Source organism: Salmo trutta, chromosome 38, assembly GCF_901001165.1.
Source record: "Salmo trutta chromosome 38, fSalTru1.1, whole genome shotgun sequence".
Classification (NCBI taxonomy): domain Eukaryota; kingdom Metazoa; phylum Chordata; class Actinopteri; order Salmoniformes; family Salmonidae; genus Salmo; species Salmo trutta.
Genome location: NC_042994.1, coordinates 7,279,150 through 7,423,328, shown reverse-complemented (window position 1 = coordinate 7,423,328; position 144,179 = coordinate 7,279,150). Strand labels below are relative to the sequence as shown.

The 144,179-nt window shown below is 45.2% G+C and overlaps 1 protein-coding gene across 1 annotated transcript; it reads left to right on the top strand.

Annotated features, from left to right (window-relative positions):
* The first annotated feature begins 24,127 nt into the window (after positions 1 to 24,127).
* On the top strand, positions 24,128 to 131,711 carry LOC115177878 (xylosyltransferase 1). The gene is made up of 11 exons (XM_029738874.1): positions 24,128 to 24,469; positions 76,970 to 77,606; positions 90,337 to 90,509; positions 96,639 to 96,841; positions 104,479 to 104,559; positions 109,421 to 109,637; positions 109,902 to 110,078; positions 113,892 to 114,157; positions 118,682 to 118,877; positions 128,603 to 128,936; positions 131,265 to 131,711. Exons 1-11 carry the CDS (start codon positions 24,182 to 24,184, stop codon positions 131,600 to 131,602), a joined length of 2,910 nt encoding a protein of 969 aa, XP_029594734.1. The 5' UTR covers positions 24,128 to 24,181; the 3' UTR covers positions 131,603 to 131,711.
* The last annotated feature ends 12,468 nt before the right edge of the window (positions 131,712 to 144,179 follow it).

Sequence of the window (144,179 nt, the reverse complement as noted above, 5' to 3'; positions counted from 1 at the left end):
TTTCCTTTTCCAAATGGGCGGTTATTTAGAATGCATAAGATTCTGTATTTACGATAGCATAGCTTCTCCCTTTGTTCTTCAGTCCTCCCGCGCTTTCATTCAAGCCCAACCCCCTCTCTTTGTGTAACCAGCCGTCATACAGGTTCCATCCCCCAGGGACGTTTTCTTGTAGTGTCACGACAGTGACGGATGGTGGCGCCCCTCCTCGGCCGGGCGGAGCTCGGCGGTCGTCGTCGCCGACCTACTAGCTACCATCGATCCCTTTTTGTTTCACTTTCGTTTGGTTAGGTCTAGGTAGGCACGCACCTGTTTTGGGTTAGTCATTAGTAAGGGGGGGTTATTTAGGTTAGCGTAGGATGTATGTGGTTGTACGTGATTGTGTTGCTTGTCCGGGTTTTTTTGTGTGCGAAAAGAACGTGTACTGAGTTTTCCTTCTGCCAGTGGTTTATTTTATTTGTGTACACCATCGCAGAATATTTAAGGGCTGCGCCCCTATACTTTGACGACCACATCCAGTTACTTCAAATAAAGAAGTGTGGTCACGAACTCTCTGTCTCCTGCGCCTGACTCTACCTCTCCTGTTGTTCTTCGAGCCAGCCCGTGACATGTAGGTCATAATTAGTAATCAATGTATGATCCATTCTGTGTATATATAATTCTGTATGATTAGTTAGGTATTTAGTAAATAAATAATTAAACCCAATTTTGTATTGCTGATTCAACTTGTTAGCCAGGGTTCGTGAAGATAACCAAGAATGTACAACTTTCAGATGAGGCTGAAATAAGGTGACAATTAATATTGACTGCTATTGATGTAAAATATTACTAGGTCTTTAAGAGTTTATTTGGAAGATAACAGCTCTATAAACACTCTTTCGTAGTGCCCCGACTTTCTAGTTAATTACATTTACATGATTAGCTTAATCAGGTAATATTAATTACAGAGAAAGGATTTTATAGAATAGCATGTCATATCACTTAATCCGGCATAGCCAAAGACACGACAAATGTGAAGCATAATGTCCCCTGAACATTCTTCTGAATCTGCAGTATGACCTTAACATTGTTATACTGTACAGACATCATTAGAGGAACACAGTGAAAACACTCTCGTCTCCTCTCTCTCTCTCTCTCTCTCTCTCTCTCTCTCTCTTCTCCTCCTGTGGTTTTCAGAGGACCATTGTTTTACCCTCATGCACTGATCAAATCTTGCCCTCCCTCCCTCCTTCCCTCCCTTCCTCTAGGGATAATAACAGTGGCTGTCTGCTTACTCGTGGTTTTCTCAGCCCGTAAGAGAATGCTGCTGGTGACTGTAACTTAAAACGGTGCCTAAAGTGAAAAGGAATAATAGTGACGTTAACGCCCCCCACCACACACAAACACACACCCATAAATGCCAATAAGTCATTCCCTCCCTCCCGACACATCACACATCACACACATGTAAGCAGGCACACACACACACTTTTTGTGGCCATAACTGAATCATCCTCCGCTCTTCAGACCGCATCGACTTGAATGGGAATGTCCATTCTAGTAATTGTAATTCTATGGTTCTAACTGTCTGTCCTTTTTGCGCTGTTATTTATAAAAGGAGTGCTGCCTGGGAATAGTGGACAGTAGTGGATGAGCTGGAAGAGGTACAGGGCACAAGCTGTTGCCAAAGACAGGGAAGAAGTAAGTAAGCTACCTTGGAATTACCTTTTTAGTAATTATATGTCTATGGTGCCGGCTACCAAAAGTAACCAGTCTCCCCTTTAGCCAATTTGTGGGCTGTATTAACTTTCCCCATGCACACTGGTCCAGTGGTTTCACACTACATTTCCCCCTATCGTTTACCACATGATTGGCTCTGAGAGCGAGAGAGAGAGAGAGAGAGAGAGAGTGAGAGACAGAGAGAGAGAGACATAGAGACAGAGAGACAGAGAGAGAGATGTCTGGTAATATGATTTTGAGTGATGCTCGTGTCATTACCTTGCTTCAAAGTCAGCAACAACAACACATTAATAAGACACACTCGGCTTACTCTGGTGAACATGGCCCGTCAGCCAATGGGATAGAGCCATTGGTAAAAACGAGGAAGTGGCAGATGTGTACAGTATATAGGCCTACTGTTCAGAGTGAGATATTGTGCTGTTTACATGTATGGTCTAAGAGAGAAGCGATGTAGTAAGAGATGTTTTTTCTTTAATGGTAATTTAATAACTTTGTAGTTACTTTAAAAGGCTCTGTCTAAGCACTGAGGACAGGAGAGTAACTCTTATATGACACAGCTGCTGTTTAGAAAGACTTAATCATGAACTTTATGATAGAATGAATTTCTCTACTGATTTCTTCTCCCCATCATAGAGTTACAGTACATTGGCCAGAAATAGAATGGGCTGTCTGATTAACTAATAAAATAATCACATTCATATTCATAACTGAAGAACTGCAATGCTGGGCTGATTCATCAAAGAGTCATTTATTCATCAAAGAGTCATTTGCCACCGATGCTCTGTTGGATTGGCTCATCAAATAATCATATTGGTCTGAAATACACCTCTGGATCGTTTAATCTGGATCAGAGTTGCACACACACAGGCATGCACGTACGCACAGACACACAGGGCGGACACAGGCTCACACACAGGCATGCACGTACGCACAGACACACAGGGTGGACACAGGCTCACACACAGGCATGCACGTACGCACAGACACACAGGGCGGACACAGGCTCACACACAGGCATGCACGTACGCACAGACACACAGGGCGGACACAGGCTCACACACAGGCATGCATGTACGTACAGACACACAGGGCGGACACAGGCTCACACACAGGCATGCACGTACGCACAGACACACAGGGCGGACACAGGCACACACACAGGCATGCACGTACGCACAGACACACAGGGTGGACACAGGCACACACACAGGCATGCACGTACGCACACACACACACTGTTTACTGGTCTGCTGCATGGAATTGTCTGGGCTTTCTAATAGTCATGCGAGTGATTGAGTGCTGGGGGGGATTGTAGTTAACAATCTTAATCTGGTTGGACAACAGGAGCGCCGATGTCCAGTGGCTATAGGCTAAGGACAGGGGGACCTTGACATTGTGTGTGTGTGTGTGTGTGTGTGTGTGTGTGTGTGTGTGTGTGTGTGTGTGTGTGTGTGTGTGTGTGTGTGTGTGTGTGTGTGTGTGTGTGTGTGTGTGTGACTGACTCCGTGTAGGCGGCTTCCTCACACACTGGCTTGGCTTATTGTCTCTAGCCTAGTGTGACTACTGTACCCAACTATGGAAGAGAGGGAGGGTGGTGCCACTAGCCTGGAACGAGACAAATAAGGAGCTCAGCGACAATCTCGGACAGACAAGTTGTGCAGACTAAATACTGAGACTTCGCTATTTAGAGACTGACATCAAAACATAACCGACACAATACCTAGGAGGAAGGCCAAACCTGTGTAATAAACAATGAGAGAGAGAGAGAGAGAGAGAGGAGACGAGAGTGTTTTCACTGTGTTCCTCTAATGATGTCTGTACAGTATAACAATGCTAAGGTCATCCTGCAGATTCAGAAGAATGTTCAGTGGACATTATGCTTCACATTTGTCGTGTCATTTGTCGAGAGAGAAAAAAAGACCTAAACAAATCCTGAGTCAAAAAGAGCATACAGTCAATCAGTCAGTCAGTTAGCCATCCATCCAACCAGTACGCCATCCAACTAGTACGCCATCAACCAGTATGCCATCTAACCAGTACGCCATCCAACCAGTACGCTATCCAACCAGTACGCCATCCAACCAGTACGCCATCCATCCAACCAGTACGCCATCCATCCAACCAGTACGCCATCCAACCAGTACGCAATCTAACCAGTACGCCATCCAACCAGTACGCCATCTAACCAGTACGCCATCCAACCAGTACGCCATCTAACCAGTATGCCATCCAACCAGTACGCCATCTAACCAGTACGCCATCCAACCAGTATGCCATCCAACCAGTACGCCATCCAACCAGTACGCCATCTAACCAGTACGCCATCCAACCAGTATGCCATCCAACCAGTACGCCATCCATCCAACCAGTACGCCATCCAACCAGTTCACCATCCAACCAATACGTCATCCAACCAGTACGCCATCCAACCAGTTTTGCCAGTCCTTTGGTTTCTTGGGAGAGATACTGACTGACAGACAGACAGACAGACAGACAAATCAAATCAAATCAAATGTATTTATATAGCCCTTCGTACATCAGCTGATATCTCAAAGTGCTGTACAGAAACCCAGCCTAAAACCCCAAACAGCAAGCAATGCATGTGAAAGAAGCACGGTGGCTAGGAAAAACTCCCTAGGAAAAACTCCCTAGAAAGGCCAAAAACCTAGGAAGAAACCTAGAGAGGAACCAGGCTATGAGGGGTGGCCAGTCCTCTTCTGGCTGTGCCGGGTGGATATTATAACAGAACATGGTCAAGATGTTAAAATGTTCATAAATGACCAGCATGGTCAAATAATAATAATCATAGTAGTTGTCGAGGGTGCAACAAGCACATCCGGTGAACAGGTCAGGGTTCCATAGCCGCAGGCAGAACAGTTGAAACTGGAGCAGCAGCATGGCCAGGTGGACTGGTGACAGCAAGGAGTCATCATGCCAGGTAGTCCTGAGGCATGGTCCTAGGGCTCAGGTCCTCCGAGAGAAAGAAAGAAAGAGAGAAAGAGAGAATTAGAGAGAGCATATTTAAATTCACACAGGACACCGGATAAGACAAGAGAAATACTCCAGATGTAACAGACTGACCCTAGCCCCCCGACACATAAACTACTGCAGCATAAATACTGGAGGCTGAGACAGGAGGGATCAGACAGACAGACAGACAGACAGACAGACAGACAGACAGACAGACAGACAGACAGACAGACAGACAGACAGACAGACAGACAGACAGACAGACAGACAGACAGACAGACAGACAGACAGACAGACAGACAGACAGACAGAGAAGAAGAAGAAAAATAAAGATCAGGAGAAAGGAATAAAGCCTTAGTCAGAGAGAACAGCAGTTAGTCAACCATCCAGCATATCCTGTAGTCTATACCAGTCAGTCAACCATCCAGCCTGTCCTGTAGTCTGTACCAGTCAGTCAACCATCCAGCCTATCCTGTAGTCTGTACCAGTCAGTCAACCATCCAGCCTATCCTGTAGTCTGTTCCAGTCAGTCAACCAGACAGCCTATCAAGTAGTCTGTACCAGTCAGTCAACCATCCAGCCTATCCTGTAGTCTGTACCAGCCAGTCAGTCAGTAAATCAACCAACCATCCTGTTGTCTGTACCAGTCAGTCAGTCAGTCAGTAAGTCAGCCAACTATCCAGCCTGTCCTGTAGACTGTATAGTCTGGGCTGACTGCCAGTAGAACAGCAGAGAGCCTCCACCAGACGGTCAGGAGCCTGGTGTTTGGTTTATAGCAGTTAAAGCACTATTTATCAAGTGTGGATGAGAGATGCTTGACCCCCACACACACCTGTTCCCTCCTCACCACCAGGCATTAGACACCTGCAATTAACTCATGATAGACCCATGGCCCTGCTCTGGAACTGAGCCTGCCTCATACATGTTGTTATTGTAACAGAACAGAGTCTGTGTAGAGTGGTGTCTGTTTGTGTGGGTTTTGGGGGGGGATGTAGGTTCGGGGTTGTGTGTGTGTGTATGTGTGTGCTTGCTAGTTTGTGCTTGCGAGTGTGTGTAGTTGCCAGCGTGTGTCTGTGCGAGCGAGTGTGTGCCCAGCTTCAGGCATGGGGGGGGGGGGGACTCAGTCAGGGTTACAATAGTAGAATACACAAGGTGCAATTCTGAAATGTGGTTGTGGATCATCAGTTTTCCTTTTGTTATGCTACTCAATTGTTACTCACTAACATTTTTTAGATGAATAAATTAGTCTTGCCAGCTAATCTAAACTTGTAGTAATCATGGCCTTCGGGGGGGCTCCATTGATTTTGTTAGTGACGCTCAGATATTATTAACATGGCATAAGTATATGGCAAAATTTTGGAATTTCAAGAAATTATCTTTAAAACTGCTGAAAATGATCTCCACCACATGGGAAAATGTATAGAATTACAGAAAACTTGCTTTAAAACTGCAACATTTACTCTACACCCCATGGCAAAAGGTATAGAATTGCAGAAAATGAACTTAAAAAGGTGAAATGTTTCTCTTCGCTGTCAAGAGGGTGGCGACTAAAATGTTTAGCCGGCGAGGTGGCGGGGGGGCCCAGAACAAAATCTCACTTAGGGACCCCAAAAGGCTAGAACCGTGCAAGCTTGCGTGAGTGCGAGTGTGTATGTGTGTGTTGTAAGGAACTGTAGAATGTTATGCACACATTGGTCTGTCCCACACATTGGTCTGTCCCACACAGAGGAAATGTCACACAGAGGAAATGCCATTTATACTCACTCTGCCAAAAGTAAGGCTTTGTAGGCATTACATTTGAGAGGGCGGCACTTCACAAATGAGATCAGATTCATCATTATCCTAATTACAATCTCATCTGGTAATGTATTTACGTTCACAACAAATGACTCATATATCATTGGTCCACAGTCAGCTTGCCCAATCCCAACCCTTCTCATTTCAGACTTTGCCCTGATGTGCAACGTGAAGCGAAGCTGCAGTACCTCCTACCCCAGAGTGCACTGAATCGTAAATGGACAAACAAGTCGATATGCAGGCCACTGACTCCATTCTATTCCATTACTGAGCAGACAAAAGTTAACCCACAATAAAACAGATAGAGACAATGTAAAAGTTAGGAAGAGGAGGAGGAGGTGGTGGAGGAGGAGGAGGTGGAGGAGGAGGAGGAGGAGGAGGAGGAGGAGAAGGAGGAGGAGAATATAACAAGATTAATTCCCAATTTATTTAAGAGGAAAGTAGGAATCACAGAAGCTTGTTATTGATTTGAAGACAAGAAGGTTGGAAACACTATTAGTGTTTAATGCTGAATACCAGGGCTGTATCTCAAATGGCACCCTATTCCCTATACAGTGCACCAAAAGTAGTGCACTATATAGGGAATAGGGTACCATTTGAGACGCAAACTGTGGTAACAGGAATGAGAAATGTCTAGTTCCACGCCACCTCCTCGACACTATCTACAGATATCGGATATGCCATAAAAGTTTTGATGATAATGGATTCGAATGAAACTTCTCCCAAGATAAAATTATGCTTTATGCTTCTTAAGAGAACTAGAGCACACTTGAGTATCAAAAGGGAATGTTCTTGTGTGAAGCTTGGAAGAAAGTTTATTTTCTTTACAAATCCACTCAAAGATACAATATATTGTTGACGGATAATTTAATCGGTGTTCAGTTTGATTGTCGGATTACAGACTTGTGTAGGATCACAGACTGCTAAAACATATCAAAGATTTCGAGGGTTACTTGAACTAATTTCTTGTTCTATATTTAGTTCTGTTTGGGAAATACTAAGCAAAGAAAGGTCTGATAGAAGGAAGAGAACATTTTAATTGCGTTAGCAAAGAGAAGCTTGAAACGGCTGAAAACTTGGAAGTTATTCTAGCAGCCATGAATAAGGAGAACAAGGTCATAGCTGCCTCACACATGTTATAACCTCCCTATGACCTCTCTATGAGAGGTCGTTGCTAATCAGCGATGGAAGCGGAGACCTGTATAATCACTCTCCCCTACACAGCTGAAGCCTCGGCCCCTGAGAGACACAACTTGGCTGGCTTTCCTCCCCCTCTTCTCACCCCTCCCGGCCTCCTTCACTCTCTTTCCTCCCTCTCTCCTCATCCCTCCCGGCCTCCTTCACTCTCTTTCCTCCCCCTCTCCTCATCCCTCTCGGCCTCCTTCACTCTCTTTCCTCCCCCTCTCCTCATCCCTCCCGGCCTCCTTCACTATCTTTTTTCACCTTCTTCCTTCTCTTCTCTCCCTCTCTCCCGCCCTCCATCCCTCATTTTTGGTCTCTCTTTGGTCTTGTTCCTCACCTCTCTTCCTCCCTCACCCCTCCCTTCTTTTTTCTCACCATCCTTCTTTCTCTCCCCCTCTTTTTGGTCTTGTTTCTATTTTTACAGTTCTAACAAGGTTGTTCAGCCACAGAGGGACTGGTGAAGGAGATGCAGTGAAGGAGAGAACGTGTTGAGAGAAATCGATGATGTCGAGTACTCCAGGCTGTTGTAGAGAGAGAGAGGGGCCCTTGGAGGCCACTGAGGGCCAAAGAGTGTGCCCCCTGGGAGGACGAGAGGGGTAGAGATCTGGACCTAAGGGCCACAGTTAGAGACATTAACTGACAACCTCACCCCTAGTATTGACAGATGAAGAGAAGCAGCTGGGGTAGAGGTGTGTGAGTGGAATGAAAACTAGGCTTGAACAACATCTAGCATTGTACTTACTGAACCAGCCTGTGGTGCAAAATTGATTTGTTATCCGAATGGCTTCTGCACTTATTAAAAACCAACCTGCAATTACATAGTAGCTTAAAGTACATGAAAAGGTATGTTAGTGGAAGGAAAACTAGGCTTTAAGAACTATCTTGTCCTTACTATACAGTATACTGTATATGCCTGTGGTGGAAAATGGCCCAATAGTAATTGTTATCAGATTGTAAGAATTGAAATGGGAATCCCAAGCACACATTTATCTGCCCAATGCAATTAACATTCTGTCTAGTAACTGTCTATGAATACACGTTGTGAAACGTAATGAATGTAGCTAATAACCAATAACTTCCTATTGAGTCTGGAGGAGATTCACATAGATTTCCACAGAGGTCAGACACAGTAATATTCTTACTCCACAGACTCTGTGTCATATAAATAACTCATGGTATGATGGAAGACTTTAATGTACAATCTCATTCTCTTGTCTTTCAGACGGAGAGCCCATTCAAATCCATTTAACCCAGACACACATCATGTATAGTCAGCAAAATAAATGGGAAGGGTGTGTGTGTGTGTGTGTGTGTGTGTGTGTGTGTGTGTGTGTGTGTGTGTGTGTGTGTGTGTGTGTGTGTGTGTGTGTGTGTGTGTGTGTGTGTGTGTGTGTGTGTGTGTGTTTAACTATACTTGTGGGGACCAGAAGTCCCCACAAGAATGGCAAACAAACTAAATTTGACCAACTGAAAACATTTTGTTGGTCCCCACCAGGTCAAATGCTATTTCTAGAGGGTTAAGGTTAGAATTAGTGTTAGCGTTAGAATTAGGTTTACGGTTAGGTTAGTGAGCTAGGCTTAGGTTTAAGTTTTTGGGTTAAGGTTAGGGTTAGGGTAAGGGGACAGGTTAAGGTTAGGGTTAGGTTTAGGGGTAAGGGAAAATAGGATTTTGAATGGGACTGAATTATATGTCCCCACAAGGTGTGTGTGTGTGTGTGTGTGTGTGTGTGTGTGTGTGTGTGTGTGTGTGTGTGTGTGTGTGTGTGTGTGTGTGTGTGTGTGTGTGCGTGCGTGCGTGCGTATGGTTTCCAATCAGAGGCAGCTGTCTATCGTTGTCTTAGCCATACTTAGGCAGCCTGTTTTTCCCTTTGTTTTGGTGGGTAGTTGTTTTCTGTTTTGTTAGTATAACCTGACAGAACTGTTGGCTGTCATTTTTGTTTTCTTTGTTTAAGTGTTTTCATTAAAAGTAAGATGAGCACTCAACAAGCTGCGCCTTGGTCCCCTGTGTGGCTCAGTTGGTAGAGCATGGTGTTTGCAACGCCAGGGTTGTGGGTTCGATTCCCACGGGGGACCAGTATGGAGAAAAACTTTATGAAATGTATGCATTCACTACTGTAAGTCGCTCTGGATGAGAGCGTCTGCTAAATTACTAAAATGAAAAAAAAATTCATGATGACCGTTACAGAACTACCCACCACGATTGGATCAAGCAGCGTGCCTGGGCAGAGCTGGATACCTGGTCGACGGAGGATTGGATGGAAAGGAGAAACTGGACTTGGGGCCAGGTAATAGACAGGTATCGTAGCCTACTGGGGAAGAGCGAGAGGCTGCCCCCCCCAAAAAATTGGGGGGGGGCACACGGGTATTTTGGCGGGGCCAGGGGTGAGACCTGAGCCAACTCCCCGTGCTTATTGTGGTGAGCATGTGCCTGCCTCTCGCACTCTCCCTCCAGTGTGCCTCCATAGCCCAGTACGTCCTGTGCCTGCTCCTCGCACTCTCCCTCCAGTGCGCCTCCATAGCCCAGTACGTCCTGTGCCTGCTCCTCGCACTCTCCCTCCAGTGCGCCTCCATAGCCCAGTACGTCCTGTGCCTGCTCCTCGCACTCTCCCTCCAGTGCGCCTCCATAGCCCAGTACGTCCTGTGCCTGCTCTTCGCACTCTCCCTCCAGTGCGCCTCCATAGCCCAGTACGGCCAGTGCCTGCTCCTCCCACTCTCCCTCCAGTGCGCCTCCATAGCCCAGTACGGCCAGTGCCTGCTCTGAGCACCCGGTCCTCAGTGCGTCTCTCCAGTCCGGTGAGACCTGTTCCAGCTCCACGAGAAAAGCCTCCAGTGATAATCTATGGTCCGAAGCCTGTGGAGATGATCCATGGCACGAAGCCCCCAGTGATGATCCATGGCCCGGAGCCTGTAGGGATGTTCCATGGCACGAAGCCTCCAGAGGTAATCCATGGCCCGGAGCCTGTAGGGATAATCCATGGCAAGAAGCCTGTAGGGATGATCCATGGCCCGGAGCCTGTAGAGATGATCCATGGCACGAAGCCTCCAGTGATGATCCATGGCGTGGAACCTGTATTGATGATCCATGGCATGGAGCTTGCAGCAACGGTCCCTAGTCCGGAACCTACAACGACGCTCTCCAGTCCGGAGCCTCCAGCGACGCTCCACAGTCCAGAACCTCCAGCGACGCTCCTCAGTCCGGAGCCTCCAGCGACACTCCTCAGTCAGGAGCCTCCAGCGACGCTCCACAGTCCGGAACCTCCAGCAACGCTCCACAGTCCAGAACCTCCAGCGACGCTCCTCAGTCCGGAACTTCCAGCGACGCTCCTCAGTCTGGAGCCTCCAGCGACGCTCCCCAGTCCGGAGCCTCTAGCGACGCTCCCCAGTCCGGCGCCTCCAGTGACGCTCCGCAGCCCCGAGTCTTCAGCGACGGTCCGCAGCCCAGAGTCTTCAACCGCCGGCGGTCTGCATCCCAGAGTCTTCAGTGACGGTCTGCAGCCCAGAGTCTTCAGCGGCGGTCTGCAGCCCAGAGTCTTCAGCGGCGGTCTGCAGCCCAGAGTCTTCAGCGGCGGACTGCAGCACAGAGTCTTCAGCGGCGGTTGGCGTCCCAAAGCCTCCGGCGATGATCCACGGTCTGGTTCCTCCGGACACACAGAAGCGGGGGGATCAGCGGGCGGTGGGGGTGCTACGCCCTGAAACAGAGCCGCCGCCAATTATAGATGCCCACCCGGACCCTCCCCTATAGGTTCAGGTTTGCGGCCGGGAGTCCGCACCTTTGGGGGAGGGGGTACTGTCACGCTCTGACCTAGGAGAGCTGTCTTTTCTCTGTTTAGTTAGGTCAGGGTGTGATAGGTGGGTGGGTATTCTATGTTTTGTTTTTCTATGTTTTGGCCGAGTATGGTTTCCAATCAGAGGCAGCTGTCTATCGTTGTCTCTGATTGGAAGCCATACTTAGGCAGCCTGTTTTTCCCTTTGTTTTCGTGGGTAGTTGTTTTCTGTTTTGTTAGTATAACCTGACAGAACTGTTGGCTGTCGTTTTTGTTTTCTTTGTTTAAGTGTTTTCATTAAAACCTCTATGGGACCCCTTCCCGTTCTCATCCCGGTAACGGGATTGCTTGACAAGATAGCAAAAATCTAATAATTTCAATTTCTCAAACAATCAACTATTTTACACCATTTGAAAGATAAACATCTCCTTAATCCAACCACGTTGTCCAATTTCAAAGAGGCTTTACGGCAAAAGCATAAAGTTAGATTGTGTTAGGACAGTACATTGACAAAACATTACACACAGCTATTTTCATTGCAAAGACAGGCGTCACCAAAAGCAAGGATCATCCACGTATAATGGGAGGGTTTGTGGCTCAACTGGTGAGCACTGGGATTATGTTGGTTGGTGTCTACTGTGTTATAGGGTGTGCAGTGTTGGTTGGTGTCTACTGTGTGATAGAGTGTGCAGTGTTGGTTGGTGTCTACTGTGTGATAGGGTGTGCAGTGTTGGTTGGTTTCTACTGTGTGATAGGGTGTGCAGTGTTGGTTGGTGTCTACTGTGTGATAGGGTGTGCAGTGTTGGTTGGTGTCTACTGTGTGACAGAGTGTGAAGTGTTGGTTGGTTTCTACTGTGTGATAGGGTGTGCAGTGTTGGTTGGTGTCTACTGTGTGATAGGGTGTGCAGTGTTGGTTGGTGTCTACTGTGTGATAGAGTGTGCAGTGTTGGTTGGTGTCTACTGTGTGATAGGGTGTGCAGTGTTGGTTGGTGTCTACTGTGTGATAGGGTGTGCAGTGTTGGTTGGTGTCTACTGTGTGATAGGGTGTGCAGTGTTGGTTGGTGTCTACTGTGTGATAGGGTGTGCAGTGTTGGTTGGTGTCTACTGTGTGATAGAGTGTGCAGTGTTGGTTGGTTTCTACTGTGTGATAGGGTGTGCAGTGTTGGTTGGTGTCTACTGTGTGATAGGGTGTGCAGTGTTGGTTGGTTTCTACTGTGGGATAGGGTGTGCAGTGTTGGTTGGTGTCTACTGTGTGATAGGGTGTGCAGTGTTGGTTGGTGTCTACTGTGTGATAGGGTGTGCAGTGTTGGTTGGTGTCTACTGTGTGATAGGGTGTGCAGTGTTGGTTGGTGTCTACTGTGTGATAGGGTGTGCAGTGTTGGTTGGTGTCTACTGTGTGATAGAGTGTGCAGTGTTGGTTGGTTTCTACTGTGTGATAGGGTGTGCAGTGTTGGTTGGTGTCTACTGTGTGATAGGGTGTGCAGTGTTGGTTGGTTTCTACTGTGGGATAGGGTGTGCAGTGTTGGTTGGTGTCTACTGTGTGATAGGGTGTGCAGTGTTGGTTGGTGTCTACTGTGTGACAGAGTGTGCAGTGTTGGTTGGTTTCTACTGTGTAATAGGGTGTGCAGTGTTGGTTGGTGTCTACTGTGTGATAGGGTGTGCAGTGTTGGTTGGTGTCTACTGTGTGATAGGGTGTGCAGTGTTGGTTGGTTTCTACTGTGTGATAGGGTGTGCAGTGTTGGTTGGTTTCTACTGTGTGATAGGGTGTGCAGTGTTGGTTGGTGTCTACTGTGTGATAGGGTGTACAGTGTTGGTTGGTATCTACTGTGTGATAGGGTGTGCAGTGTTGGTTGGTGTCTACTGTGTGATAGGGTGTGCAGTGTTGGTTGGTTTCTACTGTGTGATAGGGTGTGCAGTGTTGGTTGGTGTCTACTGTGTGATAGGGTGTGCAGTGTTGGTTGGTTTCTACTGTGTGATAGGGTGTGCAGTGTTGGTTGGTGTGTGCAGTGTTGGTTGGTGTCTACTGTGTGATAGAGTGTGCAGTGTTGGTTGGTGTCTACTGTGTGATAGGGTGTGCAGTGTTGGTTGGTGTCTACTGTGTGATAGGGTGTGCAGTGTTGGTTGGTGTCTACTGTGTGATAGGGTGTGCAGTGTTGGTTGGTGTCTACTGTGTGATAGAGTGTGCAGTGTTGGTTGGTGTCTACTGTGTGATAGGGTGTGCAGTGTTGGTTGGTGCCTACTGTGTGATTGGGTGTGCAGTGTTGGTTGGTGTCTACTGTGTGATAGGGTGTGCAGTGTTGGTTGGTGTCTACTGTGTGATGGGTGTGCAGTGTTGGTTGGTGTCTACTGTGTGATAGGGTGTGCAGTGTTGCTTGGTGTGTGCAGTGTTGGTTGGTGTCTACTGTGTGATAGAGTGTGCAGTGTTGGTTGGTGTCTACTGTGTGATAGGGTGTGCAGTGTTGGTTGGTGTCTACTGTGTGATAGGGTGTGCAGTGTTGGTTGGTGTCTACTGTGTGATGGGTGTGCAGTGTTGGTTGGTGTCTACTGTGTGATAGGGTGTGCAGTGTTGGTTGGTGTGTGCAGTGTTGGTTGGTGTCTACTGTGTGATAGAGTGTGCAGTGTTGGTTGGTGTCTACTGTGTGATAGGGTGTGCAGTGTTGGTTGGTGTCTACTGTGTGATAGAGTGTGTAGTGTTGGTTGGTTTCTACTGTGTGATAGGGTGTGCAGTGTTGGTTGGTGTCTACTGTGTGATAGGGTGTGCAGTGTTGGTTGGTTTCAACTGTGTGATGGGTGTTCAGTGTTGGTTGGTGTCTACTGTGTGATAGGGTGTGCAGTGTTGGTTGGTTTCTACTGTGTGATAGGGTGTGCAGTGTTGGTTGGTTTCTACTGTGTGATAGGGTGTGCAGTGTTGGTTGGTGTCTACTGTGTGATAGGGTGTACAGTGTTGGTTGGTATCTACTGTGTGATAGGGTGTGCAGTGTTGGTTGGTGTCTACTGTGTGATAGGGTGTGCAGTGTTGGTTGGTTTATACTGTGTGATAGGGTGTGCAGTGTTGGTTGGTGTCTACTGTGTGATAGGGTGTGCAGTGTTGGTTGGTGTCTACAGTGTGATAGGGTGTGCAGTGTTGGTTGGTTTCTACTGTGTGATAGGGTGTGCAGTGTTGGTTGGTGTCTACTGTGTGATAGGGTGTGCAGTGTTGGTTGGTGTCTACTGTGTGATAGAGTGTGCAGTGTTGGTTGGTGTCTACTGTGTGATAGGGTGTGCAGTGTTGGTTGGTGTCTACTGTGTGATAGGGTGTGCAGTGTTGGTTGGTGTCTACTGTGTGATAGGGTGTGCAGTGTTGGTTGGTGTCTACTGTGTGATAGGGTGTGCAGTGTTGGTTGGTGTCTACTGTGTGATAGAGTGTGCAGTGTTGGTTGGTTTCTACTGTGTGATAGGGTGTGCAGTGTTGGTTGGTGTCTACTGTGTGATAGGGTGTGCAGTGTTGGTTGGTTTCTACTGTGGGATAGGGTGTGCAGTGTTGGTTGGTGTCTACTGTGTGATAGGGTGTGCAGTGTTGGTTGGTGTCTACTGTGTGACAGAGTGTGCAGTGTTGGTTGGTTTCTACTGTGTGATAGGGTGTGCAGTGTTGGTTGGTGTCTACTGTGTGATAGGGTGTGCAGTGTTGGTTGGTGTCTACTGTGTGATAGGGTGTGCAGTGTTGGTTGGTGTCTACTGTGTGATAGGGTGTGCAGTGTTGGTTGGTTTCTACTGTGTGATAGGGTGTGCAGTGTTGGTTGGTGTCTACTGTGTGATAGGGTGTGCAGTCATGGTTGGTGTCTACTGTGTGATAGGGTGTGCAGTGTTGGTTGGTGTCTACTGTGTGATAGAGTGTGCAGTGTTGGTTGGTTTCTACTGTGTGATAGGGTGTGCAGTGTTGGTTGGTGTCTACTGTGTGATAGGGTGTGCAGTGTTGGTTGGTTTCTACTGTGTGATAGGGTGTGCAGTGTTGGTTGGTGTGTGCAGTGTTGGTTGGTGTCTACTGTGTGATAGAGTGTGCAGTGTTGGTTGGTGTCTACTGTGTGATAGGGTGTGCAGTGTTGGTTGGTGTCTACTGTGTGATAGGGTGTGCAGTGTTGGTTGGTGTCTACTGTGTGATAGGGTGTGCAGTGTTGGTTGGTGTCTACTGTGTGATAGAGTGTGCAGTGTTGGTTGGTGTCTACTGTGTGATAGGGTGTGCAGTGTTGGTTGGTGCCTACTGTGTGATTGGGTGTGCAGTGTTGGTTGGTGTCTACTGTGTGATAGGGTGTGCAGTGTTGGTTGGTGTCTACTGTGTGATGGGTGTGCAGTGTTGGTTGGTGTCTACTGTGTGATAGGGTGTGCAGTGTTGCTTGGTGTGTGCAGTGTTGGTTGGTGTCTACTGTGTGATAGAGTGTGCAGTGTTGGTTGGTGTCTACTGTGTGATAGGGTGTGCAGTGTTGCTTGGTGTCTACTGTGTGATAGGGTGTGCAGTGTTGGTTGGTGTCTACTGTGTGATGGGTGTGCAGTGTTGGTTGGTGTCTACTGTGTGATAGGGTGTGCAGTGTTGGTTGGTGTGTGCAGTGTTGGTTGGTGTCTACTGTGTGATAGAGTGTGCAGTGTTGGTTGGTGTCTACTGTGTGATAGGGTGTGCAGTGTTGGTTGGTGTCTACTGTGTGATAGAGTGTGTAGTGTTGGTTGGTTTCTACTGTGTGATAGGGTGTGCAGTGTTGGTTGGTGTCTACTGTGTGATAGGGTGTGCAGTGTTGGTTGGTTTCAACTGTGTGATGGGTGTTCAGTGTTGGTTGGTGTCTACTGTGTGATAGGGTGTGCAGTGTTGGTTGGTTTCTACTGTGTGATAGGGTGTGCAGTGTTGGTTGGTTTCTACTGTGTGATAGGGTGTGCAGTGTTGGTTGGTGTCTACTGTGTGATAGGGTGTGCAGTGTTGGTTGGTATCTACTGTGTGATAGGGTGTGCAGTGTTGGTTGGTGTCTACTGTGTGATAGGGTGTGCAGTGTTGGTTGGTTTATACTGTGTGATAGGGTGTGCAGTGTTGGTTGGTGTCTACTGTGTGATAGGGTGTGCAGTGTTGGTTGGTGTCTACAGTGTGATAGAGTGTGCAGTGTTGGTTGGTGTCTACTGTGTGATAGGGTGTACAGTGTTGGTTGGTATCTACTGTGTGATAGGGTGTGCAGTGTTGGTTGGTGTCTACTGTGTGATAGGGTGTGCAGTGTTGGTTGGTTTATACTGTGTGATAGGGTGTGCAGTGTTGGTTGGTGTCTACTGTGTGATAGGGTGTGCAGTGTTGGTTGGTGTCTACAGTGTGATAGAGTGTGCAGTGTTGGTTGGTGTCTACTGTGTGATAGGGTGTGCAGTGTTGGTTGGTGTCTACTGTGTGATAGGGTGTGCAGTGTTGGTTGGTGTCTACTGTGTGATAGGGTGTGCAGTGTTGGTTGGTGTCTACTGTGTGATGGGTGTGCAGTGTTTGTTGGTGTCTACTGTGTGATAGAGTGTGCAGTGTTGGTTGGTGTCTACTGTGTGATAGGGTGTGCAGTGTTGGTTGGTGTCTACTGTGTGATAGGGTGTGCAGTGTTGGTTGGTGTCTACTGTGTGATAGGGTGTGCAGTGTTGGTTGGTGTCTACTGTGTGATAGAGTGTGCAGTGTTGGTTGGTGTCTACTGTGTGATAGGGTGTGCAGTGTTGGTTGGTGTCTACTGTGTGATAGGGTGTGCAGTGTTGGTTGGTGTCTACTGTGTGATAGGGTGTGCAGTGTTGGTTGGTGTCTACTGTGTGATAGGGTGTGCAGTGTTGGTTGGTGTCTACTGTGTGACAGGGTGTGCAGTGTTGGTTGGTGTGTGCAGTGTTGGTTGGTGTCTACTGTGTGATTGGGTGTGCAGTGTTGGTTGGTGTCTACTGTGTGATAGGGTGTGCAGTGTTGGTTGGTGTCTACTGTGTGATAGAGTGTGCAGTGTTGGTTGGTTTCTACTGTGTGATAGGGTGTGCAGTGTTGGTTGGTGTCTACTGTGTGATAGGGTGTGCAGTGTTGGTTGGTTTCTACTGTGGGATAGGGTGTGCAGTGTTGGTTGGTGTCTACTGTGTGATAGGGTGTGCAGTGTTGGTTGGTGTCTACTGTGTGACAGAGTGTGCAGTGTTGGTTGGTTTCTACTGTGTGATAGGGTGTGCAGTGTTGGTTGGTGTCTACTGTGTGATAGGGTGTGCAGTGTTGGTTGGTGTCTACTGTGTGATAGGGTGTGCAGTGTTGGTTGGTGTCTACTGTGTGATAGGGTGTGCAGTGTTGGTTGGTTTCTACTGTGTGATAGGGTGTGCAGTGTTGGTTGGTGTCTACTGTGTGATAGGGTGTGCAGTCATGGTTGGTGTCTACTGTGTGATAGGGTGTGCAGTGTTGGTTGGTGTCTACTGTGTGATAGAGTGTGCAGTGTTGGTTGGTTTCTACTGTGTGATAGGGTGTGCAGTGTTGGTTGGTGTCTACTGTGTGATAGGGTGTGCAGTGTTGGTTGGTGTCTACTGTGTGATAGGGTGTGCAGTGTTGGTTGGTGTGTGCAGTGTTGGTTGGTGTCTACTGTGTGATAGAGTGTGCAGTGTTGGTTGGTGTCTACTGTGTGATAGGGTGTGCAGTGTTGGTTGGTGTCTACTGTGTGATAGGGTGTGCAGTGTTGGTTGGTGTCTACTGTGTGATAGGGTGTGCAGTGTTGGTTGGTGTCTACTGTGTGATAGAGTGTGCAGTGTTGGTTGGTGTCTACTGTGTGATAGGGTGTGCAGTGTTGGTTGGTGCCTACTGTGTGATTGGGTGTGCAGTGTTGGTTGGTGTCTACTGTGTGATAGGGTGTGCAGTGTTGGTTGGTGTCTACTGTGTGATGGGTGTGCAGTGTTGGTTGGTGTCTACTGTGTGATAGGGTGTGCAGTGTTGCTTGGTGTGTGCAGTGTTGGTTGGTGTCTACTGTGTGATAGAGTGTGCAGTGTTGGTTGGTGTCTACTGTGTGATAGGGTGTGCAGTGTTGGTTGGTGTCTACTGTGTGATAGGGTGTGCAGTGTTGGTTGGTGTCTACTGTGTGATGGGTGTGCAGTGTTGGTTGGTGTCTACTGTGTGATAGGGTGTGCAGTGTTGGTTGGTGTGTGCAGTGTTGGTTGGTGTCTACTGTGTGATAGAGTGTGCAGTGTTGGTTGGTGTCTACTGTGTGATAGGGTGTGCAGTGTTGGTTGGTGTCTACTGTGTGATAGAGTGTGTAGTGTTGGTTGGTTTCTACTGTGTGATAGGGTGTGCAGTGTTGGTTGGTGTCTACTGTGTGATAGGGTGTGCAGTGTTGGTTGGTTTCAACTGTGTGATGGGTGTTCAGTGTTGGTTGGTGTCTACTGTGTGATAGGGTGTGCAGTGTTGGTTGGTTTCTACTGTGTGATAGGGTGTGCAGTGTTGGTTGGTTTCTACTGTGTGATAGGGTGTGCAGTGTTGGTTGGTGTCTACTGTGTGATAGGGTGTACAGTGTTGGTTGGTATCTACTGTGTGATAGGGTGTGCAGTGTTGGTTGGTGTCTACTGTGTGATAGGGTGTGCAGTGTTGGTTGGTTTATACTGTGTGATAGGGTGTGCAGTGTTGGTTGGTGTCTACTGTGTGATAGGGTGTGCAGTGTTGGTTGGTGTCTACAGTGTGATAGAGTGTGCAGTGTTGGTTGGTGTCTACTGTGTGATAGGGTGTACAGTGTTGGTTGGTATCTACTGTGTGATAGGGTGTGCAGTGTTGGTTGGTGTCTACTGTGTGATAGGGTGTGCAGTGTTGGTTGGTTTATACTGTGTGATAGGGTGTGCAGTGTTGGTTGGTGTCTACTGTGTGATAGGGTGTGCAGTGTTGGTTGGTGTCTACAGTGTGATAGAGTGTGCAGTGTTGGTTGGTGTCTACTGTGTGATAGGGTGTGCAGTGTTGGTTGGTGTCTACTGTGTGATAGGGTGTGCAGTGTTGGTTGGTGTCTACTGTGTGATAGGGTGTGCAGTGTTGGTTGGTGTCTACTGTGTGATGGGTGTGCAGTGTTTGTTGGTGTCTACTGTGTGATAGAGTGTGCAGTGTTGGTTGGTGTCTACTGTGTGATAGGGTGTGCAGTGTTGGTTGGTGTCTACTGTGTGATAGGGTGTGCAGTGTTGGTTGGTGTCTACTGTGTGATAGGGTGTGCAGTGTTGGTTGGTGTCTACTGTGTGATAGAGTGTGCAGTGTTGGTTGGTGTCTACTGTGTGATAGGGTGTGCAGTGTTGGTTGGTGTCTACTGTGTGATAGGGTGTGCAGTGTTGGTTGGTGTCTACTGTGTGATAGGGTGTGCAGTGTTGGTTGGTGTCTACTGTGTGATAGGGTGTGCAGTGTTGGTTGGTGTCTACTGTGTGACAGGGTGTGCAGTGTTGGTTGGTGTGTGCAGTGTTGGTTGGTGTCTACTGTGTGATTGGGTGTGCAGTGTTGGTTGGTGTCTACTGTGTGATAGGGTGTGCAGTGTTGGTTGGTGTCTACTGTGTGATTGGGTGTGCAGTGTTGCAGAGGAATACATTGATTTATCCATGATTTATCCATCTCCTTGTCGGAAGTCTCAAGTGAGAACACACACACACACACACACAACACACTTCTACATTCTGCTCTCTGTCTCAGCACCGTGTCACCTGGGAGAACATGGCTGAATTTATGTAGAGGATTACAGAACTGCTGCAGAGCGTGACTCACATACAGGCTTGGGCACACACACATCCACACAAATACACACACATCCACACACACATAGACCCCCCCACCCCCCACACACACACAGCAACACTCCCCCAGATCCACCATGAACTATGACTGCTGTAGATGGAGTGGGATTACTCTCCCTGCGACATGTGCCACCTTTATGCTGAACGGCTTCAATGTCACAACACAAACCAGTCACCGGCCCTGCAGGGACAAAATGTATGCCACACGTCCCTATGACACTTTACATGACTCCCAAGTGACCTTTAACTGAACTGTGGGGACAGGGGCGGCGTTGGGTGAGGCTTGTCCTTAAGCACAGATCTAGGATCAGCTTACCCTTCCTTAACGCGAAGTTTAGCCATTGTGGGGGAAAAACAAAAAGACATCAAATTGACCTTTCATGAGTCTCTTCTCTAGGGGCTAATTCACCCTACTACCCTGCATGGACTCTGACTCTATAACCCTCTAACCCTGTGACCTATTCACCTTTGACCACCTGAACAGGAACTCAATACAAACCCTGTTGTCTAACACGATTAGATAGAGTATAAGCCCTCAACATGTCAGTGTTACACCAACTAACTACCAAGGATCTCCTTTCAACACATTCCATGTATCCTTCCTCTTCGTGTGCTTCGACCAAACCCACAGCCATGATGTCAGAATGTGACTAGCCATCTCTGTCTTCTGTCTTCTTCTACTATTGAATGAAAAGATTGACCTCTCCACAGCTTCCCAAACGCTGCGTCTCAAGGACAAGCGAGTGAGGCGCCCAAGGCATGACCAGTCATCTCGCCTGACCCACACATACTCTCTCTCTCAGACTTCTTTGCTGTTCTGACTGACACTGCAGAGGAGAGAGAGAGAGAGAGAGAGAGAGAGAGAGAGAGAGAGAGAGAGAGATGCACCCAAGCACCAATCTGGTCAGTGTCGGTCAGTGTCTGTGCTTGACTGATGGGAGGGTCAGCTTTAATTAAATTCATCAGCCGTAGGGACCGGAAGCCATCGCTGCGGCAACAGTGGGCCCAAGCTATCCCCCAGGCAACGGAGCATCGGCTAATGAGAGGAGAAGAGCTAGTTCTGCTGCCTGAGAAGTTGCAGTTGTACCCTCTCTCGCTTTCTGATCTCTCTCTCTTTCTCTCTCCTCCGTCTGTTGCTCACCCTCTCCCTCCTCCGTCTCTCAACTTCTCTTTGTAAGCCCCTGCCTCTTCCTGTCCCTCCTACATGTCTCTCTCTCACTAAAACTTTCCTTCTCTCCATTTTTCTCACATTCCTTCTGTCCCCCGTCTGTTTCACCTGACTGTGAGTCTTATCTATTTTTCTCACTTTCTCTCCCCCAGACTTTCTTTCTCCTTATCCATATCCATTATTTCTACTCTCTCTTTCCTTTCTCTTCTTCTTTTCTCCTCCCTTATTCTTTCTATCTCATTTGCCTTTCCTCACATGCTCATCCATATCACGTTCTCTCTCTCTCCCTGTTTGTGTCTCTCTCTCCCTTCTTTCTATCCCACTGTCTCTCACCTTGACAACATTTTTTAAATGTAGAAGACGTTAAAATGTCTCAGGAATGTGTGTGAGCACAAAGCTATTTTGAATTTCAATGTGACGTTTATTTATTAGTATGGTGTGTGTGCGCGTGTGTGTGTGCGCGCGCGTGTGTGTCTGTGTGTGTGCGGGAGTGTGGGTGTGTGTGTGTGTGTGTGTGTGCGTGTGTGTCTGTGTGTGTGCGGGTGTGTGTGATCTGGGGGTCCTTATCGCTTTTGGACAGAAACATAGATTTTTGTTTGCCCAAGGTAATAGCACCTTGTTAATCAAATGTGTGCTGCAATTTAAATGCTAAATAAATGCTAAGAAAACCGTCATGGAATGTACAATATGAACATACTGTATATTAAATATAATATAGAGTTGTCTTGTCAATGGATGAATAGAACGAGTCTTGACCCAACTGGTCCTCTTTTGTCCATGTACCCACTTGAGTTCTTGCATTCGGTTGATATTAGTGCATGTCATGTTGGGTGAATGGACAAATGTTCCACTGATACTGCCAGGTAAAATTGAATGGCGTGTGGTTTGGTGCTAGACTACCTTCTGTTGCTAGGATACAGCTAGAATTAACATAATACAGCTAGAATTAACACTGTTTGTGCCTACTGTCAGATGTCTGTCTGTTTTGGATTGGCAGCTAGGCTGAGAATAAACCCTCTCTAAAAATGCAAGGCATGCTGTCAACGTGTGGCATGTCATAATTAACCAGTCTGGAGAAACACCAACAAGGTCAGAGACTGATAACTATGTATTTTTCTTTTAGCCAAGGCTGTTGTTTTCAGCTTTGCATAATATGCTTTGTCTAGCCTTTCTGCCTCTCAAATGTATTCCTTCAGGTGAAACACGCACGCACACACTGGTATGTGTACTTACTGTCTGCAGAAAGAGAATAACTCGCTCTACCTAATGCTACCATCTCCGTATTTCCGCCTGTAGTCACACTCTGTAATCCAACTCCCGTTGAAAAGGTTGGGATATGCAAAATCTGCCTTCAAAATATCAGAGAAACAATTTTCCTGTTTTGCACCAATTATGCCATTTTTGACTTACCAAACCCACCCATCAATTTGTGTCCGCTAGGCCTGGTGTACTGTAGGTAGACACACACTCTGTGTGAATGCTATCTTATTTATTCACCGTCATTGGTTCATTGCCCTAAAGCAAAGAGCAGACCAGCCTCAGCATGGATTGCCTAGTTGATAGTGTTGACGTTTGTTGACTTATTAAAGAGTAGCAGTGTGGACTTATAAGGAAGGAAGGGAGAACACACACACACACACACACATACAGAGCTGATGTAGTAGTCCCAGTAGATACTACATCAGCCCTGTGTGTGTGTGTGTGTGTGTGTGTGTGTGTGTGTGTGTGTGTGTGTGTGTGCGTGTGTGCGTGTGTGCGTGTGTGTGTGTGTGTGTGTGTGTGTATTCTCCCTTCCTTATAAGTCCCAGTAGCTGTACTCGCTCAGCCTTGGCAGACAATTAGATAGCGAAGGTATGCTTGCCAGAAAAAGAAGCACAATGCACAGGGGCACACAGAGTAAATAAGGATGGAATTCCTCTAAATCCACTACAAGAAGTTGCTGTAGTATAACGTTTGGGCTTGATACTACTGTAAGACCTAGCTCCATTGGACTCCTCCCTACCTTTCATACACAGCTGTAGGCATAGACTTAGGCCATTTCTTATGAATCAAATCATGTTGAAGTGAATTTGGGCATAACCCCCCCCCACCGAGACTCGAACACAGGTCCAGCGACTGTCAAGCCAACAGCTTAACTGTTAAATCAAGAGGCCCGAACTTCTTGACGAGGTCATTACGTGTTGGATTAAGGTCGCTACAATATACTGTACATGAATAACTCTCCTTTTGAAGCTCTTGTGATCATTTGGTAAATTGGTTATGTTTGAAATGCACTTGAAGTGGCATCAATCATTTAATGCATAAGGGGATGGTGAGGGTTGGTCCTAGTGGAGCCTACAGTACATGGGATGGATGTGAGCTTGTATTCTATTTGAAAGAAGCTGTAGCGATACACATTTTCTGTGAGCACTGTCCATGGTACTGATATTGTTCAACGGTACACTGTGTTCACCCACATCAACGTTTCCAAAAATATCTTTTTTTTTGTTTGTTTAATCATTCAATGTCGTGGATAGGTATCACGTACATGTGTGAGGTGATAACCCACGTGCTTCGTGGCGAGGTATTTTATACAAGAATTCCAGACGAAGGGCTCTCATTTACCGTCGCTGTGACTCGGAACATTCGGTGAACATCCTGAGCTCGCGCGTAACGTCTTTCAACCACACGATGGCTCTGTGCTGCCTCCTCTCCTCGACGCTCCTCCTAGCCATCGTGAGCTAGATCTAAAACCCCCCTCCCGTGGTCTCTCCGCTCCTGCTGTCCGTCGCGCCACGCAGAGGCAGGCAGAGGCAGGCTAGCCGACCTTCTCCTCTCGAGTCCTACCAGTCAAAGAGTGAAGATGGTTGGCGGCTCGTGCGCTCGCAGGTTGGCCCGCCGCTCGCGTTCCGCCTTGATAGCGGCTCTCACCGTGCTGCTGGTCCAGACGCTAATAGTGTGGAACTTCAGTAGCCTCGATTCCGGGGAAGAACGGGAAAACGGCGGCGGTGGCGCGTCGAACATGAGGGAGAAGAGAGACCGGGTCGGCGGCGGTGGCTACAAAGGCAGCAGCGAGTATATGAAGCGCGAGGTTCAGCTACAGCACCATCCTCCACAAGGGAAAGGAACGGTTCGTCACATACAGCAGCCGGTAAGACTGTAGCTATTATATCCCTTTTACCTACGGCCCATTTTAAGTGTCTGGTAAAGACATAGCCGAAGACTGCATGGGCTACAACCGCTGCTTGAATGATTGTTCCTGTCTGCCTAACTATGCCTGGCGCGTTGGTAGACCGGATGGGCACAGACGCTCAAATGAATTAACCGAACCACCTCTCTCCGCTGTATTCATTTTCAAATCAAGATCCTTTTAAATTGGAGATGCGCTACTCTGACATGTTACACGGATGTCGCTAGCGTCCCAGCCTCCCGCGCAAAGAGTGACAGATGTACGATGTTGTAGGGATGTTTCCAAATCCAAAACATTATGAAGATAAACAGAATGACAACTGAACGATGCCACATTGGGTCTCCTTCAAATCCATTCGTTGTGTAGCCTACTGTAAATCTCATTTAAAAAAAATCCACTGGGTGTGAATTTGAACCCAAAACTGTATAATCCAAGCAATATTTAATCACAGCAAATCCTCTAAGGTAATTTCAGATGCGTAAATCGATGCCCCGGGCTACTTACTTTAGGCTACTGCTTGTAATAGGTCAGAAACAATTATTTGCCCATACAGATAACAATTTCAGCGACACAACACGACTGTGTAATGGCCATTTGAAACGCATAATTTGCTAATTGTGTATCAATGCAAAACCGCTTAATGGACTAGTTCATGTGAAAATACCATAGGGAAATGACTGCGTGATGAACCGAGTAGCCACGTATAGCTTATGCAAACGCTACATTAGAGGGAAATGGAAATGTAAACATGTACATGCGAACTCTTGGCTCTAACCAATAAATTGTGCAAACAACCTACACTTTTGGATCATTGGCGGTTTATGAACGCCATACTACATTAGTTCAGCACCTAATTGAGACCAAATCAAGTTGAAACATTGTTACCGCACTACCTATACAGCCGTGGTTTAAATCCACACGCTCCGGGATCCCACATGAGAACTAGTCTGTTAGTTTAAATAGTCGTAGTATTAGCAAACACTGGAAGGGCAAATGGATAAATCAAGCTTAATTCAATTACAGTAGCCTACAGGTTGACATCTGTTCGGTTGTTAATCAATCAATGTTTGACTGATTTTGTCAAGAGATATGCAGTCTCCAAATCATTTTATTCCATGGCATTAATACGGATATTATATTGTTACCACAATATTATAAGCAATATGACACCTGGACTGTGTTTTTTTTGTTGTTGAAAAATATGGTGTGTTGTAGCCTATTTGCTGTCGCAATATTTGTAAAACCTTGCATCACATTTTATGGGCTGTATAATCCCGTCACTATGGATACAGTAGCTTTGATATAGTTGTTATGGGAGATATACTGTAGACTACAGTAATGTAGGTTCCTCAGTCCTCATATAGCATCCCTCTACACTCTCCTCTATCTCCTACTGGTGGTGGGAGCTGTGACTCAGTCTATCCATCAACTCTCTCTGTGTGTGTGTGTGTGTGTGTGTCTGTGTGTCTGCGTGTCTGTGTGTGTGTGTGTCTGTGTGTGTCTGCGTGTCTGTGTGTGTGTCTGCGTGTCTGTGTGTGTGTGTGTGTCTGTGTGTGTGTGTGTGTGTGTGTGTCTGCGTGTCTGTGTGTGTGTGTGTGTGTGTGTGTCTGTGTGTTTGCCCTCAGGCTACACAACAACAACATAATGTATGGTAAGTCATTCCAAGGACAGAAACGTGATGAAGTTGTCAAGACAGACCTGCTAGTAGTGTGTTAATGTGTATGTGCATGCGTGTTTGTGTGTGTGTGTGCAGTGCACAGATAGGGCTCTACCTGTTCAGAAGACAAGCCCCTTCCAGTCTCCAAAGAGCCGTTTTGGGTGGTGGTATAATTTCCCCCAAAATTACTGTATATATGTATTTTTGGTCGTTGTTGTTCGGAACCCACTGCCTCCAAGGTGCCGTGGTGTCCGGTTCACCCTGTACGGAGCTCTCACGCCCGGTTACGCCTTTTCTCCAGTCTGCCCTGTATGGAGCTCTCACGCCCGGTTACGCCTTTTCTCCAGTCTGCCCTGTATGGAGCTCTCACGCCCGGTTACGCCTTTTCTCCAGTCTGCCCTGTATGGAGCTCTCACGCCCGGTTACGCCTTTTCTCCAGTCTGCCCTGTACGGAGCTCTCACGCCCGGTTGCACCTTTTCTCCAGTCTGCCCTGTACGGAGCTCTCACGCCCGGTTGCACCTTTTCTCCAGTCTGCCCTGTACGGAGCTCTCACGCCCGGTTACGCCTTTTCTCCAGTCTGCCCTGTACGGAGCTCTCACGCCCGGTTGCACCTTTTCTCCAGTCTGCCCTGTACGGAGCTCTCACGCCCGGTTACGCCTTTTCTCCAGTCTGCCCTGTACGGAGCTCTCACGCCCGGTTGCACCTTTTCTCCAGTCTGCCCTGTACGGAGCTCTCACGCCCGGTTGCGCCTTTTCTCCAGTCTGCCCTGTACGGAGCTCTCACGCCCGGTTACGCCTTTTCTCCAGTCTGCCCTGTACGGAGCTCTCACGCCCGGTTGCGCCTTTTCTCCAGTCTGCCCTGTACGGAGCTCTCACGCCCGGTTGCACCTTTTCTCCAGTCTGCCCTGTACGGAGCTCTCACGCCCGGTTACGCCTTTTCTCCAGTCTGCCCTGTACGGAGCTCTCACGCCCGGTTGCACCTTTTCTCCAGTCTGCCCTGTACGGAGCTCTCACGCCCGGTTACGCCTTTTCTCCAGTCTGCCCTGTACGGAGCTCTCACGCCCGGTTACGCCTTTTCTCCAGTCTGCCCTGTACGGAGCTCTCACGCCCGGTTACGCCTTTTCTCCAGTCTGCCCTGTACGGAGCTCTCACGCCCGGTTGCACCTTTTCTCCAGTCTGCCCTGTACGGAGCTCTCACGCCCGGTTGCACCTTTTCTCCAGTCTGCCCTGTACGGAGCTCTCACGCCCGGTTGCACCTTTTCTCCAGTCTGCCCTGTACGGAGCTCTCACGCCCGGTTACGCCTTTTCTCCAGTCTGCCCTGTACGGAGCTCTCACGCCCGGTTACGCCTTTTCTCCAGTCTGCCCTGTACGGAGCTCTCACGCCCGGTTACGCCTTTTCTCCAGTCTGCCCTGTACGGAGCTCTCACGCCCGGTTGCACCTTTTCTCCAGTCTGCCCTGTACGGAGCTCTCACGCCCGGTTGCACCTTTTCTCCAGTCTGCCCTGTACGGAGCTCTCACGCCCGGTTGCACCTTTTCTCCAGTCTGCCCTGTACGGAGCTCTCACGCCCGGTTACGCCTTTTCTCCAGTCTGCCCTGTACGGAGCTCTAACGCCCGGTTACGCCTTTTCTCCAGTCTGCCCTGTACGGAGCTCTCACGCCCGGTTGCACCTTTTCTCCAGTCTGCCCTGTACGGAGCTCTCACGCCCGGTTGCACCTTTTCTCCAGTCTGCCCTGTACGGAGCTCTAACGCCCGGTTACGCCTTTTCTCCAGTCTGCCCTGTACGGAGCTCTCACGCCCGGTTGCACCTTTTCTCCAGTCTGCCCTGTACGGAGCTCTCACGCCCGGTTACGCCTTTTCTCCAGTCTGCCCTGTACGGAGCTCTCACGCCCGGTTGCACCTTTTCTCCAGTCTGCCCTGTACGGAGCTCTCACGCCCGGTTACGCCTTTTCTCCAGTCTGCCCTGTACGGAGCTCTCACGCCCGGTTACGCCTTTTCTCCAGTCTGCCCTGTACGGAGCTCTCACGCCCGGTTACGCCTTTTCTCCAGTCTGCCCTGTACGGAGATTGCACCCTCCCAGTATCCAAACATGCTTGGCTTGAGATATGCAGTCACGGGTCGAGTGTCTGTAGCTAGCTACCTAGTTTAAATATCAACACTACTGCCACAGCATATTTCGGGGCGGCAAGTAGCCTAGTGGTTAGAGCGTTGGGCCAGTAACCGAAAAGTTGTTGGATCGAATCCTCGAGCTGACAAGGTACAAATCTGTCGTTCTGCCCCTGAACGACAGATTTGTTCCCCAGTAGGCCGTCATTGTAAATAAGAATATGTTTTTAACTGACTTAACCTTATATAAAGGTTAAATAAAAAAATACAAAATATATTTTATTAACACTTGATTTAGCTTACATCATCATCCATATTCAGTGTGGTCGGCTGATACACAGCAGAGAGAGACAGAAAGACATAGAGGTCCATTACAATCAGTAAAAGAAATGAAGCTAGCTAACGAGCAGATTTACATCAATCATCAACATCAGTCACCAGCTGATAGCCCACCCTCTTTTCCCGATGTCAATCATCTCTGTCTTTAGGATTCACCATTAACTAGCTTGCTTAGAATTTGTAAAGATGATGAGTGAGTGTGTTGTTGCAGGAATAAATAGGCCTATGCTCCAAAACGGTTAAAATGCCCCTACAGAGGCATTTGGTGCGCTTTGAGCACCTGCCCCCTGAAAGGTCTGTGCACGGCCCTGGGTGTGTGTGTGTGTTCGCTGTGCTATAACAGCATCAGTCTGAGAGACACACTAACAGACCAGGAAGGGTTTTATCACTGTTCCTGTCCAGTAGCGTGGCTGAATTAGCTAAATAGTTCTTGAGTTCTGACACACAGAATCAATTGTGACTGGGCGACGGGGAGATATGTGTCAAAACGCATTCACGCCAAGACAATTGTGGCTGCGATCCCAAATTGCACCATATTCCCTATGTAGGTCACTACTTTTGTCCAGGGCACATACAGTTGAAGTCAGAAGTTTACATACACTTAGGTTGGAGTCATTAAAACTCGTTTTTCAACCACTCCACAAATTTCTTGTTAACAAACTATAGTTTTTATTAATTGGCAAGTCAGTTAGGACATCTACTCTGTGCATGAGACAAGTCATTTTTCCAACAATTGTTTACAGAAAGATTATTTCACTTATAATTCACCGTATCACAATTCTAGTGGGTCAGAAGTTTACATACACTAAGTTGACTGTGCCTTCAAACAGCTTGGAAAATTCCCGAAAATTATGTCATGAAGCTTCTGATAGGCAAATTGACATAATTTGAGTCAATTGGAGGTGTACCTGCGTATGCATTTCAAGGCCTACCTTCAAACTCAGTGCCTCTTTGCTTGACATCATTGGAAAATCTAAAGAAATCAGCCAAGACCTCAGAAAAAAAAATTGTAGACCTCCACAAGTCTGGTTCATCTTTGGGGGCAATTTCCAAACACCTGAAGGTACCACGTTCATCTGTACAAACAATAGTACGCAAGTATAAACACCATGGGGCCACACAGCCATCATACCGCTCAGGAAGGAGACGCGTTCTGTCTCCTAGAGATGAACGTACTTTAGTGCGAAAAGTGCAAATCAATCCCAGAACAACAGCAAAGGATCTTGTGAAGATGCTGGAGGGAAACAGGTTCAAAGGTATCTATATCCACAGTAAAACGAGTCCTATATCGACATAACCTGAAAGGCTTCTCAGCAAGGAAGAAGCCACTGCTCCAAAACCGCCATAAAAATGCCAACTGCACATGGGGATAAAGATCGTACTTTTTGGAGAAATGTCCTCTGGTCTGATGAAACAAAAATAGAACTGTTTGGTCATAATGACCATCGTTATGTTTGGAGGAAAAAGGGGGAGACTTGCAAGCCGAAGAACACCATCCCAACTTGTGAAGCACGGGGGTGGCAGCATCATGTTGTGGGGGTGCTTTGCTGCAGGAGGGACTGGTGCACTTCACAAAATAGATGGCATCATGAGGATGGAAAATTATGTGGATATATTGAAGCAACATCTCAAGACATCAGTCAGGAAGTTAAAGCTTGGTCGCAAATGGGTCTTCCAAATGGACAATGACCCCAAGCATACTTCCAAAGTTGTGGCAAAATGGCTTAAGGACAACAAAGTCAAGGTATTGGAGTGGCCATCACAAAGCCCTGACCTCAATCCTATAGAAAATTTGTGGCCAGGACTGAAAAAGCGTGTGTGAGCAAGGAGGCCTACAAACCTGACTATGTTACACCAGCTCTGTCAGGAGGAATGGGCCAAAATTCACCCATCTTATTGTGGGAAGTTTGTGGAAGACTACCCGAAACGTTTGACCCAAGTTAAACAATTTAAAGGCAATGCTACCAAATACTAATTGAGTGTATGTAAACTTCAGACCACTGGGAATGTGATGAATGAAAGAAATGCTGAAATAAATCATTCTCTCTACTATTATTCATTTCACATTCTTAAAATTAAGTGGTGATCCTAACTGACCTAAGACAGGGATTTTTTACTAGGATTAAATGTCAGGAATTGTGAAAAACTGAGTTTAAATGTATTTGGCTAAGGTGTATGTAAACTTCCGATTTCAACTGTATGTCCAGTTGTGCACTATATTGGGAATAGGGTACCATTTGGGACACATGCAGGTATTCCTCAAGAAGCGTTTACCATTATAACTGGCACATCAGATCCTGTGACCTTTTCAATGTAATGTGGAGTGCATGGTACTTATGCTTCATCGACGATGCCTTGCGGTTGCCAGATAATGTGAGCTACAATGCCTTCCGGTTGCCAGTTAAAATGCCGGATTGGCCTGTTTGTCAGCTTGCCTTTGCCTTCCTCTTTTGCTGGTTGTTCTCTGGTGTGTGTGTGTGTGTGTGATGGTTCGTCAGAGTCTATATCTGTTGCGCCTAGGGTGAGAGAGAGAGAGAGAGAGAGAGAGAGAGAGAGAGACAGAGAGAGAGAGAGAGAGAGAGAGAGAGAGAGAGAGAGAGAGAGAGAGAGAGAGAAGGCTATGGGAATAGATGTAGCCAGGAGCCTTGACAAGGATAGAATTGACCTCTGAGGAGAAGTTCTACAAGCGTCGTAATGATGTTATTAGAAGAGAGATATTAGATGTAGAATAATCACCCAGAGTGACAGGTGTTGTTATCAGTAGGTGTTTCCTGGTCAAACTAATTGAAAGGAAAGATGATGCCTAGGCTACTGTACATGTATCAGGAGAACCTGGTGTACGTTTGATACCATAGGATTTCATCTGGGATGTGCAATGTGGCCATTTCGCTTTAGTGCGTACGTACCTGCATGCGTCTGCATGTTTACCTTTGACAGACTGCCAGAGAACACCTTTCCTCCCAACTAGCATCACAATCATTGTAAAAATCGAATTATTTATAATTGAAATATTGAAATAGGATGGGTGACTGACTTAAAACGAATTGGTACAATTTAAGGTGGTCCCAAACAGTAATGCAGGCACTAGGGATGGGGGTGTGAGCATGCTGGTCTGGGTAGAGGAGATGTAGATGTAGTCGTTGTTTGTGTGCATCTGTAAGTTGTTGTTCATATGTGTATGCTTGTATCTGTTGTGGGGATTATTCTTTTTTTTAAATGCGACTCGTTTCAGGAAGCTAGCCGTCCGCATGTCACACATCACTACTTCAAGGGAGAGGCATTTGAACGTCAACATACATTTTTTATCAAAATGCGTTTTTTTGGCAGAAATGTCTTCTGGAACATGTGAACTTTAATGTGCTTTAATAACAAACTCGTATGTCACCTGTAAAAACGAATACAATTGTTAAATTACGAGCCTAGTTGGTTTAGCCACGAAAAAAGACAGGAACCTTAATGAGCCAGCCCCTGTTCCCCTCTACGTTAAACTTCTAATCATACATGTGTTTTTCTTGCCGTCTGGGGGGGCTACTAGACGGATACCGACCGTCATGCCTCCCAGCCACAGTGTGTTTTCCAGGTTCTACACATGTTGTGAAGTGTTTCTGTGCTTAGTAACTGTGACATGTACATCCATTTCCTCCTGCTGCGGACATCGCTTTCATGGCGACACACACACACACAAACACACACACACGGGCGCATGTACTATACACACACACATTGACGCAGGCACGCACACACACACATAGTTAATCATGTGGTTTCTCCACAGCAGATCCATCAAGTCATTTTCACCACCAGAAGTGAATATAAATGTTCCATTGTTTTAACCATCTGTTGATATGGCAACGGCACATCTGATGACAGATCTCACCAAGGGATGTGAATATTCTGTCCCAAGTCTGTTGAATATTTATATGTTCAATAACTGTTTCCTTATACGAAGTCCCGATAATATCGCATATCTTAGTGTCATCATGTCTTGCCTTCCCTGTCCCTTTGAGAGCAGTAAAACAAAACAAATCGGAGCAAATCTAATATTATGATGGTAAAAGTAAGATAATGGTGTCCAATGGACAACCATAAAACATGTCATATTTTCCTCTTTATAAAGACGTTCATGTTTTATCCAGTTTTTGGGACCAAGGTCTCTCTGGCTCCAGCCACAGTTAGGCTTTTCAATTGAATTTCAATATTAATACTGCTTGCATCTGTTTTGCATTTGAGAGCTTTGTTGAGTCTGTGATGCCTTTGCTATTGTATCAGTTAGTCTATTCTCCCCCTCTCTCTCTCTCAACTCTCTCTTAACTCTCTCAACTCTCTTAACTCTCTCTCTCTCTTAACCTTCTCTCTCGAAACTCTCTCTCTCTCTCAACTCTCTCTCCATCATCTCTCCTCCTGCTGCCTTCCTGCTCCGCCGCTCACGCTGTTTCAATCATGCCACTCCTGTCCTGATCACCATGCTGACTCACACATTTTAAATACTTTATTTGAAAACACACACACACACACACACACACACACACACACACACACACACACACACACACACACACACACACACACACACACACACACACACACACACACACACACACACACACACACACACACTCAGTGAGTGGCTGATGCCCTACTTTCAGCAGTGCTACTCTACTCATGGCTGGGACTGAGTGGGTGTTTACATCACACTGTGATGTTGCAGTCACAGAGACAGTGTCTCAGTGTGTGTGTGTGTGTGTGCGCGCGCGCGTGAGACAGTGAAACAGAGAAAGAGAGAGAGGAGAAGAGAAGAGAGGAGTGTGGACACAGAAATAGGGCCTTAAGTGTGCTAGGACTTAACTACAGAAAGAGTGCATCACAATCATTCCCAGAAAGTAAAGGTTGTTATTGGACTTTATCTAAAACCATTTGGATTTCTTTTTAATAGCCTTTTTCAAAGCGTATTTTTTTCTATTTCTCCCAACTGATATCTTCTTTCATTACATTCAAACTAACTCGGCGGCATTCACTTTGTACAGTAGTTGGCATTCAAATTAGCACTAGGAAAGAAAGACGGATGGAGAGAAAAAAGTGTTCTTTTGAGTTATTAGGCTTTGAACACTGTAGATGATTACAGGGTTTAGAAACCACAGTCATGGAGTATGATTTAAAATCCCCCTTTCCCTTTTCAAATATTACATCATCAAAGGCAATCCCATATGTGGTTACATCAATGACAAGGGAAGGGAAAAAGTGGCTCGTCCATCTACTTAAAGGGATAGTTCACCCAAATTACAAGCTAATATTAGTTGTTACTTTATAGTTTAACAACAAAAGAGCAGTCTCTCCTTGTCTATGGATTGCTACGGAAAACAAATATGTAACATTTTAATTTGGGTGAACTATCACTTTAAGTAGATAGCCCATTCAACGTTATGCTTCCATCTTGCTTTATAGATCAACCTCACCCTGCCAAAAACATAGGCTAGATCCAAGGAAAACCACTCACTTTGATTTAAAGAGGTGGATTGATTGGAGCCTCACGTCTGTGATGTTACATGAGGCTTAGATATAGCTATACATAGATATACATAGCACACTCTCTTTAACAAACACCTGCAAGGACAAACCATTCCCCTCTATTGTGTCTGTGGATGTGGAATGAAGAAGCACGATCTGTACAGGCAGTATATCTACAGGTATCCATAGTAGCACAGTCAAAACATCCACCATTTTGTCCTACTGTTAACCCCGCTGTGCTATCACAGACCAAGCTAGCAGCTCGTTGCTAAATGCTACTTCTAGTTGAGGTGCTAAATGTGAGCTTCCCTGGCGAGGATCCCTGTGACTTTTCCAAAGATGCATATCCAGCATGTCCATGTAACGGGCCCTGACTGTATGGGTCTGTGCTCCATACTCTGAAACCATATGAAGTGCTGATCTAGGATCAGGTCCACCCTGTCCATGTCAACCAGCTCTCACAGTCTCATGTCAGAATGTTTCTCAAACGTCAAATTTTGAAGTTGTACCAAATGTCACATTTTGAAGTGTTTAAGGTTAAGTTTAGGCATTAACTCCACAATTCCTAAGGTTAGGTATGAACTCTGAATGGTAACGGTTAAGGTTTGGGATTGGCTTAAAACGATAATTTCAAAAACAACTTTATGCCGCTGGATTTGAACTTGCAACGTTTGGAATTAAAGGCTTACACCCATCCTCCCTCCCCGTCCACCCCGTCCACCCCCTCCGTCCACACCGTCCACCCCCCCGTCCTCCCCGTCCATCCCCCCCGTCCACCCCGTCCACCCCGTCCGTCCACCCCGTCCACCCCGTCCGTCCACCCCCCCCGTCCACCCCCCCCGTCCACCCCCCCACCCCGTCCACCCCCCCGTCCACCCCGTCCACCCCCCCGTCCACCTCGTCCTCCCCGTCCACCCCCCCGTCCACCCCGTCCACCCCCCCGTCCACCCCCCCCCCCGTCCACCCCCCCGTCCACCCCCCCCCCGTCCACCCCGTCCACAACGCCCTAGCAAAACTCAAAACTACTTGACAGTAACAGCGCACACTGTTGCCCCTAGTGGCTGGTTTCCACGTCATCTCCCGACGTCCTCAGACATGGATGGACGTCGAATACTGACTTGTATCACGGGTGACCTGGCTGGTCCATGTAAGTCAAATCAAATGTTATTGGTCACATACACATATTTAGCAGATGTTATTGGGGATATAGCGAAATGCTTGTGTTCCTAGCTCCAACAGTGCAGTAATATCTAACAATTCACAACCATACACACACATCTAAAAGTAAAATTATGGAATTAAGAAATATATACTGCTCAAAAAAATAAAGGGAACACTTAAACAACACATCCTAGATCTGAATGAAAGAAATAATCTTATTAAATACTTTTTTCTTTACATAGTTGAATGTGCTGACAACAGAATCACACAAAAATAATCAATGGAAATCCAATTTATCAACCCATGGAGGTCTGGATTTGGAGTCACACTCAAAATTAAAGTGGAAAACCACACTACAGGCTGATCCAACTTTGATGTAATGTCCTTAAAACAAGTCAAAATGAGGCTCAGTAGTGTGTGTGGCCTCCACGTGCCTGTATGACCTCCCTACAACGCCTGGGCATGCTCCTGATGAGGTGGCGGATGGTCTCCTGAGGGATCTCCTCCCAGACCTGGACTAAAGCATCCGCCAACTCCTGGACAGTCTGTGGTGCAACGTGGCGTTGGTAGATGGAGCGAGACATGATGTCCCAGATGTGCTCAATTGGATTCAGGTCTGGGGAACGGGCGGGCCAGTCCATAGCATCAATGCCTTCCTCTTGCAGGAACTGCTGACACACTCCAGCCACATGAGGTCTAGCATTGTCTTGCATTAGGAGGAACCCAGGGCCAACCGCACCAGCATATGGTCTCACAAAGGGTCTGAGGATCTCATCTCGGTACCTAATGGCAGTCAGGCTACCTCTGGCGAGCACATGGAGGGCTGTGCGGCCCCCCAAAGAAATGCCACACTACACCATGACTGACCCAACGCTAAACCGGTCATGCTGGAGGATGTTGCAGGCAGCAGAACGTTCTCCACGGCGTCTCCAGACTCTGTCACGTCTGTCACGTGCTCAGTGTGAACCTGCTTTCATCTGTGAAGAGCACAGGGCGCCAGTGGCGAATTTGCCAATCTTGGTGTTCTCTGGCAAATGACAAACGTCCTGCACGGTGTTGGGCTGTAAGCACAACCCCCACCTGTGGACGTCGGGCCCTCATACCACCCTCATGGAGTCTGTTTCTGACCGTTTGAGCAGACACATGCACATTTGTGGCCTGCTGGAGGTCATTTTGCAGGGCTCTGGCAGTGCTTCTCCTGCTCCTCCTTGCACAAAGGCGGAGGTAGCGGTCCTGCTGCTGGGTTGTTGCCCTCCTACGGCCTCCTCCACGTCTCCTGATGTACTGGCCTGTCTCCGGGTAGCGCCTCCATGCTCTGGACACTACGCTGACAGACACAGCAAACCTTCTTGCCACAGCTCGCATTGATGTGCCATCCTGGATGAGCTGCACTACCTGAGCCACTTGTGTTTGTTGTAGACTCCGTCTCATGTTACCACTAGAGTGAAAGCACCGCCAGCATTCAAAAGTGACCAAAACATCAGCCAGGAAGCATAGGAACTGAGAAGTGGTCTGTGGTTACCACCTGCAGAACCACTCCTTTATTGGGGGTGTCTTGCTAATTGCCTATAATTTCTACCTGTTGTCTATTCCATTTGCACAACAGCATGTGAAATGTATTGTCAATCAGTGTTGCTTCCTAAGTGGACAGTTTGATTTCACAGAAGTGTGATTGACTTGGAGTTACATTGTGTTGTTTAAGTGTTCCCTTTATTTTTTTGAGCAGTGTATAAAGAAATATATCAATATTTTGTTGATTATATATTTCATCTTATTGATTATGATCTAAAAGGCAATACTGATCCTAAAGCAGCAGTCCTTTTCTGAGAGATTCATACTCTGACAGCATATGAGGAGTGCTGATCTAGGATCAGGTCCCTCCTGTCCACGATGAGTCAGAGAGGAGACAGTGATATCCCATAATAGGTTGCCTGAGTATTGGCCTGAGGATGTCTGTCTGGTTCCACAGACAGACAGACAGACAGCACAGGGTCAAAAGCAGTACGATCACACACACAGTCAGCATCCACATACACACACACACACAATCTTCGCACACAGTCAGCGTCCGCTTACTCACTGTTCTCCAGCAGGAGCCCTTAATGTGAAGCACAGCAGTAGAACAACACACTCTGAGGCACTCTGAGAACCCCCACACAGCCCGCCTGGCCCCTCACTGTGAGGCTAACACGGGGGGCAGTCAGAGTATGTGTGTGTGTGGGGGGGGGGGGGGGGGGGGGGGGGGGGGGGGTGGATCGGGGGAGTGTGTGTGTTTGATACTTTGTATGCCTCATAGGTCCTATGAAACAAACCACTGTGTCTCGACAGTTTCTACTTTGCCTTCTCCACACATTGATGATAATGTCCTTCTGTTTTAGGCTATATACCAGCCATTACAGGCCATTAGTGTTATAAAAACACACAATGTCACTCCCCGGTCACACACACTCCCTGTCTCCAACCAGCACAGTTACCCAACACATCGGCTTCTGACGAGTCCCAGACGATGTCATGATCCTACTACCGTTTCAGACGGGTTGGATTTGTAACACACACACACACACACACACACACACACACACACACACACACACACACACACACACACACACACACACACACACACACACACACACACACACACAAATACTCCCCATCCCCCATCACCACCACTGTTCCAGGCAGCTAGGTTTCTTACAATACGTTAATATCACAACATCCAGAACAGTAAAGCCATATAATGTGATGCCAATAATCCCATAGGTAAGAGGTTTAGAGTAGCTACAGCCTCAGATGAGGGAGGGGGTGACCTGGCACTGGTAAATGAGTTCCTATTCCTAGCCAGGCCAGGGTCAATAGGGCTAAATGAAAAAATGCTTTTTAAAAAGGAATAAATGCAATGTAAAATGAAAATAAGGGTTTCCTATTGGACAGGTTTAGGTGCAGACGTTGCTGAGAATTGTCCTGCACGGTAGTGTATTCAAGGTTTTAAAAGGCTTCTAAAGTTTGTAATTTCCACTTTAAAATGTCAGTCTTGATTTGCCCTATTGAAAAATGTATGAACCCCTACAAAAATGTCCATTCATTTTAATCCACATAATAATTCACATTTCCTGTTGCTGCAGGATTCTTTTCTGTAGCAAACTGTAGCAAACTATCTCAAATTAAGATCCTACATCTTTAGTACCTCCCCATTTCAAAACGTTTCTCCCAACTGAACACAACCCAGACGGAGCAAGACTAGGGGTTTGTATTGCCATTTCAGAGCAGAGATCATCCCTTTGGAGAGAGGGGGTAGAGAGGGAAGGAGGGAATGAGACCCTAGCCATATGGACGACTGATTAGCCTAATCACCGCTCACATTACCCTTTTAAATAGATATTTTGGCATCACATTACGTTCCAATCCCCATACCAGCTACTGTAAACAGGCTACTGTAAACAGGCTACTGTAGATTCATGTTCTAATCCCCATACCAGTCTCTGTAAACAGGCTACAGTATATGAACTTTCTAATCTCCATACCAGCTTCTGTAAACAGAATACTGTATATGAATGTTCTAATCCCCATACCAGCTACTGTAAAGAGACTACTGGATATGAACGCTCCAATCCCCATACCAGCTACTATAAACAGGCTTACTGCATATAAACTTTCCAATCTCCATACCAGCTACTGTAAACAGGCTATTGTATATGAATGTTCTAATCCGCATACCAGCTACTGTAAACAGACTACTGTATATGAACGTTCCAATCCCCATACCAGCTACTGTAAACAGGCTATTGTAAACAGACTACTGTATATAAACGTTCCAATCCCCATACCAGATACTGTAAACAGACTACTGTATATAAATGTTGGTTTCTATGACCATTTTGTATAGTGTAAGAAATCAAACATACATAAGTGTTATGTTACAATGGGCCAGAAAATATGTTAGGTAATATTTGCATTCCTAGATGCTTCAAAACACAAGCTGTTTCATCCAAACCAGTTTCCCTAACCTCCTCGTGTTGCTAGTAAGGTGTAAACAATGTTGAAACACTACACATTCACCTCAGATAAATTGTAGTCACATGCAATCTTCCCTTTTGTATCATGTATTCCCCAATTGCCACACTGCAAGATAGTTTATATATATATATATATATATATATATATATATATATATATATATAATATACAGTTGAAGTCGGAAGTTTACATACACTTAGGTTGGAGTCATTAAAACTCGTTTTTCAACCACTCCACAAATTTCTTGTTAACCAACTATAGTTTTGGCAAGTCAGTTAGGACATCTACTTTGTGCATGACACAAGTAATCTTTCCAACAATTGTTTGCAGACAGATTATTTCACTTATTATTCACTATCACAATTCCAGTGGGTCAGAAGTTTACATACACTAAGTTGACTGCCTTTAAACAGCTTGGAAAATTCCAGAAAATGATGTCATGTCTTTAGAAGCTTCTGATAGGCTAATTGACATAATTTGAGTCAATTGGAGGTGTACCTGCGGATGCATTTCAAGGCCTACCTTCAAACTCAGTGCCTCTTTGCTTGACATCATTGGAAAATCTAAAGAAATCAGCCAAGACCTCAGAAAAAAAAATTGTAGACCTCCACAAGTCTGGTTCATCTTTGGGGGCAATTTCCAAACACCTGAAGGTACCACGTTCATCTGTACAAACAATAGTACGCAAGTATAAACACCATGGGGCCACACAGCCATCATACCGCTCAGGAAGGAGACGCGTTCTGTCTCCTAGAGATGAACGTACTTTAGTGCGAAAAGTGCAAATCAATCCCAGAACAACAGCAAAGGATCTTGTGAAGATGCTGGAGGGAAACAGGTTCAAAGGTATCTATATCCACAGTAAAACGAGTCCTATATCGACATAACCTGAAAGGCTTCTCAGCAAGGAAGAAGCCACTGCTCCAAAACCGCCATAAAAATGCCAACTGCACATGGGGATAAAGATCGTACTTTTTGGAGAAATGTCCTCTGGTCTGATGAAACAAAAATAGAACTGTTTGGTCATAATGACCATCGTTATGTTTGGAGGAAAAAGGGGGAGACTTGCAAGCCGAAGAACACCATCCCAACTTGTGAAGCACGGGGGTGGCAGCATCATGTTGTGGGGGTGCTTTGCTGCAGGAGGGACTGGTGCACTTCACAAAATAGATGGCATCATGAGGATGGAAAATTATGTGGATATATTGAAGCAACATCTCAAGACATCAGTCAGGAAGTTAAAGCTTGGTCGCAAATGGGTCTTCCAAATGGACAATGACCCCAAGCATACTTTCAAAGTTGTGGCAAAATGGCTTAAGGACAACAAACTGGCCATCACAAAGCCCTGACCTCAATCCTATAGAAAACTTGTGGGCAGAACTGAAAAAGCGTATTCGAGCAAGGAGGCCTACAAACCTGACTCAGTTACACCAGCTCTGTCAGGAGGAATGGGCCAAAATTCACCCAACTTATTGTGGGAAGTTTGTGGAAGGCTACCCGAAACGTTTGACCCAAGTTAAACAATTTAAAGGCATTGCTACCAAATGCTAATTGAGTGTATGTAAACTTCTGACCCACTGGGAATGTGATGAAAGAAATAAAAGCTGAAATAAATCACTCTACACTATTATTCTGACATTTCACATTCTTAAAATAAAGTGGTGATCCTAACTGACCTAAGACAGGGAATTTTTACTAGGATTAAATGTCAGGAACTGTGAAAAACTGAGTTTAAATGTATTTAGCTATGGTGTATGTAAACTTCCGACTTCAACTGGATATTTATATATGGATGGATATATATATATATATATAGGCCACTTCTACTCCATGGCAGTCCTATGAGAGGTTGTTATACTGTATAGTGTATTGTGTCTCTGAAACACACTGGCCACATCTGTGTAGGCTGAGTCCCAAATGGCACCCTATTATGTATATAGTGCACTAATTTTGACCTGGTACCATAGGGCTCTGGTCAAAATAAGTGCTCCATAAAGGGAATAGAGTGCCATTTGGGATGTATCATACTCTCTGGGGAAATCTCACCCATATCAAACACCCTAGGTAACCCCTACTCTCTGGGGAAATGTCATCCATATCAAACACCCTAGGTTACCCCTACTCTTTGGGGAAATCTCACCCATATCAAACACCCTAGGTTACCCCTACTCTCTGGGGAAATGTCACCCATATCAAACACCCTAGGTTACCCCTACTCTTTGGGGAAATCTCACCCATATCAAACACCCTAGGTTACCCCTACTCTCTGGGGAAATGTCACCCATATCAAACACCCTAGGTTACCCCTACTCTCTGGGGAAATCTCACCCATATCAAACACCCTAGGTTACCCCTACTCTCTGGGGAAATCTCACCCATATCAAACACCCTAGGTTACCCCTACTCTCTGGGGAAATCTCACCAATGCAGTCACATTAGGCCCTGTAATACACACATAATAAGTCACAGACACACACACACACACACACACACAGACACTGCATAATGACATTGTGTGCGAATCAAAATCATTCCCTCGCTATCACCTCTCTTCTCACTGCAGTAATCCCTTGTATTCTCGTATCCTAATAAGACTCTGGTCTTCATGAAGGGAGGAAGGAAGGAATAAAAGAAAGAGAAGAAGATGAAGAAGGGAGGATGACACATTAGCACTGGGCAGAGATACGGGCGGCTTGGCCTGTCAGAACGAGCCTTATGTCCTTCCAGCCCAAGGAGCAAGAGGCCAGTAATTGCAGACTGTCTCTTTGCTCCGCTCCCCTGCTTTTCTCCTTCTCGTTCTCTCGTTCTTCTCTCGTCACTGGAGCTGAATGTGCGTGTGTTACTCCAGTGGTGTTGTCTCTATCAGTGATAAAGAGAGTGAGAGCGGTGTAACACGAGAGGCAGAAGAAAACTGGAGCGAGAAAGGGAGAGAGAAAGAGATTTTTTTCATTCCCTTCTTAAATCCGACGTCTACTCAAATCCATCCGTTGGTTTTCGACGGCTATTTAGTTAGTAGTGTAGACACACACACACACACACACACACACACACACACACACACACACACACACACACACACACACAGTCATGGAGCAAACACACCTTCCAGATGAAGTTGTCCCCTAGACACTTATTTGAAGTCAGTCTTGTATTTTGCCCAACTAATAGTTCAGGTTAGGTCTTGGCCAGCTAGTTCCTGATCAGGGCCTGTATTCATAAGTATTCTCAGAGAAGGAGTGCTGATCTAGGATCAGTTTAGCCTGTTAGATCATAATTGGTATTGGTATTTTATTAGGATCTCGAACGGCTGTTGCGAAAACAGCAGCTACTCTTACTGATTGCGGGAAACTGATCCTAGATCAGAAACTGATCCCAGGGCAGCTTCCACCCCTTATAGGTTCATTGTTGCAAGTAGCCTATGAACTTGACCCAATGTAATACACTGACATAATACATGTATTATCTCCCAGGTAGGGCAAGAGTCAGGGTCAGGTAGGTTTTTATTAACGTTGCACCAGGGATAGCTAAAGGGGCATTCCACTCTACTTGTTATTATTATTATTATTATTCCACTCTACTAAAGGGTGGAATCTCTCTGCATTGTTGAGAAGGGCCCGTAAGCATTTCACTGTTGGTCTGCACCTGTTGTTTACACTGCATGTGATGAATATTATTTTATTTCATTTAATTCAGAACGGGATAACATGAAAAGCTTTGAAGTAGGACACTGGTGCTCATGTCCTTTTCTCCTCTCTTCCTGCTTCTTCTTGCATTTCCTTCTCTCCTCTCTTCCCGCATCTTCTCGACTTTCCTTCTCTCCTCTCTTCCTGCTTCTTCTCGCCTTTCCTTCTCTCCTCTCTTCCCACATCTTCTCGCCTTTCCTTCTCTCCTCTCTTCCTGCTTCTTCTCGCCTTTCCTTCTCTCCTCTCTTCCTGCTTCTTCTTGCATTTCCTTCTCTCCTCTCTTCCCGCATCTTCTCGACTTTCCTTCTCTCCTCTCTTCCTGCTCCTTCTCGCCTTTCCTTCTCTCCTCTCTTCCCACATCTTCTTGCCTTTCCTTTTCTCCTCTCTTCCGGCTTCTTCTCACCTTTCCTTCTCTCCTCTCTTCCTGCACCTTCTCGCCTTTCCTTCGCTCCTCTTCCTGCTTCTCCTCGCCTTTCCTGACCTTTTTTCCTATTTTCCTGCATCTCGTCCTCCTCCTAAGTCTCATGTAGGAATCTCATTCTGCTCCAATCTGTTTCTCCTGCCCCTCTCCACTCCTCTTCTCATCCTCCTGTTTCTTCTCCTCCACCAGTCTCAAATAGGATCTCATTCTGCTCTTCTACTACCCCTCCTGTCCAGTAGTTCACTTCCCTTTTTCTCCTGCTTATTCTTCTTCTTTTCCTGTCTCAAGTAGGATCTCAGATATTATTCTATGGTGGCTGAGCAGTTGGATGGTCCTCCAGTCTCCTAAATCAAACTGAACTAGTCTGCAGCGATTCAAGCTGCTCTCTCGCCGTGCAGAAATTCCATCCCTAATTGAGCCGCATGATAATTCTACGTTTTCTTTCAGATTTTATACTGCTGGTTGGTGAACCATCGTCGTGTATCCAGTGTGTGTGTGTGTGCATGTGTAGTGGTGGTAGTGATGGTAGTTGTAGGGATGGTAGAGGTAGTGGTAGTGGAAGCGATGGCACTGGTAATGATGGCAGTGTGGTGATAGTGATGGTAGTTTTATTTTATTTACCTTTATTTAACTAGGCAAGTCAGTTAAGAACAAATTCTTATTTTCAATGACGGCCTAGGAACAGTGGGTTAACTGCCTTGTTCTGGGGCAGAACAACAGATTTTTACCTTGTCAGCTCGGGGATTCGATCTTGCAACCTTTCGGTTACTAGTCCAACCCTCTAACCACTAGGCTACCTGCCGCCCCGATGGTAGTGATGGTAGGGGTAGTGATGGTAGAGGTAGTGATGGTAGGGGTAGTGAGGGTAGTGGTGTTGGTGGTAGTTGTAGTTATGGTGGTGATGGCAGGGGTAGTGATGGTAGTGGTGTTGATGGTAGTTGTAGTTATGGTGGTGATGGTAGGGGTAGTGATGGTAGTGGTGTTGATGGTAGTTGTAGTGATGGTAGTGATGGTAGGAGTAGTGATGGTAGTGGTGTTGACAGTAGTTGTAGTTACGGTGGTGATGGTAGTGGTGTTGATGGTAGTTGTAGTTATGGTGGTGATGGTAGGGGTAGTGATGGTAGTTGTAGTTATGGTGGTGATGGTAGGGGTAGTGATGGTAGTGGTGTTGAGGGTAGTTATAGTTATGGTGGTGATGGTAGGGGTAGTGAGGGTAGTGGTGTTGATGGTAGTTGTAGTTATGGTGGTGATGGTAGGGGTAGTGATGGTAGTGATGGTAGGGGTGTTGATGGTAGTTGTAGTTATGGTGGTGATGGTAGGGGTAGTGAGGGTAGTGGTGTTTATGGTAGTTGTAGTTATGGTGGTGATGGTAGGGGTTGTGATGGTAGTGGTGTTGATGGTAGTTGTAGTTATGGTGGTGATGGTAGGGGTAGTGATGTTAGTGATGGTAGGGGTGTTGATGGTAGTTGTAGTTATGGTGGTGATGGTAGGGGTAGTGTTGGTAGTGGTGTTGATGGTAGTTGTTGTTATGGTGGTGATGGTAGGAGTAGTGATGGTAGTGGTGTTGGTGGTAGTTGTAGTTATGGTGGTGATGGTAGAGGTAGTGAGGGTAGTGGTGTTGATGGTAGTTGTAGTTATGGTGGTGATGGTAGGGGTAGTGATGGTAGTGGTGTTGATGGTAGTTGTAGTTATGGTGGTGAGGGTAGTGGTGTTGATGGTAGTTGTAGTTATGGTGGTGATGGTAGGAGTAGTGATTGTAGTGGTGTTGATTGTAGTTGTAGTTATGGTGGTGATGGTAGGGGTAGTGAGGGCAGTGAGGGTAGTGGTGTTGATGGTAATTGTAGTTATGGTGGTGATGGTAGGGGTGGTGATGGTAGTGGTGTTGATGGTAGTTGTAGTTATGGTGGTGATGGTAGGGGTAGTGATGGTAGGGGTAGTGATGGTAGTGGTGGTGATGGTAGGGGTAGTGATCGTAGTGGTGTTGATGGTAGTTGTCGTTATGGTGGTGATGGTAGTGATGGTAGGGGTAGTGATGATAGGGGTGTTGATGGTTGTTGTAGTTATTGTGGTGATGGTAGAGTTGATGGTAGTTGTAGTTATGGTGGTGATGGTAGGGGTAGTGATGGTAGTGGTGTTGATGGTAGTTGTAGTTATGGTGGTGATGGTAGGGGTAGTGAGGGTAGTGGTGTTGGTGGTAGTTGTCGTTATCGTTGTGATGGTAGAGGTAGGGATGGTGGTGGTGTTGATGGTAGTTGTAGTTATGATGGTGATGGTAGGGGTAGTGAGGGTAGTGGTGTTGGTGGTAGTTGTAGTTATGGTGGTGATGGTAGGGGTAGTGAGGGTAGTGGTGTTGATGGTAGTTGTAGTTTTGGTGGTAGTTTTGGTGGTGATGGTAGGGGTAGTGAGGGTAGGGGTGTTGGTGGTAGTTGTAGTTTTGGTGGTAGTTTTGGTGGTGATGGTAGGGGTAGTGAGGGTAGGGGTGTTTGTGGTAGTTGTAGTTATGGTGGTGATGGTAGGGGTAGTGAGGGTAGTGGTGTTGATGGTAGTTGTAGTTTTGGTGGTAGTTTTGGTGGTGATGGTAGGGGTAGTGAGGGTAGTGGTGTTGGTGGTAGTTGTAGTTATGGTGGTGATGGTAGGGGTGGTGATGGTAGTGGTGTTGGTGGTAGTTGTAGTTATTGTGGTGATGGTAGGGGTGGTGATGGTAGTGGTGTTGGTGGTAGTTGTAGTTATGGTGGTGATGGTAGAGGTAGTGAGGGTAGTGGTGTTGGTGGTAGTTGTAGTTATGGTGGTGATGGTAGGGGTAGTGATGGTAGGGGTAGTGAGGGTAGTGGTGTTGGTGGTAGTTGTAGTTATGGTGGTGATGGTAGAGGTAGTGATGGTAGTGGTGTTGGTGGTAGTTGTAGTTATGGTGGTGATGGTAGGGGTAGTGAGGGTAGTGGTGTTGGTGGTAGTTGTAGTTATGGTGGTGATGGTAGAGGTAGTGATGGTAGTGGTGTTGGTGGTAGTTGTAGTTATGGTGGTGATGGTAGGGGTAGTGATGGTAGTGGTGTTGATGGTAGTTGTGTTGGTGGTAGTTGTAGTTATTGTTATTTTTATGTTCTCCCCTCCTGTAGTCTTATTGCCACTCTTCCTTTCAGTTTTGTTCCGTTCAAACGTACATCGTGCCCCAGAGGAGCGGAAATTAGAAAATGTGAAAAATGGAGGGATGTGCACGGAGGGAGGGAGGGGGGAATGTAGAAGATCATTTGGATTGGTGATTGTGCAGCACAATGTCACATGTTTCCTATTTAAGGCACACACACACTCTATCTCTCTCTTTCGCACTTACTCACCCCTGCATGTCTACACATATTCATACAGACTTGATATACACATAGATATACACATAGATATACACATAGATATACACATAGAGTTTTCGTATGATATAAAGGACCCTTGTGAAGGACCCTTCCTGAAAAGACTATTTGTGAGGAATAGGCAGTTGGTAAAAGGTAAGCGAGAAAGAGGGGGAGAGAGAGTAAGTGAAATTAGGACAGGAGGAAAGAGAGAAAAGAGAGCAATGGTAACGGGAGAGAGATGCGGTGTTAGAGAGAGAGATAAAGAGACAGAGAGATAGAGATGGAGAGAGAGAGAGTGAGAGAGAGAGAGAGAGTGAGTAAGACAGATGGCCATGTCAGAGATGTGGCAGGCTGGCCATGCTCTCTCTCTCTCTCTCTCTCTCTCTCTCTCCCTCTCTCCCTCTCTCTCTGTGAGTGCAGTGTAGTGGTGGTTTAGGAGGGGGTTTAGAGTTTGAGAAACAGGGCCCATATGGGCTGCTTTAACCAGACCCTGGAGACTTGTCTTTCCATAGAGGAGAGAGTCATTAGGACATTTATTGACTCCCTATTGGTCTCCACAATCTGTGAAAGAGAGAGAGAGAAAACAAAGAACAATATTGTTATTTTTTCCTACCCTGGAATGGCCCAATCTGCCTTTTAGGGGGTTGAGAGAGGGGGGTAAAATGGGTAACCCCTCTGATTTTTCCCTTTGTCCTCTGTTTTCTCCCTGTTCACCCCCTCTCCTCACTCCCCACCCCCCTGCTCCCCCTTATAACTGTCGGGAGCTATTTGAATAAGCTCTTATGACTTTGTGTAACTTCTTATACTGATGAATAAATCTATGTTCTAATATTGGCTGGACTTTTTTTTACAAAGTTGTGTTAGAGAATACTAAGTCAAGTCTACATCACCCACATAGAGTACATACTTTCTGGTTTTGTGAAAGTATCTTTGGATGTGCTGCCGTGGCATCTCACTTGTCCTTGTCAGAGGCTTGACTGAGGTTGCAATGTGAGGAGTATGCTGCTAACCACACACACACACACACACACACACACACACACACACGCACGCACACAGTATTCTGTATGTAACGTTACACTGCTAAAATGTATGAATGCCGAAAATCCGGTGTTTCTATGCCAAAAAGTTTTGTTATATTTTATTTCAGTCTTCTGGGATGTGTATAAAGTTTAATATTGGGATGAAAACTCAACATGTAATAATTTAAATTCTATATCTGACATGGTCTTCTGTTTTTAAGCCCATAACCATGTGTGTGAGGTGTCTACTTTTGAGGTGTCTACTTTTGTGAGGTGTCTACTTTTGTCTTGTTTAAGACTAACAAGAATCACTCTGATTTAGCTCACTGCAGTAATTACTAAGTATCCAACTCACTGCAGATTGAGATAAAACCAATGGAGTGTTCACTGCGTTTCAACAAGACCAAGATAGTCTACCACATATAAAAATGTAATTACTAGAACGGTGTCCGGACCATAGAAATAGAAAACAGACCAGAGAGGCAATATGACTGGTACACTCAACACGTAACATTGACTTGGGATTTTCCGTTCTAGTCATTCTAAATGTATGATTGAAACTCTCTCCTGTGGCAACCAATTGGAGAACAGCATTCATTTGAATGGGATTTTCCATTCTAGTAATTATATTCCATGGTTGAAACGTTTAAGTATGAACAAGCAAGAGAGGGAAAATATGTTGTTTTGAATGCTATTTACAAGTGTTTTTAATAAGCCACTAACAGAGCCATTAGATTACTATAGGTTTCAGATATTTACAACACACACACACACACACACACACACACAGACACACACCACTTTCCTCTCCTCCAGAGAAACACTTTCTCCTGGAGAACTCTAATCAATAGTTGATTTTCAGTCACATACTGTCTATCAGTTCTGCTGTATATCCTATAGAGCCCTCAAACTCAACCCTGGACATCGAAGCCAGTTTCTTTTTGTTGCCATTGTTGCCATTCTTTTTGTTGCCTCTAATCAGGGACTGATTTAGACCTGGCACACCAGGTGGGTTCAATTAACTATCGGGTGCAAGAGAAAACCAGCAGGCTCCGGACCTTGTAGGGTCAGAGCTGAGGACACCTGCTAAAGGCTGTGTTGTCTACTTCAAGGGTGTGTAAAGTGTGTGTGATGTTTTATGGATGAAGGGTAGGAGGATATGTTCGATGGAGCAGGTGGGGGGGGGTGAAGTGTATGGTGTGTGTCCCAAATGGCCCCCTATACTCTGTTGGGCCCGGCTCAAAAGTAGTGCATTTTAAAGAGAAAATGGTAGCGTTTGGGATGCAGCTATCTGGCTGTTTTCTGTTATGGAATCTGGCTGTTTTGTGTTACAGGGAACATCAAAGGTGAAAGATGCTGGCATGGGGTAGAATGCTACCTTGGAGTGGGGGAGGTGTGTGTGTGTTCACGAGTGCGCTCTCTACTGTGTGTATGTATTTGTCTTACCTAGTGTGTTTGTGTGTGTGTGTGTGTGTGTGTGTGTGTGTGTGTGTGTGTGTGTACACTTTGTCTTTTTTGGTGTGTATGTGTGTGTGTACGTCTTTTGTTTTTCTTGGTGTGTGTGTCGAGTCACACCAAGCCCTCTGCCCTGACATCTCTCCCCTCCTCTCTTCGCCTTCTCTGAAGCCCCAGAGGATTGTGGGTACGATGTGCTGACAAATGGATGCCGCCGGGCTGCCTAACTGCTCCCGCTGCAGCCGGGGGCGACACACTCCGAATACAAAGCCACGGACGGCTCTGAGGCCTCCACACACACACAGACACACACACACACACACACTGTATGCCTGCCCGGTCAGGCCTAGTACCCCAGTCGGATCATCCTTTCCAAACCTGGGATAATCTGAGCTCTTGTTTCTGGGCTTTAGCCATTTCTAGCCTGGCAATACGGTACCGAGATCGTATGCCTGGTCGTACTCACAGCCTGGTCAGAAGAAACACCGGCTCTGCTTTCAACACATCTCTCTCTGTGTGATCACTGGCTTTCTGTTTATGTGCAAACCATAGTAGTGCAGACTTCAGTACACAGAATACGTTATATTGATTGTTACTGTACGTTATCCAGTTCAGAGTAGCCTATACGTGGTAGCTGGATAGAATATCATTAGGCTTAATCAGACAAATCAGTATGTTCACTGTTTATACAGGAATGCTACCTTGGTCCATGAGTATTTTCAAGATGGCAGAATAGAATGTCATTATGCTCTGTAGAAGGCTTTAACCGTTTTGTACAGAGTTGAGTCAGTTCATGACTATGACTGTAGCCTACTGTGAGTTAGTTCACCACCACTTGGCCTTGGTCTGAGAAAACCTCCGTCTGACTGGTTTCCACTGAAGGAGTGGGTTGAGCCAGGCTGGGTAATCACTGAGACACACACACACACACACACACATACACCAAATGGGCAGAACAGAATCAGGACTGCCTGTGTCTGTTTGTCTCTAGGGTCTGTGGTAGAACCATGGCCCTGTTCCATTGGCATCATACTGGAACCAGAACTGGATCTGGACCCAGCACTGGAACAGGGGATAAAGCCCAGCTCAGCCCAGCTCACCATTTAATCCAGATCATTCCTGATCTGTATCTGGTTATCAACCTACATCCCTCTATCTCCCTCCTCTCACTCTCCATTCCCCTTTCTCTCTCTCTCTCTTCCATCTCATTCTCTCTCTCTCTCTGACTGGCCCTCCACCCCTCTCTCTCTCTCTGACCGCCTCTGCATTCCTCTCTCTCTCTCTCTCTGACCAGCCCTCCACCCCTCTCTCTCTCTCTCTGACCAGCCCTCCACCCCTCTCTCTCTCTCTCTGAACGGCCCTCCACCCTCCTCTCTCTCTGACCCCCTCTCTCTCTGACCGGCCCTCCACCCTCCTCTCTCTCTGACCCCCCCATCTCCCTTGTGAAACAAACAGCTGTTTCACACACATAAAAAAGCCCAAAGAAAAATGGCTTTTATTTAGTCATTAATGCCCTGCTTAGTCCCTCTAGTATGCTCTAAAGCATCAACAGCCCGATGCAGCTTTTGTCAATGTGGCATTCCATATGACTTCCCTTACTGTATGTCAGTTGTATACGCACTAATTCACCATGTTGTATTGTATGAACATCATGTTACGGCTTTGACTTCACAGACTGACTACTTGAGTGTCTAAGTGTTCTGTGATAGCAAAGTTATGAGGTTGTGTGTGTGTGTGTGTGTGTGTGTGTGTGTGCGTGTGTGTGTGTGTGTGTGTGTGTGTGTGTGTGAGAGAGAGAGTTTAGTGTCATTACTGTTGAAGCAGATTACCCACACACACACACACACACAGAGGGACAGCGCTGATAGGGCTTATGAAAGATGAAAGGGGGATACAGTGTTCACTCTCTCTGTCACACAGAGGGTTGTGAGCCACCGTGGGGACAGACTGCTCTGCTCTGGGCTGCAGTGTTCACTGATGGTATTACTGACTGACTGTCTCTTTAACAGCACTAAGTATTGGACTCAGTTGAGTTACAACGATCCCTTCCATGTATGGTCTAATCCAGCCTATCTGCGGAATTGTATCATATACCATATATCTTTTTTATATTTTCCACATTAAAAGTGTAATACTGTGATTTATATGATATATTTACTGTTATCGTGCTTGACTGTTACTTTACGACCCTATACACAAGTTCCCTCATGAAATACACATGTACATTCATCAACATTCCTTAACCCGATACCCCCCTTTTCCACATGCCTCCCTCCCTCCCCCTCCTCCCCCTCCTCCACCCAATCCCTCCCCCTTTTCCACATCCCTCCCTCCCCCTCCTCCCCCTCCTCCACCCAATCCCTCCCCCTTTTCCACATGCCTCCCTCCCTCCTCCTCCTCCACCCAATCCCCCCCCCTTTTAACCAAGGTGTACCTCTGTCACGACTTCATTACACACACATTGCTGGCTTCTCTAGGTTTTAACAGTTTCCTCTTTAGACTAGACTGTGGTGAGTGGAAACCCAGGCTGGTCCAATCGGTTTCCCAGTCAGGCTATGTTAGCATAGCAGTAGCATACCTAAGCTAATCCATTTGATACAGTAGCGCTGTTAGCTACTAGCCTAGCCTCAGTCTGGCCCTGTCAGTCTCCTAGACAGATGATTAGCCTAGCTAACCCATACAACAAGCCTAAAGCAGCTAATACTGTTAACTACAGTTACTAGCATTAGCATAATTAACTCCTAGCCCTACAATACAGTAGCCTACAATTAGCTAGTAGCCTAGCCTCTAGTCCAGACAGTGCAGTATGGATGACTGGATGGCTCAGCAGTTGAAGTAGTGCTGTGGTAGGAAAGTATGATTGGTGGCGGGTCTGTGGTGGATGTAATCTAGTGGTATTCCTCTGTGAGCTGCCGCGGCTGAAAGGAGCTCTGTCTCAGAGATGGACGAGGGGCGAGGTAGACGGGAGGGGGGCAGACGGGTGCAGTCACCCTGATTAAAGGCCCCAAGAGCTGATGACCTTGAGAAGGAAGAGTGTGTATGTGGGTGGATGTGTGTGTGTGTGCGCGCACGTGCGTGTGTGTGTGTGAACGTATAGTCCGTGTGTGTATGGATGTGTCTGGTAAAGTTCTTTATGATGTGTGTGGGAGGTGGGTGAGTGGGTGGTAGTGACTGAGACAGTGACCGTGTGAGTAACAGACTGTGTGTGTGTGTGTGCGTGCGTGCGTGCATGTGTGTAGGGATGCGTGTTGAGTGCATGTGTAATTTCCTCTTCTGTGCAGCTCCTCCACAAAAAGCAGGAAATTACAAAAAAACTCAGGAAATACATAGATGGATGTTTAGGCATTCCTTCCTGTGTCATGTATGTGTCATAGGCGCCCCCATGTTCTTGTACCTATTTGTTCTTTACTGTAGTGTAAGCCTATATTAGCCTGGTCCCAGAGCTGTTTTGCTGTCTCCTAACTCCTATGGTCATTGTCACGGTAGGGTGTTGGCAAAACAGCACAAACAGATCTGGAAACAGGCTTATCTTTCCCTGCCCACCAATTGAGTAGAAGGGAAGGTATTTTTAACTTGACACCCAACAACATGTAGAAGTAGCTAGTGTGTCACCTCCCTGGTTTTTCTACCACTGTAGTTGACCTATATTTCCCTACTGAGCTGACAGGGACAGACGTTTTAACTTGACACCCAACAACATGTAGAAGTAGCTAGTGTGTCACCTCCCTGGTTTTTCTACCACTGTAGTTGACCTATATTTCCCTACTGAGCTGACAGGGACAGACGTTTTAACTTGACACCCAACAACATGTAGAAGTATCAGGTAAATGGGGGTTGTCACGGCACCAGCACTTCCTTCCCTACCAGTTTCACTACAAGCCTTTATTTCTCTGTCCATCAGCTGAGTAGAAGGGAAAGTTGTTTTTAACCTGACACCCAACAACATGGAGAGAGGTATCTAGTAAAAGGGGATTGCAACCAGAACCAGATGGGTACTACTATTTTAAATCTTAGTTAGGCCCCTAAGCATGACACTTAAGCCATAATAAACTCCCCTGCTGCGATTGGTGTGTGCGTGTGTGCATGTGTGTGTGTGTGCGTGCGTGTGTGCGTGTAGAAATGACCCCTGCTGTCATAATGAAAAATGTGTAAAAGTGTTAGCTTCGTCAGTGGCTTTAGCAGAAACTCATTTCCTCTCTGTTTCCACCACAGCTGGAGAGCAGCCAGACCCCTGGTGAGATGACACATCTTATAAATACACATATATTTTACACATAACACACACATACTGCATACAGTACACTTGCCTGCGGGCTACACACACACACACACACACACACACACACACACACACACACACACACACACCAGTCATTGACCGTTCTATGACCACAAGGAGAGTGAAGGGTGCTCAGGTTATCTATCTCTGTGACTAAAGCCGACTCGGCCCATCCTCTCAGCAGCATTGTATCACTGCTGTCCTCTGGCTGTGCCTTCTGAAGTTTCTCTGTTGTCTCTCTATATATTTATTGAGCTCTAGTCCCTTATTGAACTCCAGCATTCAATTATGTATTTATTCCTCTATTTTTTACCCCCAGTCTTACAAAGGGACTGCGGTAGGATTTAGTGTGAAAACATCATAGATCAAAAGAGAACTGGCATCTTGCGAGTCGCAAGAGAAGCTAACAAGCAAGAGAAGGGATCAGTGGCTTCGCTACAGTACATGACATATATATATAATGTCTGCGTGTGTGTCTGTGTGTGTGTGTGTGTGCTTCTTTCTGCGGGAGGAGATTTAAACTGGCCTAATTAAAATGTGAGAATCCTGAGAGGAATAAAATAAGAGCATGTCAGTTAGGCTGAGCTGGAGGAGGGTGAGAGAGAAAACTAAAATCCCGGGTGCCCGTCACTGTGAGATTTCTCATCCTCCTCTTCCTCTTCCTCCTCCTCTCTTTATCACACCCCAGCACAGAGGGATTGGTCTTAGCCAAACCTTAATTGTTAGCTAAACAAATGAGACTAATACAGAGGCTTAAAAGTGTTCCAATGCGTCTGATGATTAGTGATTGGCAGTAATAATACATGTATAATGTATTATGTAGGCGTAGCAGCAGTATCTTTGTGTGGAACACATGGAGTTGCTTAGATGCTTGTGTCAGCAACTGTTGAGTCTTGAAGCCAGACACTTGTCAGAATGTGAGACCTTGAGAGAAATGAGTGTGTTTGCTGTTCATTTTTATTGTTTATTTCACTTTTGTTTATTATCTGCCTCACTTGCTTTGGCAATGTTAACATATGTTTCCCATGCCGATAAAGGCCTTGAATTGAATTGAATTGAGTTGAGAGAGACAGAGAACAATGGGCACATTCAAATGTCATATTTTGGGCACATAATAAACTAACAAAAAATAAACGTCCTCTCACTGTCAACTGCGTTTATTTCCAGCAAACTCAACATGTGTAAGTATTTGTATGAACATAACAAGATTCAACAACTGAGACATACACTGAACAGGTTCCACAGACATGTGACTAACATGAATTGAATAATGTGTCCCTGAACAAAGGGGGGTGTCAAAATCAAAAGTAACAGTCAGTATCTGGTGTGGCCACCAGCTGCATAAAGTAATGCAGTGCATCTCCTCCTCATGGACTGCACCAGATTTGCCAGTTCTTGCTGTGAGATATTACCCCACTCTTCCACCAAGGTACCTGCAAGATCCCAGGCATTTCTGGGGGGAATGGCCCTAGCCCTCACCCTCCGATCCAACAGGTCCCAGACATGCTCAATGGGATCCGGGCTCTTCGTTGGCCATGGCAGAACACTGACATTCCTGACTTGTAGGAAATCATGCACAGAACAAGCAGTATGGCTGATAGCATTGTCATGCTGGAGGGTCATGTCAGGATGAGCCTGCAGGAAGGGTACCACATGAGGAAGGAGGATGTCTTCCCTGTAATGCACAGCATTGAGATTGCCTACAATGACAACAAGCTCAGTCCGATGATGACACACCGCCCCAGACCATGACGGACCCTCCACCTCCAAATTGATCCCGCTCTAGAGTACAGGCCTCGGTGTAACGCTCATTCCTTCGACGATAAACGCGAATCCGACCATCACCCCTGTTGAGACAAAACCGCGACTCGTCAGTGAAGAGCAATTTTTTTCCAGTCCTGTCTGGTCCAGCGACGGTGGGTTTGTGCCCATAGCCGATGTTGTTGCCGGTGATGTCTGGTGAGGACCTGCCTTACAACAGGCCTACAAGCCCTCAGTCCAGCCTCTCTCAGCCTATTGCGAACAGTCTGAGCACTGATGGAGGGATTGTGCGTTCCTGGTGTAACTCGGGCGGTTGTTGTTGCCATCCTGTACCTGTCCCGCAGGTGTGATGTTCGGATGTACCGATCCTGTGCAGGTGTTGTTACACGTGGTCTGCCACTGCGAGGACGATCAGCTGTCTGTCCTGTCTCCCTGTAGCGCTGTCTTAGGCGTTTCACGGTACGGACATGGCAATTTATTGCCCTGGCCACATCTGCAGTCTTCATGCCTCCTTGCAGCGTGCCTAAGGCACGTTCATGCAGATGGCTGGGACCCTGGGCATCTTTCTTTTGGTGTTTTTCAGATTCAGTAGAAAGGCCTCTTTAGTGTCCTAAGTTTTCATAACTGTGACATTAATTGCCTACTGTCTTTAAGCTGTTAGTGTTTTAATGACTGTTCCACAGGTGCATGTTCATTAATTGTTAATGGTTCATTGAACAAGCATGGGAAACCCTTTACAATGAAGATTATTAAGTTATTTGTATTTTTATGAATGAACTTTGAATGACAGCGTCCTGAAAAAGGGACGTTTCTTTTTTTGCTGGGTTTATGACATTTGAAATGTCTTTATTCTTTTGGAACTTCTGTGATTGTAAGTTTACTGTTCATTTGTATTGTTTAATTTCACTTTTGCTTATTATCTATTTCACTTGCTTTGGCAATGTTAACATATGTTTCCCATGTCAATAATGCCCTTCAATTGAAATTGAATTGAATTGAGAGAGACAGAGGAAGAGAGGGAATGAGAGAGAGGAGAGAGAGAGAGATTAATAAACAGACAAAGTAACAATGAAAATTTGATACGAGGACTTAGAACAAAAGAGAGAGAAGAAGATAAGAGAAGGAGAACAAACAAGCCACCCACCCAGAGATGTGAGAATCCTGAGAGGAACAAACAAGCCACCCACCCAGAGATGTGAGAATCCTGAGAGGAACAAACAAGCCACCCACCCAGAGATGTGAGAATCCTGAGAGGAACAAACAAGCCACCCACCCAGAGATGTGAGAATCCTGAGAGGAACAAACAAGCCACCCACCCAGAGATGTGAGAATCCTGAGAGGAACAAACAAGCCACCCACCCAGAGATGTGAGAATCCTGAGAGGAACAAACAAGCCACCCACCCAGAGATGTGAGAATCCTGAGAGGAACAAACAAGCCACCCACCCAGAGATGTGAGAATCCTGAGAGGAACAAACAAGCCACCCACCCAGAGATGTGAGAATCCTGAGAGGAACAAACAAGCCACCGAGAGAGAGAGAGAGAGAGAGAGAGAGAGAGAGAGAGAGAAGTCAAATGTCTACTGTTTGCTGTTTGCTGATGATCTGGTGCTTCTGTCCCTAACCAAGGAGGGCCCACAGCAGCACCTAGATCTTCTGCACAGATTCTGTCAGACCTGGGCCCTGACAGTAAATCTCAGTAAGACAAAAATAATGGTGTTCCAAAAAAGGTCCAGTTGCCAGGACCATGAATGCAAATTCCATCTTGACACCGTTGCCCTAGAGCACATAAAAACTATACATACCTTGGCCTAAACATCAGCGCCACAGGTAACTTCCACAAATCTTTAAATGAACTGAGAGACAAGGCAATAAGGACCTTCTATGCCATCAAAAGGAACAGAAAATTCGACATACCAATTAAGATCTTGCAAAAAATACAGTTATAGAACCCATTTCCCTTTACAGTTGTGAGGTCTGAGGTCCGCTCACCAGCCAAGAATTCACAAAATGGGAGAAACACCAAATTCAGACATGCAGAATTCTGCAAAAATATATTTTGTGTACAACATAAACACCAAATAATGCATGCAGAGCAGAATTAGGCTGATACCCGCTAATTATCAAAATCCAGAAAAGAGACGTTAAATTCTACAACCACCTAAAAGGAAGCGATTCCCAAACCTTCCATAACAAAGCCATCGCCTACAGAGAGATGAACCTGGAGAAGAGTCCCCTAAGCAAGCTGGTCCTGGGGCTCTGTTCATAAACACAAACAGACCCCACAGAGCCGCAGGACAGCAACACAATTAGACCCAACCAAATCATGAGAAAACAAAAAGATAATTACTTGACACATTGGAAAGAATTAACAAAAATCTGAGAATATTAGAATGCTATTTGGTAGAGAGTACACAGAGGCAGAATACCTGACCACTGTGACTGACCCAAACTTAAGGAAAGCTTTGACTATGTACAGACTCAGTGAGCATAGCCTTGCTATTGAGAAGGCCACCGTAGGCAGACCTGGCTCTCAAGAGAAGACAGGCTAAGTCCACACTGCCCACAAAATGAGGTGGAAACTGAGCTGCATTTCCTAACAAGCCAAATGTTTGACCATATTAGAGACACATTTTTTCAGATTACACAGATCCACAAAGAATTCGAAAACAAACCCGATTTTGATAAACTCCAATATCTACTGGGTGAAATACCACAGTGTGCCATCACAGCAGCAAGATTTGTGACCTGTTGCCTCAAGAAAAGGGCAACCAGTGAAGAACAAACACCATTGTGAAAACAACCCATATTTATGTTTATTTATTTTCCTTTTTGTACTTTAACCATTTGCACATTGTTACAACACTGTATATACAGTGCCTTGCAAAAGTATTTATCCCCCTTGGCGTTTTTCCTATTTTGTTGCATTGCAACCTGTAATTGAAATAGATTTTTATTTGGATTTCATGTAATGGACATACACAAAATAATCCAAATTGGGAAGTGAAATGAAAAAAATGACTTGTTTCAAAAATGTCTAAAAAATAAAAAACGGAAAAGTGGTGCGTGCATATGTATTCACCCCCTTTGCTATGAAGCCCCTAAATAAGATCTGGTACAACAAATGACCTTCAGAAGTCACATAATTAGTTAAATAAAGTCCACATGTGTGCAATTTAAGTGTCACATGATCTCTCACATGACCTCAGTATATATACACCTGTTCTGAATGTCCCCAGAGTCTGTAACACCACTAAGCAAGGGACACCGGCAAGCAAGCGGCACCATGAAGACCAATGAGCTCTCTAAACAGGTCAGGGACAAAGTTGTGGAGAAGTACAGATCAGGGTTGGGTTATAAAAAAATATCTGAAACTTTAAACATCCATTATTAAAAAATGGAAAGAATATGGCACCACAACAAACCTGCCAAGAGAGGGCCACCCACCAAAACTCACAGACCAGGCAAGGAGGGCATTAACCAGAGAGGCAACAAAGAGACCAAAGATAACCCTGAAGGAGCTGCAAAGCTCCACAGCGGAGATTGGAGTATCTGTCCATAGGACTGCTTTAAGCTGTACACTCCACAGAGCTGGGCTTTACGGAAGAGTGACCAGAAAAAAGCCATTGCTTAAAGAAAAAAGTAACCAAACACATTTGGTGTTCGCCAAAAGGCACGTGGGAGACTCCCCAAACATATGGAAGAATGTACTCTGGTCAGATGAAACTAAAATTGAGCTTTTGACCATCAAGGAAAACACTATATCTGGCGCAAACACAACACCTCTCATCACCCCGAGAATACCATCCCCACAGCGAAGCATGGTGGTGGCAGCATCATGCTGTGGAGATGTTTTACATCGGCAGGATCAGAATTGAAGGAATGATGGATGGCGCTACATTCAGGGAAATTCTTGAAGGAATTCTTGAAGGAAACCTGTTTCAGTCTTCCAGAGATTTGAGACTGGGACGGAGTTTCACCTTCCAGCAGGACAATGATCCTAAGAATACTGCTAAAGCAACACTCGGGGGGTTTAAGGGGAAACATTTAAATGTCTTGGAATGGCCTAGTCAAAGCCTAGACCTGAATCCAATTGAGAATCTGTGGTATGACTTAAAGATTGCTGTACACCAGCGGAACCCATCCAACTTGAAGGAGCTGGAGCAGTTTTGCCTTGAAGAATGGGCAAAAATCCCAGTGGCTGGATGTACCAAGCTTATATAGACATACCTCAAGAGACATGCAGCTGTAATTGCTGCAAAAGGTGGCTCTGCAAAGTTTTGACTTTGGGGGGGTGAATAGTTAATAGCCGCTCAAGTTTTCATTTTTTTTTGTATTATTTCTTGTTTGTTTCACAAGAAAAATATTTTGCATCTTCAAAGTGGTAGGCATGTTGTGTAAATCAAATGATACAAACCCCCCTAAAATCAATTTTAATTCCAGGTTGTAAGGCAACAAAATAGGAAAAATGCCAAGGGTGGTGAATACTTTAGCAAGCCACTGTACATAATATGACATCTGAAATGTCTTTATTCTTTTGGAACTTCTGTGAGTGTAATGTTTACTGTTCATTTTTGTTGTTTATTTCACTTTTGTATATTATCTACTTCACTTGCTTTGGCAATGTTAACATAAGTTTCCCATGCCAATAAAGCCCCTTGAAAAAAAAGAGAGCGAGAGAGAGGAGGAAAGACAACAGGACCGATGCTATTTCCTGGAGGAAGTGGGATGAAACAGCAGGTTGAAATGGAGGGCATACACACACACATTTCATATACAGTATGTTTCATACTGAGGCGTCATCTACCTACCTCAGGAGCTCAGAGTCCTACTGTGACAGACACAGTTCCCATGGCGACAGAGACACGGTTCCAACGGCGACGCTCCATATGGGGCCCCAATGTTTAGAGCGATGGCGAGCAGTACGCCTCACCACGACGACCGTTGTTGGACAGCGTGTAGCAACTAATAGAACAGACGAGGGAGATATGAATGGTTATGATTGTCAAGATGGGAGATGGAGGGAGGATGTGAGGAGAGGAGAGGAGAGGAGAGGAGAGGAGAGGAGAGGAGAGGAGAGGCAGCTGTTAGAAATAGTTGTTTGTGAAGGATGATTTAATAAATTGTCATAATGAAATACAGTCCAATTTTCAAAAAGACAGTGGTCTTTTGATATCATCTTGTACGTGAGAAGTACTTGACTTGGAAGTCTACACTGTGTAGCCTTGTAGTATACAAGACTAGACATTTGTACCACACACAAGCCAGTGACTTGACACTGTGGTGTTCTTCCCATCCCACCAGCAGCCAGCCATCACAGTGGGAGTATGTCTGTGTCTGCTGCAGCACAGTGGTGGTGGTGGGTGACATTCTAGAATCTAGAGATGTCTGGGGGGGCTCTGTCTACACGCCAGTGAAGATGTCACGGCTGTAACGTACAGCTGCGCTGTGCCGCGGTGTGTGTACGAGCGGGTGTATGTGTCTGTGTGCCGCGATGGAGGGTGTTGGTGGGGGGACTGTCACAGGCAGACAGACCGGTAGAGAGGGGAGAGAGAGGGGAGAGAGAGGCGAGGAGAGGGGGAGGGGTGTTATCAGGGACCTGACGGGAGAACCCAAGCTCTGGGAGCTTCTGTCATGGCAGAGAGAGAGAGAGAGAAAGAGACCGAGAGATTGTGGGATACTCTCCTGAGACTGGAGTGTGAGAGCCGAGTGAGTGAGCAACACTGTCTGGTTAATGTTGTTGAGCCAGCTCAGTGTCAGTCTGTCTGTTTCTCTGTCACTCTCTCTCCCCATTCGTTCTCCCACAAAAACATAATTTTTTCATTTGTCACTACTTTCCTTCATCAGATGCCTCCCTCTCACCCCAGCCAGGTCACTGGAGATATAAGTCGATATTAGACATTCGTCCAGGTCCCCAGGATGTCGGGAAATGCCTTCAAAACCGTCCACTAGGGGCAACAGGGAGCGCTATTACCATCAGGTAGGCTTGCGTCTAGAGCGTTGTTGATGGGGATGGCGGATGGGCTTAAGCAGCGAGCTTCGGCTAGGCACAAACCCTTTTTTACCCAAACCTTAACCCTTACCTTAACCATTCAGAGTTAATGCCTAAACTTAACAGTCGAAATTTGATGTTAAATACTGGACAAACGTTGAATACTAAAGTCAAACCGTGAGATCTGTCCCTCCCTCTCTTGTCCCCCATCCTCGCTCCCTGTCCCTCTCTTGTCCCCCATCCTCTCTCCCTGTCCCTCTCTATCCCCCATCCTCTCTCCCTGTCCCTCTCTTGTCCCCCATCCTCTCTCCCTGTCCCTCTCTATCCCCATCCTCTCTCCCTGTCCCTCTCTTGTCCCCATCCTCTCTCCCTGTCCCTCTCTTGTCCCCCATCCTCTCTCCCTGTCCCTCTCTTGTCCCCCATCCTCTCTCCCTGTCCCTCTCTTGTCCCCATCCTCTCTCCCTGTCCCTCTCTTGTCCCCCATCCTCTCTCCCTGTCCATCTCTATCCCCATCCTCTCTCCCTGTCCCTCTCTTGTCCCCCATCCTCTCTCTCTGTCCCTCTCTTGTTCCCATCCTCCCTCACTGTCCCTCTCTTGTCCCCCAGCCTCTCTCCCTGTCCCTCTCTCGTCCCCCATCCTCTCTCCCTGTCCCTCTCTTTTCCCTGTCCCTCACTTTTCCCCATCCTCTCTCCCTGTCCCTCTCTGTCCCTATCCTCTCTCACTGTCCCTCTCTTTCCCCCATCCTCTCTCCCTGTACCTCTGTTGTCCCCCATCCTCTCTCCCTCTCTATAGCAACTCTAGCTCAGCCACCTCAGCTCCTCTCTCTGTGTGTGTCCGTCTCACATTCACTGTGGTGGCAGGGTGTGTGTGTGTCACTCGCTGTCTGCGTGGCTGCTGTGTTTCTCTTGCTGGTGACATTTCTGTGCCAGGTATGACAAATGGCAGGCGCAGAGGAAGTGTCTATTCCCTGCGGTGAGTTTAATTAGCCTATCAGTCGCGGCTGGCACCGGCTTGTTTTGGGAACGACACACACACACAGCGAGCGACACAGCCACACACACACACAGCGAGCGACACAGCCACACACACACACACACAGCGAGCGACACAGACATGCACACACACAGTGGCAGCGTGCGACATACACACACACAGAGCAAAAGACAAACACACACACACAACCTCGCAATGACACACTTTAGGACTTGGCCCACACAGATAATTGACCAGGGCAATTAAATTATATCTGAATCCCACTCTCTTTCATTTTCATACTTCTGACTGTACCGCTGTCCTTTTCTCGCTCTCTTTTCGTCCACGGGGGGATTCTATATTGCCGCCAAGCCGACTCTGGTCGTTTCTTCTGTAAAGGTTAAATCATTTACAAATTACAGATAATTTCCTGCAATTAGCGTCAAATGGTGAGGTGGACGGCGGGACAAGGTCGGTACTGAGCACGCTCACTGGTGGCCTGGCGGCGAGGCCGAAAGAGATGGGTAGGACAGATGGCACAAGCCTGAGAATGCCTCTCCTGGCTCGGTGGAGAGAGTGTGTGTGTGTGTGTGTGTGTGTGTGTGTGTGTGTGTGTGTGTGTGTGTGTGTGTGTCTGTGTGTGTGTGTGTGTGTGTGTGTGTGTGTGTGTGTGTGTGTGTGTGTGTGTGTGTGTGTGTGTGCATTTGTGCGTGTTAGACTATAAAGGCTAGGATGGGTTTTTAAGGACCGATTTATTGAGACGGAGAAAAACAGTGATGATGAAATTGGAATGAGACGAGCCAGTGTTGTTTCCTTTCATCATGTGTAGAGAGAGTTTTCTCCCTGGGCTTGTGTGTGTGTGTGTGTGTGTGTGTGTGTGTGTGTGTGTGTGTGTGTGTGTGTGTGTGTGTGTGTGTGTGTGTGTGTGTGTGTGTGATTGTGTGTGTGTGTGTGTGTGTGTGTGTGTGTGTGTGTGTGTGTGTGTGTGTGTGTGTGTGATTGTGTGTGTGTGATTGTGTGTGTGTGATTGTGTGTGCACTTCCACTCGTGTGTGTTTGTTGCACCAATCTCCAACTCCTCATGCCTCCATAATGCGTGTTGTCCACTCTGAGTGTTTGTGTTTTTAAACTTTGTGCCAATCAGCACGCATCTGTCCTGCTCTGTTGTGTGTTGGTCTCTGGTCTCTGGTCTCTGGTCCGTGCCAGGCTACATCTTCAGCTCAGAGGGGGTTGGCTGGCTGGGTACATCAGGTGCACAACCAGGCTGAGGAGGAATGGAATGGAGGGATGGAGAGAGAGAAATGGAAAGGGAGGGGGCTGGCTGCTTGGGTTCTTTTGGTACCCCTCTAGGCTGAGGAGGGAGAGAGAGAGGCAGAGAGAAAGAGAGGGAGAGAGAGGGAGAGAGAAAGAGAGGGAGGGAGAGAGAGAGAGGGAGGGAGCGAGAGAGAGATGGCTGAATAATTCTGGTACTTCTCCAGGCTGGGGAGGGATGGAGGGAGAGAAGGAAGGAGGTAAGGAGGCAGCAGGGGGTCAAAACTGGCACTGCTCAAAATTCTCTAGCCAAGCAGGGGACCTTAGGCCTCGGGCCATTCTGTGACAGACAGACCATAATTACATACACACGTTAGTGCAAACACAAACATTTATCGCACGCATGCATGCACGCACCCATGCACAAATGCGTACACACACACACTACTTTTGAATGGGGTGTGTGTGAGAGGAGTATGTCTGAGGGCTGCCAATGATGTCTTTCATTAGCTACAGCCCCCCCCCCCCCCTCACACACACACACACAGTCCTCCCCTCCCCTCTCCTCCCCAAATTTCTGGGCCGGTTGGCAGCCAGCATCAGGCGCCTCTAACAGGGCTGAGCCTCAGCCTTGGCATGGCCCTGTACTTCCAGCCGAGACAGAGGAAATTAATACCCACAATGTTACTGATGCGTCCCTTTAACTCCCCTAGCTAACTCCCCTAGCTAACTCCCCTAGCTAACTCCCCTAGCTAACTCCTCTAGCTAACTCCTCTAGCTAACTCCTCTAGCTAACTCCCCTAGCTAACTCCCCTAGCTAACTCCCCTAGCTAACTCCCCTAGCTAACTCCTCTAGCTAACTCCTCTAGCTAACTCCTCTAGCTAACTCCCCTAGCTAACTCCCCTAGCTAACTCCTCTAGCTAACTCCTCTAGCTAACTCCTCTAGCTAACTCCTCTAGCTAACTCCTCTAGCTAACTCCTCTAGCTAACTCCCCTAACTCTGGGTAATGTGTGTGTGTGTGTGGGTGGGTGCAGTGTGTGTGTGTCTCAGAGCAAGGTGTTGTGACTTGTTGTGCAGGTGTGGCAGCCAGGGTCTACAATCGTCTCCCTTCTGGCTACAGGTGTCCATTGATCTAGAGAAGTTACAGCTCTTCGTGATCAGAGGCTGTTTAGGGAACACAGAATTAGTGGTTGAGGGAAGACAATGGGTTGGAACCAGAACTAACACACTGATGGAATGGAATAGTCCTTCAGTTTAGCTAGGAGGAAATCACCAACCTCCGGGTGCAGAATGCTGTTCAACCTTTTAGCATGGTCATTTAGCAGACTCTTTCAACCAAAGCTTTTATCCCCCCAAAATATGTTTAATACGTCGTGCCTACCATAGGCTGCTGAAGGGAGGACAGCTCCCTAAATGGCTGGAACGGAGCAAATGGAATGGCATCAAATACATGGAAACCATCCTTCCTTCCCTCCCTTCATCCCTCCTTCATCCCTCCCTAGCCCCCGTCATGTGACCCAGGCTTGATGAAGACAACCCACTTAGTCCAGTCAGGGCTTAGTGCTAGTGATTGATCCTCACCCCACTCCAGGAGGGTGCAAGCCACAAATCACAGCCAAGGTGACCAGCTTGCCCCTGGAGACGAGTATTATGGGATTGCTCTACCTCCAGCAGTCACAACTCCTGTCTACTGTATATTGGCCTATATTGGCCTACAGGCAATAGGGAGATTCAATTGTCAAGGTTGCTAAAAAGCAGCCTATACCTGAACACAGAAGTTGGTCTTGCTCAAACTTCTTTACATCAAGAACTTCAGCCTGACTTGAAAGGGACACGGGTTGAACATTGAAGGAACATAATTGCTTTTTAAATATACGACTAGTAACAAAACAAATGATCTGTCTGTCCTGTGCGTTGGTGTATGGTCATATTTAGTATTCTGGGCACTCCGTCACGTCATATGAAGACAAACAGGACCTGAGGGAGAACAGGGAAAGATCCAAGTGTGTCCCAAATGGCACCCTATTCCCTATAGTGTGCACTACTTTTGACCAGAACCCTGTGGGCCTATAGGGTGCCATTTGGGACAAAGCCATAGCACTTGGAAGGCAGCGTACCTCCGCCTGCGATTTATTATGCTCCGCGGCTCCATCTTTCGATCATTTGGAAGTTTTAAGGATTGTCAGGAGAGGTTGATGTCATCACCCGTTCATCACTCGTTTTTAGCTGTTGCGTCTAGTCGGGGTTCTTTACTGCTTATCCTGCACTCGTCTTTGTATTTCCTTCTTTCCTTCTGATCTGTATCACTCGTTCCATTCCAGCCCTGTGGACGCATGACCTGTACGCACACACACACACACACACCAGTTTTGAGGTTTTAGGTAGCTAGGTAAGCGATAGCATTCCTCTGAGGATGTATTGTAAATTGCATTGTTGGGTTTAGTGTGAATGATGATGGCCAAGGCATTATGCTGACCTCATGGGGTCTCTGGAGAGAACCCATCCATTGTTACAAAGCTGCACAACTAAGGGCTCTGACCACAACATGTGAAGTTGGAATAGGTTGATTTTAAAACAGTGAATATTTGCAAGTCGGAGACAAATAGGTTCCTATGAAATGGCATTAATTAGAATTCAAGTATTTCTTTTGTTTTTTTTTGTATTAAATCAAGCTGGGTAATACCACAAATAAAACATAATGACATGGAGGAACTGACAGAACTACTTCAAATCATGTGTTAATTATGTGATATAAAATATAATTTAGGCTGGTCCGGTTGCATAAGGCGGGATGTGAAAGTGGAACTTAAAATATTTATAACGTTTGCAGAGCATTAGCATGCTCCTCTCTCACACACACACACACACACACACACACACACACACACACACACACACACACACACACACACACACACACACACACACAGGAGGAATAGAGAATGAATGGATCCTCTTTTTAACACCATCTGTCTTTCCGAGGTCAACTATATTAATAGTCTATATTTAATCAAATGAAAAAGTTACTTTGATTTGAAATGTGTCTTTATGTAAATGTTATTAAATCAAAAAGTGTTCCATCTTAATTTGATTAAGTGAAAAGTGTACTCCTATAGCCTACAGTACATTTTTAAGTAGTTCCTCAATACTGCCTTGTTGTCCTATGTGGTGTCGTCATGGCGATGATCAAATCAAATCAAATGTTATTAGTCACATGCGTCGAATACAACCTTACAGTGAAATGCTTACTTACGAGCCCTTACCAACAGCGCAGTTTCAAAAAATATGGATAAGAATAAGAGATAAAAGTAACAAGTAATTAAAGCAGTAAAAATAAATAACAATATATACAGGGGGGTGCCGGTACAGAGTCAATGTGCGGGGGCACCGGTTAGTTGAGGTAGTATGTACATGTAGGTAGAGTTATTAAAGTGACTATACATAGATGACAGCAGAGAGTGGCAGTGGTGTGGAGGGGAACATTTCACTAGATGTTCAGGAGTCTTATGGCTTGGGGTAGAAGCGGTTTAGAAGCCTCTTGGACCTAGACTTGGCGCTTTGATACCGCTTGCTGTGCGTTAGCAGAGAGAACAGTCTATGACTAGGGTGGCTGGAGTCTTTGACAATTTTTAGGGCCTTCCTCTGTGATGTACTGGGCCGTTTGCACTACCCTCTGTAGTGCCTTGCGGTCGGAGGCCGAGCAGTTGCCATACCAGGTAGTGATGCAACCAGTCAGGATGCTCTCGATGGTGCAGCTGTAGAACCTTTTGAGGATCTGAGGACCCATGCCAAATCTTTTCAGTCTCCTGAGGGGGCAATAGGTTTTGTTGTGCCCGTTAGTTTGTTGGTGATGTGGACACCAAGGAACTTGAAGCTCTCAACCTGCTCCACTGCAGCCCCGTCGATGAGAATGGGGGCGTGCTCGGTCCTCTTTTTCCTGTAGTCCACAATCATCTCCTTTGTCTTGATCACGTTTAGGAAGAGGTTGTTGTCCTGGCACCACACGGCCAGGTCTCTGACCTCCTCCCTATAGGCTGTCTCGTTGTTGTCGGTGATCAGGCCTACCATTGTTGTGTCATCAGCAAATTTAATGATGGTGTTGGAGTCGTGCCTGGCCGTGCAGTCATGAGTGAACAGGGAGTACAGGAGGGGGCTGAGCACGCACCCGTGAGGGGCCCCTGTGTTGAGGATCAGCATGGCAGATGTGTTGTTACCTACCCTTACCACCTGGGGGTGGCCCGTCAGGAAGTCCAGGATCCAGTTGCAGAGGGAGGTGTTTAGTCCCAGGATCCTTAGCTTATTGATGAGCTTTGAGGGCACTATGGTGTTGAACACTGAGCTGTAGTCAATGAATAGCATTCTCACATATATGTTCCTTTTGTCCAGGTGGGAAAGGGCAGTGTGGAGTGCAATAGAGACTGCACCATCTGTGGATCTGTTGGGGCGGTATGCAAATTGGAGTGGGTCTGGGGTTTCTGGGATGTTGGTGTTGATGTGAGCCATGACCAGCCTTCCAAAGCACTTCATGGCTACAGACGTGAGTGCTACGGTCGGTAGTCATTTAGGCAGGTTACCTTAATGTTCTTGGGCACAGGCACATGATGCCACGCTGAGCTTGTGGGTCATGCTCGTTGAATGCCAGTAATGCCCACTGACACAGTGACTACAGACCGGACATCACAAAGTCAACACAAACACACAGACACACACACACACTCACACACTCACACGCACACACACACACATACACGCAGTCAAAACAGCTTTCAAACTGCTTTCCCACCAGTGCACTGAAGCGGGGGGAGATTGGGAGAATTCACCAAAGCCCCTCTCTCTGTCAGTCTCTCACACAAACCTTCCCTCATCCCCCCTACTCTCTGTCCCCTGCCTGGGCCTTTGTTGTTGTTGGGGGAAGGGCTCCCTGGTTCTATGCATTGTACCCCCTACTCCTCAGACATTAGCATGAACACACAACCCCCCCCCCCCCCCCCCCCCCACCACACACACACATCTCCTCTATATGTCAGCTGGAGTAGCCTTCCTGTAAAGTGAACAATAACCACACTATAGCTTCTTTTAAAGGGGACTTGATGATGTCGTAGGGAGATTATCTCTCCTCCTCCTCCCACTGTCACATCGCACCGTGGTGAATGGAATGGCCATGGCTGTGCGGTTCAATCACTGTCAAGTAGCAGAGAAGAAGAAAAGAGGTTCCTCTTGTGTGAAATTTCACGATTCACAATTGATTAAATAGCGGTGTCATTTCACGGCTGGGCCTGTTCCACAGAGAGAGACAAGATGGTTCTATGGTGCCCTCGGTGAGATACGACTTGGGTCATGTGACGAGGGTCTATTCAGAGCTGCTTCGATGTGAAGGGCCACTGGTTTTATGGGAAAGAGAGAGAGAGAGAGTAGGGGGACATTAGGGGTGAATTGACAGTATCTTCTCATGGTCTTTTAAGGGTCCTTTATGCCCCTTGAGAGATAGAGACACATGATTTGATGCCAGACTGATTTATTTTCACTTTGTCATATGGTAAATCCCATGGTTCATTGAGATGGGAGAAAGAGGGGGAGGTAGAAGGTTTATGGAGAATAGAGTGATATTTTACTCTATGTACAGTATGGCGAAACAGTGGACTCTCTGGTCCAGGATTGTTGTCGTCACTGGCAAGGTCTGGTATGGAGGCTGGATGTCTGACCCCAGTCTCTGTCCTATGTGTCCCTCTGGGTGGCCCCTGGGTGACCCCATGTGTTTGTCTGTGGCCGAAGGGTGGCTGGCCGCCACTGTCACCTCTATACTGTCACCTTCTCCCTCTGGCCTGGGGATGTGTGAGGCTGGCACTGCATGGAGGAGAGAGGCTGGGTGTGTGTATGTGGGAGGGGGGATGTGTGTGTGTGTGTGTGTTTTAATGTAAACTGCTCTGATATAGACTTCCCTTATTGAGAAGGCAACATAATGAGACAGAGGAAGTCTAGAATCCTGCCTACCTCCCTTCATTTTGTAACATTTATTTGACTTCATTGAAGTGCTAACTACATCCTATATTACCGTGTTAAATAGAATGGATCATTCAGGGTGTTTTTCAACTCTGTGAAATAAAATGAACCGAAATGTCATTTCTATGAATCACAGGCAATTTTCACATCACCAAGTCACTTTCAATTCAATTTCCTCAACTGTCTGGGGGAGTTGAAATATAATTGACCAGGGGTGTAATATCCTCTGTAAATACTACTGCACATGACTTATACATATGATACAGTCTGGAGTACATGACTGCTACAGTCTTTAGTGGCTGCAGACATATCCAGCTGTAGATTGCTGTAGGACTAATACATGTTATGGAAAGTCTGAGGGGACATTTTCAGCTGTAGATTGGAGATTGCCCAGAGACAAGTGAACTCCCAGAGAGCTCCAGAATACCCCCGATACGTCCCAAATTGCACCCTATTCCATATGTAGTGTACTACTTTTGACCAGTGCCCACAGTGCACTACTTTTGACCAGAGCCCTATGTAGGGAATAGGGAGCCATTTGGGATGCAGACCCTTATCTTTCATTTTCACTCTAGTAAACCTGCTTAAGGAATCTCTTTAAGTAGGAGCTCCCCTATAGGGAATCATATTAATACCTCTACTTCCTGTCTGTACAGCAAATCAGCCTCTCCACACTGGTTCCTCCTATTTCTCAATGGGACTTTTTCATATATATATGTATATATGTATCTTTTTTTTATATCTTTTTATATTGAAATTGTTGTTATAAAGTGTGTGGGAAGTGTTTGGTTTTTAAAGGAAGTGGATTGATTTTTCTCTATGTATCTTTTTTTGAGGAAGTTTTAGTTGATAGTTCCAGATTCTGGGTTTTTGGACTGAGATGTTTAGTTTGCCCAGTTTGGAGGCTACATTACGGCCACATAATTGACACATGAAAATGTCCCAACACCAGACGTTGAAAATGTCCACATTTTTTACATTAATTACCGGAATTACAGTAGCCTTTGAAGTTGGGCTATTTTAAATCCCCAAATTAGCTGAAAAAGCTTTTCTGAGAAGTTCAGTTTGTATTTTTGAGAAGCAACTAGTTACTTCTTTGCATTCTAGATAGAAGGGGAGCGTGGAAAGACTTGTCCACTTGAAGTTGCCCTAAAGAGCTATGTTGTTTAGTTGAATACAGGCTACTTTGTAATGGATGTGTTTTCTGAAGTAAACATCTCTCTTTGCAAAGAGAGAAGCCAGTCTCGGGGACCATTTCCTCTCCTGGAGTGTTTCTGAAATTGCTGCGTATTTTTCACAGTCACAAGATTGGTGGCATAACACCTCACATTTTCAGTGTACCAGTACCACACACACTCTATCTGAAAGGTATTTATTGAAGTGTGTGTGTGTGTGTGTGTGTGTGTGTGTGTGTGTGTGTGTGTGTGTGTGTGTGTGTGTGTGTGTGTGTGTGTGTGTGTGTGTGCTGCCGCGCATACCAAAGACTCTCGCAGCTCATTCAGCATGGCTACACACACACACACACACACACACACACACACACACACACACACACACACACACACACACACGCACACAATGCATGTGACCAACATTCCTTCAGCCGAAGCCATGAAAGAGAGAATAGGCAGAGGGAGGGAGGGAGGGAGGGAGGGAGGGAGGGAGGGAGGGAGGGAGGGAGGGAATGAGAGGTGGGCACGCCGTAATGTTCCGGAAAAACAATGTTCAGGTATGAGTTAAAAGCACATTGTAAAATGTTGAAAGCACTTTAAGCATCAACTAAAAGACACAGCTCTTATCCTATTAACGAAGGTTGATACCTCTTGCAACATACTCAGTGTGCTCTAAGTCACAGGAGGTTGGTGGCACCTTAATTTGGGAGGACGGGCTCGTGGTAATGGCTGGAGCGGAATGAGTGGAATGGTATCAAATACATCCAACACGTGGTTTCCAGGTTTTGATTCCATTCGCTCAGTTCCAGCCATTAATATCAAGCGTCCTCCCCGCAGCAGCCTCCTGTGCTCTCAGTAAACTCTAAGTATACAAATGAATACATGTGCGTTGAGGCAAGAAATAATGTGGCTTAAAAAGTTGATATGAGAAATATTGCAGCTTGGAGCAAACCTGGGTTCAAATACTATAGTCAGGTCTGCAGCCGTGTTCTTGTAGTGTTTGTAGCCAGCGTCTGTGGTTCGTAACAGGAAGCGGGCCGGCACAGGGATCAGCGCTTTTTAAATCTAGGTAATTATGAAAGAGCTTTAACGACACAGCAGGGGATCCTGACTGATGACTGAGGCTGCCCCACAGAGTGCCTGATCACCGCGACCAGCTAAACACATGATGAATGATCCGGCAGCACGTGTCATGTGTGGCCTGCTAACCTACAGCAGGCCAGTTTGATTAGTCATGTCTGATGAGGCAGATAGGCAGGAGACTGATGTGTGAACTGATTTGAGATGATGGTTTGCCAAAGATAGTGGATAAATGAAGATGTCCCACTCAGGCCGTTTACCAATCTGAGAAAATGGTCAGTTCCGGACTGGTCTGCTTAACGGGGTGGCTTTCCCATAGGCACCAATGCATTAGCAGCTGGGTCTGGTCTGTTTAGTTCATTGGCTGTATATGAACCAGAATAGATTAGCGCGTGGGATGTCTCTCTTGCTCTTCCGTCTCTGGGTTTACTTCTGGAGCTCCATGTTCTCATTCTTTAGTGTCACCTCATAGTTGATGTTTCAGTATCCCAACCTTACAAACAGAGGCTTACTTTAGCATTGTAGCTAGTGTATTACAAATTGTAATGTAAGTGCTGCTGATTTTCATCAGTACAGGAACGCTTATTACTGAATGTTTCCCCCATTACTGACCAGCTCTCCTCATTACCCAGAGGGCCAGTTCCATCATAGCCTTGCAGAGATGGCATGTTTCTCTGCAGAGAAAAAGAGATAGAAACAGCTGTAGTTAACCGATAGATGGAGTGTGTGTGTGTGTGTGTGTGTGTGTGTGTGTGTGTGTGTGTGTGTGTGTGTGTGTGTGTGTGTGTGTGTGTGTGTGTGTGTGTGTGTGTGTGTGTGTGTGTGTGTGTGTGTGTGTGTGTGTGTGTGTGTGTGTGTGTGCGGTGTGAGAGAGAACGATTTGTCAGATAGCAGTTGATTGAGTGTGTATGGGAGCCACAGCTCATCTGAGTTGGCCCCATGTGGGAGAAATAGCCAGTAAAACGAGGGCCAGATTTAAAGTGATGTGTTCAGTGCTGCTGCTAAGGTTCACCAGGGGACCAGTACAGTAAATGACAATAGGGATGGAGGATGGAGGGAAGGAGGGAGGGAAGGGTATTGCCAGTGTGCAGGTAGAATTTGAGAAATGAACAGATTTCCCCCCTGGAGTGAGAGATGAGGGGAGGAGGAGAGGGAGAGTGGGTATGCCTGAGCAGCTGTGGTGTGAGAGATATGAGGTTGAAAGGAGATTGGGGAATGGAGGGGGGGGAGCAGGCCAGATGAAGTATCTCCCTCTCTCCCCTGTGGTAAAGGAAATGGGGTAAATGGAATGAGCCGGTATGAGGTGTACAGTATGACAAATGGACCAAACCATCCCTTGTAGGTGGGGGTGGTTCAGTCAGAGTTTCAGCCTCGGTCCCTCACTCTATTGCCCCAGCCCTGCTACCTGCAATGATGGATAGCCCGAACGTTTACCCTTTTACCTGCTTGCATTCTCTCTAGCTGAGCGATTGGGGCTGAGAGGGGCGAGGGGGTTTAGTAAGCGACCGCGTGTCAGGCGAACCGGGCTTGGCCTCCCCAAAGCACGCTGTGTAGGATAAGACAGATTCCCCCTAGCGATCGATAACCAAGCACACACACACACCCTAATGGCCTAGCCTCACCATCCCTGGGCTATTAATTGACCATTTCCCCTACTTTTCCTTTCTAAGAGCCCCCTGCTTTGTCCCGAGAGAGAGAGAGAGAGAAAGAGAGAGAGAGAGAGAGAGAGCAAATGAAGGGCAGTAGAAAGAGAGAGAGGAAGGAAACTAGGGATCAGGAGAGAGGGAGAGGAATCGGAAGGAGACAGAGATAGAGAGAAGAACAGAGGAACAGAAGTATTTATTTCTCCATGTGTGAATCATATTCACCCCCTGGTGTCATACACCGGGGGCTGTATTTTATACAACATGTTTTTTTATACTTTTGAATGCAGAAATGCCTTATTAAATCCACTGATTCGCAGATCAGAGAACAACCCTGTTGATTTAGCCAGAGGCCTGCTGTGCTGCTGGGCTCGACACTTTTCTCTTTCAAATAGAGACAGTTAAAAGATGAAGACAACAGATTTAATGCGTTTGGATTTGGGCTTTCCTGCGATTCCAACCGTGTCCCTTCTTCTAATGTCTCTCACGGCCCACGCAAAGCCAGGGATATCTGCTAATCCAGGGCAAACGTGCTCTTTTTAACTCTACTCCTCTCTCTTTCTATATTCTCTCTCTCCTACCCCCGTACTCTTTTAAACGCCCTAAAACATCCTATGACTAGCGTACTTAGGATTAGCCCCTAGACGCGGTCTCTTTGAATTTGTGCGAGTGGGATATTTTAGGGTGATCGGTAGTGTAGGGCAGCTGTTACATGAAGGATTTACAGCTTCTAACGTATATTACCTCAGCCGGTATAACACAGCAGCTGTGAACCGCCCCACACACACACACACACACACACACACACACACACACAGAGGAGAAGAGAGGAGGTGACCCAGTTGTGTCAGCAGGTGGGTTGGAGGTGATTTGAATGAGGTTGAGGTTTAAGAGGATCAGTGTAAGTAATGAAGAAGGTACTTCAGCTATTTGCACGTTGTTGCAACACTGTACGGTACGTAGTCCAACTTTTACGAGTGTAGTGTTTACTGTTCATTTCTGATTGTTTATTTTCCTTTGTTTATTTCAATTTTTGTGGATTGTCTATTTCACTTGCTTGTCAATGTAAACACGTTTCCCATGCAAATAAAGCCAATTGAATTGAGAGATTGTTAAAACACTGTACACAGCTGTACTTTTGTGAGTGAAATGTTTACTGTTCATTTACATTTTCAGGGTTTTTGTTTTGTTGTTGTTTCTTCTCATTTTTGTTTCTCGTTTATTCCACTTGCTTTGGCAATGTAAACATATGTTTCCCATGTCAATAAAGACACTTTTAATTGAATTGAATTGAATTGAATTGAATTGAATTGAATTGAGAGAGAGAACTGACAGTGAGAATGTTATGCAAACGATTAGGAAGATCTATCATAAATCTCACAAAAATGCCCGCCCTTCTCCTCTCTCCACCCCCCTACCCCTCTCTCTCCCTCCCTCCCTCCTCTTCTGTCTGCCTACTTGTCTCTGTCTCAGTCTTCCACCTGTGTAATAGGCTCAGACACAAGGTGTTTGCAGAGAGAAGAGGTTGATGTGCTGATAACAGGCTGGCTTTAGGGGAGAGACATGCATTACCATACCGAGCAGTGCGCCTCTCTCGGTCTCTCCTTTTCACCTCTCTCTCTTTTTCTCTCACTCTCTCTCAACGTCTTGCTTTTCTCGCTCCTTGCTCCCTCTCTTCTCTCTCTATCCTTTTCACTGCTCTTCTCCCTCTCATTTGCTCGCTTTCACTCATTCTCTGCCTGAATCTCCTGCTCTGTGAATGTCTTGCTCTCCATTTCACTCTCTCGCTCTCTCTCTGTCACCCCCTCTCTCTTTCTATCACCTCATTCTCTCGCTCTCACTCTCTCTCTCTCTCTCTCTCTATCCTCTCTCTATCATCTCTCTCGCTCTATCACCTCTCTCTTTCTCTCTCTCACTCTCTCCCTCTCTGTCACCTCTCTCTCACCTCTCTCTCTCTATCACCTCCCTCTCTCACCTCTCTCTCGCTCTCTCTCTCTCTCTCTCTATCACCTCTCTCTCTCTCTCTCTCTCTCTCTCTATCCTCTCTCTATCATCTCTCTCTCTCTATCACCTCTCTCTTTCTCTCTCGCTCTCTCTCACCTCTCTCACCTCTCTCTCTCTATTAGCTGTGACTGTAAACAGAGAGACACATCAAGTGCCTCGGCTTGTACTGGAGCTCTATATCCTCTCCCACCGCCGTTGTTCTTTGCCCTTCCTCTCTCTCTCTCTCTCTCTCTCTCTCTCACACACACACACACACACACACACACACACACACACACACACACACACACACACACACACACACACACACACACACACACACACACACACACACACACACACACATTTGCTCTCCTCTCTCGCTCTCTGCCTGTCTAGCGAAGTGTGCGTGTTTCACGGTGTCTCAGCCAGGTAGGCAGAGGAAGCTCTCTCGCCTGTCCCATTTGATGCGTCGGGGAATTTCAGTGAAGCAAGTGCTTCCGAGGTGCGGCAGAACTCTCCCGCATGTCCCGCATGTCAACCTCTCCTCTCCTCCTTGTCATCCCCCTCTCACTCTCTCCATCCCTCCCTCTCTCTCGGCTTGTTCTGGTGGAAAGATGGGAAAATTGTACATTCAGATCTTGGCTCAAAGCACACAAACAGGGGCTGCAAACACACACACACACACACCCGGCGGCGACACACACACTGCCCCCTTTTCACACGCCACACTATTGTAATTCCATAATCATCACATGGCTCCGGAGAATGTGGAAACAGAGAATACGTGTGTTCCCTGAATGCTTACACACACACACACACACACACACACACACACACACACACAAAATCACATTGCGGTGCTTTATCCCCCTTGGTAATCTGTTTACGGGGTGACTGGCACGTCAGGGGAAAAGTTAATTGAAATCGGTACTAATCTGATGATGACACGCACACAGCCACAGAAAGTAGTCCTCGTTCCCGTCGTCACCGTGGCGATAGGCCCAGTCAGCCAGTCAGGTTGCACCTTGTTGTGTTGTGGCAGGGAGCGGAGGGAGTCAATAAGTTAATGCTACTTAATTTCATGCCTCTTGGTTCTGTTAAGCTGCTTGGTGTGTGTGGCGTGTTGATTGGTAATCTGACATTTGATATGCGCCTCACTGACTCACTCACCACAGATCTGGTTCTGCTTGTTTGTGCCCCCCTATCCCCTCCCCCTCTTCTCTCATTATCTATCCTTCTCTTTCCTCCCCCTCTCTTTCTCTCTTTCCCCTCCTTCTCTCTCCTTCCCCCTTTCCTCCGCTTTTCCTCCTTCTCTATCCCTTTCCTCCTATCTTTCCTTCTCCTCTTTCCTCCCCCTCCTCATTCCCCCTTCTCTCTCCTTTCCTCCTATCTTTCCTTCTCCTCTTTCCTCCCCCTCCTCATTCCCCCTTCTCTCTCCTTTCCTCCTATCTTTCCTTCTCCTCTTTCCTCCCCCTCCTCATTCCCCCTTCTCTCTCCATTACTCCATTCTTCCCTTCTCCCATCATTGTAAATAAGAATTAGTTCCTAACTAAATTACGTTCAAATAAAAACCAACAACAATGAAACTAATCTGCTCTCTCCCTTTCCTCTTCTCACAGGATGGCTACTATTCCCACCGCCCCAAGGAGAAAGTCAGAGTGGACAGCAACAATGAGAACTCTGTGCCCAAAGACTTTGAGAACATAGACAATAGTAACTTTGGCGCCCGTTCGCAGCCCCAGCGCCAGCCCCCAGGGGGCGCTAACAGTAACAAACACAGGGAGAGGCTGCAGGAGAAGGCCCATGCCGAACAAGCAACCTGGAAGGATAACGCTCCGATTCTCAGCCGGAGCTCCAACGAGGTCCTCCAGTACGGACGAGCCGTAGCCCAGAATGGCTCACTTCCTGTGGGCCCGAAAGCGGTTGGAGCCGTGGTGGGCTCCAGGAACCACCACAGCCACTCTTTACAGCCACAGAGCCAGGGTCAGGCTCAGACTTACCCCCAGTCGCAGTCCCACACCCAGACTCAACATAGACACCAACACCCACATCAAACCAGGAAGCAGGCGACTGCGGCTCCATTGGAGGTCGTTTACGACCAGCCGCCCAAGTGTGAGATCAGTGGGAAGGAAGCCATTTCGGCTCTGTCCAGAGCCAAGACCAAGGAGTGCCGGCAGCAGATAGCTGAAGTGTACTGCAGACACAAGGAAGGTCAACTGATGCCTGAGAAGGTCACCCGCTACTGTCCCATAGAGGGTGAGTAAATAGATATACTGTTACTGTACCATAGAGGGTGAGTTAATATATACACTGTTACTGTACCATAGAGTGTGAGTTAATATATATACTGTTACTACTATTACTGTACCATAGAGGGTGAGTTAATATATATACTGTTACTACTATTACTGTCCCATAGAGGGTGAGTTAATATATGCACTGTTAGTAATGTTACTGTACCATAGAGGGTGAGTTAATATATATACTGTTACTGTACCATAGAGTGTGAGTTAATATATATACTGCTACTAATGTTACTGTACCATAGAGGGTGAGTTAATATATTTACTGTTACTGTACCATAGAGGGTGAGTTAATATATATATACTGTTGCTGTACTATAGAGGGTGAGTTAATATATATATACTGTTACTGTACCATAGAGGGTGAGTAAATAGATATACTGTTACTGTACCATAGAGGGTGAGTTAATATATTTACTGTTACTGTACCATAGAGGGTGAGTTAATATATACACTGTTACTGTCCCATAGAGGGTGAGTTAATATATCTACTGTTACTGTACCATAGAGGGTGAGTTAATATATATATACTGTTACTATACCATAGAGGGTGAGTTAATATATACACTGTTACTGTACCATAGAGGGTGAGTTAATATATATACTGTTACTGTACCATAGAGGGTGAGTTAATATATATACTGTTACTAATGTTACTGTACCATAGAGGGTGAGTTAATATATTTACTGTTACTGTCCCATAGAGGGTGAGTTAATATATATATACTGTTACTATACCATAGAGGGTGAGTTAATATATACACTGTTACTGTCCCATAGAGGGTGAGTTAATATATATACTGTTACTGTACCATAGAGGGTGAGTTAATATATACACTGTTACTGTACCATAGAGGGTGAGTTAATATATATACTGTTACTGTACCATAGAGGGTGAGTTAATATATATACTGTTACTAATGTTACTGTACCATAGAGGGTGAGTTAATATATACACTGTTACTGTCCCATAGAGGGTGAGTTAATATATACACTGTTACTGTACCATAGAGGGTGAGTTAATATATATACTGTTACTAATGTTACTGTACCATAGAGGGTGAGTTAATATATTTACTGTTACTGTCCCATAGAGGGTGAGTTAATATATATACTGTTACTGTACCATAGAGGGTGAGTTAATATATATATACTGTTGATGTACTATAGAGGGTGAGTTAATATATATATACTGTTACTTTACCATAGAGGGTGAGTAAATAGATATACTGTTACTGTACCATAGAGGGTGAGTTAATATATATACTGTTACTGTACCATAGAGGGTGAGTTAATATATATACTGTTAGTACTATTACTGTTCCATAGAGGGTGAGTTAATATATATATACTGTTACTATACCATAGAGGGTGAGTTAATATATACACTGTTACTGTACCATAGAGGGTGAGTTAATATATATACTGTTACTGTACCATAGAGGGTGAGTTAATATATATACTGTTACTAATGTTACTGTACCATAGAGGGTGAGTTAATATATTTACTGTTACTGTCCCATAGAGGGTGAGTTAATATATATATACTGTTACTATACCATAGAGGGTGAGTTAATATATACACTGTTACTGTCCCATAGAGGGTGAGTTAATATATATACTGTTACTGTACCATAGAGGGTGAGTTAATATATACACTGTTACTGTACCATAGAGGGTGAGTTAATATATATACTGTTACTGTACCATAGAGGGTGAGTTAATATATATACTGTTACTAATGTTACTGTACCATAGAGGGTGAGTTAATATATACACTGTTACTGTCCCATAGAGGGTGAGTTAATATATACACTGTTACTGTACCATAGAGGGTGAGTTAATATATATACTGTTACTAATGTTACTGTACCATAGAGGGTGAGTTAATATATTTACTGTTACTGTCCCATAGAGGGTGAGTTAATATATATACTGTTACTGTACCATAGAGGGTGAGTTAATATATATATACTGTTACTATACCATAGAGGGTGAGTTAATATATACACTGTTACTGTACCATAGAGGGTGAGTTAATATATATACTGTTACTGTACCATAGAGGGTGAGTTAATATATATACTGTTACTAATGTTACTGTACCATAGAGGGTGAGTTAATATATTTACTGTTACTGTCCCATAGAGGGTGAGTTAATATATATACTGTTACTATACCATAGAGGGTGAGTTAATATATACACTGTTACTGTCCCATAGAGGGTGAGTTAATATATATACTGTTACTGTACCATAGAGGGTGAGTTAATATATACACTGTTACTGTACCATAGAGGGTGAGTTAATATATATACTGTTACTGTACCATAGAGGGTGAGTTAATATATATACTGTTACTAATGTTACTGTACCATAGAGGGTGAGTTAATATATACACTGTTACTGTCCCATAGAGGGTGAGTTAATATATACACTGTTACTGTACCATAGAGGGTGAGTTAATATATATACTGTTACTAATGTTACTGTACCATAGAGGGTGAGTTAATATATTTACTGTTACTGTCCCATAGAGGGTGAGTTAATATATATACTGTTACTGTACCATAGAGGGTGAGTTAATATATATATACTGTTGATGTACTATAGAGGGTGAGTTAATATATATATACTGTTACTTTACCATAGAGGGTGAGTAAATAGATATACTGTTACTGTACCATAGAGGGTGAGTTAATATATATACTGTTACTGTACCATAGAGGGTGAGTTAATATATATACTGTTAGTACTATTACTGTTCCATAGAGGGTGAGTTAATATATATATACTGTTACTACTATTACTGTACCATAGAGGGTGAGTTAATAGATATACTGTTACTGTACCATAGAGGGTGAGTTAATAAATATACTGTTACTAATGCTACTGTCCCATAGAGGGTGAGTTAATATATATATATACTGTTACTGTACCATAGAGGGTGAGCTAATAGATATATCAAATAAAATCAAATGTATTTATATAGCCCTTCTTACATCAGCTGATATCTCAAAGTACTGTACAGAAACCCAGCCTAAAACCCCAAACAGCAAGCAATGCAGGTGTAGAAGCACGGTGGCTAGGAAAAACTCCCTAGAAAGGCCAAAACCTAGGAAGAAACCTAGAGAGGAACCAGGCTATGAGGGGTGGCCAGTCCTCTTCTGGCTGTGCTGGGTGGAGATTATAACAGCGCATGGCCAAGATGTTCATAAATGACCAGCATGGTCAAATAATAATAATCATAGTAGTTGTCGAGGGTGCAACAAGTCAGTAACACAAGAGTAAGTGTCAGTTGGCTTTTTCATAGCCGATCTTTGAGAGTATCTCTACCACTCCTGCTGTCTCTAGAGAGTTGAAAACAGCAGGTCTGGGACAGGTAGCACGTCCGGTGAACAGGTCAGGGTTCTAGCAGGTCTGGGACAGCAGGTCTGGGACAGGTAGCACGTCCGGTGAACAGGTCAGGGTTCCATAGCGACAGGCAGAACAGTTGGAACTGGAGCAGCAGCACGGCCAAGTGAACTGGGGACAGCAAGGAGTCATCAAGCCAGGTAGTCCTGAGGCATGGTCCTAGGGCTCAGGTCCTCCGAGAGAGAGAGAAAGAAAGAAAGAGAGAAAGAGAGAATTAGAGAGAGCATATTTAAATTCACACAGGACACTGGAAAAGACAAGAGAAATACTCCAGATGTGACAGACTGACCCTAGCCCCCCGACACATAAACTACTGCAGCATAAATACTGGAGGCTGAGACAGGAGGGGTCAGGAGACACTGTGGCCCCATCCGATGAAACCCCCGGACAGGGCCAAACAGGTAGGATATAACCCCACCCACTTTGCCAAAGCACAGCCCCCACACCACTGGAGGGATATCTCCAACCACCAACATACCATCCAGGGACAAGGCCGAGCACAACCCAAGGGGGGAGCGCCAACCCAGACAGGAAGACCACATCAGTGACTCAACCCACTCAAGTGACGAACCCCTCCCAGGGACGGCATGGAAGAACACCAGTAAGCCAGTGACTCAGCCCCTGTAATAGGTGTAGAAGCAGAGAATCCCAGTGGAAAGAGGGGAAACCGGCCAGGCAGAGACAGCAAGGGCGGTTCGTTGCTCCAGCCTTTCCGTTCACCTTCGCACCCCTGGGCCAGACTACACTTAATCATAGGACCTGCTGAAGAGATGTGTCTTCAGTAAAGACTTAAAGGTTGAGACCGAGTCTGCGTCTCTCACATGGGTAGGCAGACTATTCCATAAAATGGAGCTCTATAGGAGAAAGCCCTGCCTCCAGCTGTTTGCTTAGAAATTCTAGGAACAATTAGGAGGCCCGCGTCTTGTGACCGTAGCGTACATGTAGGTATGTACGGCAGGACAAAATCGGAAAGATATACTGTTACTGTACCATAGAGGGTGAGTTAATATATACAATGTTACTGTACCATAGAGGGTGAGTTAATATATATATACTGTTACTAATGTTACTGTACCATAGAGGGTGAGTTAATATATATATACTGTTACTGTACCATAGAGGGTGAGTTAATATATATATACTGTTACTGTACCATAGAGGGTGAGTTAATAGATATAATGTTACTAATGTTACTGTACTATAGAGGGTGAGTTAATATATATATACTGTTACTGTAACATAGAGGGTGAGTTAATAGATATACTGTTACTACTATTACTGTACCATAGAGGGTGAGTTAATAGATATACTGTTACTGTACCATAGAGGGTGAGTTAATATATATACTGTTACTGTACCATAGAGGGTGAGTTAATAGATATACTGTTACTACTATTACTGTACCATAGAGGGTGAGCTAATAGATATACTGTTACTAATGTTACTGTACCATAGAGGGTGAGTTAATAGATATACTGTTACTGTACCATAGAGGGTGAGTTAATTCATATACTCTTACTAATGTTACTGTACCATAGAGGGTGAGTTAATAGATATACTGTTACTACTGTTACTTTCCCATAGAGGGTGAGTTAATATATATACTGTTTCTGTCCCATAGAGGGTGAGCTAATAGATATACTGTTACTGTAACATAGAGGGTGGGTACATTGTGTAGACTTTACTGTATACATATAGGCCCGGTCCAGAAACAAGCCCTATCTCCTATCCCCTATAGACTGTACAGTCGTGGCTAAAAGTTTTGAGAATGACACAAATATGAATTTCCTCAAAGTTTGCTGCTTAAGTGTCTTTAGATATTTTTGTCAGATGTTACTATGGAATACTGAAGTGTAATTACAAGCATTTCATAAGTGTCAAAGGCTTTTATTGACAATTGCATGAAGTTGATGCAAAGAGTCAATATTTGCAGTGTTGACCCTTCTTTTTCAAGACCTCTGCAATCCACCCTGGCAGGCTGTCAATTAACTTCTGGGCCACATCCTCACTGATGGCAGCCCATTCTTGCATAATCAATGCTTGGAGTTTGTCAGAATTTGTGGGGTTTTGTTTGTCCACTCGCCTCTTGAGGATTGACCACAAGTTCTCAATGGGATTAAGGTCTGGGGAGTTTCCTGGCCATGGACCCAAAATGTCGATGTTTTGTTCCCCGAGCCACTTAGTTATCACTTTTGCCTTATGGCAAGGTGCTCCATCATGCTGGAAAAGGCATTGTTCGTCACCAAACTGTTCCTGGATGGTTGGGAGAAGTTGCTCTCGGAGGATGTGTTGGTACCATTCTTCATTCATGGCTGTGTTCTTAGGCAAAATTGTGAGTGAGCCCACTCCCTTGGCTGAGAAGCAACCCCACACATGAATGGTCTTAGGAATGGTTGGCATGACACAGGACTGATGGTAGCGCTCACCTTATCTTCTCCGGACAAGCTTTTTTCCGGATGCCCCAAACAATCGGAAAGGGGATTTATCAGAGAAAATGACTTTACCCCAGTCCTCAGCTGTCCAATCCCTGTACCTTTTGCAGAATATTAGTCTGTCCCTGATATTTTTCCTGGAGAGAAGTGGATTCTTTGCTGCCCTTCTTGACACCAGGCCATCCTCCAAAAGTCTTCGCCTCACTGTGCGTGCAGATGCACTCACACCTGCCTGCTGACATTCCTGAACAAGTTCTGTACTGGTGGTGCCCCAATCCCGCAGCTGAATCAACTTTGGGAGATGGTCCTGGCGCTTGCTGGACTTTCTTGGGCGCCCTGAAGCCTTCTTCACAACAATTGAATCGCTCTCCTTGAAGTTCTTGATGATCCGATAAATGGTTGATTTAGGTGCAATCTTACTGGCAGCAATATCCTTGCCTGTGAAGCCCTTTTTGTGCAAAGCAATGATGACGGCACGTGTTTCCTTGCAGGTAACCATGGTTGACAGAGGAAGAACAATGATTCCAAGCACCATCCTCCTTTTGAAGCTTCCAGTCTGTTATTCGAACTCAATCAGCATGACAGAGTAATCTCCAGCCTTGTCTCATCAACAAGCACACCTGTGTTAACGAAAGCGGGTCCTTTTGTGGCAGGGCTGAAATGCAGTGGAAATGTTTTTGGGGGATTCAGTTCATTTGCATGGCAAAGAGGGACTTTGCAATTAATTGCAATTCATCTGATCACTCTTCATAACATTCTGGAGTATATGCAAATTGCCATCATACAAACTGAGGCAGCAGACTTTGTGAAAATTAATATTTGTGTCATTCTCAAAACTTTTGGCCACGACTGTATAGCTGAAGAAACTGGATAGGTTGAAGCAGTATGATAGTAATTCCACTTTGCCCAATGATCAGATCTACAGTAATGCCTAATGCTCTAGTGGGATGTGGGGAAGGGGTTGTTCCTGGATGGGCCAAAGAGTGGGAGAAAACTCTTTGGCCCGTACAGTTGTTTCTGGACTGTGGTCCTTTGTAGCTCAGTTGGTAGAGCATGGCATTTGTAAGGCCTGAATTGTGGGTTTGATTCGTAAAATGTATGCACGCGTGACTGTAAGTCACTTTGGATAAACGTGTCTGCTAAATTACATATATTGTAGAAAACTATCACTTAGCTATGCTCACATTGCAAAGGTTTAGAATAATTGAGGCTGGGGAATGATTGGAGAGCAGGCTGTTCCTGGGTGTGAACCGTTTGGTATACTGGGTGTGAACAGTTTGGGTATACTGGGTGTGAACCGTTTGGGTATACTGGGTGTGAACCATTTGGTATACTGGGTGTGAACCGTTTGGTATACTGGGTGTGAACCGTTTGGGTATACTGGGTGTGAACCGTTTGGGTATACTGGGTGTGAACCGTTTGGGTATACTGGGTGTGAACCGTTTGGTATACTGGGTGTGAACCGTTTGGGTATACTGGGTGTGAACAGTTTGGGTATACTGGGTGTGAACCGTTTGGGTATACTGGGTGTGAACCGTTTGGGTATACTGGGTGTGAACCGTTTGGGTATACTGGGTGTGAACCGTTTGGGTATACTGGGTGTGAACCGTTTGGTATACTGGGTGTGAACCGTTTGGTATACTGGGTGTGAACAGTTTGGGTATACTGGGTGTGAACCATTTGGTATACTGGGTGTGAACCGTTTGGTATACTGGGTGTGAACCGTTTGGGTATACTGGATGTGAACCATTTGGGTATACTGAGTGTGAACCGTTTGGGTATACTGGGTGTGAACAGTTTGGGTATACTGGGTGTGAACCGTTTGGGTATACTGGGTGTGAACAGTTTGGTATACTGGGTGTGGTACACTCGAGCATATTTGACCAGATACTCTTTTATATCATATAAAAACAATTGCTAGAACATTCTGTTTGTTAGTCAATCATAGTAATAGTGTAATCATCGTGTGATAGCTTGATAGAGGCTCCTTTGAAACATGTTGTTTGTTTTGTCGTCATGGCCTGTGTATGTACTGTCAATGTTTGAGTCACAAATGGCTCTAATCCCTTTATCGTCCACTTCTTTTGACCAGGGCTCATAGGGTTCTGCTCAAAAGTAGTGCACTATGTAGGGAATAGGGAGCCATTTAGGATGTATACCATCTCTTTTTACAGCAGGAAAATACAATATCCCCTGAAGCTGAAATAAAATCTGTTTTGACTTAGGCACACAAACACAACCATTTATACACACACACACACACACACACACACATTTATGCACACACACAGATGTATGCACACACACATATACACACACACAGAGATACACATGTACACACACGCACACTACACTTCCTGTTGTTTTACAGCTAGTAATTCCAATTCATATCAAAGTCAGGGAAGAAATGTGTTTCTTGGCTGATGAGAAATTTGTGCGAGAGAATGGAAGACACTTTTTGTATTTACACCAAATTGCTTTCCAATTTTCATTCTGTTCAGCCAAGCTGGCCACAGAAATGCAAGTTTGCACACACAGACTGGCACGCACGCACGCACAAACCACACACACACACACACACACACACACACACACACATACACACATAGACAAACACATGCACACTTACAACCACACACAGACAGACGGATACACACAGGAACGCACAAATTCTTTCACTTTCTCACCCTCTTCCTTTCTCTCTCTTTCTTTCTTTCTCTCTCTTTCTTACTCACAAACACGCACACCGCACACACACACTTTTCCAAGTAGACTGGTTGAACATCTGCAGGTTGGCAGAAGACTCCTGTAAACAAAATCTGTGAGCTTGCCACCATCAGTGGGCACCACGCATCAATGTTTAAAGAAACAACACACACACACACACACACACACACACACACACACACACACACACACACACACACACACACACACACACACACACACACACACACAGACACACACAGAGGAGTGTATGGAGGACATGTGGAGGAAAGGAGAAAAAAGCCAGAACGATACATGGACATCTGGCCAGACATAACCAGACACTGTGCACCCACAATGACTGTGTAACCTTGTAGGCTACTGGTAACTACAGGCTACACTTCCAGAAGATGGAAAGTAATGCTTGTCTACCTGGGACTATTCCAATGGTTGCGTCTGAAATTGCACCATAGTCACTTATAAGTGCACTACTTTTGAATAGGGTGCCAACACACCATGACGGCACCTTGTGAGTCCACCATGACGGCACCTTGTGAGTCCACCATGACTGCTCCTTGTGAGTCCACCATGACGGCACCTTGTGAGTCCACCATCACTGCACCTTGTGAGTCCACCATGACTGTGCAACTTTGTTCTGTGCAGCAATGTAAGCTAGGATACATATTCCCCAAGATATAAACCAACGCTTGTCTATCAGTGAATAAGCTCATGTCGTCTCCCTAGACCAGGGCTGCCCAACCCTCTTCCTGGAGCTCTACCGCCCTGTGGGTTTTCAGTCCAACCCTCTTCCTGGAGATCTACCATCCTGTGGGTTTTCAGTCCAACCCTAATTTAACACCTGATTCTACTAATTAGCTGCTCAACAGACCTTAACTAGCTTAATCAGATATGCTAAATTAGGGTTGGACTGAAAACCTACAGGACAGTAGATTTCCAGGAAGAGGGTTGGGCAGCCCTGCCCTAGACTCACCATCGTAATCCCACTCCAACTGACAGTTTGATCAAAGGAGACGGGGGAAATTGAAAAGGGCTTATTCCTGGTGGCGTCGTGTAACAACACGGACGGCTAAATTAAATCACTTTTTCTTTTTCACTCCCTTTGTCTGATCTGTCGACTGCCACAATGTTGTTCCCTCTCTCTCTCTCTCTCTCTCTCTCTCTCTCTCTCCATGTCTCCATGTCTCCGATGCGCCCATCTGAATTTGAGGCGCTAACCTTGTTAGCTCTCCCTCTCGCTCTCTCCCCATGTCTCAGATGCACCCATCTGAATTTGAGGCACTAACCTTGTTAGCTACAAATTGTCCAATTTGATTTCATCGGTATTCTGTCCTTGAAGAGTTGGCTGGGTTAGCGCGTAGCTGTTAGCGCCGGCTCCATAGGATATGAGAGGGTATATGTTAGCATTAGCAGAGCCTCTATATGCTAGCTGGGCTATTGTCTAATGTCTACATGGTTGTAATATGTGGGATGGAACTGGCATCATCATTGGTTGATGTCAGTTGTCAGCCAATGACCTTGTATGTTCGGTCACCCCTAAATACGTAGCAGGTAACATCATTCGAGGCTTATTCACTTGTTTGCTGATTAAAAAATAAAACCGCATTTCTGTTCTATAAGACCTACATCTAGAACAAAGTACAAGATAGTCAGATGAGACTTTAGTTGGATCCTTCGTTGGTACTGAGCAGATGTTGCATTAAAGGACTTTAATATTGGAAACTAAAAGGACATTTCTGCTCCTCTCCTCTTCCAACCTCTCGCATGACTGGTTGAGATGGATGACCATGAGCTGCAGAAGTTACACAAGATGAAGGAGAGAGAGAGAGGGAAGAATGAAATGATGGAGAGAGAGAGTGCTGATAGCAGATGAGGGAGAGGCAGTTTAAAAGATTGATGGCGATAGGAGAGAGGAAAAAGAGGGAGGTGGCAGAGTCTGGCGTTTTTAGACCTATCACGTCCCTGTAGGTGTAGAGACACACAACACATTGGCTCATTAGTTCAGCTAGCTAACATATCACAAGCCTCAAAGTGCTTGGTGAAGCGCTCCGCCAATTAGCCTAGTGCCATGCTAGCCAGTGAACCTCCCGAGCTGCCTACCAATTACTGTTCAATCTGATACTGTGTGTGTGTGTGTGTGTGTGTGTGTGGGGGGGGGGGGGGGGGGGTGGATTGATTCGTCTATCCTTGTGGGGAGCTAAAATTCCCAAAAGTCCCCACATGGATAGTAAAACAAGGAAAATTCTCCCGTCTCTAGGTGGATAAAGGCTATTTTAAGGTTAGGGGTTAGGTTTAGGGTTAGGGTTAAATTAGGAGTAGGGTAAGGGGTTAGTGGTTAGGGTTTGGGTTACGGGTTAAGGTAAGGTTTATGGTTAGGGTTAGATTTAGGGTTAGGGGTAAGGGAAAATAGGATTTTGTATAGAAATACAAAACGTGTGTGTGTGTGCCACTCCAGAAACATTTTCACCCAACACTGTCAACTAACTAACCAACCAGCGAACCAACCATAGAAATCGTATAACCAATCACAGATCCATTGACTTGAATGGGGAATGTCCATTCTAGTAATTATAGTCATTTGCAACCAACCACATTCACATTCAATATCCCATAGGCACAGCCAGGCTTCATAGTAACATACACACAGACACACACACGCTTCGTCTTTCACACACACACACACACACACTCACACTTTTACAACCACATTCACATTCAATATCCCATAGGCACAGCCAGGCTTCATAGTAACATACACACAGACACACACACGCTCCGTCTTTCACACACACACACACACACTCACACTTTTACAACCACATTCACATTCAATATCCCATAGGCACAGCCAGGCTTCATAGTAACATACACACAGACACACACACGCTCCGTCTTTCACACACTCACACTTTTCCAACCACATTCACATTCAGAACACCATGTGAATAGGCAGGATTCATAGTAACCAAACTATGAATAAAATGATAATCCTTGGGGGGAATTGGCTGATTGAGTGATGGACAGAAGGCATGGCCAATTGGAGTCATGGGAGCATGTCTGTCACGGGAGCATGCCTGCCCTTCAATTGAGATAATTACAGGACAGCAGTAAGAGCCTAGCTTGTCCAGACACAGGGAAGAAAGAGCCAGAAGGGGAGGGGCTGATCTTTTTACCCCTGGGACAGCATACCCTAAGGGGGTTGAAACACTTACCACGTCCCCCGCTGCTGTAGACACAGGGAAGAACCGGGAGGGGCGCCTTGTAGCCTTTTTACCTCAGGGACAGCCCACCCTAAGAGGGTGAAAGCACCCACCATCTTCTCCCCTCTTTTCTGCCCATCCAGGGACCGTAGTGAGCCGTGACATTGTCCACCACTGCCCTCTGGGAAACCAAGTCCCCTTCCCTCACAACACAGAGGACCAGATTACTGCCATTATCTCCTGAACAACCTTGTCCTCTCTGTCGTCAACAAACATAACGTCTCAATAAAGCTCTGTGTTTCCTGTAATTCCATAGGCCCTGTGAACACAAAACAAACATTCCCCTAGTACTTATTTGCTGATGGAGAACACAATACAAGACCAAGAGAGAGGCGCTGAGTGGAAATCATTTTTTTAAGGCGTTTACTATTAGAATGAAAGAAACCACTATATGAATCCGTGTGGCTTTTTGAATGGTTTCTGGAGAGAGCTGGAATTGTTTGATTGTGTGGTTGTGAGTTGGAATAGTCATTGTCTACTTACTTCCAAGTCTTATTCTGGGAGTGTGGTACAGAGCAATGATGACACACTGTCAAGTGAACTCCACCCCAAACCCAAAGGAATGGTTCTAGGATTCCTATTCCTATCTTGTTGCCTTGCTAGTCTTCTTCTTCTTCATAGTATGCACAGTAACAGTACAGTAACTTTGGAGTTACTGCGCCACATGTTCAGTATACGTTCCAGTGTATGAAGTATAGACGATGAAACCTAATGTGTGTGTTATTATTCACGTAAGGCCATTGCCAGCGTCTGGGAGGAAGACTCGTAAGAGAGTTATACATACAGGTACATGTTTTATTCTCTGTATGAATGACTAACAACCTGTCTTTGTACGGTATCATTGTGTTGTTCAGGTAAGGCCAATGCCAACGTGGCGTGGGAGGAGGACTCGTCAGAGGGCCCGCCGTCGGCCCCCGTCAGGATAGCCTTCGTCCTGGTGGTCCACGGCAGAGCCTCACGACAGTTCCAGAGACTTTTCAAGGCCATCTACCACACCTCACACTACTACTATATACATATAGACCAGGTAAGACTATAGACTACCATCTACCACACCTCACACTACTACTATATACATATAGACCAGCCTATAGACTACCATCTACCACCTCACACTACTACTATATACATATAGACCAGGTAAGACTATAGTCTACCATCTACCACCTCACACTACTACTATATACATATAGACCAGCCTATAGACTACCATCTACCACCTCACACTACTACTATATACATATAGACCAGCCTATAGACTACCATCTACCACCTCACACTACTACTATATACATATAGACCAGCCTATAGACTACCATCTATCACACCTCACACTACTACTATATACATATAGACCAGCCTATAGACTACCATCTACCACCTCACACTACTACTATATACATATAGACCAGCCTATAGACTACCATCTATCACACCTCACACTACTACTATATACATATAGACCAGACTATAGACTACCATCTACCACCTCACACTACTACTATATACATATAGACCAGACTATAGACTACCATCTACCACCTCACACTACTACTATATACATATAGACCAGACTATAGACTACCATCTACCACCTCACACTACTACTATATACATATAGACCAGACTATAGACTACCATCTACCACACCTCACACTACTACTATATACATATAGACCAGCCTATAGACTACCATCTACCACACCTCACACTACTACTATATACATATAGACCAGCCTATAGACTACCATCTACCACCTCACACTACTACTATATACATATAGACCAGCCTATAGACTACCATCTACCACCTCACACTACTACTATATACATATAGACCAGCCTATAGACTACCATCTACCACCTCACACTACTACTATATACATATAGACCAGACTATAGACTACCATCTACCACACCTCACACTACTACTATATACATATAGACCAGCCTATAGACTACCATCTACCACCTCACACTACTACTATATACATATAGACCAGCCTATAGACTACCATCTACTACCTCACACTACTACTATATACATATAGACCAGCCTATAGACTACCATCTACCACACCTCACACTACTACTATATACATATAGACCAGCCTATAGACTACCATCTACCACCTCACACTACTACTGTATACATATAGACCAGCCTATAGACTACCATCTTCCACCTCACACTACTACTATATACATATAGACCAGCCTATAGGCTACCATCTACCACCTCACACTACTACTATATACATATAGACCAGCCTATAGACTACCATCTACCACCTCACACTACTACTATATACATATAGACCAGCCTATAGACTACCATCTACCACCTCACACTACTACCAAATACATATAGACCAGCCTATAGACTACCATCTACCACACCTCACACTACTACTATATACATATAGACCAGCCTACAGACTACCATCTACCACCTCACACTACTACTATATACATATAGACCAGCCTATAGACTACCATCTACCACCTCACACTACTACTATATACATATAGACCAGCCTATAGACTACCATCTATCACACCTCACACTACTACTATATACATATAGACCAGCCTATAGACTACCATCTACCACCTCACACTACTACTATATACATATAGACCAGCCTATAGACTACCATCTATCACACCTCACACTACTACTATATACATATAGACCAGACTATAGACTACCATCTACCACCTCACACTACTACTATATACATATAGACCAGCCTATAGACTACCATCTACCACCTCACACTACTACTATATACATATAGACCAGACTATAGACTACCATCTACCACCTCACACTACTACTATATACATATAGACCAGCCTATAGACTACCATCTACCACCTCACACTACTACTATATACATATAGACCAGCCTATAGACTACCATCTACCACCTCACACTACTACTATATACATATAGACCAGCCTATAGACTACCATCTACCACCTCACACTACTACTATATACATATAGACCAGCCTATAGACTACCATCTACCACCTCACACTACTACTATATACATATAGACCAGCCTATAGACTACCATCTATCACACCTCACACTACTACTATATACATATAGACCAGCCTATAGACTACCATCTACCACCTCACACTACTACTATATACATATAGACCAGCCTATAGACTACCATCTACCACCTCACACTACTACTATATACATATAGACCAGCCTATAGACTACCATCTACCACCTCACACTACTACTATATACATATAGACCAGCCTATAGACTACCATCTACCACACCTCACACTACTACTATATACATATAGACCAGCCTATAGACTACCATCTACCACCTCACACTACTACTATATACATATAGACCAGACTATAGACTACCATCTACCACCTCACACTACTACTATATACATATAGACCAGCCTATAGACTACCATCTACCACCTCACACTACTACTATATACATATAGACCAGCCTATAGACTACCATCTACCACCTCACACTACTACTATATACATATAGACCAGCCTATAGACTACCATCTACCACCTCACACTACTACTATATACATATAGACCAGCCTATAGACTACCATCTATCACACCTCACACTACTACTATATACATATAGACCAGCCTATAGACTACCATCTACCACCTCACACTACTACTATATACATATAGACCAGCCTACAGACTACCATCTACCACACCTCACACTACTACTATATACATATAGACCAGCCTATAGACTACCATCTACCACACCTCACACTACTACTATATACATATAGACCAGCCTATAGACTACCATCTACCACCTCACACTACTACTATATACATATAGACCAGCCTATAGACTACCATCTACCACCTCACACTACTACTATATACATATAGACCAGCCTATAGACTACCATCTACCACCTCACACTACTACTATATACATATAGACCAGCCTATAGACTACCATCTACCACCTCACACTACTACTATATACATATAGACCAGCCTATAGACTACCATCTACCACCTCACACTACTACTATATACATATAGACCAGCCTATAGACTACCATCTACCACCTCACACTACTACTATATACATATAGACCAGCCTATAGACTACCATCTATCACACCTCACACTACTACTATATACATATAGACCAGCCTATAGACTACCATCTACCACCTCACACTACTACTATATACATATAGACCAGCCTATAGACTACAATCTACCACCTCACACTACTACTATATACATATAGACCAGCCTATAGGCTACCATCTACCACCTCACACTACTACTATATACATATAGACCAGCCTATAGACTACCATCTACCACCTCACACTACTACTATATACATATAGACCAGCCTATAGACTACCATCTTCCACCTCACACTACTACTATATACATATAGACCAGCCTATAGACTACCATCTATCACACCTCACACTACTACTATATACATATAGACCAGCCTATAGACTACCATCTACCACACCTCACACTACTACTATATACATATAGACCAGCCTATAGACTACCATCTACCACCTCACACTACTACTATATACATATAGACCAGCCTATAGACTACCATCTACCACCTCACACTACTACTATATACATATAGACCAGACTATAGACTACCATCTACCACCTCACACTACTACTATATACATATAGACCAGCCTATAAACTACCATCTACCACCTCACACTACTACTATATACATATAGACCAGACTATAGACTACCATCTATCACACCTCACACTACTACTATATACATATAGACCAGCCTATAGACTACCATCTACCACCTCACACTACTACTATATACATATAGACCAGACTATAGACTACCATCTATCACACCTCACACTACTACTATATACATATAGACCAGACTATAGACTACCATCTACCACCTCACACTACTACTATATACATATAGACCAGCCTATAGACTACCATCTATCACACCTCACACTACTACTATATACATATAGACCAGGTAAGACTATAGACTACCATCTACCACACCTCACACTACTACTATATACATATAGACCAGCCTATAGACTACCATCTACCACACCTCACACTACTACTATATACATATAGACCAGCCTATAGACTACCATCTACCACCTCACACTACTACTATATACATATAGACCAGCCTATAGACTACAATCTACCACACCTCACACTACTACTATATACATATAGACCAGCCTATAGACTACAATCTACCACACCTCACACTACTACTATATACATATAGACCAGCCTATAGACTACCATCTACCACACCTCACACTACTACTATATACATATAGACCAGCCTATAGACTACCATCTACCACCTCACACTACTACTATATACATATAGACCAGCCTATAGACTACAATCTACCACACCTCACACTACTACTATATACATATAGACCAGCCTATAGACTACAATCTACCACACCTCACACTACTACTATATACATATAGACCAGCCTATAGACTACAATCTACCACACCTCACACTACTACTATATACATATAGACCAGCCTATAGACTACCATCTACCACACCTCACACTACTACTATATACATATAGACCAGCCTATGGCGGCAGATTGACGAGGGCGGCATTTTCTGAGCTAAACTGACCAAGACGCAACTTCAATAACAACAAATAAAACCTCACATAATTCTGCCCAAAAACAATGACAAATTCTTTCAACCAATTGGCAAATGGCCTTTTTAGGTGAGCGCTGATGTCACCCTTTGATAAGCAGTGCCCAGTTTGTCAAATATTGTCTATTCCCACTGCGCCTCTCCAGGGTGCTGTTGGAGAGATGCATCTCTGCAGCGCTCCAACAACGTTCGATCAAAAAAATTATCTAACATAACGTAGCAGATATAGAATATGGTAGAAAATGTATGTGGCCTTCTATAGCCTACAGGCTGGAGATAAAATGTATGACAATGTAATGAAACGGACACTTTTTACCTCATGTACGTTTCTCCGGTCAAATCGCCTGACCTAAATGGTGCTCAATCAAATAAAAAAGGAGCTGTCAAGTTAACAAACGACATGTCCTAAAAACTGGACAGGTCAAAGTAAGATGGACAATATGGAATCACAACTGTTGTCCAGGAGTTTCACCACATTGTCATGATCAGTGGTTTCAAGTTTGTATCTGTCCATTTTTGACAAGCTGATCATATCGAAAAAGAAGTACTTCTGTGTTTCCCGTTGTGTAAACACATTGCAAATAGGTTTGTGATAACTCCTGATAAAGTTGGGAAGCTACTAGCTGAAATTCAGAGCATAAATAGCCAAATTGATTCATCACAGGATTCAGGACTAATAAAGCCAATGCAACGGCCTGTTTTACAAACTGTGGGCCTACCATGGGTTGGCATTCATAAAATTCCATTGCTGTCTGACATGGTAGGCTACACCCCAGTAAGCACGAGCCGTTGTCTTTTGGACGTCTTTTTTTGGTCCTGTCCGGACGTCGTTTTTTCATGTTCTATGTTACCACATAGATGGACATTCATAAAATTTAATTTCAGGCAACACTGTAGGCTACACCTCAGTAATCATAGACCGACGCAGATGCCTTTTGGACATATTTATTTGGTGCCGTTCCGGACCAGCCTTGATTTCCACATCCACAGACTTTGGTTTTTGATCCTGTCCAGATCACCAATCATAGACGTCTATTTTTTGGTCTTGCCTATGGTGGCAGAACGTCAAGAACCGTCCCTGGAATCAGGTGTGCTAGATTGGGGTTGGAGTGAAAACCTACAGGACGGTAGCTCTCCAGGAACAGGGTTAGAGAGCTCTGGTCTATACCCTTATCCTATACATAGGATATTGTCTTAAACCAGGGGTGTCAAACTCATTCCATGCAGGGCCTAGTTTCTGCTGATTTCTGGATTTTCCTTTCAATTAAGACCTAGATAACCAGGTGAGGGGAGTTCCTTACTAATCAGTGACCTTAATTCATCAATCAAGTCCAAGGGTGTAGCAAAAACCTGCAGACACTTGGCCCTCCGTGGAATGAGTTTGACACGTTTTAAACTCTTCCTCTTCTCTCCCCCTCCAGCGCTCCAACTACCTTCACAGACAGGTGCAGGCCCTGGCCTCCCAGTACCCCAACGTGAGGGTGACGCCCTGGAGGATGGCTACCATCTGGGGCGGTGCCAGCCTGCTCACCATGTACCTCCGCAGCATGGCAGACCTCATCACCATGACCGACTGGAGCTGGGACTTCTTCATCAACCTCAGCGCTGCAGACTACCCCATCAGGTGAATGGGGTGGAGGTGACGGGGGGGGGGGGGGGTTAGGATGGTGGGGGGTAGAGGCTAGCAGCATGTCAGACCTGATCACCATGACCGACTGGAGCTGGGACTTCTTCATTAACTTCAGCGCTGCAGACTACCCCACACGTGACTTGGGTGGAGGGGCAAGGTTTTCCAGATTGTTGACCTACTGTGCACTCGGAAAGTATTCAGACCCCTTGACTTCCGCATTTTGTTACATTACAGCCTTATTCTAAAAAGGATGACATTTTTTCCCCTCATCAATCTACACACAATACCCCATAATGAAAAAGTAAAAACAGGTTTTTAGAAATTTTTGCAAATGTATTCAGTATTCAGACCTTTTACTCAGTACTTTGTTGTAGCACATTTGGCAGCGGTTACAGCTTCATGTCTTCTTGGGTATGACACTACAAGCTTGGCACACCTGTATTTGGGAGTTTTTCCCATTTTTTTCTGCAGATCCTCTCTGTCCGGTTGGATGGGGAGCATCGCTGCACAGCTATTTTCAGGTCTCTCCAGAGATGTTCAATCGGGTTCAAGTCTGGGCTCTGGCTGGGCCACTCAAGGACATACAGAGACTTGTACTGAAGCCACTCCTGCATTGTCTTGGCTGTGTGCTTAGGGTTGTTGTCCTGTTGGAAGGTGAACCTTCGGCCCCAGTCTGAGGTCCTGAGCACTCAGGAGCAGGTTTTCATCAAGGATCTCTCTGTACTTTGCTCTGTTCATCTATTCCTTTGACCTCATGGCTTGGTTTTTGCTCTGACATGCACTATCAACTGTGGGACCTTATATAGACAGGTGTGTGTCTTTCTAAATCATGTACAATGAAGTTGTAGAAACATGTCAAGGATGATCAATGGAAACAGGATGCACCTGAGATAAATATTTAGTCTCATAGCAAAAGGACTGAATAGTTATGTAAATAAGGTATTTCTGTTTTTTATTTGTGATAAATTAGCAAAAATGTCTAAACCTGTTTTTACTTTGTCATTATGGGGTATTGTGTGTAGACTGATGAGGATTTTTTATTTATTTAATCCATTTTAGAATAAGGCTGTAATGTAACAAAATGTGGAAAAAGTCAAGGGGTCTGAATACTTTCCGAATGCACTGTCTATGTTAAAGTACGGAAGTAGCAGCAGCTGTGTTGACAGCAAATTGGTTTTAATGGAACGTCTTGGTGTTGCAGGATGTTTTGGGCCACTTCTCCTTCGAAGCAGTCAAGCTGGTTAGGGTTGAGGTGGCCAGGAGTCAGACAGAGAAGAAATACTACTTCACATGCTCACGTCCCTGTGTGACCTGACATGAAAGGACTCTTACATGACCAGTTTGGTCATGTTATGGATAAAAAAAATATTGAGAGATTGATAGTCCTTTGTTGTGTAATTATAATTTACAGTTCAGACAAAATGAGCCATTATGAAGAGATGCATACAGTATTAAATGCCATCTGAATAGCTGTCAGACAGTAGACACACAGCTATATAACCCCATAGGCCCTCAGGGAATCCATACTGTCACAATCACTGCAGACTTACAACAAAGACCCTAATAAACAACTTAAATAGATCAATCACAGTAGATCTCCTGTTCTTCTTAAGGTGATTACACATTTGTTCCCCCCGGATTCCAATCCCTCTCCTGGCTTACTTACTCAGTTGAATAGGTTACATGATGAACTGATTAATGTTAATTGCCCCTAGGTCAATATGTATTGACTTCCCAACAGGTGGTTTGTGTGTGTGTGTGTGTGTGTGTGTGTGTGTGTGTGTGTGTGTGTGTGTGTGTGTGTGTGTGTGTGTGTGTGTGTGTGTGTGCGTGTGTTAGTGTGTTAGTGTGTGTGTGAGTGAGTGAGTGAGTGAGTGAGTGAGTGAGTGAGTGAGTGAGTGAGTGAGTGAGTGAGTGTGGCACCGCCCCAGATGGTAGCCATCCTCCAGGTGGTTGGGAGGGAGGCCAGGCCGTGCACCTGTCTGTGGAGGTAGTTGGAATGCTGGAGGGGAAGAGAAGAAGAAGAGTTTAAAACTCATTCCACCGAGGGACGAGTGTCACACATACACACCATTGTGAACCTCAAGGTCATTAGTCCCTCATAGACTTCGATCACGTACTTTCCCCAGATGGCCACCAGTTGCTGTAATTGCCATTGTGAAAAAGGAAACTGGACCTTGTGTGTCCAACACCTAGAGCTAAGATGGAAGGTATAAAGAAAGAGGTGGTTGCCCTGTGTTGTTTTATAGTCCAACACGTGTGGTTGGTTTATATACACGGTTTATATACACAGGCTCAGCAGACACCGCTGTTTGTGTTCACCCTGTCAGGGAAATGTTCAGGGAAATATTTATGTTTCTGAAAGAGCTTACTTTTAGTCTGTTGCCATGTAGATATGTGCTTGTCGGAGATATTATGGGATAGTGTGAGAACAGTGAGAATAGTTCTGATTTTGATGCTCGATCATAAAAGTGACAGTGTCTGTCTCTGTCTTTTTGTCTGTCTGTCTATGTGCTCTCAAGTGTGTGTGTGCATGTAACTGTGACCCGTGCTTTTTGTGTGTGTGTGTGTGTGTGTGTGTGTGTGTGTGTGTGTGTGTGTGTGTGTGCGCGCATAATGCCTTGTGTATGCCCGTATTTGCATAATGTGGGTGTATGCTTGCGTCTGTCACTGTGTGAGTGAAAGTGTTTGTGGTGTGCTGATGAGCTGTTTCTTCCTGTCTGTCTCCTCTTCTTCTCTTCATTTGCATGGCGGTGATGTGGTGGAGGAAAGGGCTGACACTGGAGGTTTTTATAGGCCCATCAGGAGAGAGATGGAGGGAGAGGGAGTGATAGAAGAGACAGAAGGGAGTGAGTAAGAGAAGGGGGAAAGAGAGGGGTTACAGGTTGCCATAGCAGACAGTAATATCTTTGCTTAGCAAGTGCTTTTTTGGACCACTTCTTGGATTTGACTCAAGTTTCCTAATTTAGACAATATTTACATACATTAGCCCACAACACTCTGGTCATCAATTCACTCCCTCAATCCACTCCTGCTCATCTACAATGCCATACAATGATACAATCAAAAAGAAGAAAGCTATGTGACAAATTATACTTGCCTTGGATAGCCCTCTTCAATTCAGTTCAATTCAACTGTCATGTGAGTGTAGAATGAAGCCAACCAGTCTATGCTACGGTCATAGTACCTCACTAAAAGAAAAACCAGGCTATGATCCACCCTATGGTCATCTTCTCCACTGATACTGTGTAAGGAATGAAGGGACAATCCCTACAATATGTTACAGCCATAGAGCACCAATGCTATAAGGAATGAAGGGTTAGCCCTGGTCTGGTCCGGTGCTGCTGCTATGTTGTTGTAATCAGTGTGTCTGTATAGGCTGAAGGCTGTAGGAGAGAAACAGGCATTATACCCTGTCTAATTCTCTGATAATGTCCTCCCATCCGCATGGATGAGCCTGAAAGGCCCAGCCCAAATACCCTCTCCCCCTCGCGCTAGTGGTGGTGTCTGTGTGTCTGCCCAGGGGGCTGGTATGGAGGGATGGAGGAGGGAGGGATAAGTTACATGGTTGTTTTGTCCCAGAGCGAGGATCTCTTTCCAGGCTTTTCTCTTCAAGACAGGCAGTGTTGTCTTGCTTCTATCCTCTTTTCTAACCCCCTGGTTTAAATTGAACATAGTACATATAGGTACCGTACAGTATAGTACAGTATAGGTGCATTACAGTACAGTATAGGTACAGTACAGTATAGTACAGTATAGGTACTGTACAGTACAGTATAGTACAGTATAGGTACCATAGAGTATAGTACATTACAGTATAGTACAGTACAGTATATTACTGTATAGTACAGTATAGCTACAGTATAGGTACCGTATAGTACAGTACATTACAGTATAGTACAGTACATTACAGTATAGGTACAGTATAGGTATAGTACAGTATAGTAAAGCATATAACAGTATAGTATAGGTACAGTATATTACAGTATAGTACATTATAGTACAGTACATGCACAGTATAGTACAGTATTGTAAAGTATATTTGGCTAAGAGTGTGCAATTGGGGCATATGCCAACAGGGTAGCAGAGTGTTTTTAAGGTGCTGGTATAAGGGTGACTGCAGGGCTGTGATATGGGCTTGGCTGGTAATTCTGTGGTACTGGCTACGGTCGCAGTGTGTGTGAATGCCATCCAGCCAGACAGATAGTGACAGAGAGAGCACCCTGGGGGCAGACAGTCAGTCAGCAAACCAACCAGACCCACTGGACAGACTGTGTGACCACTCAGGCACAATGGCACAACTCTGGCAAATCTATGCTGTGACCTGTATTTCCCCCGCTGTGCTATGCTCTGTGTGTGTTGTCTGTGTTTGTGTGCGTGCGTGTGTGTGTGTGTTCGGCTACACAACATCAGTGTGTGTGTGTGTGCGCGCGTGCGTGTGTGTTCCACTACATCTGCTAAGTAAAGCCTTGGGGCTGTGAAATTGCTCCTTCATCAGTAAATGGCATTAATATGCATCCCTTCAGCCTGCGCTAGCCCAGCTTTGTTAGGAGAGTTTAGGCTCTTTTAGAAAGGCACACTGAGCTGTCATCTAAAGGCCCAGACAGCCTCCCCCTACCCTGCTTTACACCCTGCAGACATCTGTATTGTTGAGAATACCTTTGACTGTGGCAGTGATGTCTTGCACTGCAGAGGAGAAGCTTTTAGCCTGGCTGGGCTGCGTAGAAAGGGTTTGACTCCACTGGACTGCTGTATTGTATAGTGCCTGTGGGGTTGGTTATTGAGCCAACTGTTAAATGGATGTTATGTTTACTGTCTTTGTACTTAGGGTTAGTCGTTTTAGAGACCAACTGTCCTGGAAAACTCTGGGCCCTGATCATAGTGGATAGTTAAATAATGAATAATCAAATGTTCCGTTAAAGCAATAGTTCACCCCAAAAACAAACTGAGCACAAAAGTGAGTGGCGGTTGTATGAGTGAGAGTCCATGAAAATGGCTGGCATACTGTCACAGAATAAGTCGTGCGGGAGAGAGAAGGACCAAGGCGCAGCGGAAGTGTGGATACTCATATTTTAATTTTCAAAAACAGGAGTAGAGCATCCACCGAAAAAAAAACAATAAACAAAACAATGAACGGTACTCACAATGTGACGGTGTGGCAGGCTAAACCAAACAAAGCAGTGCTCACAACAATTCCCCACAAACACACAGACAAACACACCCAACTAATATAGGACTTCCAATCAAAGGCAACACCACACAGCTGCCTTCAATTGGAAGTCCACCCCAATTACCTCTACATAGAAACACCCAACCTAGACAGAACAAAGAAAACCCAACTTCTTCTGCCACGCCCTGACCAACACTTAACACCTACTCCACCTGCTGGTCAGGACGTGACATTACCCCCCCCCCTAAAGGTGCAGACTCCGAATGCACCTTCAAAAGCAAAAACACAAAACACCCAAAACAACCCGAAAATTCCCCCTAACTACAGGGAGGGAAGGGAGGGTGGCTGCCATCAACGACGGCACTGTGCTACACCCCCCCTCCCCAACCCACCTATGTTGGAGGCGGCTCAGGTTCTGGCCGTTCCAGGCAGTAGGGACAGTTCGGCAACTCGGGACAGTCTGGCAACTCGGGACAGTCTGGGCAGTCTGGCAACTCGGGACAGTCTGGGCAGTCTGGCAACTCGGGACAGTCTGGGCAGTCTGGCAACTCGGGACAGTCTGGGCAGTCTGGCCACTCCGGCAGTTCAGGGCAGTCTGGCCACTCCGGCAGTTCAGGGCAGTCTGGCCACTCCGGCAGTCTGGCCACTCCGGCAGTTCAGGGCATTCTGGCCACTCCGGCAGTTCAGGGCATTCTGGCCACTCCGGCAGTTCAGCGCATTCTGGCCACTCCGGCAGTTCAGCGCAGTCTGGCCACTCCGGCAGTTCAGCGCAGTCTGGCCACTCCGATGACTGTTGACTGGCGGGCAGCTCCAACGACTGTTGACTGGCGGGCAGCTCTGACGACTGTTGACTGGCGGGCAGCTCTGACGACTGTTGACTGGCGGGCAGCTCTGACGCCTGTTGACTGGCGGGCAGCTCTGACGACTGTTGACTGGCGGGCAGCTCCGACAACTGTTGACTGGCGGGCAGCTCCGACAACTGTTGACTGGCGGGCAGCTCCGACGACTGTTGACTGGCGGGCAGCTCTGACGACTGTTGACTGTCGGGCAGCTCTGACGACTGTTGACTGGCGGGCAGCTCTGGTGATGGTTGACTGGCGGGCAGCTCCGACGACTGTTGACTGGCGGGCAGCTCTGACGACTGTTGACTGGCGGGCAGCTCCGACGACTGTTGACTGGCGGGCAGCTCCGACAACTGTTGACTGGCGGGCAGCTCCGACGACTGTTGACTGGCGGGCAGCTCTGACGACTGTTGACTGTCGGGCAGCTCTGACGACTGTTGACTGTCGGGCAGCTCTGGTGATGGTTGACTGGCGGGCAGCTCCGACGACTGTTGACTGGCGGGCAGCTCTGACGACTGTTGACTGGCGGGCAGCTCCGACGACTGTTGACTGGCGGGCAGCTCCGACAACTGTTGACTGGCGGGCAGCTCCGACAACTGTTGACTGGCGGGCAGCTCCGACAACTGTTGACTGGCGGGCAGCTCTGACGACTGTTGACTGTCGGGCAGCTCTGACGACTGTTGACTGTCGGGCAGCTCTGGTGATGGTTGACTGGCGGGCAGCTCCGACGACTGTTGACTGGCGGGCAGCTCTGACGACTGTTGACTGGCGGGCAGCTCCGACGACTGTTGACTGGCGGGCAGCTCCGACGACTGTTGACTGGCGGGCAGCTCTGACGACTGTTGACTGGCGGGCAGCTCTGGCGACTGTTGACTGGCGGGCAGCTCCTGCCCGTCACACAGCCCTTGTGCCCCCCCCTAAAAAATTATTGGGGGTGCCCCTCGGTCTCCCAGTCCTTGCCAGCCTTCTTCCGCTGCTTGGTCCTGTGAAGGTGGGGAATTCTGTCACAGAATAAGTTGTGCGGGAGAGAGAAGGACCAAGGCGCAGCGGAAGTGTGGATACTCATATTTTAATGTTCAAAAACAGGAGTAGAGCATCCACCGAAAAAAAAAACAATAAACAAAACAATGAACGGTACTCACAATGTGACGGTGTGGCAGGCTAAACCAAACAAAGCAGTGCTCACAACAATTCCCCACAAACACACAGACAAACACACCCAACTAATATAGGACTTCCAATCAAAGGCAACACCACACAGCTGCCTTCAATTGGAAGTCCACCCCAATTACCTCTACATAGAAACACCCAACCTAGACAGAACAAAGAAAACCCAACTTCTTCTGCCACGCCCTGACCAACACTTAACACCTACTCCACCTGCTGCTCAGGACGTGACACATACTTAGGTTTTTATAGAGAACTATCCCTTTAACAACTATCCCTTTATATCCTTGACAAACCTTGAAAAGTGATGACAGGGAAAAGCTGTTGTATTGCCCTATGGCATATGGTTTCTACCTCTCTCTCTTTGATTGGTTGGTAATTATGATCTTCCTGGCTGTCGTTTCCACTGATTGGTTGGTTTCTAATAATCTCTTCCTGGTTGTCGTTAACAGAACCAACAGCCAGCTGGTCGCCTTCTTGTCCAAGTACAGAGACATGAACTTCATCAAGTCCCACGGCAGAGACAACGCCAGGTGAGATCTAACAAGCACACGCACACACGCACTGATAAATACACACCCACATACAGGGGATCGCACACACATACACACACACACACACACTAGCATGATACAGACACATTAAAACACGTTCGCTTATTCGGATTCTCATTCTCACACACCAGTGGTGGTCGGTGCCTTTTAAGATGAGGGAGAACACTTTTTTTTTATGAGCATGGCCTTATTTCTATTACAGCATATTGGATGACTGTCATTTATATTCCATTCACCCAGTTCAATGTAACATTGATAGGTTTAGGTTACTAAATTATACACAAATTGCCCCTATACCCATCATGAGGTTGCTACAACCTAGCCTATGAATGAAAGTTTGCAACGTACAGTACCAATCAAAAGTTTGGACACACCTACTCATTCCAGGGTTTTTCTTTATTTTTACTGTTTTCTACATTGTAGAATAATAGTGAAGACATCAAACTATGAAATAACCCATATGGAATCATGTAGTAACCAAAACAGTGTTAAACATATCAAAATATATTTTATATTTGAGATTCTTCAAGTAGCCACCCTTTGCCTTGATGACAGCTTTGCACACTCTTGGAGAGTGAGGGACAGGTCGAGAGAGAAATTTGAGTAATCAAGGCGACAGACATTGACACATTCAATACCGCCTTGCACATTCTTGCCTGAGTCTAGCTGATCTAGGGTGTAATCATTAGTCCAACGGTTGCAAACAAGATTTTCTATTGGAAAAATTCAGGTAACATTTTTCAACAGACTCGGTTCACTTTCATAGCAGCCACATACAAACAGCATGATCACTTCCTTCTCGTATCTACACGCTCTCCTCCTCTCACCTGTTCCCTTTGCTTGTGGACTTCAGTGCATCACACTGGTTGTGACCAGGCGAAAAAACCTTTCCAAGCCTAACCTTCATATCATAACCGTTAAACACAGCCTACATCGTTGTCACCATTTTAGCTAACGTCATAACTTAGTCAACATAGCTACTAGAACTAACGCGTTAGTAAACCCGCTATAATCATGCAGTACTGTGTGTACAGTCAGCAAACAGTTTAGCAGTTACACCAGCGGCCCCGGTGGCAATAAATTAATCAAACCAAAAGCTTACCTTCACTTGGAAAAGTTCCAGTGTTGGATAGCCATAGCCAGCTGGCTAACATGACATCGCTTTCTGTTTGAGCCGGGTGTTTGAGAAGGCTAAACTAGCTAACTGCATTCGCTAGCTAAGTATGTGAAAGTCAAAGTGAAAAAAACACAATGAAATATAGCTAGCTCTCTCTCTCCTTCATTTTTGAAGAAATCAATTTGTTCAAAACTGTTCAAATATTGTCTTTCTCTCTTTGAGTCAACTACTCACCACATTTTATGCACTGCAGTGCTAGCTAGCTGTAGCCTATGCGTTCAGTACTAGATTCATTCTCTGATCCTTTAAATGAGTGGACAACACATCAGTTCATGCTGCAAGAGCTCTGATAAGTTGGAGGACGTCCTCCGGAAGTTGTCATAAGTAATGTGTCTATGGAAGGGGGTGAGAACCATGAGCCTCCTAGGTTTTGTATTGAAGTCAATGTACCAAGAGGAGGACGGAAGCTAGCTGTCCTCCAGATACACCATGGTGCTACCCTACAGAGTGCTGTTGAGGCTACTGTAAACCTTCATTGCAAAAAAAGTGTTTTAATAAATTATTTGTTGACATATGAATATATTTAGTATAGTTTTATCTAAAAAGGATCACTTTTAATATTTCACTATTTAAAAAAAAAATTTGCTGAGGAGGATGTCCTCCCTTTCCTCCTCTGAGGAGCCTCCACTGTCACACACACACACACACACACACACACACACACACACACACACCCTCCTTGCCCCAGCTCGGTGACTGAGTCATAATCCAATTAGGCTCCATCTGTAGCTTTATTAATTAACCTTCCCTTGTTGCCGTCGCGAGGAGCTGCCTGCCAGCCCTGCCCTGCCCCGCTCCATGCCCTAGCACGCTACTTAATGACATGCCAATCACTGGTTCACACACACACACTGACACCAATCACAATCTGGCTGCCTGTCGTGCTGTGCCATGGTGTGTATCTGTGTGTGTGCCATGGCGTGTGTGTGTGTGTGTGTGTGTGTGTGTGTGTGTGTGTGTGTGTGTGTGTGTGTGTGTGTGTGTGTGTGTGTGTGTGTGTGTGTGTGTGTGCCAGGAGTTAGACAGGCTTGACTGAATAAAACCACTACTGGCATGAGATAGGATGGATAGTGGATTAACTGGATTAACTGGATTAACTAAGGTTGTTCCTATGTACAGTGGCAAGAAAAAGTATGTGAACCCTTTGGAAATACCTGGATTTCTGCATAAATTGGTCATAAAAATTGATCTGATCTTCATCTAGGTCACAACAATAGACAAACACAGTCTGCTTAAACTAATAACACACAAACAATTATATGTTTTCATGTCTTTATTGGACACACTGTGTAAACAATCCCAGTGCAGGGTCGAAAAAGTATGTGAACCCTTGGATGTAATAACTAGTTGACCCTCCTTTGGCAGTAATAACCTCAACCAAACATTTTCTGTAGTTGCGGATCACACCTGCACAGCGGTCAGGAGGAATTTTGGACCATTCCGCTTTACAAAACTGTTTCAGTTCAGCAATATTATTGGATTGTCTGGTGTGAACTACTCTCTTGAGGTCATGCCACAGCATCTCAATCGGGTTGAGGTCAGGACTCTGACTGGGCCACTCAAGATGGTGTATTTTCTTCTGTTGAAACCCTTCTGTTGTTGATTAACTTCTGTGTTTTGGGTCGTTGTTCTGTTGCGTTGCCCAACTTCTGTTGAGTTTGAATTGGCGGACAGATAGCCTAACATTCTCCTGCAAAATGTCTTGATAAACTTGGGAAATCAAAGCAGCCCCAAACCATGATGCTCCCTCCACCATACTTTACAGTTGGGATGAGGTTTTGATGTTGGTGTGCTGTGCTGTGCCTTTTTTCCTCCACACATAGTGTTGTGTGTTCCTTCCAAACAACTCCACTGTAGTTTCATCTATCCACAGAATATTTAGCCTGTGGAACATCCAGGTGTATTTTTGCAAACTTCAGACGTGCAGCAATGTTTATTTTGGACAGCAGTGGCTTCTTCCCTGGTGTCTTCCCATGAACACATTCTTGTTTAGAGATGTTAGCATGTTCCATTGATTTCTGTAAGTCTTTAGCTGACACTCTAGGATTCTTCTTAACCTCATTGAGCACTCTGCTCTGTGCTCTTGCAGTCATCTTTGCAGGATGGCCACTCCTAGGGAGAGTAGCAACAGTGCAAAACTTTCTCCATTTATAGACAATTTGTCTTACCGTGGACTGATGATCATCAAGGCTTTTAGAGATACTTTTGTAACCCTTTCCAGCTTTTTGCAAGTCAACAATTCTTCATCTTAGGTCTTCTGAGATATCTTTAGTTCGAGGCATGGTTCACATCAGGCAATGCTTCTTGTGAATAGCAAACGCAAATTTTGTGAGTGTTTTTATAGGGCAAGGCAGCTCTAAGCAACATCTCCAATCTCTTCTCATTGATTGGACTCCAGGTTAGCTGACTCCTGACTCCAATTAGCTTTTGGAGAAGTCATTAGCCTAGGGGTTTACATACTTTTTCCAACCTAGATAAGTTTAAATGATGTATTTAATATAGACAAGAAAAATACAATAATTTGTGTGATATTAGTTTAAGCACGCTATGTTTGTCTATTGTTGTGACTTAAATGAAGATCAGATCAAATTTGATGACCAATTTATGCAGAAATCCAGATAATTCCAAAGGGTTCACATAATTTTTCGTCCCACACTTTTCCTTCCCACTGTAGCTGTTTCTATAGGAATCAAATGGTGGTGTATACAGGTTATACAAGTTTGTTTCTGTGGTGGGTAGCAGCTGGCTTTAAGACCTTCAAGGACTTAGTGAAACAGTCTGTTTGACCTGAACTTGACACCTACTGCAACACTTGGTGCTTCACATGAGTCACAAGTAGTTAGGAAACATGTATAGGATGTTATTATCTCCCTATGCTCTCTCACAGCTACTGGCAGGGTATACTGAGTGTATACCGTGAAGGGAAATTGGTGAACATCGAACATACAATCATGTTTTCCAAACAGAACATACACTAACCACTAGGCTATATGGAACTCTGTTTGTAAATGTTGATTAACATGTTACCACAGAGATGTTTTGTTCAGTTTGTATGCATTTCTGTATACAGCAGCTGTGAGAGATGGACTATGTTGCCATACATTCTATATGTTATAAAATGATTTTTTTGCCCTTGCTTTCTCCCAGTCTCTGGAAAAAGAGGTTCCTCAAGAGACCATCTGGTTAAATAAAGGACAAATTAAGCAAAAATAAGTGTATGTAGTTGAGTGTAACATAAGTTTATATAAATCAAATCAAGTTAGTGGTTTTGTGTAAAAGAAACCAACTTAACCATGTTTGTGTGGTTGTGAGTTTGTGGTCGCTATAGGTTTAACCATGTTTGTGTGGTTGTGTGTTTGTGGTCGCTATAGGTTTAACCATGTTTGTGTGGTTGTGTGTTTGTGGTCGCTATAGGTTTAACCATGTTTGTGTGGTTGTGAGTTTGTGGTCGCTATAGGTTTAACCATGTTTGTGTGGTTGTGTGTTTGTGGTCGCTATAGGTTTATCCATGTTTGTGTGGTTGTGTGTTTGTGGTCGCTATAGGTTTAACCATGTTTGTGTGGTTGTGTGTTTGTGGTCGCTATAGGTTTAACCATGTTTGTGTGGTTGTGTGTTTGTGGTCGCTATAGGTTTAACCATGGTCGTGTGTTTTTGGTCAACCAGGTTTATCCGCAAACAAGGTCTGGACCGGCTTTTCTTTGAGTGCGACACCCACATGTGGCGACTTGGCGACCGCAAAATCCCAGAAGGCATTTCTGTGGACGGCGGTTCTGATTGGTTCCTGCTCAATCGTCCGTTCGTGGAGTACGTTATAAACTCCCAAGACGACCTGGTCACCAACATGAAGCGCTTCTATACCTACACACTGCTGCCTGCCGAGGTAAGAACACACACACTGCACACTGCACACACACACACACATACAACTATATACTTCTGCTCGCTGAGGTAAACACACACACACACCTACACACAGCAGTCCTAAGGACACTCCGTAAGGGCTTGGAGGAGATGGTTTGAGGAACAGGAGATGTTTGTGGTTTAGTGTTCCAGGTGTCCATGTCATCCTTCATTCTCCTCTCCTCCGCCTACACTACACTTCACCCACTCTCTCTTATCTTTTCTTCTCTCTCTCTGTCCTCAGTCGTTCTTCCATACGGTGCTGGAGAACAGTGCTCACTGTGAGAGCATGGTGGACAACAACCTGCGCATCACGAACTGGAACAGGAAGCTGGGCTGTAAGTGTCAGTACAAACACATAGTGGACTGGTGCGGCTGCTCCCCCAACGACTTCAAACCTGCCGACTTTCACCGTTTCCAGGTGAGACATGGTGTCATACACACACACAAAACATAGACACACACATAAAAATACAGTATAAACACACATCTCTCTTTCACATATTTCTCTCTCTCTCTCTCCATTTCTCACTCACACACACACACACACACACACACACACACACACACACACACACACACACACACACACACACACACACACACACACACACACACACACACACACACACACACACTTTTCTCTCTCTCTCTCAAACACACACACTTGAATACATCCAAAGTCATAGTGCTGACCTAACTAGTCTCTATGCCAGCTTGCTGCCCTCTGCCTAGTCTACTGTCTGGCTCTGTTGGCTGCCAACCCTAATGCCAACCCTGACTCTGGCTCGCTGGCTCTCCCCTGGAATTCTGGCATGGCTGGAGCACACTGACAGTATTATTACAGTATAACATGCCTAGGAACAGTGTGTGCGTGTGTGTGTGTGTGTGTGTGTGTGTGTGTGATTCATTACAGTATACAGAACACACTGGGCACAGTGCAGACCTCCTACCTCCTACCAGTCAGTCCACTGTATTAATAGGACTTAATTAATATCCTATTGAGTGTGGCTTTTCCACGCTCAGTGGGCTCTAGTATAGACTGACAGAGAGGCTATATTTAGGCTAGAAGCTGCACATGATTCAGAATTTACTGAGGAGGACCGTGTAGTGTCTAGTACTGGACACGTATCTAGTTCTATCAGTGGTGTAGGAGTGGGTGTCTAGTGTCCCTACTAATGGTTATGTGTGGTGTGGAGGAGTCCTCTTAATAAATCTGTGGGGGTGTTGTGTTGCTTCGGTGAAGAAATGGACAGATCTGTGAGAAGGGAAAAAAAGAGGAGAGAAAGAAAGAAAGACAGGACGGAGACGATGAGGTGGAAAAGTCTCACCTGTTACAGACAACAGAGAACCTTTCATAACTAGATCCTGGACCTCGCCGCCATCTTTCCACCCTCTGATTTCTCTCACCTAATGAACTGTACCTGTGAAAGTTGGGTTAATAAATCGTGTGAGGGGGCGTGAGAACCGCCGCCAAGTTCCACAGTTGCTGCCCTGGTGCGAGAATGCCACCGGTTGCCAGATAAGTAAAGGGTTGCCAGGTCTGGGCCCTATGAGCTGTGATTTTCTCTCACACTAGGAATTTACAGCAAGGTGCGCAGTGCGGGAGGAGATGAGGGTAAATAGTTTCCCCTCCCTGTCTGAGGTGTATGGAACTGAAAGGACTGGCTGTGTGTCTGCCAAGCAGCGGAGGCTGCTGAGAGAGTTGTTATGAGCAACTGTCAACCACAGCAAGAAGCAAGGGATGGAGATATAGAGGAAGAGAAGAGAGTGAGGGAAAGAGGGAGATTGAGGGAGGAGGGCAAAATGTTCATGAGCTACTGTCAACCATTGCCCATGTTAGCGTGAAGCAGGGGATGGGGAGAGAGGGATAGATGAAGAGTGTGTGTGAGAGAGATGGAGAGAGAGACAAGAAGAAAGAGAGAGAGATGAAGAGAGGGGTGGAGAGAGAGGGGTGGAGAGAGATGAAGAGAGAGGCAGACGTAGAGAGAGATAAAGGAAGACATAGAGACAGAGACAAACGGAGAGAGAGAATACTATTCATCATATCCTCTGCCCTTCATCCATCCATCATCCTAACACCCCACTCACACAGTGTTTTCCACAAGCACATGGAGTAGCCAGCCAAATAGACAAAGTACCCAGCCAGGCTGTTAAGATTAGATCTTTTTTTTTGCCGAACAAGCTCTATTTTTGGTGGACTCTGGTACATTCTAATGCTAGATTGTATTTTCAACCAGCAACTGTCAGGAAATAACACTGATATAAATCAAATTGAATCAGTTTGCCTTCACTGAGCCTTCAAAGAATCCTGTAAGAGTCTGCTGACTTCCACAGGCTACAAGCTTCCTTTTAAGAGGCATTTTCTCAGCGGTCTGTAATATAGGTATTATTGAAGAATGACGCAGGTGTTAAACATGGGCTTTGCTACACAGAAAGCAGCAGTTGACTACTCCATTGTCAACACTTTGATTAAATCAATAGAACTACTGTATATCGAATCATTTTGAAAATACCATATAAAAATACTATATAAAAATACCATATAAGTATCAATAGCTTTTAAAACGATTCAATCTGGGGTTTTTTATCATATTTTGGACCAGTGTGAGACTCTCTCTACTAACCTACCCATTGTTCCTGTACGTACCACGAGACCATTCTATCCAATTAAGGTGCCACCAACCTGTAGTGTGAAGAAATGTGACTGCAACCACACAACACACAACACACACCCAAGTACCAAGAGGCGGGACAGACAGCAGACTGTCAAACCAGCGGTGTTTCCGTGTCATCGCTCACTTCGTGACTGACAGGCGCCTGTCCTATCAGTAGATGGCTAGAGGATGCATATTGTTCATTCTAGCGGGAGAGGGATCGGCAGACTTTTTTCTGACTAGCGAATTGAAAAGCCATTTAAGTGGAAAAAGTACCTGGCTGAAAAGGACTGTAAATCGTCTGTATAGCCGACAGCCGGCGCTAGTGGAAAACACTGCACACACCATCTTCTAGAGAAAACTCATTTACATACGCCAATTAGCCATTGTTGACATCAGCACTTATGAGACTCATTCATTTTTTTCCCACCTCCTTCCAATGTTGTCTTTTATAGGACCGTCTCCAGTCCCTTTCCATTTCAGTAAGTGCCTCCCACAGCCATTCAAAGCCATTTCAGTGGGCCATAAGCAAAGTAGCGAAATGCCTCTTAAAGTGTGGATGTGACACTCCTTGTTTTTCTAGCGAGAAAAGGGATGCATCCGATCACCCACACCAATTTACAGGCACACTCACCCACACACTCTGACACTCCCTCGCACACACACATTCTCTCTCTCACAAACACACACACTCACCCACACACTCTGACACTCCCTCGCACACACACACATTCTCTCTCTCACAAACACACACACACACACACACTTTCTCTAGCGAGGAACAACGAATCGATGCATCTAAAAAGTTAATCCCAAAAACCCTCCTTAACAACAAGGCCAGATAGAGAGAGTTGTTTTGGAGGGAATTCAGACTGACTCCTGAGTGTTTTATGTCTGTTGTCATGGAGATCGGCAAGCGGGGGATAGAGAGAGAGAGAAAGAGAGAAAGAGAGAGAGAGAGAGAAAGAGAGAGAGAGAGAGAGAGAGAGAGGGGGGGATTGGAGAGAGAGAGATAAAGGTAAGAAGCCAGGGAGGATTATTTTTGTCCTGTGGATTCCCTGGTGTTTCAGAAAGTACAAAGGGAACAGGAAGTCTTCTTCTTCTGTGGTTTTGCCTTGTGTTTGAAAGAAGCACCAAGCTCTGGTAGCTGACAGGGGTAAAGACACAACCCTGAACTTAGTGTGTGTGTGTGTGTGTGTGTGTGTGTGTGTGTGTGTGTGTGTGTGTGTGTGTGTGTGTGTGTGTGTGTGTGTGTGTGTGTGTGTGTGTGTGTGAGAGAGAGAGTGAGTGAGAGAGTGAGAGAGAGACAAGACGTGGGTACTGAGACAGTTTACCAGGGTGATATGACGTGGCAGTGTATCTGCTTGTTGTCTTCTGTATGTGGGAGAGAATATTAAATCAAAGCTGCTCCTCGCACACACACATGTACACACTCTTTCTCTCTCTCTCTCACACAACCTCCCACTCAATTCCACTACATCTCCCATTCTGCAGTCGTTCCCAGCAAGCCACTATTGCTATAATCTTCTTTCTGTTTTTCTCTCCCCTCCTCTCCTACTCCCTCCATTTCCTCAAAGCAAACGGCCCGTCCTACGTTCTTCGCCAGGAAGTTTGAAGCCAGTGTTAACCAGGAGATAGTGAACCAACTAGATGGCTACCTGTTTGGACCTATGCCCCAGGGGACCCCTGGCCTCCAGGCCTACTGGGAGAGTGCTTTTGACGAGGCGGACGGGGTCGCGACCCTGAGCGACACACAGCTCACACACTACCATGCGTTTGCTCGTATGGGCCTGGCCAGGGCGGCAGCATCGCTGCAAGGAGATCCTAAGGATGACAGCTGCAGGTTAGTAAGCAGTCCAGGTCACACACTGAACACATGTACACACAGTGGTGTAAAGTACTTAAGTAAAAATACTTCAGTAGTTCTTTTGGGTATCTGTACTTTACTTTACTATTCATATTTTTGACTACTTTTACTTTTACTTCATTACATTCCTAAAGAAAATGATCTACTTTTTACTGCATATATTTTCCCTGACACCCAAAAGTACTAGTTACATGTTGAATGCCGAGCAGGACAGGAAAATTGTCTAATTCACACACTTATCAAGAGAACATCCCTGGTCATCCCTACTGTCTCTGGTCTGGCAGACTCACTAAACACGTGCTTCGTTTGTAAATTATGTCTGAATTGGAGTGTGCCCCTGGCTATCCATAAATACATTTAAAAAACTAGAAAATGTGGCCAGCTGCTTTGCTTAATATAAGGAATTTGAAATGATTTATACTTTTACTTTTGATACATAAGTACATTTTAGCAATTCATTTACTTTTGATACTTAAGTATATTTAAAACCAAATACTTTTACTCAAGTAGTATTTTACTTTTAGTCTTTCACTTTTACTTGAGTCATTTTGTATTAAGGTATCTTTACTTCTACTCAAGTATGACGATTGGGTACTTTTTCCACCACTGTGTACAGGCATGCATATAACATGCTAGCATGCACACGCATTGACACACACACACGTACACACACACACGTACACAAAAATAGTAGTATACACGCACAGAAAATGCATGCACAGAACAGGAATGCACACACACACACACACACACCACACACACACTGCAGCAGTCATTCACAGCTTCCTGACTGTGACACACCTCATTGTTTGGCGTGAAATTCAACCCTCCGTCAGAACCCTTTTGTATCCTTCCTCATCCAATAATATACATATCTGGTGTCAGAAGGCATCACACGTCAACACCATCCATACAGCATCACTAGCAACAATACCCTGCTTCTAATGAGCCGAGTTAACACTGTTCACTCAGGAAGACGATACCACAGATCAACTACGCCACGTGAAGGTGTACTGTGTATAGGTCATGGATGGTGCTGCTACATGTCCCTCGAGTACCAGTATCATTTCTGTGTCCCTAAGAATGACTATTGACGATACTGGTGTTATAACATGTGGGATCCATAGCAGCTGTATATGCTGGTGCTGTTAGTTCAGTATTGAGGCCTACTGTTGGCACATTACCAATATAGATGTACCCCGGTGTTACGATACATTTGCGATCCATAGCATCTAGCTTCCTGGATCGGGAGACGTGTTAGCTGGTTCTTTTATGTCTTTTGTCTTCACACGGTTACTTCCACGGGTGAAATGGCCGTTGTTATGACACATTTAGGATCCCTGTCATCTATGGATGCTAAAACAGGAAGCCAGTTTGAAGCCAACATGTCTTTTGTCTTAGTTACTGTTACTGTATTGTAATACCACAGATGCGACACATTTGGGACCAGTGGCATCTGCAGTAGCTAGAATATGAAACCTGTGTTAACTGAGTCTCGGGGCCCATGTACAGGTAACTGCCAAAATAAAGGAAACACCAACATGAAGTGCCTTAATAGTTGCCAGAACAGCTCCAATGCACCTTGGCATAGATTCTATAAGTGTCTGGAAGTCTGTTGGAGGGATGCGACACCATTCTGGTGGAATTGTCAGTGTTCCAACCAACGTGACATGTACTATACGCCCATGTTTCTGCTGCTGGAAGCTTGTATTATCAGTCTGTTTTAGATCCAGTATAGTTCCACATAAGCAGGATGGCAGGTAGTTCTGCATTGTGGGTAGCTGCAGGGGTCTCTGGGTATAGAGTCAAGATAAGAGGGAGCATGTTTCCATCTAGCTGCACACACACACACCCACACCCACACCCTATGTCTATTGTTTAACTACAGCTGTTTCTACTCATGTCTCTGCCTGTAAATTGAGAAGGAAGGGAAACGAGGTTCTGGGTGTGTGTGTGTGTGTGTGTGTGTGTGTGTGTGTGTGTGTGTGTGTGTGTGTGTGTGTGTGTGTGTGTGTGTGTGTGTGTGTGTGTGTGTGTGTGTGTGTGTGTGTGTGTGTGTGTGTGTGTGTGTGTGTGTGTGAGAACAAGAGGGCATCTGTGAGTATATGTGTCAGTCTGCAAATCTCTAATTGTGGGATCATGAGCATGTGAGAAAAGCATTTGCTGTGAGGAAACAAGCAATTTTCAGTCTTTCACACTAACATATCCACACCCAACTGTCACACACACACACACACACACACACACACACACACACACACACACACACACACACACACACACACACACACACACACACACACACACACACACACACACACACGGCAATGTTTGCGGCCATGAGAGGCTATGTTTGTAGAGCTTACAGTGTGTGTATGAGACAGCAGGGCGGGGCTGCCACGGGGGGATGGAGAGAAGGGGAGATGGAGGAGAGGAGAGGGGGATTTCTGTCTTTCACAGCCTGCTGTGACTCCAGTGGGGAGGGGGTGGAGGGATGGGCTGAATGGAGGCTCTGTGTATCTCTCTCTCTCTCTTGCTATCTCTCTCTTGCTATCTCTCTCTCTCCCCATTCACTCTGTGCTCTCTCTTTCTCCTACTCTCTTTCTCGCTCTCTCAACCTCTCACTCTCTTCTCTCTCTCTCACTCCCTTCTCTCTCTCTCACTCTCTCTCTCCCTCTGCCCGTTCTCTCTTTCTGCCTCTCTCTCCCTTTCTCTCTACCTCTAGCTCTCTTTTTATCTCTCACTCTCTCTTTCTCTAGCTCCTTCTGCCTCTCTCTCTACCTCTCTTTCTCTCTCTCTCTAGCACACACACACACAGACAGACACACACACACACAGACACACAATTGTCAAAGACGTCAACATCAGGCATCCCCAAGAGTCAATGTATAATTCAAATTGTGAGTACTTCAGTCCCACGCTGTAGGTCTGTAATAAATAACTGAGTAACTGATTCAGAGAGTGGTGAAACCTTTATTACTAGTGCTACGATGTTGCTACGGGCCATTGTACACATCTCTGCCAATCTCTGTCTGTGTCCCAAACGGCACCCTATTCCCTATATAGTGGGAACGAGGGAGGGAGGAGGAGAGAGGGATAGAGAGAGAAGGGTGTGGAGTGCTCTCCGTGAGCGGGTGTAAATATTTGCTGTTCTGCTTGTCAGGGTAGCTAGTGCTGTCGGGCTGGGACGGGCACACACACACACAGCGCTGTCGGGCAGACTGACTCCTGGTCAGACTACTGGAATACTGATGAGAAGGCTGGTGGGCACACACACGGTGGGCGTGGGGAGGATGAGAGATAGAGATAGATAGAGAGAGAGAGAGAGAGAGAATACCCTGTTTATTTTCCCAGTAGTCTCTGCTCTCAGTGCCAGCCTTCTGCCACATGTACAGAATCAGAAAAAACACTCACTCCACACACAGCCCCCAGAGCAATATAACTGTCAGGACTAGCCTGGACTGGCAAGCTGATTGTAAGATCAAGCTGACTTCTTAATGGTGTCCCAGACCACTTCAACCTTGTTAGTGTGTGTGTGTGGGGAGGGTGTGTGTGTTTTGACCTCAGCTGACTTTGTTTTAGACCAGCAGTTTTCAAGCTGTGGTCCGAGGACTACCTGCTCCGCACATGATTTAGTATTTGTAAAAATATATATATTGTAGTTATTGGATGTATGGTATTATAAGCAATTGTACATTACAATAGGTGTTTAGTCTGTTACATTCACTGATAAAATGGACAAAATTGGAACGCTAAGATATTTTATGTAAAGAAATTCTGCGAATCCGCGAATGGTGGCCCTCAAGATCTTTTGGCGCTGATTTGGTTGTTGGCAAAGGTTGGGAACCGCTGTATTAGACAATATGTGTGTTACGAATTAGTGAGTCATGGTTATCGTCAGAGGCATCGGGCTGTGACTAACTTAATATATTACTGCCAATATACCCAATGACTTTATTGGTCTGGTCCGGGGCAGGCTACAACTACAGTCTGGTCTCAGTCAGTCTGTCCATTCCTAGCCTTACTAATTGTCTCCACGGCAACAGATGTTTTACAGGTCATTGAAATAATGCATTTTCCCTTCACACAATCACAGAAAGCACAGCACGTCCCCCTAACCTTTACTTTAGCGTCTGAGACATTAGCAAGGCCCCGCTAGTGAACTTTAGCATCTACAAACATTAGCATTAGTAAGCAGTCTCCAGTAATTGTTCAATAGATGAATCTAGATACTCTCATCTTACACCATTGCCCTTTTAAACAGCACTGGTACCATATCAAGTTCACTAATGGGAATCTCAATGGGTCTGTCTGTTGGGTTACCACTGGTGTTGCCAGGTAAAACTCTGATGAGGTAGCCTGGTCCCAGATTTGTTTGTGTTCTTGTCAACTCCATTGCTGTGGGCATCATAGCCCAAACAGACCTGCACTCAGGCTACTGATAAAGGTCTGTTGAGAAAGGTTGGTTAAAAAGAAGTGTATTTTCTCTTGGTTTGCCAGGTATTTCCCCATGGGCCACCCGGTGTCAGTGCATCTCTACTTCCTGTCGGACCAGTTCCAAGGCTACCTGGTCAAGCACCACGCCACTAACCTGGCAACCAGCAAGCTGGAGACCCTGGAGACCTGGGTGATGCCCAGGAAGACATACAAGGTGGCTTCCCCGCCCAGCACCTTCACCAGGCTGCAGTTCGCTGAGGTAACTATCGTTCTTTTTTGGTTGTATAACGTTTAGGTAATGTTCACAGAACAGTAACACTGTAATATCACGACTCAGGGTATGACACAGATGCAGACACAGGAGGCGGATAGTACAGTTCTCAGATCATTTATTAGAAAGACGGGGCAGGCAAAGGGCAGGTCGAGGACAAGCAGAGGTTTGTGATCAGAGTCAGGCAGGTACAGGATGGCAGGCAGCCTCGGGGTCAGGGCAGGCAGAGGTTTGTAATCAGGTCAGAGTCAGGCAGGTACAGGATGGCAGGCAGGCTCAGGCAAGGCAGAGGTTTGTAATCAGGTCAGAGTCAGGCAGGTACAGGATGGCAGGCAGGCTCGGGGTCAGGGCAGGCAGAGGTTTGTAATCAGGTCAGAGTCAGGCAGGTACAGGATGGCAGGCAGGCTCAGGGTCAGGGCAGAGGTTTGTAATCAGGTCAGAGTCAGGCAGGCTCGGGGTCAGGGCAGGCAGAGGTTCGTAATCAGGTCAGAGTCAGGCAGGTACAGGATGGCAGGTACAGGATGGCAGGCAGGCTCGGGGTCAGGGCAGGCAGAGGTTCGTAATCAGGTCAGAGTCAGGCAGGTACAGGATGGCAGGCAGGCTCGGGGTCAGAGCAGGCAGAGGTTTGTAATCAGGTCAGAGTCAGGCAGGTATAGGATGGCAGGCAGAATGGTCAGAGCCGGGAAAAACTAGCAAACAGAACTTGAGAAACAGGAAGACGGGAAAGCATGCTGGTAAGACAATATGAACTGGCAACAGAAACAGAACACAGGTATAAATACACAGGGGATAATAGGGAAGATGGGCAACACCTGGAGTGGCGGTGGAGACAATCAAAAAGACAGGTGAAACAGATCAGGGTGTGACAGTCATCTTTTAGAAGTAGACTCACCTTATATGCAGTAGCTTCACCAGGCTACAGTTCCCTGAGGTAACTGACACAGTGTTTTGGGTTGGAGATGTAAGGTTTATGCAATTTTCTTATAACAGTCACATAATATTTACACTCAGTAGACACTGCCCCCAAATCATGCTTTATTTCTACAGCACATTTCAGACATGGAATGCAACACAATGTGCTTCACAGGAAAAAACAAGATAAAAACAATGAAAATAAAAACAGAAATATTTACTACACAGCAAACATAGGAGGATAAAAGAGGTGTGTTTTAAGAGCCCTTTTAAATATGTCCACAGTGTCAGCGCCTCTCAGGTTCTCTGGCAGGCTATTCCAGAGGCTGGGGGCATAACTAAAGGCTACCTCTCCATGCCTCTTGGTCCTAGGCTTTGGGATAGTTAAAAGGCCAGAGGACCTGAGGGACCTACTGGGTACAGAACTTAAAAGCATGTCTGACATGTATTGGGGTGCACAATCATGGATTGATTTAAAAACCAATAGAATGATTTTAAAATGAATTCTAAAACTCACAGGCAGCCATTGCAGAGACCTTAAAACCGGTGTAATGTGTGCTCTCCATATGGTCTTGGTCAGTACCCGTGCTGCAGCATTCTGTATGTTTTGCAGTTGACCAATGGCTTTCTTGCGTAGACCAGACTATCAAGTCACAAGGCAAGACCCAAATGCAGACGGTTGGAGTCTTACAATTATTAATCCAAAGGGGTAGGCAAGAGAATGGTCGTGGACAGGCAAAAAGGTCAAAACCAGATCAGAGTCCAGGAGGTACAGAGTGGCAGACAGGCTCGTGGTCAGGCAGGCGGGTACAAAGTCCAGAAACAGGCAAGGGTCAAAACTGGGAGGACTAGAAAAAGGAGAATGCAAAAAGCAGGAGAACGGGAAAACCGCTGGTTTACTTGGAAACATACAAGACGAACTGGCACAGAGAGACAGGAAACACAGGGATAAATACACTGGGGAAAATAGGCGGCACCTGGAGGGGGGTGGAGACAATCACAAGGACAGGTGAAACAGATCAGGGCGTGACACAGACAGGAGAGCTACACAGTAGTCAAGCCTGATTGTAATAAAAGCATGGATGAGCGTCTCTATCAGCCTGAGATAGAAACGGACGCACGTTGGCAATGTTCCTCGGTTGGTAAAAAGCTATTTTGGTCACATTCCTATTGTGTGATTCCAAATTGATTTCAGAATCTAAAATAACACCTAGGTTTTTTACCTAGTGTTTCATCTTTATTAACCGTGAATAAAAATGTGCGGCCAGATTCTTTCACTGTGCTTTGGCTCCAACAATAAGTACCTCGGTCATGTCTTGATTTAGCTGGAGGAAGTTGTGAACCATCTAAGTATTTAAATCACTAATACAGTCTAATCTATCCAGTCTAATCTATCCATGGAGCTAAAATACTCTGGTGACACAGAAATGTAAAGTTGTGAATCGTCTGCGTAGCAGTGAAATCAATGCTGTGCTTTCTGCCAAGGGGTAACACATATAAACTGAACAGTACCGGACCCAAAATCAAACCATGTGAAATGCCACAGGTGATATGTATTTTCTCTGGGTTAAATAGGTCCTAAACCAATAACTGGACTGGAGAGGCTGTCCAGTCTGTCCAGAAGGACATCATGGACAACAGTGTCGAATGCAGCACTTAAATCCAAGAGTACAGAGTACTTAAATCCAAGGACAGAGAGCTGTTTGGTATCTGTGTTGGCTCTAAGATCATTTACCACTTTAACTAAGGCTGTCTCTGTGCTGTGTAGTTTTTCAAAAATACAGTTGGCACCTAAAAAATCATTTAGCTGTTTCAAAACCAATTTCTCCAGAATTTTGCTTAAGAATGGAAGGTTGGAGATTGGCCGAAAATTGCTAAGAGGTGAAGAATCTAGATGACTTTTCTTCAGAAGGGGTTTCATAATAGCTTTTTTTTGTGCAGTGTGAACAGGAAGTGATTGACAATAGCTTACACTTCTTCAGATATGCAATTAAAGACTGTTTTGAAGAAAGTGGTGGGGATAGCATCGAGAAGGCAGGTAGAAGACTTAAGTTGTGATATCACTTTCCTGAGCATGTCTGTGTCAACCAGGAAAAATAAATCCATAGTGCCTTTGCATGGTAGGCTAGGACACATATCATCAAACTTCTCATCTGGTCTTGCTTGACTGATACCCAGCCTAGTGTTGTTTTTCTTATCTCTGAAAAATATCGCAAACTCATCCCATTTAGAAGTGGAGGAAAGTTCACATAGTCAATTGAGAACATTTGCTGAGGTAACATGTAATTTTTGTGGGTTGCGTAACGTTGAGGTAACATTCACATTGTAGTCTTTCAGCAGATCCATTTCTATCACCTGCTCCTGTATTGATTGTTTTCAACCATTCATTATCCAGTCAATGGACAACATCATGGTCAGTCAGTCTGACCATAACTGAGGTACATTGTTTCGAGGTTGTAGGCTACAACGTTCACATAACATTCACAGTTATTCAGCAGCCCCTGTCGTTTAGACTAGAGTGCCCAGCAGTTATCCAGCCACTTAGTCAAACAATGACCTCTATGTGTTAGTAGTATATAAAAGCCCTGAAGTACCTGGCACAGAGAAGCATGTTGTATAAAATATGATTGGCTAGATCAGATATATAGTTCATGGTGACCTTAGCTATATTTATCGCTATGGCAACCTTGCAGAGAGTACACAGACACACACACACACACACACACACACACACACACACACACACACACACACACACATTGGCGACAGGCATTAAACACAGGATCGGTAATAGCCTTGTAAAATGTAAATTGATTGAATTCATCGAATTTTATGTGGATTAGCGCCTCACCGGCTGCTTATTTGTTTTTTACTAATGAAACGTAGATTACTCACCTTCATGCCAGAACGGCTTCCTGATAGCGTAGTTATGTTAATATAAATAATGACCCTCTTTCTACTTCTGAGGACATTCTCTAACATCAGCTATGTCTTAGTGAGCCAGCGAGCACTTTTCTATCATGGAGGGGGGGGGGGGGGGGTTGAGAGTGAGTGGATGAGAGGGATCTTTTTTTCTGGTTTTCACACTGTCAAGCAGAACCCTCTGAAATGTCAGTTCATGTCCTCGTATGAGTTCCCTCTGAGCACTCTGAGGTGATAAGTCGGGGTGAATCTGACCTTTTACTCTTGACCTTCGACTTATTGACCTTTGTAACAGTTCCGAAGCGACCCTAGACTGTGAGGCAGTCATGGGCACAGGGACGCCTCTGAGGCGTTCTAGTCTAAAGACTTGTGAGTGACAGCAGACCGACACTGGCACGACTTTATCTGAGTACTCAGCATCGTAAAGGAGTTTCTGTCGGTTGCTTAGCTACAATGACTGTCAGTCTGTCAGTCAGTCAGTCAGGCAGCCAGAGGACAGATAGACGGACATGACAGAGCTAAGCAGTTATAGTTGACTGTTGTGAATGTCTGTCAGGCAGATAAACCATATCTGCAGCACAACTTTAAAATACAGCCTTTTCCTTCCATCTATAAACTCTCTCTCTCTACCCAATTTTTACTGGCATTGCTCTCTAACATTTCTCTCTACCTCTCCACAGCGGTCTTAATAGACTTGCTTCCAACAACTCTCCTAAATAAGTAAGGGATAGATGACAGACTACCACCCTACTAACAGACTACAGTTGTAGCGGTGGTATTAGTTTCCTATGTAGTCCGGTAGGTCTGTATATCATGTATGACTTTACAAGGTCTCTCCCTCCTACCACCTAGAATTTCTCCCTCTGCCTCCTTTTAACTTGTACCATAAACTGTGGAGGCAGCACATTCTGTCCCTCCTACCTATAATCTCTCTCTCCACGTCCCTCTAACCATACCCCATGCATCACTTTACAAGACGGTCTCTATCTCCTTTCATTCCAATCTCTTCCTCTACCTCCCTCTAACTCTGCATAAGCAGGACAGGCAGGACAGAGGTATCAGTAGTAGCTGCCTTTACTCACAGTATACTTACAGTAGTAGGCTACGTCACCCTCCCACTGTCATCCACTACTGATCTGGCAACCTAAGACCTGGCAACCCTGCCTCCCTCCACGGGCACCCGTGTCAAACACCTAATGCTGTGGTTTATGTCCTCTACTAACACTTTACCTACAGTTCAGTAGTACGTCACCCTCCCTCTGTCCTCCACTGCTGACCTGGCAACCTCACCCCCTCCCCAGCATTACCTCAGCAGCACAACACTTCATCTTGTAGCTTAAGCCCTCTACTCACACATTACATCTTACAGTGGTACTACCACTGCTGACCTGGCAACTCAACCTTAAAACCCCCCACCCCACCCCTCTCCCCCCCACCACACCCCAACAACCTCACTGGCGCCAGAGTCAAACACCTCCCCATAAAACATGACAGGTCAATTTCCATCAGGCAGTGGTGCGGGCAGCCACGTCCAACCAACCAGACCACACCTGGTCTTGATTAAAAAAAATAAAAAATGGTGCGTGTGTGTGTGTACGTGCGTGTGTGTGTGTGTGTGTGCATGTGCGAAACAGACAAAGGCCCCCAGGGTTCTGTTGGGTTCTGGGCCTTATTAGTGTCAGTCTTTGTGTATGGAGGTAATGAAAAGCAGGTGTTGAATGCAGCTAGGCCCAGGCCCCAGAGCACTCCCCTGGGACAGCTTGAGATAGAGGACGAGGGTAAGGATGCCAGCTATGTTTGTCAATTAAGATCTATGGAGAGGGAGGGAGGGAGGGGTAATAGGTAGAGCGAGGGAATGAAAACGGGATGCATGCTACAGGATGAGGGGTTTGACTCGGGAACCAGTGATGGTTTTCAGATCTTGAGCAACAGTTACCACAGGTTTAAAGTGAGGAAGGGTCTGGCCGGGTCTTGAGTTAGGGTTGCCAGATCAAAGGTAAAGGAGAGAGGCTGGATGGTAGCCTAGTAGCCTACTACTGTGCTCTGAGTGTGAATAAAGGTCACACAAGCCACAAGCTGACTGTGTTTGAATCCAGGGTTGCCAGATCAGCAGTGAAGGACAGGGGTGGCTGGTAGTAGTAGTACAACTGTGCCGTCACTAAGTAAAGTGTGAGTTAAGATCAGTGAAGGACAGGGGTGGCTGGTAGTAGTAGTACTACTGTGCCGTCACTAAGTAAAGTGTGAGTTAAGATCATAAACAAAAACAAGCTGAGGTGTTGGACCAGGGTTTGAAGTGAAGTGTAGAGAAAAGGTCGGAGGTCATCGGATGAACCTGAAGTGGGTCTGAGGTTAATCCCTGTTGGACCGTCTCCCGGTTCTCAGGTGGTCAATACGGTCGTACACTCAATGAACTGTGGATTTGTAGCTGTGTGTTACTGTTTGTCTCCACTCTCCAGTGACAGTTTGAACCAGAATACAGTCGCTTCAGGAGATTCATTCAAATTCCAATTCAAGATATGAAAAGTATGATTCATTTTCAATGAGAATATTGCATTTCCATTCACTTCCTGAATTGATGGAGTTGAAATAGAATTGAGCCAAAACCATTACTGAAGTCCAATGTTATCTATGCCCATAGTACCTTACCCAGATTTGTCACAAAACGATTTAGAGTCTGGAGGCAGTAGTCTGCAGCCAGTGGGTTAAAGTGACATTTCCTCAGTCAATACGCTTTTGATTTCAGTCTGTGGCCTAGAATCAGACCACTGACAATCAGTGTGATGTATATGGTGTGATATGCCAGTGAGGAAAACACTTCAAATAGACTGAAATAGAATAGAATCAATAAGAGTAGAATAGATTAGAATGAATTAGCATGAGGGATACTCTTCCAGACCTGCAGAGAATGAACAGCACTGCTGATAAACATTCTAGTTAAGGACGTTGAGGATACTAACATGGAAAGTAGTAGTTTGGTAGAGAAAATAGGGGTCGGTAACATTATGGAGTTGAAGGTACCCATTTTGCACACTAAATTGAGGTGAATTGAATTGAAGGGAGGCAGAGCAATATCCTCTAGTTGTTGTTGCAGACAGTGTGAAACACACACTTACACACAACCACACACACACACACACACACATACACACAACCACAAACACAACCACAAACACAAGGAAAATATAGTTTTGGTTGAGAAAATAGAGGTCAGTTGATTCAATTACAAAATTGAATTACGGAAGTGCATCACAGGCTGGCAAGATCCACTTATGGCTCAGGCAGTGTGAAAACACACACATATACACACACATATACACACACATATACACACAGACACACAAGGAAAATCTAGTTTTGATAGAGAGAATAGAGGTCAGTTAAATTACAAAATTGAATTACCAAAGTCCATCACTTTACAAAACTCACTTTACAAAGTACAAAACACACACACACACACACACACACACACACACACACACACACACACACACACACACACACACACACACTAATGTGAAGAGTGAATTAAAGGGAAAGCCAAGATCCTCTCAGAGTTTGTTTTCCGACATCGTGACACACACACACACACACACACACCACACACACACCACACCACACCACTAATTCCTCTGTGGAGGTTGAGTCTATTTATAGTGTATAGACTCATTTCTCAGTCGGCCTAATATTGAGTGTTCCAGTCAGCCCATTGATCTGTGGTTTGGTGTTAATCACTGGGTGTAAGGATGAGCGTATCCTCAAGCCTTCACCATCCCTCTTCCTCATCATCCCTCATCCTCAACATCCCTCCTCATCAACCCTCCTCCTCATCATCCCTCCTCCTCATCATCCCTCCTCATCATACCTTATCCTCATCATCCCTCCTCATCATCCCTCATCCTCATCATCCCTCCTCATCAACCCTCCTCCTCATCATCCCTCATCATCCATCCTCCTCATCATCCCTCCTCATCATACCTTATCCTCATCATCCCTCCTCATCATCCCTCATCCTCATCATCCCTCCTCACCATCCCTCCTCATCAACCCTCCTCCTCATCATCCCTCCTCATCATACATCCTCCTCATCATCCCTCCTCATCATACCTCATCCTCATCATTCTTCCTCTTCATCATCCCTCATCCTCATCAACCCTCCTCCTCATCCCTCCTCATCATCATTCCTCATCATCTTCCCTCCTCACGTTTCTACAAGCGCCTTAGATTAATCTGTATCCTCTTTCTCTCTGTCCTCCTTCACTATCTCTGATCTTCAATCTCTCTGTCCTCCTTCACTATCTCTGATCTTCAATCTCTCTGTCCTCCTTCACTCTCTGTCCGTCCATCTTGCTATATATACTCCTCTTTCTGAGTACAGTATACCAAACATTAAGAACACCTAAGATTAGGAACAGCCTGAATTCGTCAGGGCATGGACTCTACAAGGTGTCGAAAGCGTTCCATTAGGTTGCTGGCCCATGTTGACTCCAATGTTTCCCACATTTGTGTCAAGTTGGCTGGATGTCCTTTGGGTGGTGAACCATTTTTGATACACATGAGAAACTGTGGAGCGTGAAAAACCCAGCAGCGTTGCCATTCTTGACACAAACCGGTGTCCCTGGCACCTACTTGCATACCCCGTTCAAAGGCACTTCAAGCTTTTGTCTTGCCCATACACCCTATGCATGGCACGCAAACACAATCCCTGTCTCAATTGTCTCAAGGCTTAAAAATGATTACATAACCCGTCTCCTCCCCTTCATCTACACTTATTGAAGTGGATTTAACAAGTGACCTCAATAAGGGATCATAGCTTTGACCTGGATTCACCTGGTCAGTCTGATGTTTTGTATACTCAGTTTATATCATCATGCTCTCTCTCTGCCTGTATTCTCCATCTCTCTCTTTCTCTCAGTATCTAAGTTATTCATCTCTCACCTCTCTCTCTTCCCTCCAGCAATAGTCTTAACCGCATTAAATGGAGTTAGGGCTTTTCATCTTCCCATCTCTCTCTCTCTCTGTCTGTCTCTCTCTTTCTAAGTCTCTATTTCTCCTGCTCTCTCTCTCTCTCTCTCTCTCTCTCTCTCTCTCTTCCCACTTTCTCTGTCTTGCTCTCTCTCTCTCCATCACTCTGTCTGTGTTGTTATAGATTGATCCCCAGCCCCCCAGAGGGTTAGTCAAGGTGTTCACTCTTCACTCAACATATACACTGCTGCCTCAGTCGGCCTGTCTATCGATCACACAGGAAGCTGCAAACCAACACTCACATTACACATCAACTGAGACTATCTTACGTAGAAATACTGGAAATCCTGTATAAGCCTATACACATAGAAAGTCTACATAAAGCCTTATGAGACATACTGGAAATCACATAATGCACTACTGTAGACATGATAGGTAATGGCTGTACTAATGTTTGAAGCTGCACACCAATGCTGACATTACAGATGAAGTGAGACTAGTATACAGATGTAGGATCTTAATTTGAACCAGTTTGCTACAGCATTATTCCTAAGGGAAAATCAAGTCTGAAAATGTCAATATGGAAAGCCTTTTTAAACCTGGGTGATCAAATTAAGATCCCACATCTGTACACACTGTAAATCACTAGTCTATACAGTAGACATGATCCATGATGGCTGTATGAATGGTGTGGGATACATGTTATATCACAACTACAATTTCCCATGACATTACAGTGTAGAGACGAATTCACATTCAGCCTATTTTTCTGTTCTTCATTTGCCTCAGTTAATGTTGTATGCAAAGTATGCATGAAATACATTATACGGTTGGACATTTCAGATCTAGTGAATTAATTACACACTCCCTTTTCTCTCTCCTTCCCCCCTCCGTCCCTTCCGCCATCCCTCTCTCAGATCGGCACAGAGTGGGATGCCAAAGAGCGCATGTTCCGTAACTTCGGTGGTCTGATGGGTCCCATGGACGAGACAGTTGGGATGCAGCGGTGGTCCAAGGGCCCCAACGTGACCGTTACCGTGGTGTGGATCGACCCCACCAACGTCATCGCTGCCACCTACGATATCCTGATCGACGCCAGCGCAGAGTACACCCACTACAGACCCCCCCTGAACCAGCCTCTCAGGCCTGGGGTGTGGACCATACGGGTGTTGCATCACTGGAGCCCCGTGGCCGAGACGAGGTTTCTGATTAGTCCGCTGGCTTATATGAAGCATCAGCCTATAAGACAAGGTAAGAGTACAGCCACAGACACACACACACCACTGGCTTATAACAAGCACTAGCCTGTACGGCAAGGTAAGAGATAGGCCTATGTATATATAGTGCAGGTCTACAAGTCACATGATGTATGTGATATAATTGATGCAGTATGTCTTGTCATGTTATAGGCCTATCATGGATACACACGCAAACACAAAAGCACATTTCCCATGAGGCCCTGCTGTGTTTACGATGCTCTTTCTAATCAACCCTCTGAGCCGTTGGAAGCCCCAGTTGTTTGTCACCAAGTCAACCGTAATCACCCTCAGTGTTTCTCATACATACTAAACAGTATGTTAAACACCTCCATATCACGCTGAGGAACACAATTACACAATTAAATCAGTCTGCCCGTGTTAACTATAAGGGACCAGGACCCCTATTGTTTTAGCTCGAGTAATCAGCTGCTGTGAAAGTCACCCGAGAGTTGAGATGCTAACCTCAGTGTGGTGGCATATTCACAGCCCCGACCTGTTTTATAATCGCACTGAGACCATTTTTAATTATGAACAGAATCAACAAATAAAAGTTAGCAGGCTTTGCTCTGACACGCTGTGGGGTTTGGTGCCATGTGTGAGAGTAAGGAGAGAGGAAGCAAAAATATTCATCAATTGTTCATGAGTGTTTTTGTTTGTTTGATAGTTCGCTTGTTTGCTTTTCTCTCAGTTGTAAATCCCTGTTGATGTGAACAGAAAATTGATTAACTCCACTTCCCCTCAAACTCCAAACTCTGTACTAGCACAAAGTCAGAATGCTAAATTCACTCCCAAAGACTTTAGCATTGGAGATGAGGGTAAATCGACTGCCTTTCTCCACTATTTATGGAAGATAATCATGAAACGTACTGTTATGCTCTCTGAGGTTATACTTTTGCTGAAGTGTTTTATTACCCAAGTGAGGCGACACTGAGCTCTACTTTAGATTGTTTTACACTAAACTTTTTGGGTCAGCTTGAGTGGTTAAAATAGCCCAGTTGGCCCATAGTGCAAACAGTAGTCCTAAACTAGATCCACTGCAGCATAGAAACTATGGAAACCTGTGAGCTTCAGTATCAAACAGCCTTATATGGACTAGAGTACAGTAGTTATCCTTTGAGACAGTACTTAGGATAAAACCTTTCTGGGCTAGTTTCCCAGACACAGATTAAGCCTGGTCTTGGACAAAGAAGCACTTTCAATTGAGAATCCTTTTTAGTGTCTGGGAAAGCAGCCTTACAGCTCCTGCTCCTGTAGGATGGGGTTATATGCCCTTAGATCCCATAGTCCTGAAGGTCGTGGTGGCACAGTAATCCTGCAGCCTTGGCCTCCTCTCCACCTGCTCTACCAGCCTCTAGCCTTGCCATACAGATTTACAACCCTGAATATCTCCAGGTCTTTCTACTACACGTAGCCTTTATGGCGTGTTTTTTGTTGTTGCCCTGGCTTAGCGCTGGCACCATGGGCCCTCACACACACACACACTGGCACCAAACACGCACCGCTGCCACAGTAAAGTCGGTAGTTGGCACCGGGCAGTGGCAAGCTTGGCAGAACAACCGGGTGTCTGACTGCATCTCTGTCGCTAGCCCGTGAAAACTCTAGCGGCTAACGGCAGGGTACGAACCCGGCACTGGCAGAGAGAGAGAGGAGAGGAGAGCTGGGCTAGCGTACAATAGCCAGGCTGAGGAGGGACGGCAAGCGCCCCGGTGTTAGGAGCACTGAGGAATGTACAGCTTTACCCTCAGGGTGGAGGAGTTTTAGGGATGTGGTAATGGTCTCGTCTCGCCTCTGCCCCCTAGCTTCCAATGGCTTTATAAAAAGACACGAGGAACAGTCGTTGTTTTACCAATTTGTGGCTTAGGCAATTATTGTATCTTTTGAGGGTATGAAGGGGCTTATGAATGTATGGTGTATGAGAAGATGGTCCTGTCTGCCCCCTAGCTTCCAATGGCTTTATAAAGAGACACTAAGTGCAGTCATTGAGACACTTGGTGCAGTCTCCCACTCTGTGGCTTAGGCTTACCCTAGAGAAATCAATAGCATGTAATTAACCAGTAACACAAAGTTTGGTCTCATCAAATTAGTTCACAGTTTCATTCCACCCTTTAGGGCAATACAATCAAGTTAAAGTGGTTCTACTGATTTTCCTACTTAGATTCCCCATTCATGACTCTGTCTGTTTACCTGCTCATTTATGAACACTATCTCCAGGACAGTCTCACCATAAAACATTAACAATCCATTTTTGTCCCCCTCTTTCTCTCGCTTCATCTCTCTCTCTCGCTCTCGCTCTCCCGCTCACTCTCCCTCCCTCCCCCAGAGGACACGCTGAAGCTCCACAACGGACCAGCCAAGAACAGTTATATGGAGCAGAGCTTCCATGGCCTCAACCCCGTGCTCAACATCCCTGTACACCTGGGCCAGGTGGAGCAGGCTAAGCGCAACGCCGCCCTGACTGGCCCCGCCTTGGAGCACTGGGTAGACGGCCTGGTGGGTGCAATGTGGGAGGTGGGTGCGATGTGTTCCACCTCCATGACAGGGGGACCTGGAACATCCTGCCCCGTCATGCAGACCTGCGCCAAGACCCCTTGGAGCTCGCTCAGCCCCGACCCCAAGTCCCAGCTGGTCCCGCCGCACGCCGACGGGCGCATCAGGTAGCAGTGGAGCCTCCGGCTGGACGGGAGGCCACACTGCAGATCTTAAGTTTAAATAATTTATTTTTTAAATCTCTTTTTGTTTTCTTTCGACGGAATGGATCAGATAAGAAGATTGGTTGGTTGGAGGTTGAAGGAACGTTGAAGAGGAAGAGAATGTCTGGGGAAGGTTTTTCTGGTGTCGTGCAAGTTTCAGACTCCTGAAGTGTTCCTCTTTGGGGTTTTTGCCGGCTTTGCTGTTTTCTGTTTCCCAATGTATTTATTTTAATCTCATCGCTGAGTTTACTGTGATTGATGCTGTGTCCGACGTAGAGACAAATGTTGCTTTGCCAAGCACCTAGTAAGGCCGCCTAGTCTGCTGCTAAATGAAAGAGCGATTGTGAAGTCAGTCAGAAGTCAGAGTGTTCGGGTGGATCAGGATAGTCGACACTGGTAGTGGACCAAGTTCTGGGCCCGTATTCACAAAGCCTCTCAGAGTAGGAGTGCTGATTTAGAATCAGTTTTCTCTTTTAAATCATAATGAATATGATTATATAGACGGGGGGGACCTGATCCTAGATCAGCACTTCTACTCTGAGATGCTTTGTGAATACGAGGCCTGCTTCCCAAGGTTGGTTTGGCCTGCATGTAGGGAGATAGACTGAACCGCAACCTCGTAGGGTGTCACGAAGATGTATCTTTTAAAAAAAAGAAAGCAGAATTCCTTGCCTCAATCTTTGCGTATGACTGACAAAGTTACTATGGCACAGCACTACATATTGACTTTCAGTGCCTGAACAGGAGAGAAGTGTGTGGGTGTGACTGGACTATGGAGTGGCATTAGTGCCAGTAGAAGTTGAATTCAATTCATGAATGATTGAAACTAGGTTCAGTTTCTATTGGCACTAATACCACTCCATACTGGACAGCCTGAAACTTGAAATGAAAGTATATCAGCTGTGCTTTCGCAAGAAAACAGAAATTCTCAAGCTTATTTTTTCATTTCCTTTTCTAATCATTTTTGTTCATTTGTTTTTAACGACAGTTTATGTTGCAAGTATGAAACAGAATGTGTCTCAAAGTTATTGTCGAGTGAATGAAGTGAGTTGTCCACAAGTTGCTATTTATTTATAAGTTTATATAAATACAGAATATTTTTAGTCAATGACTAAATGACTACAGTGCTGCTTTGGCAGCTCGATAAATATTTTTTTGTAAAGAGAAACTGCCTTTATTTACAAAGGCCAATGCCCCAATGAACCTGTATACCTATTTTGGGCGGGCAAACCTAATGCCCGCCTGTGTGTCTGTGTTGTCCGGTCTGAATAGCTCTTCCTGTCTTGGTTCTTTCGCTGACTGTTTGCCAAGTCTTCATCACACGGGGAAGCACCCAGGACTGAAAGGTCACAGAAAGGTCAGCTTCCTCCTGACAACCTCCCCAAACAGAGAAGAAGTAAACAAAAAAAGACAGAAACACTCCAAAAACTCTCCAAAATGTGTGTTGAAGTCATTTTGTGGTGATGTTATATTTCCTACTCGGTTCCGTGTCAGTACCAGGATGTTAGTGATTGATGATGCTGTTCATGCTGTGGCAAAAATGGAAAGAAATAGTGAATATATCTTGTATCTTGATCAAGGAACTGTTGGATTGGGCCCAGGCAACTTTGGTTTTCACCTGTTCTACTACATGCTGAGTACTTTTGCTGCCATCAAGACTATCTCTCAGTTTACCACAGTTCAAACATAGCCTATAGCACAGTGCCCCCTTCTCCAACCACAATGAAGGGTAACTACGATCTGCCGTTTCGTTTGTTTGGCATCAGCTCAATTCTCCTCACAACGTAATTTGGTCCCAATTTAGAATCCAATCTGTGATTGTCAATATGATTTGTCAGTCAAACGTGTTAAGTGAATGTTTTCACCAGGGCTCATCAACGATCATTAGTGAGTTAATCAATGGCCCAAGTTCACCTTGAACCTTGTTGGATGTATCGATCCTAATAAGGGTCAGTCCTGTCACTCAAACTTGAACTGTTGTGTGTTGTTGCCATGGTTGCAAAGAAGGGCAATTTTGCCTATATAGGGCTCGCCAGCTTCTAGTGCTAAAACCGAGAAGTGAGTTACCTCTGGTTCGTTCAGCCTTTCCTATGGAGAAAGAATATGGTTTTGGGATAAAGACTGAAAATAATGTCTGAGGTTAACACAGGCTTAGGAGATCTTATACGTTTTGTTCTATGAGATGATATCAGTCAGTTATTATGACCTTTATTCATTATGAAGCCTTTATGTCCTTTTTTTTATTACATAAATGCTTAAAAATTCACAAAGTGACGTTAGCTGATGAAGATTATCTCCTAGAACAAAACGTATAAGATCTCCTAAGCCTGTGTTTACCACAGACCTTATTTTCTGTGTTTATCCAAAAACCCTACAAAAATGGCATTCATTTTCCCATAGGCTTTGTCCAACAAACCATGGCGGATTTAGTGCCTACAAAAAGACGCCATTACTATTTCTCTGTATTAGCTAGCTAGCTAATAACATAACAGCTAGATACAGATATGACCCTGGCTTCCTTTTACTGGCAGTGCCATTGTCACATTGAAATGAATACTTAAATTGACAAATACTTTGCCCATTGTTCAAAAGTTAAATTATCATTCTCGAGAAGTGAATTGAAATATGTTACTCGATGTAAAAGTCCTATTTTGTTACAAAAATGAAGAAAATGTACATAAATATTTTGTATTGAAAATATGTTTAAAACTCATTCTATGTAAATACCGATGCAGTGTGGAAAGATTATGAAGTGGAATTACAGTAGAAGAAGAACAGATAGCTAGTGTTACTTGTTGCTACTTGGGCACAGAGTGATTTTAGGTACATAACCTGTTTCAATGTTTTGGACAAGTCTAAGGAGTAAGGAATGACTCAGAATTGGGTAAAGCTTTTAATATTATTCTTCGCCTTTCAGAGAATATCATGACAGATTGTTGTTCTCTCTGCTGGAATGTATTGTTGAGCAACTGTTGCACAAACTTCTCTGAACTCAACGTTTCCCGAAGTTTCTGGGGAAACATCAAAGTTTCCTAAAGTTTCAGGGGGAAACTCTGTGCCTTAGCTATCGATCTATACTCCTGCCTAGGGGACTCTTAAAACCTTCTGTCCATCTATGAACATTAAATATGGTCGTTTTTACTTTCCACAAAAAGTGAAAGAAGAGCACCAAGAGTTAGTCAATGTGATTTGATGAATCTGTAACACCAAAAAAGATGTCCGCTGTTGTAAATACCATGCCTTCTTGTCTTTCGCTTTTACATTTTTGTGGATATTATTTTTTGTTGGTACATTTTTCTCTGACTGCTTTTTGAAATAAAAGAGCTCTCTCTAAATCTTGTCTCATTATTGTGTGGATTTTTATGCTTAAACACTTCAGGTTTATGACATGACAGTCACGAAATCCTTGTAACACATGTTCTTCGTAATTATTTATGTACGTTTAAGTAGCCATAATTGCATTTTACTATGGAAACAAAGCGTAAATTACACCATAATTAAAGTGATAGCACGGTCAAACAGTTAAGTCATTCCCTCAGTTGTTTAATGATCAGCCTAGCTTCACCCTCTAAGTATTTGTTTAATTACTTGAAGTTGCTTCCACATGTTTTCCATGACTTAACTGAAGAATCAACCTGCCATCGTCAGCTGTTGAGCACCAGAAACACATACACTATGCATATGGAAATTCTCCTGTTTTCAGCCTATTGACAGAGAGTGGAGAGAGTTCAGGCCTTAAAAAAATACTGTACCATATGTCTCAGAGGCAGGCTACTGTGTGTAGATATAAAACAAACCACCTCAAACACAATATGCGGTAGCCAGAGATTCGGCTTCCCCTTGCCTTGCAGAGATAATACATCTAGAAAACAGGGGACCTCACCAACAGTCAAACAATCCTCTTTGAATGTGCTGTGCGATGAATGATGCCACCATCGTTTGTGGAGGTCTGACCAGAGAGAACCACTTGGGGATTCTGTGATCGTCTTCCCATCCTTCGTCATCAGAACAGAATAGGGGTTCTGTGTGATCCTCCCAGGCCTCGATCATCACACACACAATCATCCCACACATCCTCCCGGGCCTCTATCATCACACACAATCACAGGGTGTACTGAGCCTCTGACAGGCCCAGATCAAAGGGACACTACGGACCATAAGATCTCACGACGATCCCACAAGGCTCCGAACACGCCGGATAATTAGTCCACGGTGACTGGAAGGAGAGAGTGTGTGTCTGTGTCTGCTTAGTGAGTATGATATCACATCTGTGAGGAGTGTCTCTGCATGCGTGTGCATGTGTGTATACAGTACGTGCGACCGTCCGCGTGTGTGTCATCTGTGAGGAGTGTGTGTTTTAGGGGTGTGAAGTGGGAAGTTTTAGGAGTGTGAAGGGTTTCTAACAATGTACATGAGCCACATCTTGCAGATTAGTTGTATTCACTATCTCTGACATGAAACAAACCCTTAGGTCTCATCCAACCCATGTAAAACGTGACAGTGAGCCAACGACGGCGGTATTACTGTCTCTCCTGAGGCACATCGCATTAATGTGACATCAAACGTTTAAAAGGTGTTCTAATAAAGTTTAGAGATCAAAACAGAATGTTAACAGCATCACACAGGAAACAACTGAGGAGCTAATGACACAAGCAGCGTATCCCTCCAGGTGTTGGGCTTAGCACATAGACATGCTATTTTTCCCGCTTTTGTGCTTAACGTCACCTTTTGCTGATGTTTACTGTTATTGTGGGTCAAAATCGAATGAATATGTCTGAAGATGTTTTCATCTTTAACATGGCATTTGTCATAGGAGCAGGGGTTAAAGTAAGGCGGTATGGTCCGTTATGTTGTCCAGGCAAAACAAGGTGTGACTTTGTCTCAAATACAAGGAGTGAAAGGTTACAATTTACCCCACCTCCCGGGTCAGCTGTAACAGGGCGTGAGGTGAAATGTAACAGTTTAAAAATCATGCTTAAATCATGACATGCAACAAGATACTGAAAGCCTTTATTGAGAACATGAGAACAACATTGCCATGTTTAACATTTTGTGTGGCAGAAATAATAAAGTCATAATACAAATCATAAAATGTATATTATTTTTACTCTCCATTAACTGTCCCTTCTCAACTAACAACATCGGACAACAACTGAGTGTGTGTGTGTGTGTGTGTGTGTGTGTGTGTGTGTGTGTGTATGTGTGTGTGTGTGTGTGTGTGTGTGTGTGTGTGTGTGTGTGTGTGTGTGTGTGTGTGTGTGTGTGTGTGTGTGTGTGTGTGTGTGTGTGTGTGTGTGTGTGTGTGTGTGTGTGTGTGTGTGTGTGTGTGTGAGAGAGAGAGAGAGAGAGAGAGAGATAGAACGGTGGTGTGTGTTAATGTTGGACATTCACTCAATCAGAGTCACAGTTGTGACAGTGGTATAGTGGTCCTGGGGTACAGGCTTGGTGGGCCCTTAATTTGCATTCCCAGCACTGCAGCCAGACCGCATTAGGCTTATGCCATTAGCTAGCTTCAATTTGAGCTACATGTTAAAACTTTAGAATTGCTAACTTACATCAAATATATCTACACAAACTGGTTATAACCCTGAAATAAGTTTGGTGAATCTAACTACAAAACAAGTGATGGCATCCCAAAAACAAAAATTACTTTCTTACCTCAAAATCGGATTTTTGTCAATAATATCTGCAGAGTTTATCACAGGGTCTTGTTTCTTCACATGAGGTTTGAGGACTAAACTGCACATGTACACAGCGAGTCACATGATGTTAACTTGTTCCTGATTGGAGATATTGAGAGTGTTACAACCATCCCCAGTCTCCTCTACCTCAGCCTATCACGATTAATACAACATGCCCCCAAAAATATAGTCTGTTACACCATTATTACACAATTATTACACCATTATTACACATTACTGCGTGTCAGCCACATGAAGAATGAGGGAATTGATTGGGAACCAGATGGCATACACTCCAGATTGCGTTGTGGTTTGAGAATAACACTTACACTTTGTCAAGGAGGAGATGAGTGGCCAAGACGCTCGCAGACAAGGGAGAGATTTTATTGTTTATTTCACTTTGTTTTTGATCTATTTCACTTGCTTTGACAATGTAAACATATGTTTCCCATACCAATAAAGCCCCTTAAATTGAAATTAAGTGGCCGAGACGCAGGAGGACAACAGTGGATGCATCAATTCAGTGAATGCCTAATGACAATCGGAGAATGTAATTACAATCAGTGGCGATTTTAGCATGTAAATCTTGGTGGGATGCATGCCAGCAAAGCCACTACACAACACTAAACAATACATGAATTGCACTATAACGGTGACAAACGGTGCCCACAAACAGCAGAGTCCCAACAGCAGTCCCAACACCTTACCACTGCTACACCTGGCTATCAGCGGAGCCTTGTCTGGCAGTCAAACAGTTCATTCAGCCTCATTTACTGCCTTTTCAAAAATATATAGCTGATATGGCTGACTTGATTAAACAAATGTGGTTTCTACTGACAATTGAGATGTACAAACTATGGCATAAGGGGACGACAAGCGGATAAGAGGAAATCTGTAATTTCGACTAAGACATAGCCTTCATTTCTCAGAACAATAATATACTGACGAGTTTCATGCTCTCTCTAATTCTCTCTTTCTCTCTTTCTTTCTTTCTCTCGGCGGACCTGAGCCCTAGGACCATGCCTCAGGACTACCTGGCATGATGACTCCTTGCTGTCCCCAGTCCACCTGGCCATGCTGCAGCTATGGAACCCTGACCTGTTCACCGGACGTGCTTGTTGCACCCTCGACAACTACTATGATTATTATTATTTGACCATGCTGGTCATTTATGAACATTTTAACATCTTGACCATGTTCTGTTATAATATCCACCCGGCACAGCCAGAAGAGGACTGGCCACCCCTCATAGCCTGGTTCCTCTCTAGGTTTCTTCCTAGGTTTTTGGCCTTTCTAGGGAGTTTTTCCTAGGGAGTATTTCCTAGCCACCGTGCTTCTTTCACATGCATTGCTTGCTGTTTGGGGTTTTAGGCTGGGTTTCTGTACAGCACTTTGAGATATCAGCTGATGTACGAAGGGCTATATAAATAAATTTGATTTGATTTGATTTTAGAAGAAAGTTATTTGTTTCTGGCCATTTTGAGCCTGTAATCAAACCCACAAATGCTGATGCTTCAGATACTCAACTAGTCTAAAGAAGGCCAATTTTATTGCTTCTTTAATCAGACAAGAGTTTTCAGCTGTGCTAAAATAATTGCAAAGGGGTTTTCTAATGATCAATTAGCCTTTTAAAATGATGAACTTGGATTATCTAACACAACGTGCCATTGGAACACAGGAGTGATGGTTGCTGATAATGGGCCTCTGTACGCCTATGTAGATATTTGTTTAAAAAATCATCCGTTTCCAGCTACAATAGTCATTTACAACATTAACAATATCTACACTGTATTTCTGATCAATTTGATGTAATTTTAATGGACAAAAAATTTGCTTTTCTTTCAAAAACAAGGACATTTCTACGTGGCCCCAAACTTTTGAACGGTAGTATATATATAAAAAATAAATAAATACTATGTGGGGCTCAAAACAGGTGTCCTGAATGACGGGTCGCCACTGATTACAATACATGTAGGTGTTTTGTAACAGACGTCTCATTCCATTCATCAAGTTGCGGGTGCACAGTGCACTGTTGGGGTTAGGATGCTGAAATGATTTTGTGCGCGGGTAGCCTACAGAAGCGCTTGTTGTTGATTGTTTGACAATCAGATGAAAACATCATGACTGGTTGTGTTTATGACACATTAAAAGGCATAGGCAGCTTGTTTTAAATCGCATAGCCTACAGTCGGAAGGGCTCGCAATTTGCGTAGCGGGAGCTGCAAATACTAAATAGATGATTGTTGAGTTGCGACTGTCATTGAAAAGCTGAGAGACCCAGGCAGGTATATCGCAATATTTTAAAATACAATCACGGAAAAACTGTTTGGAAAACAAATGGCTATTTCTGTAATGAGATAACAATGAAAAGACTGCAATCTGTATTTTTCTTACCTTAATTGAGAAAACAGTAGCCTATCTTATTGGCACCAGCGGAGAACATCGGTCATATCCCCAGTGAGTGTGCACATTCACTGTCTTTATCATTGGGTCAGCGCCACTTTTGTTTGTTTTTGGACAATAATTAATCATTTCCTCCTCCGGGTTAGATGGACATGTGTCGCCCCTTTTCGTAGGCCGATTATATGGATCAGACAACATCGTATTTATTGATCTGTTTGTCAGTGTCCGCAGAGTAGGCTACCCTGTAATTTCTGTAGTATAAAAAAAAATGTCTGCTTGCACTTGGGTGTCCCGTACCGGTAAGAATTTAAATCTACTTTCATCCCTGGATCTGTGAAAGCATATGCTGCCATAAAGCGTGCTCTGCTCTAGGGAGCAACAGTTTGGAGATGTGAATATGTGCAGTGCAACAACCTTAGGGCATGGAAGATAGCGTTAGCACCTTAGAGAGAGAGCGAGAGAGAAAGAGTGCCGTCTCATAGAGTGAGAAAAGGGGAATAGCAATTATTTCACTGAGAGAGAGAGACAGAGAGAGAGAGGGAGAGGGAGAGGGAAAGAGAGAATGGAAATTACTTGACTTTTATCATGTTCTGATTATGGCCCTTTTTCCTCCGGAATCTTCCCACAGGAAGATAGAATGACATCATTCAGGGCCAGTTGTTGATTGAAAGCTCCCTATAACCTACTGCTGCTTTCTGTTATTGATGTATGCTGGGATAGATAGACTCCTGCTCATCTCATTGATCAACAGAAGAAAAACATTGCTACGGGTGCATTCAAAATAACACCCTATTCCCTATATAGTCCACTACTTTTGTAGCTGCCATTACTATGATCTGTAATGACAGATAATCTCATTGATCACGCAGACAAAAATAAATTTGCACCAGTGTCTGAAATTGCACCCTATTCCCTACATAGTGCACTACTTTTGACCAGAGCCATAATATGGGCCCTGGTCAAAAGTAGTGCACTACATAGGGAACAAAGCGCCATTTTTGGATGAAGCCAGCTCATCTCATTGTTCAAGCAGAGGAAATATATTTTAGATGAATAATCAGATTATAAACACCAGGCTCTGTGTGATTCCCCTGATTCCCGCTGCCAAGCCAATATCTCCTACTAGGCAGAAGAGAACAAGGGGGATGTTAAGGTAGCGTCGAGTTAGCCTGGGCGCTAAATATTTTAGTGATATCTCAGTGTGAGAATGTAGCTAGGGGAGTGAAGCGCTACGCTAGGCTAACATTTCCTTGTTCTCTTCTGCCTGATATAGCTATGGGACTGAGGCACTAAGATAGCTAGCTTCTAGCTGTTAGCCTTGTGGGAATTAACAAAGGATGGCGAGGTGGTGGTGTGGTGTTACATTAAGAGCTGTTGAAAGAAGTCGTCGATGAACAGAACAAGACACTATCTCAGTAACAACGCAACACCATTAGGGATAGGGAGTGCATGTGGGCAGGCAGAAGGGTTGTGTGAGGTGGTACTGATCTGCGATCGTGAGGTGATGGGAGAGCATCAGTGCATTAGTGGATTGTCTTGTTACACCTGCTGGAACAAGGTGTGTGAGTGGTAGCTGGGAGCCAGAGGCAGAAAGGCAAGCCTTTTGACTTTCACAAAGCACATGTGCGTGAGACAGCTGGGGATGTAAGCTGTCAAGGTTGGGAGAATTCACCAGAGTAAAAAGATGTCCCTTAGATTTCTGCTATAATGGGTTCTCACACTCATAAAGTATGCATTGAAAGAAAAGATATTGGCCTATATAATGTAGAGAAGTGTAAATACTAAATGGGAGCTGCTAAAATCTATTCTATCCTCTCCATAATTCCCTAATAATTCATTTTGTTTGTATATTATGGTTTCAATAAGCTTGACTGAAGGTATATCATTAAATAAGCTTGACTGAAGGTACAGTGAGGGAAAAAAGTATTTGATCCCCTGCTGATTTTGTACGTTTGCCCACTGACAAAGAAATTATCAGTCTATCATTTTAATGGTAGGTTTATTTGAACAGTGAGAGACAGAATAACAACAACAAAATCCAGAAAAAACGCATGTCAAAAATGTTATAAAATGATTTGCATTTTAATGAGGGAAATAAGTATTTGTTAGGAAAGTTTCGGTTAGGAAAGTTTGAGGCTTGATCCTTCAGTTGTTTCAGCAAAAGCAACCAGCCCATATCAGGCCCTTCCTGTAGGAGAAACTGAATGCTGTAACTAAGCCAGCAAGGCCAGCAAGGCCAGCCAGGTCAGTTAAGCCTTGTTCACACTGCAGGCCTTAATGCTCCGATCAGTTTTGTTTTTCAAATCCGTTTTGGACTACTGACTGTCCAAACAGCAAGTGACCCAATCGGATTTGTGTGTTCAGACAGCAGAAATTTGCTGACATGTCTACGCTAGTTGTCATAGTAACAACGGGTGTGTGTGCAGTGGTGTGGGCTGATTGCTGGTGGTGGTGCTTGTGCTTCCTAATCACTCAGAAGTTATGGAGCAAGCTAAGGTGACAACAACGCCTGTCATGGACTTTTACCCAGTTGCTTTGAATGTTCAAAATCATAGAACACTTCTTCAGCCTCAAAGGACAAGATGATCCAACTTTCAAAATGAGTCCAAGCTAGGTAGCTGTTTAGCACATTCACTCATTTGTTTGCAAACAATTAACAAGCTAGTTATCTACCACATGTTCTTGTCATACTGTCAACAGGGTGGCTAGCAAGCAACAAGATATGCCAAATGACAGTCTAAAAACCACTGAGAGGCCAAATAAATCAGATTAGACCATCCAGACAAGTCACACGGCCAGGAATCTGATCTATAACCTACGAAGGTGGTTTGAAATGTGGCTTGAAATATCCGATTCCATGTGCTTTTTTCTCTGTTCAGACTGCAGGACAAAGAACAGATTCCAATCAGATATGCAAATAAATGGGATTTGAGTCACTTCAAACTGCCAGTGTGAACAAGGCTCTAGTGTGCTCAACACAAGTCAAAGCTCTCCGTGATGAACACTGATTCACACGCACACGCACGCCTGCATCATCACAACGGAACGGTGGCGTGAAGAGAGAGACGCCAGCCGATGCTATCAAACACTTCGATATCAATACCCTCGGAAATAAGTCACAGTCCGTATCAATTTTCTGTGGCAGAGTGCAGTCGAACCAGAGAGACAGAGAGGGAGCGAGAGAGATATATACTGTACATCTCTCCCCAGTCCTGGGATCATTAACTGGGTTAAAAGCAGGAGATGTGTGCAGTGCAATAACAGTGGCTGCTATTGGCTTACGCTAGCATGCACACGCACACACACACACCTGCATGGTACTCTCATACCCACAGGCACCAACAGATTTATCATTCTGACTGAACAGATTATATTCCATATAATGGAGTCAAGCGCTATCTCCGCTCTGGTCCGAGCACGGAGGGTTTTACTTGGACGGAATATAAATGTTTATACAAATGCCACCCTGTTCCCTTTGTAGTGCATTACCTTTGACCAGGTCTGTGGTCAAAAGTAGTGCACTATGTAGGGAATAGGGACGCAACCTAGGGACAGATGTGGGCCAGGACATTCCTGTTTTAGATTATGCTGTAGTCCTGTGATCTATATGTAATGTAAGCTCTTAAATAGTGATGGTGAAGGTAGATGTAGAAGGGTATAGTATGTGACCAATGGGAGGCCATGTGAAAACGAGATATTAGTATAGGCCTAGACAAAGACGGTACAATATGAAGCTGAATGTGCTTCTCTGATAGAAATCCCAGATTACACTTGTAGGCGACGTCATAGCTAGCTAAACTCATTCGTAGAAACACGTCATCGGCGAACTGCGCGTGAGCAGGCAGTCAAATCAAAGGCAATCCTTCTATATAAAGTTTTTATTAACGAAAATGAAAACGTGTCAGTTTGTCACTTTCACGAGGTTGGAGTAATAACATGTTGAACTACTTAAGACACTGGCTCCAATCATGGTTGTGCATTTAGATTGAGAAAATGAACAACTAAGGAAGAGTTTTTCACTTCTCTTATTGACTTCTCAAACACCAAACCCCGGCCTGTTCTGCTTGGTCTGTTTCGCAAGCGCTCCCGGAAGTCTTCCGATTTTGCACCTCTGGGTTTAGAAACTCTGTTGCCTAGTATTGTGTGCAGGGGGCCTATATCACACTTACATATAAACTTGTATACACTGTTATATTGTACAAGACCCAATATTGACAGACAAATTGCTTTGATGCTGGCAATGACTACTTTCTGTCTAAGCAAAGTTAAGGCTAGGTTAGGCTGATTTTAGACATCTGCATTGTGTAGCCTTGGGAAAGTGATTTAGTGGGTGGAACAGGAAGAATGCCCAGAGCAGATTTGAACATTCCTATCAGCTATGTGCTCAAGCAACATTGTACAGTAGAGACAAGGGAGAGGAAGGAGGAGAGAGATGGAGAGACATTTTCAGAGAGAGGAAAGA

Bases quoted from the DNA above. Each gene is read 5' to 3' on its own strand.
- LOC115177878 (XM_029738874.1), top strand. From the start codon at position 24,182: ATGGTTGGCGGCTCGTGCGCTCGCAGGTTGGCCCGCCGCTCGCGTTCC. The intron at 114,158-118,681 runs GTTAGTAAGCAG...TTGGTTTGCCAG, and splicing joins CCTAAGGATGACAGCTGCAG to GTATTTCCCCATGGGCCACC. The intron at 118,878-128,602 runs GTAACTATCGTT...TCCCTCTCTCAG, and splicing joins CCAGGCTGCAGTTCGCTGAG to ATCGGCACAGAGTGGGATGC.